Below are 144,179 nucleotides of genomic sequence, written 5' to 3'. Positions count from 1 at the left end.
TTAAGATCACGTTAACAAATACCAGAATTTACCCTCATTCACAAGCTAACAAACAGGTTGACGGGTATACCATCTGTCGAGTAAGACAATTGGCAGTTTTAGAGGCTACCCATGAGCAATTTGAGATCTTTCTTCTGTTTTCCTACTAGTAAATTGTGGAGTCTTTCTTTGATGTCTGAAAGGCTTCCTTTTAGGTCTTGCCTGGCATTAGCAGCGCATGCACTGCACTCTCCATGCGAGGCTTCTTGAATCAATACGGTTTGCGAAGTTGACTTTCGGCTCCGGCTGTAATTTTCATTGGTGTGCGTCTTTTGACGTCACCAATTATGCTAATCGGGGTGTACTGATTGTCCAGGAAGCTTTTTAGTCCCTCCTGGTTACCACCCTGTTCGCGTTTGGCCCCGCCCACTGGGACTGGAGCTTTTACAGGCGGATTTACACGCTCTCCTTTAAAGGACAGTAAGCACTTGTTTCTTTTCATTTGCAGGGCCGTCCACAAGCTCTTGATGGCCACTCGGACAGCCCCTCCTGATTCAGGCCCCCACCCCTTGTTGTTTTATATTATTTAATCGCACAAGCGTGGTCCGTTTTCACAGCGTTTTTGTATTTAATTAATAATTTAATCGCAGCAGCGAGGTCCGGTTTGGCTGCGCTTGTGTATTTAATTAATTGTATAATCGTACAAGCGCGTTCTACTTCGGACATACCTGTGTATTTAATTAATTATTTTAACAAACAAGCGCGGTACGCTTCGGCCGTGCTTGTTCTCTTTTATCTGCCTCGCTGTTCTCGGAGGAGAGCTCGGGCTGCTAAAACAATACTCGGCTGCTCTTTTTCTTTTTTAACTGCCTCCCGGTTTTGGGGATTATAAATGTATCTTCGCTTGTGATTTGTTTAATCTGCGAAAATGCTGCAGCACCTTATGTAAACAAACCGGGTAGCAATGAAGGCAGCCACCGATGCGTGGCAGGGCCTGCCTGCCTATTTGTCAAGAAGCCTTCATAAATACTCAAAGCCTGTTCTCTGGGCAAGATGATGTCTCCATTTTTTGCCACGAAATGGCACGGGGAAGACAAAGAATGGCAGAGTAGCGTGTAACCTTTAAGGGATATATACAGAGTGTTGTGTCAAGGGGAGCTGCTTGTAATTCAATGCTGCAGCAACACCGTCTCCAATATAGATTATGTTTGGATGTTGCCTTTTCTCCAAGTATAATGCGCTGTGCCTCGCAGGCTGCATGCTTTATTTCGAAGGGTAAACTAAACAAACATATTTCCTATCAGCGGCCTCGCAGGCTGTGACTACGTCCAATTTTTAAAAGAATGCTGCAAAGGTTTGCAACCAGTTCACGGACATTTATCGAAAATCTAGGCACAGTATCAAGCAAGGAGAGAAACAAATTATTTTTATGGTTTATCCGCATAAATACTTTAGGTTATGAGGGATTTTAGTGTTTATTTACAGTTGCGTTTTTCACAAAAAAAATGTTTACGTGTGTCAGATAAATTATCTATTTTGTCCATTTTGAATTACCTCAATACTGTAAACATCACGTTAATGTTCTTATTGCGCAAAAGCACACTTGCTTGTGATGAAGTTAAGTACAAGACAATACATTTCAAGAAAAACAACAATTGACAATTGAACAACACCCACTGCTTTGCTAAAGCCACGATCTCAGGTCAAGAATGGTTCAGACTGTAGCGCTGCTGCTTTTCTCCCCCCTCGTTGATCAGTGATATTATCCTGCAAAATGGATTCTTAAAAATAAAACAAGCATTTACAATGCAATGGTCTCGGCATTGTTAAAGTTAGAGCTATTGGCATTGCTCATCACATTATTTTTATTTATGTTTTTAAAACTGTGGAAGGGGAGCGCCTCTCACCTTAACAGGGCAGCGTCCGAGCAGGGGTTCCATGGCCTCTGAACCCGTCCATCCCGCGTCCCTGACGCCCAGGACTCCTCCTCTCTGTCTCCTTACAGAAAGCAGTGCAACCAGTGGAGACGCGCAACAAACCGGAAGCGATCTTCCGTGACCCCGGAAGTCCCTCCCCCATCACCGGCCCGGCACACAGAAAAGCTGACGATCAGGAGAGGGGAGCGTTCAAGGCGGCGGACTCGTGGCAGGAGACAGCGTGCGGAGAACCTGAGGCGGAGAGTGGAAGGAATGCGAGGGAAGGAGAAGAAGAGCAGAGGATCGGAGACGAGAAGGAGGAGGAGGAAATCTGGACTGAAGATTGGTGGAGTCCTCAGGAGGTTGCTGGAGAGCGGCCGCAACTCGCAGGAGAGTTGCGGCGGGGCACGTGAGTACACTGTTATCTTTTCTCCGTGTCTCCCTGTAAATAGTTGTAGAATATTTGTACATAGTATCTCCCACTGATAGACCACAGTTGCACTGTATATAGTTCTTAGCCATTTCAATTCACCTAGTGCTTTGTAACATAGCCCCTGCACTCTTCCCACACCTCAGCACGCTCTTCCCCTTCCCCTCTCTTTTCCCCCTTCTCTGAGCCCTCCCTTACCGTCCTCACCCTCACGTTCTCTTTGGCCCCAACACAACCCGGGTGTTGGTGATAGTCCTCCAACGGTCCAACACCAAAAGGACTAACTGCCCTGTTCTCTCTCTCGTTCCCCCTCCGAGGTGAAACCGGATCCTGTCCGTGGACAAGAAGCCAACCCAAAGACCTCCTCACCCAGACGACCCCAGCCCAGTTGAGAGCAACCTTGTTCCGTCTACGACCCGAGAAAGACTTCAAGGCTTCCAGTCACACCTCCTGTCTACCCCTCTTACCTACCCTGGTACCGAACAATAAATACAGCTAAAAATAGCGCAATACATCTGGCCTCCACACCTGTTATTCCAGTCCGCCCATACCCCTACTCCACACTTGGTGTCAGAAGTGGGATCTACCGGAAGCATGGAGGTCGCGGTTAAACAGCTGGCGGAAAGTCAGGAGCTACTAGGGAAGATGATGGAACGCTTCCTCAAGACGGCTGAAGACAATCGTGGACAGCTACATGACGTCCTGAAGGATCAGGGCGCCGTTCAGGATCAGGCCCTCGGGAGGTTAGCCGAGGTAATGGGACAGCAGCGACCAGCTGCTTCTCTTCCCTCAGTGGTCTTACAAAAGTACGTCCCGGGAGAAGACCCGGATTTCTTCTTTACAAACTTTTACAGCACAAGCCGCTACCTGGCCGGCCGATCGCTGGGGCCAATACTTGGGACCTCTGTTGACGGGGGAACTGCAGACGGCCTCCCAACAGGCCAACGTACAAGGACAAACGCCTTACCAGGACATAAAGACCTGTATCCTAGATTGTCTAGGGATCGATGAGGAGACGTATAGGGTTCGACTGAGGCAAGCCCGAGAAGGACCCCAGGAGACGTCCCGGGCTTTATCTTTCCGCATCCAGGATCTGGCCAACCAGTGGTTGAAGCCTGCCACGGCCTCAAAGGAGGACATTCTGACCAAGATCTATTTGGAGCAATTCCTGGCCTCTCTCCATCCCGCTACCCAGAAATGGGTACGACAACATGCCCGCCTGACACTGGACAGCGCCGTTGAAATAGCTAGCGCTTACAGCCGAGCACAAAATTTTCAGAAGAAGGGCGAACATCCTCCCCGTATACCGCATGGTAGCCACCCCGGGCCCAAAGGCCCGCCGTGCCCCGAAAACGGGAACCTGTTCCCTTGTTGCCCTTCCCAGTCGTGCCTCCACCAAGCCCTCCCGGACCACAGTGCTACCACTGTGGAGTGTATGGGCATATTGCCCGCTTTTGCCCGCAGAAGGAAGAGCCCATGGAGGTAGGGCTTGCCAGGAACTATGTCTGCCTCACCACGGATGCCAGCCCTTCTCCTTTCCGTTGTCCAGTGAAGATCGACGGCCATTAAATGATGGCCCTCGTCGACTCAGGCTGCTGGCAAAGCTTCCTAAGACCCCAGGAGGTGACAACCCCTATTGGACCGGTGACCGGTACAGTAGCCATCCAATGTGTACACGGTGACACGAAAAGATATCCCACCGCCAGGGTCCGAGTACAACACCCCACTGATGAAGGAAGCCAGCTTACAGTGGGGCTGGTGCCCAACCTACCGGAAAAAAGTCATCCTAGGTAGTGACTACTGCGGTCTCCCCCATCTGCTACAAGACGCTACGGACTCCTTAGAGAGGTGGTGGGCCGAAGCTCCTTTTTCCCCAAACCCTCCCCCCGTAGAGCCAGCATCCAAACCTCCGAAGTCCAGGAGTCAAAAGAAGAAAGAGAAGAGGACACACACCACGGCCTATCCTGTCCAGCTGGACAACCATCCATTGGAAACCGACCGGGAGTATCGAGCCGCCCAACAAGACCTCGTGTTACAGGACACATGGGGGCGCGCCCTGGAGAACGAAGACCCACTGCAAGTAGGTCCTTATTTCTTCAAAAAGAACGGTCTCCTATACAGGAAAGGCGGACCCCAGCAACCCCCTCAGCTACTCGTTCCCGGTCCCTTTCGTGACAAAGTACTGTTCCTGGCCCATAGCCACTTATTAGGGGGTCATTTCGGGGATGAAAAAACGGGACAGACCATTTTGGAAAGGTTCTACTGGCCTGGTGTGTATAAACAAATTAGTCAATACTGTCGTGAATGCCCTGTGTGCCAGAAGAACAGTCGGTACCGGCCCCCCAAAGTACCCCTCCAACCCCTCCCTCTCATTGATATCCCCTTCAGTAGGGTAGGGATGGACCTTAGAGGCCCCATGTTACCCTCAAAGAGCGGGTGTAGGTATGCTCTTCTCCTGGTAGACTACGCCACCCGTTTTCCTGAGGCCGTCCCCTTACGCCAACCAACCACCCAGAACATTGCTAAAGCTCTCATCTCCATCTTCACCCAGGTAGGTTTTCCCCACGAGATATTGACAGACCAGAGTACTCCTTTTGTCTCCTCCCTTATGCGCAGGTATGTTCCCACCTGGGCATCAAACAGATAAGGACCTCTGCTTACCACCCCCAGACCGACGGGTTGGTGGAACGGTATAATGCCACCCTAAAAACCACCCTCAAGAAACTACTAGGCCTGGAGAGCCGTCGGTGGGAAGAGATGCTGCCCTTGGCCCTATTTGCAATCCGATGTAAAGTCCAAAGTAGTACCGAATACTCCCCTTACGAACTCCTGTATGGGCGGGCACCCAGGACCCTGTTGGACATGGCTCGGGAGGCCTGGGAGGCCGAGCCAGATCGAACCCGACCTCTACCTGAATATGTAGAGAATCTTAAGACACACTTAGGACAAATCAGAGAGATAGTAAGGGAAAACATGGTGACCGCCCAGGCAACCCAAAAACACCAGTATGACCAAGGAACCAAGGTGCGGTCCTTTGTCCCCGGGGACCTAGTACTGCTACTCATACCATCCTCCGACCATAAGTTGCTAGGCCAGTGGCAGGGTCCGTTCCCCGTCCTACGACAGGTGACTCCGGTCACGTACGAAGTCGAACTGGACTCCAACCGCAATCTCACACAAATGTACCACATAAACATCCTGAAGAAATGGGAGGGACCCCGGCCTGTCCTAGCCGGCACACAGGCCCAGAAACCCCTGCCGTTTGAGAGCTGTCTAGACCCTGATCTGCCCGAAAGCAGCAAACAAGACCTAAGAAACACCTTATCCTCACTACAGGCGGTCTTTTCCTCCCTACCTGGGCACACAACCATCATTGAACATGCCATCCACACGGAACCCGGAAAAACCGTGAGACAACGGCCCTACCGGGTCCCTGAAGCACGCCGGACCGTTATCAGAGAAGACACGAACCAGATGTTGCGAATGGGCATCATAGAGCCATCTATCAGCAGCTGGAACTCGCCCATTGTCCTGGTTCCCAAACCTGATGGCTCTACGAGATTTTGCATAGACTTTCGGGAGGTTAACAAGGTCTCTAGTTTCGATACCTATCCTTTACCAAGGGTGGATGAGATGGTGGAACGTATAGGCAAAGCCAGGTATATAAGCACCCTGGATCTCTGCAAAGGCTACTGGCAGATACCCCTGAAAAAGGAAGACATGAAAAAAACAGCGTTTTCCACGCCGGATGGCCTGTTTCAGTTCAGGGTAATGCCCTTCGGGCTTCACGGGGCCCCTGCGACGTTTCAGAGGGCCATGAACATAGTCCTACAACCACATGCCCGATACGCAGGAGCCTACCTGGATGACATCGTCATCTATAGCGAAGATTGGCAAGAGCATTTGTTCCATCTGACAAAAGTCATATCGTCCCTTGGGAAAAACGGGTTTACCATCAACCCAACCAAAACCACTCTCGCTGCCCAAACCGTAAAATACCTGGGTTACCTGCTTGGTGAGGGTGTTATCAGACCTCAAGATAACAAAATAAAGGCCATCCAGGCCATTCCATTCCCACAAACACGGAAAGACCTCCGTGCCTTCCTCGGTCTGTTAGGCTACTATAGGAGGTTCATCCCTAACTTCTCCCAAACAGCCGTCCCATTGACAGACCTACTAATGAAAAACACAAGAACAAAAGCAGTACTACAATACCCCACTCCCTTGTTGTTGCAAGCCTTTAACAGCCTCAAGCAGTCCCTTGTTTCCGAACCAGTACTAATCAGACCCCATTACTCCCAGCCATTCATCCTACAAACTGATGCCTCAGACCAGGTGTGGAAAATGACAATGTATATGTACATAAGCGGCGTTCATTTGTGTTCACTCATTACCAACTGCCTGTACCCTAAGACTCCGACTTTCGAAGCTGAACGTACGAAAGCTTTGTATGATACCGAAACACGTTAAATAATGGGGATAGACATAAGTTGACATGTTGGCTAGTTATGTTGAAAAGGGAGGACTGTTAAAAATCTGGATTGTGGCGTAAACAGTATCGGCGCCATCTTGTCCTTTTCAGATCCGTACGTGCGCATAAGCAGCAACCATTTTGATTACCATGGCCTCTCTGCCCACTCCCGATAGCCAGCGTCTCTCCCCCCCCCTCACTCCCCGGCCTCGCAAGCATCCCCGACAGCCCCCGGTCTCTCATGCATAGGCCATAAAACCCTCTCCCACTACGCGACCCTGCTCAAAAATTGACACCCCTGTCTGACCGACACCCCCTGCATTCCTCCCAGGAACACCCTTCCCTTCTTCTGATGACCCCCCCCCCCGGCTACACCTGGCCTCCCGACCCGGTCCCAAGTCATAAAACAAAGCCTCATGGATGTACCCCCCCCCCTGGCCCCGCATAGCAAAGCGTGATACACCAACCGAAGTGCCCGATCTTATCGCCTGCCCAACCTTAGATCTGATCACCCCCTCTCGCCCTCGTGTCCTGTTGGAGTGTCCGGCTACAAGATTACAATCACATGTTACATTTGGGAGGGGAAACGACATCCGGACGACTGGTATGGGAATAGGCCTGAAGCTGGGATTCCAAGCACGCCTTATCGTACTTCAAAGTGCCTTTATTGTAATAAGGAATGTTTGTACATCATAAACCTGTGTATAAAAGACGACGCCTCAGAGAAACTTGTTAGAGCACCTCTTGAAGACATTGTGCATATGTACGAAATGACAGGCTCTCCTCATGAGAAATAAATTAACCCTGTTCTTGCACTCCCGCTTCCAGCGCCCGTCTCTTTATTTGGTAACTGGTCATAATGGGAACTAAGAGGCGTCGACTGCCGGCAGCCTGGGCATCGGTTGTGGATTGGGCTGTTTTTCCTCAATTGTCGTCCCAACGCGGGGCCCATCAGCGACATAAGGTCCGGTAAGAGAGGTCCAGACGATGGGGTGAACATCTGAACGATTGGAGTATACCTGCCTTGAGAGGGCCCTCGTCTGGCTGCCGATTGAATGAACTTCACCGATTCCGAACGGACCTCTCTCAAGCGACCTACTGTCCTGACTGGGATCCCACAGGAAAGCCGCGGTAAAAACATGGAGTAAGAGAACGATCGGGCGCTGGAAAGGGAAGGCGAAGAACTGTCCACACGGTCCGGTCCGGGTAAGGTTAAGTAGGACGTCTTTACGTCTGATTGGTAGGATGGCTTTATCCATCTGATTGATTGATTGTTTATATTGGAAATACTGGTATTGTTCATTGATTGGTTCATTTAGCCTTGGGTGCTACTTGAAGTATTGGTTCTCTTGAGACATTCTCTGTTTGCAAACAGCGACGAATAGGAACGTTCCTCTCTCTTTGCAAATAGTGAAGGGTAGGTAATGCAGACTTTTGTCCCCGTTGTAATCCGTCATGCCTATTTTTCTCCCCACTGATTGATTGGTTGCTCTGTTGCTCTTTGAGACATTCGCTGTCTACAAACGGGGAAGAATAGAAATATTCTGTCTCCCTTTGCAGATAGCGAAGGGTAGGTAATGCAGACTTTTGTTCCCATTGTAATCCGTCATGCCTATCTTTCTCCCCACTGATTGTTTGTTATCGATTTTTATCGATTATCGCTCTTTTGAGATATTCCCTGTCTACAAACAGAGAAAAATAGGAATATTCTGTCTCCCTTTGCAGATAGCGAAGGATAGGTAATGTGGACTTTTGTCCCCCGTTGTAATCCGTCATGCCTGTTTTTCTCCCCACTGATTGATTGATTGTCTGGACATTTATTGTTCAAGGAATAGTTCTTTTGAGGTATTCTCTGTTTGCAAATAACATGGAATAGAAATATTCTGTCTAGTCTTTGCAAGTAGTGAAGGGTAGGTAATGCGGACCTTTGTCCCCCGTTGTAATCTGTCATGCCTATCTACTCCCCACTGATTGGTAAACTAGTTCCACCCGGACCATTTATTAGAGGTAGACCATCTGGCTCGACCGGAGGGCGCCCCTAATAAAAAGGACATACGTAAAATACGAAGTGATCACCGCATCCTGTTAACAGAAACTTTAGCACGAAACACACGAGAAGAGGAAGGAAAAAGAAATCGAGCAAAATCAGTAGGCCACTGATGAGTTTGTTTGACTTCGCTAGAAATAAGAAACGCTAGAAATAGCCCGCAATAAGAAACATGAAAGTGGTGAGAGAAGCCAAGCTTGACATCACGGCAACCACGAGGTAGCCAGGCTCCGCCGCCCCTCACTGCTCCAAACATGTCTGTCCCACCGCCCGCCACGCCCAATAACGGTAACATAAGATAGATACAAGTCAGCAGATACCTACCCCCATTCCGGAAGCTCCCGAAGTGCAACAGGTCCACGGTCACGCCCATCCGGAAGACGAGGTCTCGACACGTGCAGGGCGGGGCCCGGCTGGCCACCCTCGGCCGGAGAGGAGACGGGTGGATGGCCCGGAATGTACTGGTCTTCCCATCCCCTTCTTCTAGCGCCTCGCAGGCCACGGGGGGGGATGTCTTGCTTATGCCCCCGACCCCCCCCCTCTTTCATCGCCTGGTCCGGCCATCACGAATGCCATCGGCTGGAGAAGTCGTGGAGTGGATGGCCCGGAATGTACTGGTATTCCCATCCTCTTCTTCTGACGCCTTGCAGGCCACGGGGGGGATGTCTTGCTTATGCCTCCGACCCCCCCCCCTCTTTCATCGCCTGGTCCGGCCTTCACGAAAGTCAGCGCCGGGAGACGGCGTGGGGTGCGCTGGGAGGGAGAGGCGGCGCGGACGAGCCTCTCCCACCTCCCCAGGTGGAGGCCCCTCAGCTGCACCCCCAACGCTCCACTCACCCGACAAGGGTTCGTCCACTCTTGCGGTGCAGCGACTGCCGGCTGCTGCGGAACTCATAAACTAATGGTCGACTCTTGGGAGAGTGGGCCTGGCGTGCAAGGATGGCCAGGTCGCTTGCCAGCTAGAAAATGAATACCCCGTCCAGAAGCGTTCTCCTCAGCTTTGAAGATTCTATGAGAGCTGCAGGGGCCCCCGGCCCCCTCCCCACGATGGGGAATGACTGCCATGATTGCCCCCGGAACGACCAAGACGTAGCCACGAGACGTCGGCACTCTCATGCTGGCGCCAGCCTCAGTTTGAATGACCAAAATCCTGCAGACTACCAATTTGATCAGTTCCGGTAGAACACCAGTATGACCCGGTAGGAAAGATTGTTACCTCCCTCCCCCTTTTGACTGATGGTTCTTATCGACGGCCCCTTCTGTTGCCCTTTAACGAGACTTTTTAGACTGCCGAAAGAGGCTCTGGTCCAACCACGAGTTGGTGGAGACATTTTGACTATACTTGGACCTGCCTGACCTCACCCAAAATGGCACCGGTAAAAATGAAACTCGCAACTCCCTGTTGTGTTCCGGTCGCTCAGCCTTGATATCATGAGATATGTATGCAGTTTTTTAAGCGCATGGAGGGAGGGGATGAGTACTGATTGAACACTTGGACGATGAATTGATATTAAGTCCTGACGCGTCATTGATTACCGTATTATTGAAAGTTCGAAGTTTCAACACTTATGGTACTTACCCACAATGAATTTTCGATATGATTTTATTGCACTTGTCGCACCTTTATGAAATAAACGGTCACCGACTCCGTTCAAATAAATATCCCCTCATGTACAGTTCCAGTCTGCTCCGTGGCTGGCCCACGTGGTTGTAGACCCGTATTTGTGCGCCAACATTTTTTAATAAAGGTTTTGTGAAAAGCAAACATGGTTGCAGCGCTTAAATTGGTAAAGTTTCGAATAAATGGCCACTGTTTCCGATGTAAGTAAAGTACAGGTGAAATGAAGCAACTCGATTACTTAAAGGTTAAAAAGCAAAATACACAGAAATATTGCAAATGTGAATGGTCCAGGTTTGTTGGGTATATGTTTTTATTATTATTATATTTCTATTTTTTATGTGCAACATACCCGCAATACCGATCCCTCTGGGCTTAAACGCCGAGATGAAGGGGATTGCATCCCGCGGAAATAGGTCGAGTATGTGGTAAGTAAGAGCATCTTCGGGTTATGCGCGCTGATGTGTTTTAAAACGCTGCCCCCACCCCTTCTTTTTCCCTTCTTTCTGCAGGACCCATCGGAACGCCGACCACAGTATGGAGAAAACCTAAGCAACACGTCATGGTTCCGCGCGGAAAAATTGTATATTGTCTATGAGGACTGCCCCTGAGAACGTGACGAATTTGTGTGATATGAATGCACGCGTGTATGCCCTGATGTGTATAGCTCGACTGAATACGCGTTGCACACGTTTAGATTAATAAGAGAAATGTTTTATGTATGACTTAAGTGATGATCGAACGGCCGATGGAATGGGGAAAATGGGTCTGAACATGGTGCCTATACACGACGAGCAAACAAAGATATAGCACTCCCTTACTTAGAAACGACTGTCTCTCTCTCTCTCTGAACCCAGCGACTGGGAGGGTGGCCTGAAGCAGAAACTGGACGGGTTATTGCAGTATGACAAAATATGACTCCAACCGGCATCCCAAATAATGCAACCAAGAATGACGTGCACCCATGAGTAAATTCACACGATAACTAAATAGAGAAAGGTTCAGGAATATCCCGGGGTGAGGTTTACCCGAGTACACTCCTCCTGGAAGACTAGAATAATTGTCAATGTTTAAGATTTACCACCTCCCTCTTGCACCCTCATAGACATGAAACTCAAAGCTGCCCCATTATTCTCCCGACTGACACCCTCCGTGGCCTCAACTTGGATACCCATTCGCTAAAAATGATTCGAAGATCCCATCGTAAGTATTAGCCCGACTAGGTTAGTTCCCGAACAATTGACAAAGGTGTAAGCATTTGCAACTGACGCCACCAGCAAAGGCAGCCAGATGAATTAAGTAGGATACTAAGGATGCGCAGCATGCAGGAAGAAACCTTTTTGGCCAAGTACTGTTCTATGTTTTGTCTTGGATTTTTTTTTGTATATAATACATGTATTATCCCCCCCCGCCTGAATTCATGTGCACGTAATGTATGGATCCACGTCGTCCCTCAGTCTGTGTTTCTATATAACTTGACCCCTGTTGTTCTGTGTTGTGTGCGCACTAAATGGCCTATTATTGTACGCGTTTCTCTCTCTCTCTCTTTCTCTCTCTCTCTCTCTCTCTCTCTCTCTCTCTCTCTCTCTCTCTCTCTCTCTCTCTCTATGTCGTACGTGTACCGAATAGTTCGTTTAAAATGCGGACGACTCTCTCTCTCTCTATGAGGGTCCCCCTGTTCTCTCTTTTCCTTTGTGTGGTAACGTTGTGCCCCGCCGGCACAAGCTTAATTGGTTTTTTAACACAAAGGTGTTCGGCAAAATTGACAGCAACTAAAACAATTGTAATTTGCCATGTTACTACCTCTCCTTTCTGTAAAATGATGGAACTTGAATTGGCTAAGAAGGAAAGGACAGGTAAGACGACTGATGTCCCCAAATCTGGCCTTTATAAGGGGACTATATGTCAGTGGCCTTCTGTTCTCAGTCCGTTAGCAACATAATACCCAATGCTCCGACTGCCCCACCCCTCTGCACCCAAGTACGGATGTCCAAAGCGCCCTCGTTTCTCCCGATTGACCCCAGCTCCATATCCCGAAGTGTAACTGATGACCCTGATTAACCGTTGCTCCCCGAGAAAAGAATGTTTAGCCTCTGTTCCTCTCTCATGATGATAGAAGACTGCCAGGGCTTAGGTTAGAAAGACGAGTCTCTACCGTAGGATCCGATTTCGAGTTTGATGGAATACGCAGTTGATAAGAGTCTGACTTCTCTCCAATATACGTCATGAATGAACGCCAAATAGACTTAGTACAAACTCAGTAGAAATGCCCGCATACATACTCCATAGTGATAACTTCTGACTGTGACCGATGAACGTATCCCCAACTACTTAAGATTGGGGGCGGAATTGAAATGTATAATTGTCTTCTCCTGCCAGTTCTCTAAAGCTTGTTTTGTACCCATTCAAAGATACGCAATCACCGGAGGAGAGGGGCCGGACGTGACGCACAGCCTAGCCACAGATCATGAAGCACATGTGACCTCGACCAAAGGTGGAGCCGCAGAGCAACGAGACGCGGGACGAAGCACCACTCTCAAACACGGAAAATGAAAGGATGGAGGGCTGCCTTGAAGCCCTCTGTTTGCTGATCCACGCGTGCCAGAAGTCCCCGCCCCTTTGAGCCCGATTCGATGGGCCTGCCTGCTCGTTACCCTTTGCTCCCTTGGTTTGTCACAAAGATCTGATCCCACTCCGCCCTCTATTTCCCTCGATTATCTGACAATCCCATTTCTTTTACATGGATTTTGACTCTGAGAAGAAGACCAGCATTTAGGCAGACTAGGGTTTGCCACGAAAGGAGAAAGAAATGCAGGTGCCCAGCATGAGGCACCCTTAAAAAGATTAGTTAGGAAACAGGACTGTGGTCTAACAGCAGAGGACAGATCGCACCCTGCAACGTGTAAGGATTGATCTGAGCTGGACCTATAGCTCCACCGCCGGTGCTCAACAGCGCCAACGGAAGAAAAACGAACTAACAGAACCTACCAGCGATGGCTCGCTGCTAAAAAGACACTGTGGCGAAGACCCCGCCTTTTTTTCGAACTTTCTATCCCCCCTGACTACTTGCTTGTATTGCACTGAATTCCTCCCTCAACCACTTTGTATTGCTTTCAAAATGTTTCATCGGTCACTTTTAACTGTACATTGATACCACCGGAGAGAGAGTCAGAGCATGGTTCCATAATGTGCCGGAACATTTCCTTGATTGACCCCGACTGAGTTGTATACCGTTCTCTAGACTCGTATATATGTATCAACAAATATAAATTCGTATGTATTGCACCTCGTCTATCGCATCGACTGCACATGGTTATATGCAATCCGCCAGTATTGAATTTTGACAATGCTATTTCTTTGACCACACATGGCTATATGTACTCCCCGTCAGTTATGATAAATATGGAAATGAACTAACTTATGTTAAAAAGCGGCGACTGTGGAAAATGACAATGTATATGTACATAAGCGGCGTTCATTTGTGTTCACTCATTACCAACTGCCTGTACCCTAAGACTCCGACTTTCGAAGCTGAACGTACGAAAGCTTTGTATGATACCGAAACACGTAAAATAATGGGGATAGACATAAGTTGACATGTTGGCTAGTTATGTTGAAAAGGGAGGACTGTTAAAAATCTGGATTGTGGCGTAAACAGTATCGGCGCCATCTTGTCCTTTTCAGATCCGTACGTGCGCATAAGCAGCAACCATTTTGATTACCATGGCCTCTCTGCCCACTCCCGATAGCCAGCGTCTCTCCCCCCCCCTCACTCCCCGGCCTCGCAAGCATCCCCGACAGCCCCCGGTCTCTCATGCATAGGCCATAAAACCCTCTCCCACTACGCGACCCTGCTCAAAAATTGACACCCCTGTCTGACCGACACCCCCTGCATTCCTCCCAGGAACACCCTTCCCTTCTTCTGATGACCCCCCCCCGGCTACACCTGGCCTCCCGACCCGGTCCCAAGTCATAAAACAAAGCCTCATGGATGTACCCCCCCCCCTGGCCCAGCATAGCAAAGCGTGATACACCAACCGAAGTGCCCGATCTTATCGCCTGCCCAACCTTAGATCTGATCACCCCCTCTCGCCCTCGTGTCCTGTTGGAGTGTCCGGCTACAAGATTACAATCACATGTTACATTTGGGAGGGGAAACGACATCCGGACGACTGGTATGGGAATAGGCCTGAAGCTGGGATTCCAAGCACGCCTTATCGTACTTCAAAGTGCCTTTATTGCAATAAGGAATGTTTGTACATCATAAACCTGTGTATAAAAGACGACGCCTCAGAGAAACTTGTTAGAGCACCTCTTGAAGACATTGTGCATATGTCCGAAATGACAGGCTCTCCTCATGAGAAATAAATGTTCTTGCACTCCCGCTTCCAGCGCCCGTCTCTTTATTTGGTAACTGGTCATAATGGGAACTAAGAGGCGTCGACTGCCGACAGCCTGGGCATCGGTTGTGGATTGGGCTGTTTTTCCTCACAGGGTTTGGGGGCCGTCCTATCCCAGAAAGACCAGACAGGGGTTGAAAGGCCAATCCTCTACCTTAGCAGAAAGCTCTTCCCTCGGGAAATGAACTACGCAGTAGTCGAAAAGGAGGCTCTGGCCATTAAATGGGCAGTAGAAAGCCTTCGGTATTACTTGGAGGGTCGTGAATTTGTCCTGTACACGGATCATGCTCCATTAGAATGGATGGCCCGAAACAGGGGCCATAACGACCGAGTGCATGGTGGTTCCTATCCCTGCAACCCTATCGATTCAAAACATTGCACCGAAAAGGGGCGGAACAGGGCAATGCGGACTATCTCTCCCGTTATCCACCACCTACCACCCCCACAAGAAAGACAGCTAGGGAAAGGGGATGTGGAAGGGGAGCGCCTCTCACCTTAACAGGGCGGCGTCCGACCAGGGGTTCCATGGCCTCTGAACCCGTCTATCCCGCGTCCCTGACGACCAGGACTCCTCCTCTCTCTCTCCCCTTACAGAAAGCAGTGCAACCAGTGGAGACGCGCAACGAACCGGAAGCGATCTTCCGTGACCCCGGAAGTCCCTCCCCCATCACCGGCCCGGCACACAGAAAAGCTGACGTCCAGGAGAGGGGAGCGTTCAAGGCGGCGGACTCGTGGCAGGAGACAGCGTGCGGAGAACCTGAGGCGGAGAGTGGAAGGAGTGCGAGGGAAGGAGAAGAAGAGCAGAGGATCGGAGACGAGAAGGAGGAGGAGGACGTCTGGACCGAAGATTGGTGGAGTCCTCAGGAGGTTGCTGGAGAGCGGCCGCAACTCGCAGGAGAGTTGCGGCGGGGCACGTGAGTACGCTGTTATCTTTTCTCCGTGTCTCCCTGTAAATAGTTGTAGAATATTTGTACATAGTATCTCCCACTGATAGACCACAGCTGCACTGTATATAGTTCTTAGCCATTTCACTTCACCTAGTGCTTTGTAACATAGCCCCTGCACTCTTCCCTCACCTCAGCACGCTCTTCCCCTTCCCCTCTCTTTTCCCCCTTCTCTGAGCCCTCCCGTACCGTCCTCACCCTCACGTTCTCCTTGGCCCCGTCACAACCCGGGTGTTGGTGATAGTGCTCCAACGGTCCAACACCAAAAGGACTAACTGCCCTGTTCTCTCTCTCGATCCCCCTCCGAGGTAAAACCGGATCCTGTCCGTGGACAAGAAGCCAACCTGAAGACCTCCTCACCCAGACGACCCCAGCCCAGTTGAGAGCAACCTTGTTCCGTCTACGACCCGAGAAAGACTTCAAGGCTTCCAGTCACACCTCCTTTCTACCCCTCTTACCTACCCTGGTACCGAACAATAAATACAGCTAAAAATAGCGCAATACATCTGGCCTCCACGCCCGTCATTCCGGTCCGCCCATACCCCTACTCCACAAAAACATAAATAAATGGCATTGTCATTTACAATGCCAATAGCTTAATCGCTCGCAAATGCGAGACCTATTGCATTTGCACCAACACAGAGCCACCCACACAAAGCCACACACATACAGAGCCACCCACACAGAGTCATTCACATAGAGCCACCCACACACACACAGCCACCCACACACACAGACAGAGCCACCCACAGACAGAGCCACGCACACACAGAGCCACACACACACACACAGAGCCACACACACACACACAGCCACACACACACAGAGCCACACACATACACAGAGCCACACACACACACAGAGCCACACACAGAGCCACACACACACACACACACACGAAGCCACACACACACACACACATAGAGCCACAGAGCCACACAGAGCAACACACACACACACAGAGCCACACACACACAGAGCCACACACACACACACAGAGCCACACACATGCACACACACACACAGAGCCACACACACAGAGCCACACACACACACAGAGCCACACACACACATAGCCACACATACACACACACACAGAGCCACACACAGGGAACAGAGGCCAGAAAAAACGCTCACAGCGAGGGGGCAGGAGAGCAAGCACAGCCAGGGGGCAGGAGAGCAAGCACAGCCAGAGGGCAGGAGAGCAAGCACAGCCAGGGGGCAGGGGAGCAAGCAAAGCCAGGGGGCATGGGAGCAAGCACAGCCAGGGGGCAGGGGAGCAAGCACAGCCAGGGGGCAGGAGAGCAAGCACAACCAGGAGGGCAGGAGAGCAAGCACAGCCACATAAAGAAACAAAAAGTTACTCCAGGAAAAATGCACAGCGGGGGGGCAGGGGAGCAAGCATAGCCAGGGGGCAGGGGAGCAAGCACAGCCAGGGGGCAGGAGAGCAAGCACAGCCAGGGGCCAGGAGAGCAAGCACGGCCAGGGGGCAGGAGAGCAAGCACAGCCAGGGGGCAGGAGAGCAAGCACAACCAGGGAGCAGGAGAGCAAGCACAACCAGGGGGCAGGAGAGCAAGCACAGCCACATAAAGAAACAAAAAGTTACTCCAGGAAAGATGCACTTTGTAACTGGGCATGAGAAAGCGTTTACAACCCAACAATAAATACATCCACCAATTTTAGACTAATATTCCGTGTCCACCTGCATGAAAGAGTATCTGAGAGAAAGGACATTTAGGTCATGCATATGTTCACTTTCAGTCCGCAAATGCATTCGGTCTACATTAGCCGATTAGTTCCTCGTTATCTGATTAGTTCCTTCCCTGTGTGCTCTGCATTCCGCGCGGCATTGTCTGAACATCAAAAATGAAACCGCGAGTGGAATGAAAAATGGACGCGCCCACAGATGGTGTTGACATTAATTATGCATGTTACCTACGCAGGCTTACACATCAAACGGCTACTAATTGCATGGATATTGGATATTATTTTTTCAATTACTTGTTGCAAAAATTATGCTCGGAGTCAACATGCGCAGGCAAGCCCTTCCTTTCAATAATGTAACTGCATTAGACTTTGAACGTGTGGCCCGCCTTCCTCCACAACAACACAGCCCCTCCCGCATGACCGAGGCGCGCGACAGGTGGCCACGGTTGAGGCTGGGCTGCTCGCAGCTGTCCCTGCTCCCTTCCCTAGGTCAGCCCGCGCCGTTGCCTGCTTACCTTCCCGGTGACGCTTGCTCATCTCTCTTGCCGTTTTGCCCAGCCTTGCCGTGGGTGCTGCTCGGGTGGTAGGCCGTGAGAACAACTTCCGTGGAGTTAGACAGCCAGTTCATGGTGTGACGTGCATAATTTCTGCAACTACGCGCTGAACGGAGAGACGGGAGAGTAAGTTCCTGTCTCTCGCCGCCTCTTGCTAACATGTTGCTGAAAGCCGGGTACAGAGCAAGGGCAGAAAACCCTGCACACAACTACAACTGAGAAACGAAAACCGGGGTGAAAAGCGGGCGGCGGAGCAACACGAGAACATTTCCATGAGTCAGGGATTTCAGGTACGGGTTTGTCTCACGCTGCCTGCACCCGCCAGTCGGCCCTCTGATTGGTTAATAAGGAACACCAGGCCGAGAGCTGACTTGGGCGTGCAGGCAGCGTGATGAGGGGCGTGCTCTCTCCCGGTGACGTCAGGGAGAGAAAGAAGAGCAAAAACACACCCCTCTATCCCAAAAAGGCAGGGCTTAAATGGAGTGACGCCCCTCTCCTCCAAAGGCTGGCCAGCATTTACGAGGCCAGCCAATGGAGAAGAGGGGCGAGTTTAAGCCCCCAATACTCTAAACATAAAATCTCAGCTGCGCGACACTGCTGCGCAGTGTACGCTAGGCCGAGACCTAAAAAGTGTATGCTTATTTTTCACGGTGTGCATATTTCGAAGCACGTCTTTTCTCACAAGGCGGTATTTCCTGAACCCTCCTGCGGTGCAACAGAAAAATGTATTTTTTATTTACGAGGTAATTGCATATGTGAGTAATTAGACACTTCATAGCAGTGCTTCTGTAATCACCTCCTTTAATTACCATGGCCATTTCTTATTTGGGAAATGTTGAGTATTAAAATGTGAAAGCAGCCATTAATCACTCATTTACACCTTCTTTAACTCTGCCGTGATGTCGGGTTTATCATAAATCTACGCTGATGGTAACACAAGAATAATGGCTCCAGTAATGATAGTAATGATGATCATAATGCTTTTAACCAACAAAGAATGGCAGAGATGTATTGCTAATAAGGTGGTGCAGGAACCCCTTCATTAACATTGTCAATAGATGCTCGACGCGTTGGGGCTGTGGGAGGTGAAAAACCCCTTTTCATCCTATTTTCTCAGCCATTAGTGTATTACAACACACTTTAATTTCTACAAAGCAGACAATCACCCTTGGCATTTGTTTACCTAAAGCTCCTAAATTCACATTAGAAAAATTAATAGAAAAGGATTGCATTAATTGTTCTATTTAATGGTAACATGATAGTAAATATAATAATTCATGCAAAAACAAAGTTCACAAACATACACAAAGATAGTTAACATCTATCTACACCACGGGTACTCATAGTACGGCCCGCGGGCCGCCAGCGGCCCAGCAAGCCTTCCTTGGCGGCCCGTGGACCTTGCAGAGATCGTACCGGTGTTTTTTTAATTTATTTTTTAAAGTGTCAGCAAACACAGACTCTGCGCTATGGGGGCGGGCGAATCCAGCGATAGTCAGAGTGAAGGAGCAGGGGCGCTAAGAAAAGGTGAAACACATCACATTAACAAGTAATTGGTCTTTTAAAGACCTGTGAAGTACTCATGTGCAGCTGTGTGTGCCCAGGAAGCTGGGTGGGCTGCCACACAGGCAGGGTGAGGTGACCGAGGGTGACAGAGGACAGCAGGATGTGAGAGGGAGGGAGACAGTGGGTGACGGAGGGAGGGAGACAGAGAGGGAGTGAGACAGAGGGAGAGGGAGACAGAGGGAGGGAGTCAGGGGGAGACAGAGGGATGAGAGGGAGGCAGACAGAGGGAGACAGAGAGAGACAGAGGGGAGGAGACAGAGAGAGGGAGACTGAGGGAGACAGACAGAGGGAGAGAGGGAGACAGTGGGAGGGAGACAGAGGGACGGAGACAGGAAGGCAGAGAGATGGAGACAGGCAGAGGGCGACAGACAGAGGGAGACAGAGAGGGATACCGAGGGTGACAGTCATATTTCCGGGCAGCGGACGTGGTAACAAGCAGGTTGAGAGGTGGAGAACCGCCGGGAGTTTGAGTGCCGGGCGTGAAGATTTTTCCCCTGCCGCGAGCCCATGGTACATTGCTCATTAGACAAATGTACGAAATTCCTCATACATAGGAGGAGAAGCACTAGAAAGTTCCAGTGCATTTGGATACACATAAGGTCGTATTCCTTTTATTATATTTGTTCTTTACTTCAGATGGTATTTATTTTATTTATTTATTAAAACATTTATATAGCGCGAACAATGGCCCTAGGGCATCTCGGCGCTGAAGTTTCTGCAATGTATAACCATCAAGGGGACTGAAGTTTTATTGTTTAAAAAGCCAGGTCTTAAGCTGTTTGCGAAACATCCAGAGAGAGGTACTCGTTTTAATGGTAAGTGGGACAGTATTCCACAGTTTCGGGGCAGCTACAAGGAATCTTCTATCACCCCACGCTACTGATTTTGTGCGTGGTACCAGTAATTCATGTAAAGAAGATGAACGCAACGTTCTAACAGGGTGGTAAGGGATGAGATTTTGGGTAAAGAAAGCAGGTCCGATATTATGTAAAGCTTTATATACCAGGCAGAGGGACTTGAATTCAATCCTCTTTCTCACCGGTAGCCAATGCAGCTGTCTTATGGTGGCTGATACCGACTGGTATTTTGGAATGCGCCCAAGTAGCCTGGCGGCAGCATTCTGAATGATTTGCATTTTTTGAAGCACCTTCTCTTGGGCGCCCAAGAACAGAGCGTTACAGTAGTCTAAGGTGGATAGAACCAGGTGAGTGACCAGGGTTTTACCTGCATTTTCAGGTAGGAATGGCAAGATTTTTTTTATGAGCCGTAATTTATGAAAAGCGGAGGAGGAGATCTGATTTGCATGAGGTAGGAAATTCAGGCGGTTGTCGAACACCACCCCCAAGTTCCTCACCTTGTCGGTCGGATCCGGGGGCTGGCCCATGGATGAGGGCCACCAGAGTGAGGGCCATTCCGGGGATAATTTGCCAAAAATGACAACTTCTGATTTATCAGAATTTAGTTTCAAGCAATTGGCAGCCATCCAGCTCCCAATTGCCTGCATGCCTTGATTGAAATTACTGGCAATCTTAGGCCCATCATTCTTGACTGCTAGGACCAACTGGGTGTCATCTGCATAGGAGGTAAGGCTCATCCCATGTGCCTTGATGACTCTGGCAAGGTCCGACACGTAAATGTTAAATAAAGTCGGACTAAGGGATGAGCCTTGAGGAACTCCGCATGGCAGTGACAGAGGAGATGATTTGAAAGGTCCGATGGTAACCACCTGGGACCTCCCCGCCAGAAATGAAGCGATAAGTCCTCTGGCGTTCCCTCGGATGCCCAAGCCTCCGACACGGTCGACCAAAGTAGCATGGTCGACCGTGTCGAAGGCTGACGATAGGTCCAGCAGAATAAGAACTGCTGTTCCTCCTTCATCCCGGATAGATCTAATATCATCCGCTGCCTTAACCAGGGCAGTCTCTGTTCCGTGGAATTGGCGGAAGCCGAACTGTGATTCGTCCAGTAACCTATTTTCCTCGACAAAGGAGGATAGTTGAAGGTTCATGATTTTTTCAACTACTTTCGCTAGGAGAGGAAGACTAGCGATAGGACGATAACTTTTAGGATCATCCTTGTCGAGGTTGGGTTTTTTAAGGAGGGGTTTTACAAGGGTCCTTTTTAAAAACTCTGGGTAAATGCCCGTGCAGAACATAGAATTGCAGATCGTGGTCATGGACGGAAGAACTATTTCAATAATCGGGCGTAAGATTTTCAAGGGACATCGGTCCGATGCAGAGCCCGATTTAATGGATGATATGATATTCCGTACCTGAGGGAGATCTACTTCTGTGAACTGCAGGAAGTTGGGACCATTATGTGAGGGGGGAAAAGTGGGAGGAGTAATTACATTATTTGCGAAGACTCGGTAAATGTCCTCAACTTTACTAAAGAAAAAATTCGCTAGGTCGTTACAAAGAGATTGAGAAGGGGAAGGGGTCAAATCAGAAGAAAACCCAGCTAACTGTTTGGTAGTTTCAAACAGTAGTTTACTGGAATTTTTGGCTAATTCAATTTTTTCACAGTAATATTTTTTCTTTGCCTCACAGATTAAGATTTTGTATTTGGCCATTGCATCTTTATACTTGGATTTGGCTACATCAGTATAATCTTTCCGCCAGTGCCTCTCGCTGTTCCTGCACTGTTGCTTCTGGATGCGTAGCTCAACTGAGTACCAAGGGGCCGACGGGGCAGATCTATTGCGGGATCGTTGTTTGGTCTGAACTAGTTCCGAGGCTGCAGAGCTTACCCAGTCATAGTATTGAGATATCGCAATGTTGGGATCAGTGGATAGCAACGGGGTGGTATCGGTAAGGTTTGATCCTAACCTAGAGGTGTCTATGTCGTCCCATGCCAAATAGGGTTGACGGGGGTTAGGGCCAGATTTGCCTGGGGGAAAATCCTGTACTGACAATGATGCCAGAATAAGATGATGGTCAGTCCAGGTCAGAGGAAGTATTTGGGTGACTTGTAGGCCCACTATATTAGTGAATATGCCATCCAAGGAGTGGCCACCATCATGCGTGGGAGATGTGACCAGTGGGTGAAGGCCAAAAGTGGTCATATCTGCTAGAAGAGTAGCCGTATCTGGATTTTCTGGTAAATCAAAATGAAAATTGAAGTCACCCAAGATCGTGAGAGAGTTGTCGAGGGCAGATACTTCCAGTGTAGATCTAAGATCTGAAATGAATTCATTCCTGGGCCCCGGAGGGCGGTATAAAAGGATGCCTTTAAATGTGTAGGTTGAGGACAGATTAATGGCAAATTCTAGGGCTTCACAAGAGGATCGGGTGATCATTTTTGTCCTGACGGAAAAAGTATCACGTGCAATAATGGCAATGCCACCACCTTTTTTCTTGAGTTGTCTGTCCAGTCTGTATATAACATACCCGCCAGGTACAGCAATCACTACATCAGGACTGGACGCTTCGTCCATCCAGGTTTTGGTTATGAAGAGTAGGTCTATTTTGTGGTCATTGATCAGCTCATGGATGTCCTGGCAATGTTTAACTGCTGAACGGACATTGGAGAGGGCAATAATGTAAGATTTCATGTTACATTTCCTGTTACAGGGGGGCATGTTATAGGTAGAAGGTATAGGGGCTTTACAGCCCCAGCAGCGTGAGACCGGGCTGGTAAGCAAGGAGTAGGGATTTGAGATAGTACAAGCCTGAAGGATCGGAGGACGTAACTGCCGAAGCTGGAGGGAGGAGTAATAACCTCCTGATGGCAGAGGGTGAGAGCCAGGGGGGTGGCCCTAGGCCCGGGCCAGGCGCGGACGGGCGCAGACGGGCTTGCCTTTGGCGCGCCTTTGGCGCGCCCGCTGCGCCCGCCCGCTGCGCGGTCGGGTAAAACCCTTGCTTATATTCATGGTAAAAAGGGCGTGGGAGGGTGGGAGGGGCGTAGGAGGGTGGGAGGGGCGCCGAGCAATCTGGCCATCCTTCCCAATCAAAAATGGCGCCTAAAGTAATGCTCAGGGGTTCCCAGCGCCTGGTAATAGCGGCGTGGTGGGGTGTAGAAGAGCCTCGGCGATGTAATCTCGTCTCGAAGTAGGTTCAGGAATTAAAAACGGACTATATAAAATATAATAGACAGTTTAAAAAAAAAAAAGCGATTCTTGACTCAATCACCTTTTTAAATGCCACAGAGTGCAAGGGAGCACAGTGATGGTAGTGATGCCTTAGTGTGCTTCACCCATTTGACGTAATTGTAATGGTCCTGATGAATGCTGAGCCAATCTGGGCTCCTCATAGCAGAAACATGTCGACCTATTATTGTTTTCACTTTTAGGACTGGGTGGTTCAAATTAACATAATCACCAATCCGTCCGTCTTTTCACCTATTTTAATGAAGTTAGAGCTACCCCTTTAATAAAGTAATTTTGTCTGGGGAGCAGCCCATGTGAGAAGTTGGCCTGATATATGATGCTCACTAGCTCTAGTGATCACCTTGTATCAGTCCAAACAACCCTTATGGTGAATGGTTGTAAGTCAACCTTATAGACCAGCTATCCTAATGGTAGCATGGACAAAGCAGTCTTAGGCTAAACTCTTTTGGCATGTGAAGCCAGCTGTTTTACCACAATATAACCCCTTGAATACCAGATGAAAGGACACCACACAGGTTGTTATGAAAATAAACAGTATATTTATTAATAACAACACCTCTGAACTCTTTATGAGGTCAGAGGGCTAAGTACATGACAATCTCTTAGGAAAAATACGTTAAGTTGCACGAAATCACAATGGTGCCCTAGGGGCACGACAAACCATATACTAAGTAAGTGGAATGTGAAAGTCAATAGTTTGAATGGAGCTGTCCAGAGGCTGTAGGATCGATGGGACCACGCTACACTAACACTAAGTAAGTAATAGGAGGCCCACGGAACGCGTGTGCAGAGTGTGAACTCACACGCGAGATGCGTAACAACGTCTATGGACAGTATAGTTCAAGAAAAAGGTGAGTACGGACAATCCTGACTAGATAGGACTAAAACGACTGTGGAACTGGACACTTGGACAGTTAAACTACCCTTGAGCACCAAAATGCTCTCGTTACCTCACCCACGGGATGCAGGTGCATAGGTGCGAAGTCGTGTCGGGTTCTCGCGTTGAAGTCTATGGAGCCTGAAAGAAAAGATGCTGCAGGCGACCAGGAGGAAGATGTTCGGTGCAATCCAAGGGTGGATTGGTGAAGAAGGAGAGCTGAAAGCAGAGGGGACAATGTTCACAGTCACTAGCCAGTGACTGGAGTGGAACCAGGAAGGAACCAGATGTCGTTGTCGCGATCAGATGAAGAGTGGACGCTTGACTCTGCAGCCACGTGGACCAGGAGGTGTCTTCGACGACCAGGATGGAGGCACGAGCTGTCCCACGCAGGCTCTCGCTGTTGGTGGTGTTGGGTCCGGAATCGGCGTCAACAGGCCTTGGCAAAGGCAACCCACGCGGTGAGTGGAGAAAGCGTCTGGTGCGGACTAGGAGAGTCCGGGGTGCCCCTCTTTTGGAAGGGAGCAAGGGCCAGTCTGGAGCAACCAGACCAGCAGCAAAGATTCAAAGGTTCGTCGTCTAGGAGGCCACTAGCCAGCCAGCAAGTGACCAGACAACGCATCGAGCAGCAACAAAGCAGAAGGGCCCCACGCAGATCTCGTGGATGTTGGAGGGCTGAGCTTCGGTGCAGGGGCTGCTCAGGGATGGGGCTTCTCAGTCCCCAAAGCACTTAGTCGAGTTTACCTCGGGAGTCGTGCTGGAAGCGAAGTGCAGTTTCTTCCAAGATGGCCGGTCCCACGTGTCTCGTCGCACCCACGGGTCTCAGCTTTGCTGCAGATGTGGGTTGAGGTCGGAGAGGTCTGGGAATCCGGGTCTCGTCGGGCTCTGAAGTCTGGATCCTGGAAGGAAGACGACAAAGGGAAGCCGCTGGACGCTTGATGGTGCCTGCTTGTGCAGGGTGGACACTCCTTGTCCACAAGGGAGATTCTTCAGTCTTCTGTGGAGCAGAACGTCGAAGTCCAGAGTTTCTTCTTGTAGAATATGTTCAGGATAATCTGATTTGGAATGGGACCAGCTCCTACCTTTATCCTGCTAAAGGGGGCTGCACTACTGACTAGGTCCCTCCCCTGGGTGGGACCAGGAAGGGGGGTGGCTGCACCCCTAATCCTTTGTCCGGCTTCCTGCCAGAGCTGGGGCAGGGATGCCCCAGCAACTGGTTGGAACCGGTGTATGCACAGGACACCTTGTGTGCCCCGGGCATGTCTCATTCCTTTCAAGCCTACCCTACCCAATACACAAAATCCTGTCTGGGGTGGTGCTAGCACCTCCCAAGGCAGGAAACCCTTTGTCCAAGCCGCCCTCGCTGGAAGGACTCCCAGCAGCAGGAGGTCAGACTTGTGTCTGTGGTGGCAGCATCCATTTTGTGATGCCAAGGCTCGAGTTAACTTTAACCGGGGTTCTCAGTTACATACATGTCGTGTCCCTCTAGAAGGGTGGAATGCTACCCCCGTCACTAGAATTGGCGAGGGGGTAGTATTCCAATTCGTATGACACCTTACTCGACATGTTTTGATAATGTTATACCAGAGTTAGCATTTAACCGCGAGGATTATAATGCACTTAAGAGTATATGGTATAGCGTTATCATGGAACAGCTATAAGGACTTGGTTCCGCAAGATGCAAATGGGCTCAGCTCATGCCAGAGCACCATCTCACATAATTCCAAGCACTCTGCCTTCAGGATTGATAAGGCCTTCCATAGGAGTGACTGATAGGAATATATGTGTCCATTTTAGGTTTAGATATAGGGAACTATATCTAAAGCAAAGGGTGATTACACCCCCTTGCCCCAGCTGTCGTGCAGCCAGTTGTGTCTGTTTAGATGGCCAGCCAGGGGTGGCATAATACATGCTTCCGCCCCTGGTAGGCCCTGGGTACACCTATGCCCTGGGTACCTATGGTACACTGTACAGGGACTGATAAGGTGGCCCAGTACCAATTGGTTATGTACCTAGGGTACATGGAGTCCATTTTAACAGAGAGAGCAGGAAGCCTGGGGTCCTGAATAGCAGGATCCAAGGCCAACTAAGTCAAAAACCAGCAAAACACTAGGCAAAAAGTTGGGGGTAACCATAGTCAGATATCCACCTTCCTACAGCCCATACTTCTTTTAAATCACTGACTCACTTTTTCTTAAAGAAAAGAACCCAATGAAGAAAAATGGCAACCAACTGTCTTGTTGGTGCATGAGGGCTCTTTTTCTTTATTCTGTGCATGCCACACAAATCTATATGAATGGTCATAGTCTGCTGAATTTTTTCCTGTAATGATAATAACTGACTAACCCTCTTTAGGTCTCGGCTAAGCGCGCGGAAGCGCGTCTCCGCCGAGAACCTATTGTCGGCGTGTGTGCCTTCCAGGAGACAATCTTGGCCGCGCGCATCGCCTTGGAGGCGATTTCAAACTGACACGCGCACAAGTACGAGCGCTGTTGCAAGTTTCTTGCAATGCGCACAGCTCCAATACAACAGACGCATGCGCATAAACAGAAACACACAAGGGCACACGCACGCACATACATACAGAGACACCCCCCCACACATACACACACGCGCGCGCACACACACACAAGTGCACCGAGCCCCCCCCTGCCCCCACCATCACCGTCGCACACATACATACACACACGAGCATACACATACATACACACACGAGCATACACACACGAGTGCACCAAGCCCCCCCAGCCCTTTGGAACTTACCGGGCCACTCTCGCGCAGCCTCCTGCTGGCGGCTCCGGGGCTCTCCACCGCTCACAGGAGCCCTGGGCCGCGAGACGCATTGACTCCCCTGCCTCCTCTTCCGGTCCGGACCAGGCCCCGCCCCCGTCACAAGCGCCCTTGCCTGACTTCCGGTGCGGCCGCGGCGGGATTCCGGGGGCATTTTCGGCACAAACCTTGTTTAATGATTGCAATTGTACTTGCGATTGACGAAGCCATTTTAATTTTGTGAGGAATCTAAAATCTCTGATACCCTTACGCAAGGCATTGTACCAGCAGCTAGTCGGGAAACAGCATCTAAAGCCCTGAAGCGCCTAGAAAGCAGAATCGTAACTTCAAGGCGCCCCACGTGTTGCTTCAATCAGTGTGCAGTGTCGCTCGTCTCAGCCACAAGTAACTTAAGGAGGTTCCGAAACGTGCAGGTGAGGGTCTTAAAATCTGCAACGCGCTGCCACCTTAAAACTTTGTTGTAGGTTTACCAAGCCTTCCTTACCTCGAGGCAGGAAGTCCACGGGTGAAGTCCCCAGAGATGTGCACGCGGGCTCCTACAGTGCACGCGGGCTCCTACAGTGCACGCGGTGCTCCTACTCATGCATAGGTGTGCACGCTGTGCTGGTACTTGTGCATAGGTGTGCACGCGGTGCCGGGGCTCGTGCATAGGTGTGCCCGCGAACTGCTGCAGCTCTGCTGGTGTGTTTGTTGTTTTGGGTCCAGTGCTGCCATCTGGAGCGCAGCAGCAGGCGGGGGTGCGAGGAAGCAGCGTTCATATATTTCAAATGTTCCTGTGGTTATAAATAAAGCAGGGCCGCGACACGCCGGGGCTCGGCTTTCCAGGCCTTTCCTTCTGGCCTCTGCGCGTTAACACTGTCACCGCTAAGGGGAGCCGCCGTGGGATGAGGACGGAAGGAGAGTGTGTGCCTGCCAACTGTGGCACGAGGGAGGCCAAAGGGGGCTGGCCGCTGGCAGAGTCACCAGGCCGAGTCCCACATACCCAGCCGCACACGTACATCCCCTTGATGTCATCTGTGCCCTCTTCCCAACACTAGCATCCTCCCTCCACCACTCGTGCCAGTCACCCCTGTCCTTTCTGTGCTCTCTGCCAACCCTAGCATCCGCCACACTCGCCTGGAGCGTGGGTGCCAATCACCGCTGTCCTTTCTGTGCCCTCTGCCAACCTTAACACCCCCTCCACTCGCTTCGAGTGTGGGTGCCAGTCACCTCTGTCCTTTCTGTGCCCTATGCCAACTTTAACACCCCCCTCCACTCGCTTGTGTGTGTGGGTGGCTCTATGTGGGTGTCTCTGTGTGGGTGTCTCTGTGTGGGTGGCTGTGTGTGGGTGGCTCTGTCTGTGTGTGGGTGGCTCTGTCTGTCTGTGGGTGGGTCTGTCTGTCTGTGGGTGGGTCTGTCTGTGTGTGGGTGGGTCTGTCTGTGTGTGGGTGGCTCTGTCTGTGTGTGGGTGGCTCTGTCTGTGTGGGTGGGTCTGTCTGTGTGTGTGGCTCTGTCTGTGTGTGTGGCTCTGTGTTTGTGGGTGGCTCTATGTTTGTGGGTGGCTCTGTGGGTAGCTTTTTTGTAGGTGGCTTGGTGTGTGTGGGTGGCTGTGTGTGTGTGGTTAGCTCTGTGTGTGTGTGTGGGTGTCTCTGTGTGTGGGTGGCTCTGTGTGTGGGTGGGTGGCTCTATGTGAATGACTCTGTGTGGGTGGCTCTCTGTGTGTGGGTGGGTGGCTTTGTGTATGTGGCTCTGTGTGAGTGCAAATGCAATAGGTCTCGCATTTGCGAGCAATTAAGCTATTGGCATTGTAAATGACAATGCCATTTATTTATGTTTTAAAAACAAAAACATAAATAAAAATAATGTCATGAGCAATGCCAATAGCTCTAACAATGCCGAGACCATTGCATTGTAAATGCTTGTTTTCTTTTAGTCACTCTTTTGTTGATTTATATGTGACAGTCAGAGGGACACAGAGAGAGGGAGCAGAGGGTGACAGACAAAGGGAGGGAGACAGGCAGAGGGAGACAGGCAGAGGGAGACAGACAGAGGGAGGAGGGAGACAGAGGGAGGCAAATGGAGGGAGACAGAGAGAGGGAGGGAGAGGGAGGGAGACAGAGGGAGAGGGAGGGAGACAGAGAGATAGGGAGAGAGAGAGAGAGGGGGAGACAGAGGGAGACAAATGGAGGGAGACAGAGGAAGGGAGGCAGAGAAAGGGAGGGAGAGGGAGGGAGACAGAGGGAGAGGGAGGGAGACAGAGAGATAGGGAGAGAGAGAGAGAGAGGGAGACAGACAGAGGGAGACAGAGAAAGGGAGACAGAGAGAGGGAGACAGTGGGAGGGAGACAGGGACAGACAGAGGGAGACAGACAGAGAGGGAGACACAGAGAGAGAGAGAGAGAGGGAGACAGAGGTAGGGAGTCAGGGTAGACAGAGGGGGGAGGGGGAGACAGACAGATGGCGATATAGGGAGGGAGACAGAGAGAGAGGGGGGAGACAGAGGAAGGGAGACAGAGAGATGGAGACAGAGAGTAGGAGACAGAGAGAGGGAGACAGAGAGAAGGAGGCAGACAGATGGAGAGAGAGGGAGACAGAGGGAGAGAGACAGAGGGAGACAGATAGAGGGAGACAGAGGGTGACAGACAGAGGGAGAGAGGGATCAGAGGGTGACAGAGAGAGGGAGACAGAGGGAGGGAGGAGGGAGACAGACAGAGGGAGACAGAGGGAGGGAGAAAGAGGAAGGGAGGGAGACAGAGGGAGGGTGACAGAGGGAGGGAGACATAGAAGGAGGGAGAGACAGAGGGAGGGAAACAGAGGGAGAGAGGGAGGGAGACAGAGGGAGGCAGAGGGAGAGAGAGAGAGACAGAGGGAGGGAGACAGAGAGACGGAGACAGAGGGAGACAGAGAGAGGGAGACAGATGGAGAGAAAGGGTGACAGAGAGAGGGATACAGAGGGTGACAGACCGAAGGAGAGAGGCAGAGAGAGCAGAGGGTGACAGACAGAAGGAGACAGAGGGAGGGAGACAGACAGAGGGAGAGGGAGACAGATAGAGGGAGACAGACAGAGACAGACAGAGGGAGACAGAGGGAGTGAGTGAGACAGAGGAAGAGAGAGAGAGAGAGAGAGAGAGGGAGGGAGAGAGACAGAGAGAGGGAGAGATAGAGAGAAAGAAGTGCGTATGCCGGGTCTGGTGGCTCATTGGACGAAGCGTCCGCAGCAGCGGCTAGTGTTCAACTTCATGGTCACAGTTTTTTTTGCTCTAGCCCAGCCCCCTCTCCCACTGACCCTCCCCACCAGTGCGGCCCTTGACCACAAACCACACTGTAAATTTGGCCCTGAGAGAAAGTTTGTGAGTACCCATGATCTACACACACACTCTCTCTCTTTCTTGCTGGCTCATATTATATTCCTGGGTTCAAAAAATGCAGTGGTTTAAAAATTACTGTGAAATATGGGTTTATCATCACAGCAGCCACAAAACCCCACACTACAATCCTTCCCCGCTGTTCAGGGACACTATGTTTTTATAGCAATGGAGGACCCGGTTATATAACTGTGTTATCTCTTTCATCTGCGCCAGTCGGGTGAAGCGCCCTTTCTGTTGGTATAGATAGAGGTTCATTGCATTTTTTAAGCTATTAAAATTGAACATAACAGTGCCTTGTATTTATGTTTTAAAACCCAAAACATAAATAGTAGCCATTTTTATTTACAATGCCAATAGCTCAAAATCGTTTGAATGCGAGACCTTATGCATTTCCAATGCTTGTTGGTACTGAAAGCAATTATTTTTATGTCCATGACTTCGACTTTCGTTTCCGCTCTATTGCCTGCTTATTTCATCAGGTGAGCAAACTGCTTGGACGAGATTGCTTTACTGTAGTACGAAAGCCCGCCCACGCTCTATTTGCAAAAGTCCTCACTCTATTGCTGGCATATTTCATCAGGTAAGCAAACTGCCCGCATCGCCTGAACGAGACTTGCTACTGTAGTACTGTAGTACGAGAGCCAGCCCACGCTCTATTTGCCCCACGCCTCGTTTTAAAGTCTTCACTCATTGCATATGTTTCCATGTCAAATTGAAGCAGACTCCCCAATCCATGATGGCTGAACATAGGAGGTATTTCCTTGCTGTTGATCTACGCCTCATTTTCAGAAATTGGTTTCGCAGCTGCCCATTGGTCGGCTATGAGCAGTACCCCGCCCCTCCGTGGATGCTCACGCCCTGGGGGCGTGGCTGCGCATGGGTGTTGGTGATGTGGCGCTATCGCGCGGGGTTGCTGTGTGTTAGTGACTGATGGCTTCTCCGGCGACCTCACCTGGTGCCCTCCGCCCCGGGTCTCCGGTCGTCCCGCTGCCCGCCCACATTTTCGGTCCGGAGGAGGAGGGCTCGGACGGCAGTAGCTCGGAGGGCGAGGGGGAGGGGCCTGGGGAACCCGACCTCAGTTCCAAGGTATTGGGGGAGGGGGAGGGGGTCAGATGTGGTAGAAAAGAGGCTGGAAGGGGGGAGCTGATAAAATGGGGAGGTTGGGGAAAGTCGTGGAATGACACATGTGGATGAGTTGATAGCAGAGAGAAAGAGCCCTAGCGAGAGAGGGTGCAAAAAAGAGCAGGGACATAGCATGTGTTTTAATGTAATTGTGTTTATTTAGCACTAACTATCACTGACGAGGCGTTGAAATGCTTTAGGGCGAGTACCCCGCTATTCCCAAGGTTAGCAGTTAATCTAGTAGATACTGCGATTGGTTATGTGCTCTCAAGAAAAAAATGCATGCGTTTACTCCAGTTACTTAGTGATGATACGTTATATTAATACCAGTTCGGTGTGATCATTAGTGAGGCTATGTGGTTTCAGGTGAATGGTTACATTTGGGTGATATAAGGTTACAGTGATAGGGTTTTGAAGATGAGGGGATGTGATCTATGAAATGTTTTTATCAGCCAATTGAAGAATTACTGAAAAAGGATGAAGGCAGACCGACAAGATACTGAGATGAGGCTATACTCAGAAATAGAAGGTATGCAGAGGATCAAAGGTAAAGTGGGTCACTCTGGAAATAGAAAAGATAGGAATCAAGCAGAAGTAATTAAAGGTACAGATTTCATGCTGGGTTTTAGGGGTGTAGTGGGAGAAGGCTTTCTGAGATAGCCAGCAATCTGAGGATGTAAAGAAACAACATTATAAATAGTGCCCCATTTCCAGTGCAGACAGCATAAACATGCAAATCCGAAGTGTACGCATCATTTGAACATTAAGATCCCTAGCCTGCTGTGTGCCTAGCCCAAAGCAGCACTTTTAAACATAGGCTGGTATATCACAATTTTGTTACAGGGTCTGTATGTTTCACAGGGGACGTTGGTGCACAAAAACAAAGTCTCATTTAATAAGCTTCCCCCAATATTCAGTAATTCAAGTTTTCTTCACTCACTAAAACTGAGTTATTTGGCACTGCTGAGGCTGTCTTGCCAATGCGCAGTCAGATTTATACCCTGTCACCCAGTCCTATCCAAGTGTATGTTGTGTGTGTTTGTGTATGCAACCATTGTATTATTGTATGTTTAATCGAAGTAGAGAGGCCTGTGGGTTCCATTTTGAAAGCCCCTGGCCTGTTCCTGTGCACAGTAAAAGTGTCGTGTTGTTTCCCAAGACAGTAGAAGTGTATCAGCATAGGTGAGTGAAGTAAGGACAAGAGAAAAGGCTCCTAAAGAAATTTTATTTGATCTTTTTTACTAAGAGTGGCTCCCGTCTATTAGGTCTTTTTTATTAAGAGTGACTCCTGTCTAGTCTTCCTGTAGCAATGCGACTTGATGTATGCTAGAGGTAATGGGGGCTGCAGTCTCTGTTGTTCTGAATAGGAAGGGTCTTTTATGTAAAACCACCCTTTTGTCTACTTCCTGGTCACTGTCTTTGTGGCTATTCATAGCCAGGTGCACATAGTTCATAACGTCACTCTGTTGTGGGTGCTGCAGGCTGGAGACTTCCCTGATGTGTGAAGCACCACCCACACAGAGGCTGTAACTGCAGAATAGGATAAAGATGAAATTGAAAACCGAAACAACCCCAAAACATCTCCTGCCTACAGATTTCCGGAAAAATTATCAGTTCCTGGTTCTTAAGATGTGGGTATAAAGCCCGCTGCTGGTTTCATGTTCACAGTGGGAATTTAATTACTATTGTTTGCACAGTGTAATACAGCAGGTATTAAGACGACAGAGTAACATGGAGGGCAGCAGTACATCATTAGACACTCTACAAATCAACACAGAGTGTGATAGAGCAAGCCGGGGGAGGCGGATACACTTACAACAGAATTGATATTCCTCCTCTAAATAGGACTGATTGTACCCCCAAAAGTTTAAAGACCATGCACCTTTAGTTTGCGGGGTTTGTGGTCCCCCAGGGGTGCAAATGGAGCTGGAGAGGCATCCCATATGGCAACAAACGGAGACCTGCGGGCGTTGATGAGGCACCCAATGAAAGGACACAGAGAGCAGACGATGCAAGCTTCCGATGGAGGGGGGCAAAGCCAAAACAATGCCAAAAGAACCTTCAGGGACATTACACAGGTGCAAATAAAAAATGACAGGCTAGAGTTAAGTCGATTGTGTTTCCAGCTGGACCTGTCTGCTTTAAAATGGCAATGGAGCTGTTATATGTTATGTTAATAAATGTTTTATATAGCGCTCAGCTACTCAAGAGTGTCCCGGTGCTTAAAACAAACCTCAGAGGGAGCGATGCGGAGGAGGAGATAGTGCTTAGTGAACAAAAAGCCACGACTTGAGGTCCTTCCTAAAGGCCAAGAGATTGGCCTGTTATAGTCTCATTCCCTGCCAGGCAGCACTTGGCATCACTAACTGTGCCTGGGAGTTGCCATGAAGAACCCTGCACCAGTCATACATGCTATTAAAGGGCAGCCCTCTTCATAAACCCCTAAAGGCTTCGGTTGTCAATTGTCTCAAACAAAATATACACAAACTCTTGTCAAATGAAAATGAAATAAAATGGAAGCCATGGAAACAAGCCATAGTTTAAAGTATGACATCTTCCGACACATGAGAAAATAAACTTGCAAAAACCATGTCATGATTGTATTGTGTGCGTTTCCTTAAGTATAAAGTGCATTGGCTTGCGTCACTTTAGATGGATTGGGTGAAAGCTATGGAACTCAGGGTGTTTTGTGTGATTGACAGGATCTTTGTACAGGTTGGTTGGGGCATGTTAACTGTACTCTGGTGAGATATGGGGTTTTGGGTAGATTTTTTCATAGGCTTGAAAGGTGCTAGAGTACCAAAATGGGAGCCTCAAACCAGCCCCTGTGTACACCATTAATACACGGCCTCAGCTATTGGGGTGTTACAAACAAGTGCCTGTTACACCTCTGGCCCTCAGATTTCACACGTTCTGTAGAGTGCGCCTGGTTGATTAAACCTGGCCCGTGCCTCTCCTGGTTACTCACAGCCCAGAGGCATCTCCTGCCTGCAACTGTGTGCTTCATCACTAACGCTGCATCAGAGTACACAGGCTGTAAGGAGTCTGCAGCAGAACACAAATACAAAGTGAAGCATAGGGAGTGCGCCAAGGGAAAGGCTGGTAATGGTTAACCCAGGGTGGTGAACTCTGCTACGCGCGTGGAATTTTCTGCACTCCGTGTTACGCGGAGCTCCGAAAAGTTTTTCTCCCCGTTCGCCAATGTCAAGTTGGCGACCACGGGCGAGGAAAGTCAACCTCCCTGCGAGATTTTCCCTCGTTCGCGATCGTCGACATAAGTTGGCGTGCGTGAAAAATCAACATCTCTGCGAGATTTCTCAACGCGGCGGGGGGGTCAGGTTTCTCATTGCGAGTGGTCACGTATGCTTGCGACAGCTCGCGTTGAGAAACTGCCTATTCGCCGCTATAGTAAAAATCTACTCGAGCGGCAGAAAAGAAAAGCAGGGACTGCTTGCGCTGTGCATGGTGCAGTTCGCAATTATTGCACAGTGCGGACAAGCATCCGGCACTGTGCAATCAACTCAAACTGCATTTTTCTATTGTACTCCGCCACCTGCTGAGCTACGCATAGTGCGGCGGAGTTTTTCTTTTTTTGCACTTCGCAGAGTTCCGCATAGTGCTACTCTGCAAACTCCTCCAAGGGTTAGTTAGTCATGGTACCAAAATAGCATGGGCCATACGGGTATGCTTTGCAGTTATGTAATGCATACAGAGCCTTAATGAAATGTTAAAGCCCTCGGATACCTTGACATTTTTGACCAACCAGCACTTGCAGTTATGGACCAGGAGGTAATATTGCTGTGTGCTACATACAAGTGCTGCAAGGATTTACCATGAGCAGAATGAGTGCTGCTTAAATCACTAGAAAACTATTACATAGCACACAAGATCAGCATTTTAACTCCACAGTCTGTGCACATATAAAGTAATGAATGCAAATCCAGCTTTTACTGGTGGCGCACAGGGCTCTATGGATGGAATAAATAAATGCATGTGGACAGTGCAAAGCCCATCTGAGGCTTTCAGCAATGAATACTTCAAGCTGGTCTTAAATCTGTTTTATTCACTGGAGCAGCTTTTATCAGTATTAATATTATTAATACTCTTTATTTAAAGATTGGACTTTATTATAATATACAGTATGTCCACTGTAGGGTTAAGAGGCTGAGTCCGCCTCGCAGGGCCTCAAACGTGCGACACAGATTACACACACACAGATCTCTGCAGCAAGTGTGCAAACAAATGTTGCCCCGTCTGGTTTTTCCACCTTATAGTATTGTAATTATATAGTGCTTACTACCCCTGATAAGGCGTCAGTGCTTTCCGTCGAGTGGCACGCTACTCTGGAACCCAAAGAGGATTAGTTGGGAATTAGTATAGAACAATGTGAAATTATTTTGAGCGGTGGACATGTGAGTTTGTTATTTGGATTGGAAAGGATAGTGGAGGGCTAGAAGAGGGAAGGGCCTAGAAAGTGTTTTTTGGTGATCATAGGAGGAGGTAGTATGAGATGAGTAAAGGGGAGGTGGAGGGATCACAAAGTTTAAATTATGGTGTCACAACATTTCATTTTTTGCCATCTACAAAATTGACCCAACAGCTTTTAGCTGTCTGCAGGTGAAAGCCTCTTGTAGAGTTCACCCAAAAATGGTAGTGCACTTATAGCACACCCATAGCTTACTATTGGTTGTATTTGTCACTCATTTGCTTGCTTCTTATTTAATAGTTTTCCTTCCTCTTGTGTTTGACCTTGCCCTAGAATATGACCTCTTTACTATGTTTGTTGATTTCACAACTTATCCTTTGACTGATCCTATTTAGGGAACTACTTTTCTTTAGACACTATGATTTTAGATTCAATCTTGTACACATCTGCTTCTGCTTAAGCCACAAAAGTGTTTCTCTCTCTCTCCTTTTTTTTAGGTCTTGGCCTGGCCAAAGACGCTCATGTGCTGCTCGTCTAAATGAGGGCTTCTTGGAATCAATACAGATTCCGAAGCTCTCGGAGGCGGAGTTAAAGCTTCGCCCATCTTTTTAATTGGGTAGCGTCATCTTCCATGCAAAACGCTGGCTTTTGATTGTAAATAAGGCTTCTTAGTCCCTTCTTGTTGTCGCCTTTTCTCCTTTTGACCCCGCCTATCGGGTTTGGATCGTTTACCGGCGGCGTGACACTCTCTCCTTCAATAGTCCCTAAGCACTATTTTCTTCACATTCGTCTTTGGAAAAGTCATCCGCGTGTTTATTTTCACATTGCGCTTTCACTTAAAGTGAAAGCGCGATGCGAAAATAAACCCGTGGCTGCCTTTGCGGTACCGCGCTTGTTTTCATATCCTCTACCGTTTGCAGGACAAGTCACTTATTGAGAATGAGAGCCCATGCATTCACGTCCGTTATCAAAGTAAGCCCAACACAGATTGCTAACTTAATCACATTAATCCAACACAATTATGAAAAAGAAAACGCCGGGACAAGCAATTTCCACTTATGTTCCACTTATGTATTCTTTTGTGCACAGCGGATGCTTAGGTGTGCCTCGCGCGTGCATAACAGTGGAGCGCTTCGGAGGAGCACAAGGCGCCCACACGTTCCAGAGAAGGTGAAACTCTTTCTGACTCAGCAGATCCATTCATGCAGCAATAACAGCAGGAAATGACAGACCCACTAACCTAAATACTGCTCTGAGCACAAAACAAGAGCCGGTTTTATGAATGGCAGCCCCTCCGAGAACTAGAGCAGGATTAAATGGCAGTTCCAGTCAGTAATGGCCGCCCATTCATTCACCCCTGCTGCGTCGATGAAGGCGCGCCCCGCAGCAATCCTATGCCATTGTGCGGCCTGACTCATCTTCAGGGACATGCATTCATACTTTCGAGTTCCTTTCCGTTTCGGTGTAGGGCACTATCGCCTCTGTGTTGGCAAAAGAATGAAATTATTATTGGAAACAGAGACTTTAGGACACTTCCAATATAATTGGCGTTTTCGCCTTTACTTTCCATCGTAGGTTGAACTGCGTCCGTTTCTTCAGACTATCATCTCAAAAGAATAACGATTATAATGCCACGGGAGACCAAAAATGCGGGGCAGATGGGGGCAGCAAGAAGGGAAGTTTTGTTAGAGTCCTTTTACATAACCAAGTTGTGCGCGAGCCTTTCTTTAACTTTTTTAACGAGGTGCCTGGCTGCTCCTCTAGTTCAAGAAGCTAGACTAGACAAGGAGTCAGGGGTGGCAACACAGATAAGGTGTCCTCAAGGGCGCAACAAGAACTGGCAAAGGCATTAGGTCTGTGTTTAATGTATTAACACTGGAGGGAAGAGGATGCAATGGCCAGAGCTGTCGACAGTGGAGTGGAAAGGAGAAGAAAAATACACCTAAACAGTCAATATCATAAGGTGAGAGAAGAATACTCTGCTGGGCTGACCTACGAAGTGATTGTCAAAGTCTGCAGCCTATGGTTGAAAGAGGCAGGTGGAAGAGCTACGCGCACACACACACAGACAGAGCCACGCGCACACACACACAGACAGAGCCACGCGCACACACACACAGACAGAGCCACGCGCACACACACAGACAGAGCCACGCGCACACACACAGAGCCACACACAGTCATTCACATAGAGCCACACACACACAGAGCCACCCACACACACACACAGAGCCAGCCACACACACACACAGCCACCTACACACACACACAGAGCCACCCACACATAGAGCCACCTACAAAAAAAGCTGCACAGACAGACAGAGCCACACAAACAGACAGAGCCACACAAACAGACAGATTTAAATTAAGGCAAATTTAGAACGGTGTCAGCTGTGAGAGTCCTCCGTAGAAGAAACTCCAACATGGGTCAAGTGGCATAAAGCCACACTAACCAAAGCAGAGATCTGTACCTCAAGGTGTCCTAAGTCAGAATCTCAACTATCCCTCACCACATTACATCATAGCATCAGTCATATCCAAAGGACGTTCCACAAACTGTAAGCAGTAAATTTCCATACTATCAGAACACACTGGTTTCTATACACCGCCTTGCTGTTCTCATAAATCGTTACTCCAGCCGTCTTCTGTCTCGTCTCCTTGTCCCATGATAATTCTCCTCCCATCTTATCGCATTTTTTCATACCAGTTGCAGCTTTACATACCTACTCATCTACTAAGAACAAAGATTCTCTCACTAACAAAGTCTTGTCCACCTGCAGTGGGAATACAAAATGTATGCAACATTTCTCCAAGAAATCTCTGTTAACTTAAGACCTAGTCTTGACACACATCACTTATGTGCCCAAAATCATTTCTTCAGATAACAGTAATGTGCTTCCTTCACAGTGCCTTACAAATAGGAATTATTTACAACAAGGGGTGGTGATGGACAGAGTCTCTGAATTAAGCAGAGTACTCTCACCCAGTCAAGAGATCAGGGCTAGATCCAACACCGTTTTTTAGCTCATTGCACCATCCCAGTTTCAGAACCTGGCTGTATGCAAATTAGTCTGTCCCTGGCCCAGTGCATCATGGGAACAGGGCAGACCAGACTACAAAAGCCAATTCTTACACTGGGAAGGAAACAAGCTTCCGGGGACCGGTTTCTGGCATTACAGCCGTCTTCGGCCCGGCTTGCTAGAATCCTGATGGTGCAATGAGCAAGGGACTCACATCTGAGTATACCCTTCCACGCTTAGGGTGGACAAAATTATTTACAACAAGGGGTGGTGATGGACAGAGTCTCTGAATTAAGCAGAGTACTCTCACCCAGTCAAGAGATCAGGGCTAGATCCAACACCGTTTTTTAGCTCATTGCACCATCCCAGTTTCAGAACCTGGCTGTATGCAAATTAGTCTGTCCCTGGCCCAGTGCATCATGGGAACAGGGCAGACCAGACTACAAAAGCCAATTCTTACACTGGGAAGGAAACAAGCTTCCGGGGACCGGTTTCTGGCATTACAGCCGTCTTCGGCACGGCTTGCTTGAATCCTGATGGTGCAATGAGCAAGGGACTCACATCTGAGTATACCCTTCCACGCTTAGGGTGGACAAAATTATTTACAACAAGGGGTGGTGATGGACAGAGTCTCTGAATTAAGCAGAGTACTCTCACCCAGTCAAGAGATCAGGGCTAGATCCAACACCGTTTTTTAGCTCATTGCACCATCCCAGTTTCAGAACCTGGCTGTATGCAAATTAGTCTGTCCCTGGCCCAGTGCATCATGGGAACAGGGCAGACCAGACTACAAAAGCCAATTCTTACACTGGGAAGGAAACAAGCTTCCGGGGACCGGTTTCTGGCATTACAGCCGTCTTCGGCCCGGCTTGCTTGAATCCTGATGGTGCAATGAGCAAGGGACTCGCATCTGAGTATACCCTTCCACGCTTAGGGTGGACAAAATTATTTACAACAAGGGGTGGTGATGGACAGAGTCTCTGAATTAAGCAGAGTACTCTCACCCAGTCAAGAGATCAGGGCTAGATCCAACACCGTTTTTTAGCTCATTGCACCATCCCAGTTTCAGAACCTGGCTGTATGCAAATTAGTCTGTCCCTGGCCCAGTGCATCATGGGAACAGGGCAGACCAGACTACAAAAGCCAATTCTTACACTGGGAAGGAAACAAGCTTCCGGGGACCGGTTTCTGGCATTACAGCCGTCTTCGGCCCGGCTTGCTTGAATCCTGATGGTGCAATGAGCAAGGGACTCACATCTGAGTATACCCTTCCACGCTTAGGGTGGACAAAATTATTTACAACAAGGGGTGGTGATGGACAGAGTCTCTGAATTAAGCAGAGTACTCTCACCCAGTCAAGAGATCAGGGCTAGATCCAACACCGTTTTTCAGCTCATTGCACCATCCCAGTTTCAGAACCTGGCTGTATGCAAATTAGTCTGTCCCTGGCCCAGTGCATCATGGGAACAGGGCAGACCAGGCTACAAAAGCCAATTCTTACACTGGGAAGGAAACAAGCTTCCGGGGACCAGTTTCTGGCATTACAGCAGTCTTCGGCCCGGCTTGCTTGAATCCTGATGGTGCAATGAGCAAGGGACTCACATCTGAGTATACCCTTCCACGCTTAGGGTGGACAAAATTATTTACAACAAGGGGTGGTGATGGACAGAGTCTCTGAATTAAGCAGAGTACTCTCACCCAGTCAAGAGATCAGGGCTAGATCCAACACCGTTTTTTAGCTCATTGCACCATCCCAGTTTCAGAACCTGGCTGTATGCAAATTAGTCTGTCCCTGGCCCAGTGCATCATGGGAACAGGGCAGACCAGACTACAAAAGCCAATTCTTACACTGGGAAGGAAACAAGCTTCCGGGGACCGGTTTCTGGCATTACAGCCGTCTTCGGCCCGGCTTGCTTGAATCCTGATGGTGCAATGAGCAAGGGACTCACATCTGAGTATACCCTTCCACGCTTAGGGTGGACAAAATTATTTACAACAAGGGGTGGTGATGGACAGAGTCTCTGAATTAAGCAGAGTACTCTCACCCAGTCAAGTGATCAGGGCTAGATCCAACACCGTTTTTTAGCTCATTGCACCATCCCAGTTTCAGAACCTGGCTGTATGCAAATTAGCCTGTCCCTGGCCCAGTGCATCATGGGAACAGGGCAGACCAGACTACAAAAGCCAATTCTTACACTGGGAAGGAAACAAGCTTCCGGGGACCGGTTTCTGGCATTACAGCCGTCTTCGGCCCGGCTTGCTTGAATCCTGATGGTGCAATGAGCAAGGGACTCACATCTGAGTATACCCTTCCACGCTTAGGGTGGACAAAATTATTTACAACAAGGGGTGGTGATGGACAGAGTCTCTGAATTAAGCAGAGTACTCTCACCCAGTCAAGAGATCAGGGCTAGATCCAACACCGTTTTTCAGCTCATTGCACCATCCCAGTTTCAGAACCTGGCTGTATGCAAATTAGTCTGTCCCTGGCCCAGTGCATCATGGGAACAGGGCAGACCAGACTACAAAAGCCAATTCTTACACTGGGAAGGAAACAAGCTTCCGGGGACCGGTTTCTGGCATTACAGCCGTCTTCGGCCCGGCTTGCTTGAATCCTGATGGTGCAATGAGCAAGGGACTCACATCTGAGTATACCCTTCCACGCTTAGGGTGGACAAAATTATTTACAACAAGGGGTGGTGATGGACAGAGTCTCTGAATTAAGCAGAGTACTCTCACCCAGTCAAGAGATCAGGGCTAGATCCAACACCGTTTTTTAGCTCATTGCACCATCCCAGTTTCAGAACCTGGCTGTATGCAAATTAGTCTGTCCCTGGCCCAGTGCATCATGGGAACAGGGCAGACCAGACTACAAAAGCCAATTCTTACACTGGGAAGGAAACAAGCTTCCGGGGACCGGTTTCTGGCATTACAGCCGTCTTCGGCCCGGCTTGCTTGAATCCTGATGGTGCAATGAGCAAGGGACTCACATCTGAGTATACCCTTCCACGCTTAGGGTGGACAAAATTATTTACAACAAGGGGTGGTGATGGACAGAGTCTCTGAATTAAGCAGAGTACTCTCACCCAGTCAAGAGATCAGGGCTAGATCCAACACCGTTTTTTAGCTCATTGCACCATCCCAGTTTCAGAACCTGGCTGTATGCAAATTAGTCTGTCCCTGGCCCAGTGCATCATGGGAACAGGGCAGACCAGACTACAAAAGCCAATTCTTACACTGGGAAGGAAACAAGCTTCCGGGGACCGGTTTCTGGCATTACAGCCGTCTTCGGCCCGGCTTGCTTGAATCCTGATGGTGCAATGAGCAAGGGACTCACATCTGAGTATACCCTTCCACGCTTAGGGTGGACAAAATTATTTACAACAAGGGGTGGTGATGGACAGAGTCTCTGAATTAAGCAGAGTACTCTCACCCAGTCAAGAGATCAGGGCTAGATCCAACACCGTTTTTTAGCTCATTGCACCATCCCAGTTTCAGAACCTGGCTGTATGCAAATTAGTCTGTCCCTGGCCCAGTGCATCATGGGAACAGGGCAGACCAGACTACAAAAGCCAATTCTTACACTGGGAAGGAAACAAGCTTCCGGGGACCGGTTTCTGGCATTACAGCCGTCTTCGGCCCGGCTTGCTTGAATCCTGATGGTGCAATGAGCAAGGGACTCACATCTGAGTATACCCTTCCACGCTTAGGGTGGACAAAATTATTTACAACAAGGGGTGGTGATGGACAGAGTCTCTGAATTAAGCAGAGTACTCTCACCCAGTCAAGAGATCAGGGCTAGATCCAACACCGTTTTTTAGCTCATTGCACCATCCCAGTTTCAGAACCTGGCTGTATGCAAATTAGTCTGTCCCTGGCCCAGTGCATCATGGGAACAGGGCAGACCAGACTACAAAAGCCAATTCTTACACTGGGAAGGAAACAAGCTTCCGGGGACCGGTTTCTGGCATTACAGCCGTCTTCGGCCCGGCTTGCTTTTTTTTGTCCACCCTAAGCGTGGAAGGGTATACTCGGACATGAGTCCCTTGCTCATTGCACCATCAGGATTCAAGCAAGCCGGGCCGAAGACGGCTGTAATGCCAGAAACCGGTCCCCGGAAGCTTGTTTCCTTCCCAGTGTAAGAATTGGCTTTTGTAGTCTGGTCTGCCCTGTTCCCATGATGCACTGGGCCATGGACAGACTAATTTGCATACAGCCAGGTTCTGAAACTGGGATGGTGCAATGAGCTAAAAAACGGTGTTGGATCTAGCCCTGATCTCTTGACTGGGTGAGAGTATTCTGCTTAATTCAGAGACCCTGTCCCTCACCACCCCTTGTTGTAAATATTTTTGTCCACCCTAAGCGTGGAAGGGTATACTCAGACATGAGTCCCTTGCTCATTGCACCATCAGGATTCAAGCAAGCCGGGCCGAAGACGGCTGTAATGCCAGAAACCGGTCCCCGGAAGCTTGTTTCCTTCCCAGTGTAAGAATTGGCTTTTGTAGTCTGGTCTGCCCTGTTCCCATGATGCACTGGGCCAGGGACAGACTAATTTGCATACAGCCAGGTTCTGAAACTGGGATGGTGCAATGAGCTAAAAAACGGTGTTGGATCTAGCCCTGATCTCTTGACTGGGTGAGAGTATTCTGCTTAATTCAGAGACCCTGTCCCTCACCACCCCTTGTTGTAAATATTTTTGTCCACCCTAAGCGTGGAAGGGTATACTCAGACATGAGTCCCTTGCTCATTGCACCATCAGGATTCAAGCAAGCCGGGCCGAAGACGGCTGTAATGCCAGAAACCGGTCCCCGGAAGCTTGTTTCCTTCCCAGTGTAAGAATTGGCTTTTGTAGTCTGGTCTGCCCTGTTCCCATGCTGCACTGGGCCAGGGACAGACTAATTTGCATACAGCCAGGTTCTGAAACTGGGATGGTGCAATGAGCTAAAAAACGGTGTTGGATCTAGCCCTGATCTCTTGACTGGGTGAGAGTATTCTGCTTAATTCAGAGACCCTGTCCCTCACCACCCCTTGTTGTAAATATTACAAATAGGAAGGCATTTTCCATGTTGAATTTCTATATGCAGACCAGCTTTTTTGTGGTTTCACTCTAAGCATATACATAGTTCATGTGTTGTGCTGTTAACTATTCTATGTCTACAAAACACATATGTTTATATGCCCACTGTTTTCTACAAAAACGTGTTTATATGCCCATTCAAGATGCGTATTTGCTCCATGATCTGTTGTATTGAAAATCTTGGACGGAAAGTTCTGAAGAGGCCTGATGGTGGTAAATACAATGGAAAAGATAGATGCCAGTGCGTGCTAGAGGTTGGGGGGGGGGGGGGTGACTGACCGAAGATGGAGCTATGGAAAGGGTGGAGAGATGCAAAGATTGAGTTGAGAATGAGGTAGATGAGAGGGGAACAAAAGGGATAGAGAATAATGGATGACATAGATAGAAAAGGAGACAGTGAAAATGGAGTTGAGGGGAGGCCAGAGAGACTGAGATGGAACTATGAGTGATATAAACAGTGCAAGTCAAATATATTGTTAAATAGTCCAAAGGCAGCACTGTTTCAATGACACTACACGCCTTCCTGCGAATACTGAGCCTAGGTTCTGCAACACAAGGCTAGATATCCAGCAAAGCACTATATTTTTTCAAAATGTGCACACATATTCAGTAAGCAAAAATGGGTCATTAGGCAACTGTAAGTTAATAAATATTTAGATAGACAAATCATTATTAGGCAGTATAATAGTTTCCAAAGAGAAAGAAGAGTTATTAAGCAGTAGAGACTGCAGCAGTCTCTACTCTGAGGGCAATAATGAATGATGGGCCCGAGATAGAATTACAGGCCTGAACCATCGACAAGGGTGTGTAACCATGATAACCGGCTTTCACAACTGTTATAGCCCGAGGACTCTAAGGAGATCACAACATTCCACCCAGTGTGGGTAAAATGTAATACATTTTAAAGAAGAAGAAATACGAACACTGGCACTCACTTGAGGATTACAATATCAATTTGTAAACGCAATGAACTGAATTGAAAAAAGTAAAAAAAAAGTCACCTACATTTCCACAACTTGCCATCTCGGTTCTCAAACAATGAGACGGCCTATTCAAAGGTGAGTGTGCACTGAAGAGTACTCCAACCTGCTGAAAGGTGAGCACACGCATCTGTGAGCACATGACCCTTCAACGGGTAAGGTGTCCTGGGTTTGTGCAGGTAAACCCGCTAAGTAATTTTCAACGAAAAGGTAAAACTACCGCATTGCGAACGAACAGCGTGTGTTCATTCATATCTTCTCTGGTGTTTAGTCAAGTACAGACAACACAGAGGGTGCCTGCTAACGGAAAGGCAGGAGGTAGCTGTGCAGAGCGACGCTTGACAAGGACCGCTGGCTCCACCACGCACAGTGACTGCATCGCGCCAAATCGCAGCGATTTCCTGCAGCAAACAATCCAACAAAAAAAACGCCTAAAAAACGTAAGAGAGACGGGGGGGGGAGGCCAGCAGCAAGGAGCGTCGATCAAGAACGAGAGGGGCACAGAAACCTCTCACACTTCGGAGATGAAATCATATAGATTTGTAGACAAATGAAACAATATTTTCCAACGAACTCTGTAGACACTGATTGCGGATCTCTGTAACACAGCGGACAGCTTTAATGAACATTGGGCAGCCTCTTGATCCTGCCTTCCAGGAGGGAGATGCAAAGAACAGGAGAGGGCAGAGTGGCTACTGATAAAAAGACGCCCACCCTCCAGGAGGGGCTCTGTAAAAAAGTGAACCCGTGATAACTCGATGAATTTGAACTTTTCCAGGAAGTTACGTTTTATTTTACATAGTGTTTATATCCACCCACTACGGCTCAAGGTCCGTGTTTCTCGCAGAGCTATAGACAATGGCAGGATGCTGAGTCAATACCTAAAGTGTCCCTTCTTTGTGTCCCTTCTTTATTTAAATTCGGATATGCGCTTCCTATCAAGCCTATGGGAAGACAGCCTGGTTTGTGTCAGTTGCAACATATGGGATACAATCTTTTTTTCTGTAATTCCGTGGAAGAGAGAAAGACACGAGCAGCGAGGGGTTGCGTGTGTGCACTTTTCCCTGTTCATGATTGCCGTAATACAGGCATGTACGAGTGTAGCAGGCTACCTCCCACGAAGAGAGAAAGACACGAGCAGGGAGGGGTTGCGTTGGTGCCCTTTTCCCTGTTAATGAATGCCGTAATACAGGCATGTACGAGTGTAGCAGGCTACCTCCCACGAAGAGAGAAAGACACGAGCAGGGAGGGGTTGCGTGTGTGCACTTTTCCCTGTTAATGAATGCCGTAATACAGGCATGTACGAGTGTAGCAGGCTACCTCCCACGAAGAGAGAAAGACACGAGCAGGGAGGGGTTGCGTGTGTGCACTTTTCCCTGTTAATGAATGTCGTAATACAGGCATGTACAAGTGTAGCAGGCTACCTCCCACGAAGAGAGAAAGACACGAGCAGGGAGGGGTTGCGTGTGTGCACTTTTCCCTGTTCAAGAATGCCGTAATACAGGCATGTACGAGTGTAGCAGGCTACCTCCCACCTAAAGTACAATCTCTAAGTTTTGATTAACTTTAGCCATTCAGTGTGCCCAAACCGAGATGTTTACAAGTGGTGTGGTTTAGGAGCTTACATGCCCATCCTCTCATCCCAGAATAGAAGGCCCCTGTTCATAAGTCCAAGAAAAGACACGGACAGCGGGAGGGGGCGGGAAAAAAGACGGCGGGAAAGAGGAAAGCGAGAGACGGGGGAACGAGGAAAGCGAGAGCAGCCTACCTCAACGTTACCAGCAGCAAAATAGCGGCCTCAAGCTTCCGAAATTTTTCGGATTCAGGGGCGTGTTTTGCTGTCCTGAGTGACGGACGACGTCACGAGCTAAAGAACAGCAAAACTTACGCCCCCGAATCCGAAAGAGACGGGGCTTGTTTGGAGTGACTCCCTTCTCTTCCAATGGCTGGCCTCCGTTTAGGAAGCCAGCCAATGGAAGCGAACGGAGCAGAGAGGCGGATTTAAACTGCCCTACTCCAAAACATAAGATCTCCGGACCGGAAGCTGCGCTTTGCGCAGCTTATAGGTCCCTCGACCTAAAAAGGATTACTCTACTTAGAAAATTAACTTGGCTGTGTTCAACAACAGCACTACCAGACGCTGAGGATGCTACAGCCACACTCTTAATCGACATCACTTGCAAGGACCATGAGATAAGGTAAATTGATGAGCCCCAAACAGTAAGAAAACCGTCAAAGAGAGAGGCTTTTCTCTCACTCAGATTCATATTTAAAATGGCAATGCCATCAATTCTTTACATTAAACTGAGCTTTTGCTGGGAAGAAAGGTAACTTCGAATTTAACCTTCCTCACTGGATATGTGCTTAACCACAGTCTCCTCTGGTGCCCGATTCAGAGGAGGGAGATCCTGCTGGAGGACTGCATAGAGCGAATGTGGCGTTGTCAACAGTTTCTTTTCTTGCTACTCACGAATACCGATTACTTCTGGCAACTTGTTGGAAAATACGCTAATAACTCGAGATCCATGAAAAGCTTCAACCTACTCCATCTTCTCCTTTTATATCTCTCTTGTTCTTCCAGTCTCAACCATGATGCAATTCATTGCAAATAAATACTGTTACTCATTAGTATGCATTCTGTAAACCCGCTCCTCCGCTACTCCAACTTGTTTAAATAACCGAGAAGCCATGAGCCGTATCAGTAAGTTCACCCTAGCTTAATCACAAGCTTGACTTAATGACAATCTGCCATTTCTACGCTTTTCATCTCTTAACCACACAAGTAACAGCATCTAAGCATTATCCAACCCATTACATTAAAAAAATCAAAACTGCCCACGTTAACTGTGGTGTTGTGCAAACTGTTCTTTAAACGAGCATTTATAAATACAATGGGGTTGACCGTGCCTAACTATCTCTCCAAAACCTAGACATTGGCAACAACATCCATTCTAGGCTAAGAACTGAGGGACGTCAACCGTGTTCACCAGGGAACATGTAATGTATGTTCACTTTTCAAAGACTGTTTTGAAGGAGAGAGGGGCTGATGAATACAACACTTGTGTCCATAACCACTCTGCCAGTTAAAACCATCTATTTTCTCTGAAAGTAATGTCAGAGACCATGCATCTTAGAACCAGACAATAACATGCATCAGTGGCGCATGGGAAGAGGCTGTCCAATGTAGGCCAAGCTTAAACTGCATTGGCTAAAGCTTAGGCAAAAACAAAAATTGAATTAATAAATATTAATTTCACCAATAATTAATATTACGGTGTTATAAAAATTGTTTGTTTTGTATATCGCGCATCCGCTCTGAAATGATTGGAAGAACATGCATCTGTATTTTTGTTTTAAGAGAAATAATTCACTGGGTTTAGTGATGCTCGTAGATATAATATATATATATATATATATATATATCAAGCAGTACAAGATGGCCGCCACTGTGAATCATGCTGTTGGTAGACGTGTCTCCTGTGGCTAGCTCAGTCCACCCCAACACTCGGACAGGGCTTTGTACATGCGTTCCTTGTTCACCTGGCCCACACTGGAGCATAGCGGCCGGTGCAGAGCCTGCTGAACAGCAGCACAGACACAGTAGGAGGATGTGCTGCCCTCGCACTGCCCCGAGGACTTAGCCCCCTCTCCGCTGCCATGAGCCGGGATATGTGCTCATCCCGGGCCTGTGCACTGCTCTTCCTGGTGCTCCTCTGTGGGAGCACCCACCTGGGGGAAGCCACCATGGGCCGGGCGGAGAAGCAGAGGCTCAGGAAAGGCGGCTTATGCAGGGGTTTGACTGCGAGACCCAGAGACTTCATGTAAAAGTGCCTCTACAACATTTGACAATCAGACCTTTGAATCCATTGACATCATACTTGCGTCTTGTCTTGAGAACTACGACTGCACCTACCAAAATGTTGCCACCTTGTATGAGCCTATAGAGTCTCTGATGTCTTATGTTAATCTGTGGACTTACTGCCCTCGTCGTCCTTTAGCTTTGGTAGAATGACTGAGCATATCCCCTATTCCTGTACAACGACTGACAGCATCTTCATTCATTTCACGTAAATACACTTGGCGTCCATTGGATTTCTGACCGTGCTTTTAGAACTGCAGGAAGCTCCTGTGACATACCTGTACTTCCAGAATGGGTGACAGTGCTTAAGGGGCACTGACATTTTTTTTTTGTTAAATGTTTTTATTGTTGCATCATAGAACATGGGCATAAGGCGGATCATCTACTGGTGTGGCGTCAACATTCAGCCACGGCCAGTCATGTGCGCAACATTTCTATATATAAACTGGTGTAAACAGGCTCTTCCTCCATTAAACAGTACAGATCAATCCCATATGATTTCAGGCAGGAATACAGTGAACGTGCTTCGCAGGGGGGGTACGAAGAATAACAGTGGGTGTGTGAATTCCCGCCTCTAGGGTAAAGGGTCGGGGTCTGTACCGTTCGCACAGCGGCGTTACCAGGTAACGGGGGGGACAGAACTGTGGGGGGAAAGCGTAAAGGCGTTAGCAAGAGCAGCGGGAGATAGAACAGGCTTCAGGTGTCGGAAGGCAGTGGGATCCCCAGTATGTACTCATAATGAGGTTGGGCAATCGGGAGGTGGGGGCCTCCCACTCATGTGAGTAGCAGGACGGATGACATGGTAGCGGGGCGGTGACGAGGGAGTGTGGAGCACCGGGGTTCGATACTGGGATGGTGGGCAGCAGTCCAGGATTAAGGGCGCTCTCGGGTGGGGGGGGGGGGTGTAGGTGGGTCTACTGTGTGCACGGACTGCCGGAAGCGAAGAAGGAGCATAGCCCATTCCATAGAGATGGGATCTTTCCGCGCACCTCTAGCCTCCTCCTCCCTAAGGGCATCCTCCTCCGCCGCCGCCCACTTGCAGACCGCCCCCGTCCATGCCGCTATGGGGGGACCTTCTGAGGACCGCCAGTGCATGGCGATGCATCTTTTCGCCAGTAGCAGCGCTAAGGACACAAAGCGTCTGTGCACCGGTGCTCGCTTAGGGACGTGAAATATGCCTAGCGCGCAGGATTCCCAGGAGGCTAGTGTTGCGAGGCCTGTGATATCCGCTAGTGTGTCGTGCACCGTTTGCCATAGGGAGTGCAGGTCGGGACAGCTCCAGAACATGTGACGAAAATTCGCATCAGGGGAGTGACATCGGGGGCATAGGAATTGTGTCGATGGGTAGAACCTTTGCAGGCGTGCTGGGGTGAGGTATGCCCTGTGCAAAATACAGTATTGAATGTTTTTGAAGCGTGCATTCCTGGAGACGCGTTTTGGGGCCTCGAGCGCTCTGGTCCACTCTGAGTCGTGTAGTGCACGTCCGATGTCTTCCTCCCATGTGGCCCGCAGGGTTGTCAGGGGGGCGTGCGTGAGTTCCTGGATCGACTCATATAGCCAGGTGACCAAGTGGCGCTCCACTCCCATGTGGTGGATAGTGTGTATTACAGGATGCGTATCAGGTTCGCCGGCCTGGAGATTATAGTAGGGACGGAGTCCCTCGAGCAACTGTCGATATCGGAGGAATTGACCCGGGGGAAGTGCGTATTCAGCGACCAGTCGGTCAATTGGTTTCAACTGACCCCCCTCAAATAGCGACTCCATGTCCGTGATGGCACTTTGCGTCCATGCAGTTAGCATTGGAGCCGTGAAATATGAGTCTCGACTGGGTCAGCCTATCAATGGCAGTAGTGGGGAGTATGGGGGTCTACCTGGGGACATCCGGTGGATCCGCATCATACACCGACGTGCTATTGTGACTTGCAGGGGGTATGTTCGTCGGGGCTTGGTGCCCAGGAGGAGAAGTCGGGTGATTTCCGGGGTTGTTACTCTGCCAGTCGAAGTAAATGTCTCTCGGGTGTGACGGTCCGCCGTCCAATACGATAGCCATTGGAGCTGCGCCGCCAGGAAATAGGATTCAAAGGAGGGAGCTCCGAGCCCACCTTGTGTTGTAGGAAGTTGGAGGGTTTTCAGGGCCACCCTATGTCTGCCGTCTCCCCAAATAAGGGTACCCAAGAGGGAGTCAAGGTCCTGGAAAAAGGACCTGGGTGGCACCACCGGCAAGTTAGTGAAGTGGTAGAGGAGTCGGGGAAGCATCACCATTTTCGCCAGGGCTATCTGCCCTATGGGGGCCAACAGGAGTTTATTCCAGAAGGCGACCGTCAGGCGTAGGCTAGCGAGGGTTCTACGGTGATTACCCTCAAAGATATCCGCCGGAGAGTGGTACAGGCGGACACCAAGGTACCGGGGGGCTTCGTGGACCATGAGAGTATATGGGTCCCCAGTGCCACGTCCCGGGGAGGTAGGCTCTGATGGAAGAGATAAATCGTGGACTCGTCCCAGTTCACCTGGAGTCCCGAGGCGTCCGCGAATTCAGCGAGTGCCACCCCTATGGGGGTTAGGTCAGTCTCGATGTCCCGGACGTAAATGAGGAGGTCATCCGCGTACATAGAGACGCAATGAGTACCGTCCGTGAGCGGAATGCCCCAATATATCCCCTCCTGGCGCAGTCTAACCGCCAGCGGTTCGACGGCCAGGGCAAATAAAAGAGGTGACAGGGGGCACCCCTGTCTCGTGCCTCGTTGAACCTCAAATGCAGATGAGATGTGTTTCCCTATCCGCACTCGCGTGGTCAGGTCGGTGTACAGGAGGCGTGTGTACGCCATGAGCGTCGGGCCTACGTTGAGGCGACGCAGGACCGAGAAGAGGAATGGCCATGCGAGAGTGTCAAATGCCTTTTCCAAATCCATAATGAGGCAGGCGGCGCGGGGGAATCTGTCGCGTACCTGATCCTGGACATGGAAGACTCGGCGGAGATTTTGTGAGGTGTTCCGCCCCGGAACGAAGCCACATTGGTCCGGGTGGACCAATGGGCGTATGACCTGGGCATATCTGTCAGCTAGGATCTTCCCTAGTATCTTACAGTCTGCTGACAGAAGAGTGATCGGGCGGTACGAACCCATATGGAGTGGGTCCCTGTGGGGTTTGGGAAAGGTAACAATCACGGACTCTCGTAGTGACTGGGGTAGCCGTCCCAAATGGAGGGACGCCTTAAACATCCGAACCAATCGGGGGACCACCAGGGGAGAAAACGTCGAGTAGTATTCTAGTGGGAAGCCGTCGAGTCCCGGTGCTTTATTCCGAGACAGGGCACGCATCGCTTGTGTGATATCTGAGGGTACTATCTTAGTGTCGAGCGCATGCCTATCTGCATCCGATATCGTGGATAGCGTCAGTGGGTCGAGGAAGTGATCCACGAGCGTTGGGGAGTGTCGGGTCGGGGCTCCGTATACTTGGGCGTAATAGCATTGGAACGCCCGGAGGATCTCGACTTGAGATCGCACCAGCACACCCTCCGGGGTGATAATATCCGTGATTGGTTTGATTTCGGTGTCCTGCTTCGCCATCCAGGCGAGCATCGCCCCCGTTTTGTCCCTGTGCTTGTGAACTCTGGAGGCATAGGCCCTGAAATTGTATTTCCGAAGATCGGCACAGGCGGTCTGATAGATTGCCTTCGCTTCGGCTGTGAGTACGGTGTGGTCTTCCGAGTCATCAGTGCGCTTAGTGAGTGCAGCTAGACGCCGTTCCGAGGTCAGGAGTGTTTGTTCCAATGTGCGGCGAACCCCTGCAATCTGTTTAATGAATTCCCCCCATGCCACTACTTTAAATGCATCCCACTCCACCAGTGCCGACGACGCTGTGTCCGTGTTGTGTGAAAAGTAATCTCGAATGCTAGTGTTGTGTGTGTCTCTAAAGACCGGGTCTGACAGGCAGTCTCTAGGGAGATGCCAAGTGGGGACTGGTGGGTGTGGGGGGCGTCAGGTCAGACGTAAGATGTGAGCGTCATGATCCGAAAGGATCCGGCCCAGGTAGTCCGAGGATGTGACCTTAGGGAGGATCGATGCGGAGCATAAGAATCTGTCTAGGCGAACCCGGAGGTTGTGAGGTATCGAGTGAAATGAGTAGATGCGGGTCAGTGGATGCAAGTGTCGCCATGCGTCCGTAAGCGCCCAATGTGTGGCCCAAGCTCTAAAGAGTTCCGCTTGTCGAGGGACTGGGGAGTGTGCGGGGGGGGGTGATCGGTCCAGAATGGGGTCCAGCGCGCAATTGTAGTCACCTCCCAACACCCATGGGACCGTGGTGAACTGGGCTAAGACTCCCGGGAGGTGGTCCCAGAATTTATCCTGCTCTGTGTTAGGGGCGTAAATGCTGCCTAGGAGGATCCCTTGTCCGTCTAATATTCCCTCCAGAAATGCATATCTGCCCTCCCTGTCTACCACCCGTCTGAGCACTCGGAAGGGGGTGCCTGGTCTAACCCATACTAAGGCGCCGCGCGCAAATGCTGAGTATTGTGTGGCACAAAAGGTCCCCCGCCACTTGGTCTGTAGCCGGCCTAGTTCGGTAGCGTTAATATGCGTTTCCTGCAGAAGTGCAATACTGGCCGACATGCGCTTAATGTAGGAGTAAACAGAGTAGCGTTTGTTGGGAGTGTGTAGACCCCGCACGTTCAGTGTGAGCACGTTAACATCCGGTCGTGAGATCGCCATCACTAGGGTGTCGTGTTTGTGGACGGGGCCCCCTTGCATTTCCCGAGGCCACCAGGGTCTTATGACTCGTGTGTGCTCTTGCTCGCCAAGCTTCCTGAAGCATAGGGGGGGGACTAACGGGGATAACAACAGGGAGAACCATGTGTGGGCAACAGTCCCAATGCTGGGGATATGTCACCGGGGGTGGCATATCCAAACCAGTGTCCCACGAGGGGAGAGTTTACAACAGAATCTTGTGGGGGTGGCAGCGTGTGTCTGCCAGGCTTGTGCGCGGATCGGGCTTTTGTAGGAGATGTGATTATCGCACGCAAGCGCAGAAAGCTATCTGATTATGCAATTTCGGCTCACAAACATCGTATAGTACATTGGGTAACCAATAAAAGAGGATACAGCAGCTGTCTCCCGCTCATCATGAAGAGGCGTCCGGGTGTTCAGCCAGGGTAGCGTCCAATGCGTTTGTTGCAATGAGGGGGGAAGAGAGTGGGCCAAACCCTGACATTGTGCCATCACTGTCCCGGTCTTTCTCAGGTGTGAATAGGTGCGGTTGGCATTTCAGGTCCGATGCGAGGGGTGATGTATTGAGTTCGGTCACCGCTCGTAGGGCGTCCCGCCTCTCCTGCATGATTTGCGTGAGGTCGGGTGATCCCGAGTGGGAGGATGGCTGATTTTTGGATGGGTCTGCCTGGGTGCGGTTCGTGTCCCGTCTTCTGGATCTTCGTGATTCGTTGTTGTGCGTTCGCTGGGGTCCGGGTTTAGGGATCAGTGGGCAATGAAACTCAGTCCAATCCCGTGCTTCCTCCGCCGTGGTGAAGAATATGGCCTTCCCTTTGTGCAACACTTTGAGGCGGGCTGGGAACAACAATGAGTATTGGACACCATTCGCGCGAAGGCGCCTTTTAACCTCCAGAAAGTTAGATCGTTGCTGCTGAACTTCTCGGGCATAGTCTGGGAATACCATGACCTGTTGGTCCTCCACCTGCAGGGGACCCGCCGTCCGGGCCGCTCGAAGCACCGCATCGCGGTCTCGGAAGTGCAGGAATTTGGCGAGCATGGGGCGTGGAGGGAGGCCTGACTGGGGTTTCCGAGCAGGGACCCTGTGGGCTCTCTCGATAGAATGCTGAGCGTTCTGACTCGGGGGTGAACGATCTGATCCATGATTCCATGTAGGTCAAAGGGTCTGAGTTCTCAATCCCCTCCGGCAGACCCAGGACGCGAATGTTACATCGTCTCGAGCGCCCTTCCAAATCAGTTGCGCGCTCCTCGAGGGCCGTCACGCGGCGCATGACCTCCTTCATGTCCGTCTCCTGCGCTTTCACCGTGGGCTGCAGTGTGGCCACGGCCCGTTCCCCCTCTTTCACTCTATCCGCCAACTTACGATGATCGTCGCGAATTAGGCTAATGTCCGTTGTCAGGACACCCAACCGTTCCTCCATTGAGAGTCGGGACAGCTCGATAGCCGCTAGCACCTGGTCCAGTTTCGCCGATAGTGTGGGGTCCGTGAGTGGCGTGTTGGCCTGTGCCCCGGTCCCCGCGTGTGGCATCTTCTCAAGGGCTGTTTCAGGGACAGCAGTCATCTGTGAGCCCCGTGTTTTCCCCATGGGTCCGGGGAAGATAGCGCTGCGTTCCTGTAGGTGCCGGGGGCAGCGGGTCGCCGATCACCAGTGTTGGAGGGTGGATGGCAGCCCAGTGGTAATTACGGGTGTATCCCGGGGTACCGGGGCGCTCCGGTGATCTACAGCTTTCAGTGGTGCGGCAGGAGGCCGTGTGGGTGTCCACGGGCGCGTGTCGACAGGGGGGGCTCCCCTCTCCACTGCTGTTCAAGTCCTCAAGAATGGCGTCCCCCCCCCCCCTCCCCCGGCGGTCGGGGCGAGGATCACGTGGTATGATCCCGGGGGACCAGGGGTGGTGGTAGGACGTCTCTGGTACGGCGCGTGGCCGCTGTAGGCTCGGGGGAGCGCTTCTGCACCCAAGACGAGGTTTGTGCTGGTCACTGTCTCCGGGACTCCCCGGGCGCCATTTTAAGGTCAGGCGCTCGGGATCGTGTATCCGCCCGGGGCGGCAGGAATGTCTCGGCTCCCCCGGCCGGGGGACGACGCGGTCCACGCCCCCCTATGAGTCCCGGAGGGGGCAGGAGGCCGCCCGGGTAGCAGCTCCGAAGTCCCCGGAGGTGGGAAGGGGGGAGGGCGGGCACTCACCTTCCCAGGGGAAAGCTCGGTCCGGGGCACACCGGCGAGGGCCGATCCTACCGCACCCCAGGGATCTCTGTAGTTGTTGGCTGGTCTCCCCTGCGAGGGTCTCCGCTCAGTGAACTGGCTCCTGGCGATGCAGGCGTCTGTGATGCGGAGCCGCTACCGCCATCTTGAGAACTCGGCGCACGGCTCCGGTAGAAGATATGTCGTGGGTGCCGTGCACCGGCAGTCTACTCGGCCCACCAGGAGGATACCTCAGGGAGTGGGGGTACCACAGGTGCTTTCGTAGTAGGTTGAGGCTCCCGGCGATCTCAGGAATTGGGCAGGATGCTAGCCCGATCGCGGAGCCTCAGCAAGACACAGCCGCCATCGTGGCTTGCTAAGCCACGCCCCAAGGGGCACTGACATAACAAGCATTACAAATGCAATAGGTCTTTGCAATGCAATTGCCTTTCATTAAGTTAAAGATTCAGAAAAGGGGGTGGTGATGAACAGAGTGCCTGAATTAAGCAGACCACTCTTACCCAGTCCAAAGATCAGGGCTTGATCCATCACCGTTTTTTAGCTCACTGCACCATCCCAGCTCAGAACTTGGCTATATGCAAATTAGTCTGTTCCTGTCCCAGTGCATGATGGGAACAGGGCAAACCAAACTACCAAGCCAATTCTTGTACTGGGAAGGAAACAAGCTTCCGGGGACCGGTTTCTGCCATTTCAGGCGTCTTCGGCCCGGCTTGCTTGAATCCTGATGGTGCAATGAGCAAGGGACTCACATCTGAGTATACCCTTCCACGCTTATGGTGGACAAAATGATTCAGAAAAGGGGGTGGTGATGAACAGAGTGCCTGAATTAAGCAGACCACTCTTACCCAGTCCAAAGATCAGGGCTTGATCCATCACCGTTTTTTAGCTCACTGCACCATCCCAGCTCAGAACTTGGCTATATGCAAATTAGTCTGTTCCTGTCCCAGTGCATGATGGGAACAGGGCAAACCAAACTACCAAGCCAATTCTTGTACTGGGAAGGAAACAAGCTTCCGGGGACCGGTTTCTGCCATTTCAGGCGTCTTCGGCCCGGCTTGCTTGAATCCTTTTCTGTATCGTTTTTGGCCACTATAGGTGTGGCAGGGTATACTCAGACATGAGTCCCTTTCTCACTGCTCCATCAGGATTCAAGCAAGCCGGGCCGAAGAGGCTGAAATGCCAGAAACCGGTCCCCGGTAGCTTGTCTCCTTTCTGGTGAAGAATTGGCTTGGTAGTTTGGTCTGCCCTGTTCCCATGATGCACTGGGCCAGGGACAGACTAATTTGCATATAGCCAGGTTCTGAGCTGGGATGGGGCAGTGAGATAAATAACGGTGATGGATCAAGCCCTGATCTTTGGACTGGGTAAGAGTGGTCTGCTTAATTCAGACACTCTGTTCATCACCACCCCCTTTTCTGTATCGTTTTTGGCCACTATAGGTGTGGCAGGGTATACTCAGACATGAGTCCCTTTCTCACTGCTCCATCAGGATTCAAGCAAGCCGGGCCGAAGAGGCTGAAATGCCAGAAACCGGTCCCCGGTAGCTTGTCTCCTTTCTGGTGAAGAATTGGCTTGGTAGTTTGGTCTGCCCTGTTCCCATGATGCACTGGGCCAGGGACAGACTAATTTGCATATAGCCAGGTTCTGAGCTGGGATGGGGCAGTGAGATAAATAACGGTGATGGATCAAGCCCTGATCTTTGGACTGGGTAAGAGTGGTCTGCTTAATTCAGACACTCTGTTCATCACCACCCCCTTTTCTGTATCGTTTCATTAAGTTAAAGCCATTTGCTTTGCTATACAATACCATTAGCAAAGCAAATGGCTTTAACTTAATCAAAGGCGAGACCTATTGTATTTTCAATGCTTGTTTTAACTCTGTTACTTGTCAGCATAGCATTGGCCTCGCAGTCATGTCTGACAGTATTTGTAATTGGTTATAAAAAAATAACCGAATGTACGTTTTTATCCATATTTAAAAAATAAATACTTGCATAAAACATAGTTTTCAATAAGTATTTAAAATCAGTAAAAAGGGAAAACTGGTAGCCTTAATTATAAAATTGCACACGTTCTTGTTGTTCGTGCTTCTAGACCTAGCTATACGGTACTTCTGCGGATCTGAATGTGCAGCTGGAATCATGAAGTGCACATCTGGATGTATTCTTTTGTAAATTATAATATGAAAGTTGTATACTTGATTGTGGACTTGTCACATATGTAGCTCACATTATAAAGGTATATTATTGTTTGTGGGTGTCGCCTGTGTAACTTCTGTTATAGAGTTGTAAAATTGTTTTAAGATGTTGCTTGGGAAATATTAGGTTGTACCCTTAGCCACAGATCTGTTTGTTACATGTGTACTTGGCATAATGGTGTACATGTGTGTGTCTGTTATATGAGGAATTTATGATACACACTTGTACACATCTTTGGCTCTGTTGCATGCAGAAACATACACTAGAAAGTTTAATCTGTATAAGTGTCATTATGTAGAGTCCGTTTCTCTATAAAGCATTGAAGTGCTCTGTAGGAAAAGGGACACCGTGGTGGAAAGCAAAAGCCACTTACAGGTAGTGGAGGGGCTCTTCGGAATGCAGTATGTCTGTAGATCTGTAATTGCATGTGAAACTGTCTTGGGTGGATATGTGGTAAATTGAGCTTTAACTGTACAAGGGGTGTCTGAATCCGTCATCTGTGAGTCTCCATTGTAAAGCTACACCCACATTTGTGAATCCTGTCTCTTGATACTTGTGAAATGTCTTTGTAGATGTCAATAGATCTGTTGTACTGGAAGTCAAACTTGAACGTGAATGGATTTAGTGTTCAGTGAAGGCTCATCGGTAAATTGCATAAGTGTTTGAATTGGGTACGCTTGCCTGCTTACAGCATTAGATTGGAACATCTGTGTGTCCTTTGCACTCTAATTTCTCAAATCCGTGTACATGTTTTGTTTGTGCAACTATTGTGCTGCACATTTACCCGAAGCAACACACATTTGGCAGCCTAAGAAGCGCTCCTTACATGCTGGGTGTCTTAAGACTGGGCATCCTCTATACTGATCTGGCACTAAGGTCTTCAGCATAGGATGTGTTGAGGAATGACGTGTGTGGAGATAGACAGCCCTGCCTCCGGTGATACTTGAAAAGACAACATTAGGTTTGCCTGAGACTATTTGCAGGCATTGGAGATATTGTTTGGCTCGCCTTGGCTTAAACCGTGTAGACAGACTGCTGTTTGTGTGGGTCTGGGCCTGACGTGGTGCAGAAGGCCGCACTCGATTCTGAACTCAGGACTTTTGTCTCACACTCTCCACTTGTGGTCTCTCACTGTAGCACATGTCTTATCTCCTTGCCAGCTCTGTGGCTCAGAAAGGGAGTGGTGCCTTTTTATGCAGCTGAAGCCGGTTTGCTAAGACCCATACTTCTCGTTAGACTCCTGCAAGAGAAGCAAACCATCTTTTCCCTAACCCTTTGCCTTGAAGCCCTGCTATGTTGGTTTCTTGGATTGTGGCTAAGCGACCCATCGCACACCAGTACTGGATGGCAGGGGACAGAAAGAAGGAAATGCAGGTGTAGAAGAGACGAAAAAAATGGACATGTGATGTTAGTTGGTTTTATTGTCTTTGGTCTGCTTTTGGGTAGCGTTGAGGGAGGTGAAACTTGTAGCATTTGAGGTCACCAGACGTTACCTCAAACTAATTTCAGCCCGAGAACATCGGGAACATTGGCACTGGCAAATCCTTTAAGAATTATGTGCATAACACCTGTAGTTCACAAAGACACCTAATACATGTTCTTTATGAACTGCTTCGAATAAAGGCAAAAAAAGTTAGATTTGCACCGTGGTGCATGTCTATTGCTATGCGCAGCCATTTAATACCCTCTGGTTGGACCAGCATTGTCCCCAAGAGAGCAGGCCCATTTGTCTGATGGTCTTGTTTCCACAGAATCCAGGAATGGTCTGAACTGCCTATCCTCTTTACATATCACAACCTCCGTATCTAAGGAGTGGTAAAATCAGTTATCTCAAAGGAAGGCTTTCGCTTGGCTGTTAGAAGTGGGGTTTTGCTATTCCAATTCAGTTTCACACTTGCAAATGCCTCAATACAACACGATTCCTGTCAGTCTCCTATTCTTTCATGGGTTCCATAGTCTAGAGGAGTGAATGTGATCTCTGCTGCTTATAGTACCGCCTGCCTCTCGTCTGATGGACTATCTGTAAGTCTGTCAAAGGGAGCACAGCTTTACAACTTTAGTGATGCTGTTTGATCAGTCTCAGTCAACCTGGCCAACTAGTTTTTGGCTTCAGGCATGTATCTGTTTAATGTTTACCTGTGTATTATCTCAGCTGTGCGGTGTTTGGCAACCTAAACTTCACAAGAGCTCTCTTCCTTTGATCCAAGGAACTGCATTTTCAAAGAAACACGTTTTCCACATTCTCCCTACTTTTTGAGTGTATATTTCCAAGGGTCACAGAGGAACAGATACCATTTGACCAAACTTCATTCATCCCAGAGCGCTTCAAAAATGTTGAAGAGGTCCGGTAGAGTGAGATTTATCCTTGGTTTTTGACAGTGCTACTAAGCAAGGCGCATTTCCCTGTATGTAATATTCACAACCTTTTTCCCAGATCCAAGATGGCTCGGGACTCTCTTCGATTTTATTTTTAGCCCTGGCATCACAGTGATGTAGCATGGGTGCAGAGATTTAAGCATGTCCTATGGTCTGGAGGGTCACAACATGCTTTCCCTCACTTGAGACAGAGGACTGCTGTTTGTGTCATTATTTTGTTAACATATAGAGTGGTGGTCGCAGTAACCATATTTTAAGGACCAGTTGTGTGATCAGACTATTTTGTTTGGATCACTTGGGTGGAGGCCTTCAGTCGTCTCCTGTAACGTTCTGCTTCTATGCGCTGGCTCAGTCCCTTATGCTAATATCCAGAGTGAATGTTTAGTGTGTTTCTTGTGGGTACGTGCTTGTCATTGGTAAGGCAGCATGTGTAATGGAGAAATTTGGGATCCATTTTGGATGCCCCTTTCTGGCCCAAGATGGAGGGTGAGGACTGTGCTCTTAGAGAGTCCGCATTTATTTCTCCCTCTCCTCTATACAGTGCAGGAAGATACCCAGGCAGTGAAGTGAGGGGAGCAGAGACAGGACCCATTTAGATATTCTGTGAGGTTATTAGTTAGCAAGAATCTGCTCAGTAATCTTCCCCTTTATTCCTGTCCCATGTCCTCTATGACCAAGGGAAAGCGTGCTCAGCAGAGTACTTAGATGGCTGCTGTGCCACTGGACACGGTGTCTGCATGACAGCCGGTTTTCCATAGGTGTGGGGACATAACCTGAAATCTCCATATCTTCCTAGAGAAGCTGTGTACTGTTCTAAAGCACCTAGAAGTCTGCCTCTCGGGAGAGGGAAGAAAACTACCTTGCAGAAAGCGAAACTGTCCAGGAAGGAACACGGTCCAGTACATTCATGGTGGTTGGGGGGGGGGGGGGGGGGGTGCTCAGAAGAAGCAGACTGCTGGAGAGAGATCCTGGGGGGATGGACCAGGTGTCACAGGCCCCTTCCGCCCCCCTAGAGTCTCCTAATTATTTCAGGTTGGAACAGCGAAAGTGTGATTGTTGAAGCTGATTGAGGCTGTGCTTGCGTCTTGCTAATTCGCCAATGTGGGGCTGCATCTGCAGAATTAGTGACTGGCTTGTACATGGCTGCAACTACCCAAGTGTCAGTGGCCTTTCGGGGGGCTACACATGTGGTCCAGTCAGGTAGGGCATATGTTGCATCGGCTGAGTGTGAGGACCCTGTGGGTCTACACTTACTAACGGGACCACAACATCGCAGAAATGCACATATTTAGGCGACTGTGAAGAAGAATAGCTTGTGTTCCACTGAATGCAAACCTTCACTTTAGAATTTTTAGGTGAAGGACAATAGCCTACTGGTGTGCCACTCTTCTCGCAAGTGTATGGGCACACTTTCTAAGCACCGGTCAGCCTGTTAGCAATCCTGAGAGGAGTGACTTATCCTGTGAAGAGGTACGAGAAATACACATTGGAGGGTATGGAACAGCACCTATGATATATTGACACTACTCCCGTTTACCACTAGAGAGAGGGGCAATCCAGAGCTGGGAAGAGAGCTTGGGGACAGTGAAGACAGAGAGAGGGAGTGGTTGGATGCAGAATCTTTCAAGTAGCACTCAGAAACACTAACTTGTTTTGATTATTATAGTGTGTAGTATTGAGTAGTATTGAGTGGAACTGAATGATTAAAGATACGCATCTGGGCAGGATATTCACTTTATTGGGTCTGTTGATTGATTGTTAAGCTCTGAGCTTGAGCAACCACATATTACCTCCATGCAAAGCCTTTTACTGTTCGCCCTTGCTACCCTGAGAGTGAAGTGTTGAAAGAGTTGTACTTTGCGTACTGTGCAGAGCCATAATGGAACAGGCTCTCTAGGACATCAGAGGCAAACAACCTCAGCCCCCACTTTTGAGGCACAGTAGCTCCTGCTTATTAAGTGACCCCCTCCTGAACAGTCTCTGACGTTTCCCATGTTTCTAGGCCGAGACAATGTTGTTGATTTGGGTGTGAGACTCTATTTTGAAAACCGAGGAATTAAATGCCCGTAATGAGCTTTTTCTGTTTGCAACATGTGCTGAAAATGTGCCTGTCTGTGCTTTTCTAGTGCTTTTGTTTCTCATTTGATTGTGTTTTGTACCTTGCTATGTGAGAATTCCCAGGACAGTACTTCCTATTACAGTTTGTACTTACCCCACATAAGCAAATGTGGCTTTCAGATCACCGCAGAAGTTTTGCTTGTGTTCGGATGTCTGTATTATTGCTACCGCTCCTGCCCACATGGTTTTTGTAAACAATGCTCAATAGATTGAAGCTTGAGCCAGGTAGTCTTGTTCACCAGCACCTTGACTGGCATAATCCACTATCATGCCCCCAATCTTACTCTGTTTCTTAAGATTCCCCAATAGTCCGTCATCATGCTCATGCTCTGTTCGCTTCCTAGCTAATGGAAGGGTACTTGCTTCTAGGACCTCCAGCTCTCTGTTCGAGGAAGAAGTGCCTTTTGTCCAGAATGTGAGCTGTGGAACAGGAGCACTTAGATCCTAGTCCAAGCGTCTCACTTGAGCAAACTGTGTTTTTAAAAAAAAATCTGATTATATGTAATCACAGCATAGCTCAGGGTTGCTCTGACAAAATTTGGAGTTGTTCTCTGCTGAAGAGGGGTATTGATAGGTCATTGTGTGTGTGTGAGACAGATACAACAATGAATATACTTGAGTCCTTACATTATATTGCTGATCAGTACATCAAAACATATGTTAATCTCAATCGTTAGTGGTTTGTACTTCTAGTATTTCAACACACTGATCTGTTATTTAAAGACAAATAATTCTGATTTCCCACAGAAGAGTAGCTGTTCTTTCGTTCTTCCCTCCCCTTACGTTGTATGCTTTTTTTTGGAATTCGTGCTCACCATGCCCTGACTATTTTGCTCCTTTGCAGCTGGTCCTTGTGAGCCCCAACGGTGAGCAGTATGACAGTCTCCTTCGCCAGCTCCGTGATCGGATGGACGAGGGACGTGGAGAGACCATCTATGTCCTGGGCCAGGGATCTGGTGAGTCATTCCATTTCTTCACATTTCTGCAGAGGCCTACTGTAATGGCCGAGTACTCCGTGCTAAAGTGCAGCGCAAACTAGAGTAAATGTGACCCCCTTATACCAATGGGTCTCAAACTTTGCCTTCGTACAACAGTCTCTTCAGCATGCTCTACATTGAGCTCATAAGCCTGTCCTGCAGTGAGCTCCTAAGAATGTCCCATAATTCGCTTGTTAATGTAGTGCCCTGCTGCGCACTGGTAAACCTGTTCAACAGCGTGCTCGTAAGTGTGCTCCGCAGCATTCTCTATAGGAAGCCTGCAGTGTGCTTGTAAGTGTGGTCTGCATTGTGCTCTTCATTGAGCCTGCAGTGTGTGTGTAAGTGCTCTGCAGTGCGTCTGCAGTGTGCTTGCAGTTTTGTTTATATAGTGCAAACTCAACCCAAAGATATTGGAGCACTTTACATGAGCACCAGTTATATTACACACAGACACATTGATTTTTAGCCCTCAGTTGTAACAGCACACTCGCTGTCTCAGATAAACATGTTGTTTAGATTTTGTGGCTCAAGCCTGCCCATTGTCTGTCCATTTGCTGGCTCCTTCGTCGCTTTCATTTTCTTTCCATTTGTCCAAGTTGTGCATTCGTCATTCCTCTTCCTGTGTTTAGCCCTCCCCAAGAGCATGGACCAATTACTACTATCCATTTCGTCTCCCATTTTAGCAAATGTTTTCGGAGCTACTTTTTTAGATTTCGCCTGGGGCCGGAGCTCCTAGCTCCGCTCAGGAGAAATCTTTTGTTTTGCAGTATGGGGGACTTGAATCCGCCCCTTCTTCCATTGGCTAGCTCCATAAATGGAGGCTAGCCATTGGAAGCCGGATCTGTCCGTCAAGGCAGGACCAGATTCGTGGGCGTTCCCGAGATTTTTAACCTCTCCACCCTTTTTGCATCGTCATCGGGCGGTGGGCGGAGTTTCGTTTTTTTATTTTTGGTGTTTGTTTTCGTCATTATGCCGACCACGGCCGCCGGAAGAAGTCCAAGTGAGTGCCCGTCCCCCCCCCTCCCGCTGTTCGTGTTCCCGCCCCCTCCCGCTGTCCGTTCCGCCCCCCCCCGCTGTCCTGTGCCTGCCCGCCCCCCTCCCGCTGTCCGTGTGCCTACTGAATCCGCCCACATTAGGTCGTCAATACTGGAGACTCCGAGCTATTGCTTAGGAGTAAACATCAGTGGCAAAGCATAACCGGGACAGCAGATTGTAATATTCTTTCATTCGCCGTGCCGGGCATGCTTTCCGTGAGTCACAGCTGTTTGGAACTAGCCTGCGCCGAAACATTGCACAAGAATCGTGCAGTGCACCGTCCTTTTGTTTCCACCACATGTCACTGAAATGCGATCCCCTGCTCTGTCTGCTGGGTGCTGAGTCGAGGCTGGGTAGACACTCAGAGCAGTCCGTCGTATTTCTTCTCTTTAACCGCCCACAGGAAATGCAGGCCATGTGCTTGTTTTTTTTTAATCCTCTCTGTGTCCCGACGTGCTTCAGTCAGCTTGCGCCGAGGATGCAGTGACATGTTAGCTTCTCTCTGTAATGCAGGGGCGCTAGGGCTTGAGATCCAGACGTCTTAAGTAAGGTATTCACTACCCCGCCCCCTCGTTGACCCTCTGATTCTTGCGGAGTCAAATAGGAGAGCTTTTGTTCTGCCCCAGTAAGCCGTTTCCTGGCACGGGTTCGATAGCGCCAGGGGACGGAGGAGGCCGGACTACGGACTCTCGCAATCAGTAGCAGCCAAAAACCGAAGCGGCGTCTTTCTCGGAAGCCCTAATGAGCCATGTCTGGCTGGGCGTCTTTGCAGATTTTTTTTGTGCAGACCCCCTCATCCGATAAATGCACACACGCAAACTTTGGGCGCCCCTGAAAGGGGATGTGTTTAAAGAGAGGCGGAGGAGTACATTTACCACAGGCAATCCATTCTAGTAAAGTGTGTTCACAAGAGGGACGGAGTTTTATTTATTTTATTTATTTATTTAAGTATTCTCACATTTTTAAATAGCGCGGGCATTCATCGGAGGTACTGGGGCGCTTTACAGTAAATCGTTACATAAGATTCAAAATAGCAGATCGTTAATAAGCCATAAAATTACAGTTCGAGGACGTAGGTAGGAGCAGCGAGCAGGTGATCAACTGGTTCAAATAAAACGGACGTAGGAGAGGTTCGCTAAGAGGATATTTGAGGTGAGAGCACATTTCAATTGGAAAGGCTAACTAAGGGGACATTTAGGGGAAATGTCTAGGGTTTTAAACTCCGTTTTGAAGATCGCCGGTGGGGCGGTGGTATGTAGGTGAGGGGTGTCCCATTTCCTGGGAAGGATTAGACCGTGAGCCTTTGCTAAGGGTTGGAGGGTGGAGCACCAGGACTTCTGTATATCGCGATGGCCTGGGGCCTCCAGACAGCTTAGGTTTCTCCACTCGGTAGTGAGGTGTGAATGTGTGTAGGGCCGCCTTGTATATGGGCCTGGTTTCAATGGGCATGCAGCGAACAGTGACCAGAATAGGTGAGATATGGGCTTCTCTTTTTGCCCTGAATGTAGGATTGATTACAGAGAAGACAGATGGGTCACGGAGAGACCAGGCAAGAGCTATAGTAGTACGTTTTGGAGAGCCCTGTCATGAAAACATGCTTACAAAGTCCAAAGTCTCAAGTCTCCCTCCTAAACAGGGAGGGGCTTCATGCACTCTGCCCAGGAGCACGTGCAGCTATGGTTGCAAACTATACTTAAGGATTTGATCGTGCATCACAGTGCGAGCTGGAGGCCTGGACACATATTTTTTAGTCTTAATTCAGACCATTATAGGAGGAGTTTGGGAATCTGTGGTGTAGGGTTTTAGCGGTACTCCAGCCCAACACCCTACGCCTACAGCATCGAGGTCCATTATCAGTGGTTCGTGTGTTTCACGTGACAGAAGTAAAGCACCAGAACAGGAAAAGTTCACATTTCAGCGCATCGTCTGACACTTCACAACCCCCAGTTGTGACAAGAGTTTAGTGCGCCCCACGCTTTTAAAAGAGAAAACATGTCTATTTGTTGAACAAATGTGCTACATAGTTAGTGACCCGGGATCGGATTTCTGGCACATGTATTTTGTCTTTCCCGTCTGACAGCGGGGGTTGAGCTGTGTGCTTTTGCGGATTAAAGCCGCTCCGTCCCACCCACCCCACAAAAATGTACATTCGAGTAATTGTTATTATTCAAATTAAGCACTGGATGGTTATAACATGAACATCAGGAAGAGTTTGCCTGCTTCTTTCTGCATCACAATGACTCATAGTGCAGGCTGACTTGTCTCCAAATGCTTACATAGATTAATGCCACCCACCTTCTGTTTGGCACCCATTTTGTCAATATCATAAAGATGACAGTAAAGCTTTTGGGGTATAGACCCTGTTGGTGGGACCTGTCCTGGTAGAGACGTGAAACGTGGGAACGGCATTGGCACATGAAAGTCATTTATAGGAAGCATTATAGTAGCAGGACGACGATAAAAGGATGCGTGCCTGTCTCTAATGATACGGCAGCCGGGTTTGCTGCATTGGTATCACATATATCAACAGTTGTTTATCTGTGCAGCGCCAGAGATGCAGGGCGGTGGCTGGGCTGTGGCACTCTTCTGTGGGCATTGATGCAGCACATGTTAGCGTGTGTAGAGTAGGGCGGTGTGCGGGGCATCGGCCCCGACACACAACGGATTGTGTACTTTTAAGATGTATGTATGGTGCTGTCTGGGTGTGTGTGTAGCTCTGGGTGGGTGTGTGTGGCTCTGGGTGGGTGTGTGTGTGGCTCTGGGTGGGTGTGTGTGTGGCTCTGGGTGGGTGTGTGTGTGGCTCTGGGTGGGTGTGTGTGTGGCTCTGGGTGGGTGTGTGTGTGGCTCTGGGTGGGTGTGTGTGTGTGTGTGGCTCTGGGTGGGTGTGTGTGTGTGTGTGGCTCTGGGTGGGTGTGTGTGTGTGTGGCTCTGGGTGGGTGTGTGTGTGTGGCTCTGGGTTGGTGTGTGTGTGTGGCTCTGGGTGTGTGTGTGTGTGTGGCTCTGGGTGTGTGTGTATGTGGCTCTGGGTGTGGGTGTGTGTGGCTCTGGGTGTGTGTGTGTGTGTGTGGCTCTGGGTGTGTGTGTGTGGCTCTGGGTGTGTGGGTGTGTGTGTGTGTGTGTGTGTGTGTGTGTGGCTGGCTCTGGGTGGGTGTGTGTGTGGCTCTGGGGTTGTGTGTGTGTGGTAGTAATTGCGGTCTGCTGAGCTCGTCCGTAGGGTACAACAGGTCTCACATTTGCGAGAGATTAAGCTAATGGCAATGTAAATGACAATGGCATTTATTTATCTGTTTTCAAAACCAACACATAAATACAAAATTTGTCATTTACAATGCCAATAGCTCTAACTTTTCCAAAGGCGAAACCATTGCATTGTAAATTCTTGTTCTTTAATTTGGAGCACTTTACACAACACTCATTTTTTCCACTCGTTCTGTTTCAGTGAACATGGCTGTAAAGCTTGTTCTTATCTTGTCACAAATGCGGCAAATATCTGAAGCCGCTACAGATTTGTGCCAGATGTTGGTTATGTTTTCTTTGTGTTAGTAATCGTAAAAAATAAAAGTGGCTTAGTATTCCTTCTCTACCCTTTCCATGCGATACTAATACTGTTTTCGGAGACAACACAGGCCAAATTGTCTCGTATCCAGAAGCAACTGAATATAGCTGCCATCATATAACTGGGTGATTTTCATTCCTCAGTACTACGGTCACCGTGGAAACAGAAATACAACCCACGTTTTACAGAAAGGCTATTTAGTTACAGAAATGACCCTCCGTGCTACCATCCACATTATATGCCAGCAGTGCTTTAAATGGAAATATAGAAGCTGACGCTGTATTTTCACTGCTACTTTTATTTTACAATATGTTGTTGGTGTTGCAATATTTCTGAGTAGTGCTCCTACTAGGCATTTCCCTCTCCCTTACCTTTTAACTTCAAGCTAATTTCTCCACATAATCTCATCTTCTGTAACCAGAGGTCAGGAATGCCAGCTTCTGTGTGTTGTCTCAGATTTGTAAAATGATGCACATGAATTACGTTGTGCAGTGCTACAGACAAATGGGAACTGTGCACTGCCCTCCCTATTGATGTACTCCTTGCAGGACACTTGATGACTTCCCTTCTGGGCTTGCACATTTAGTTCACCATCACCAGAAAAATACACACTCAGGGGCATATTGCACGAGCAGGTTTAAACGCCCACAAAACACACATGCACAGGCACACCGATGACACCCAGCTGCGCACTGGCACCGTTATATCACACAACTGTGCGCGCGTGTGTGTGTGTGTGTGTAAACATGAAAAAACATACACACAGGCACCTCCTTAGAGCACAGGCACACATGACACAACCGCAACCTCACAAACATTATTTGATGGATGAAGTGTCCTTCAGTGACTAGACACAGAATAAACAGTGTAGAATCCCTCGCCGCCTGCAGTGTCTCAAAACCGAGTGTCAAACAAAATCACAATAAAGCGCTTATAACAGCTTTCACGCAGTAATTTCACACAACACTCCATGCAACTTGTGCAGTAAATGGAGCCCTGTTGGCGTTTGTGGGGTAAAATAGGAAGACCACTTTGCCCAGGGGGCTGAACGCCTTCCCAGCTCAGCACTCTCCGTCTCTTGTTTTCCTCACCCTGACGCTGCTCCCTAATCTGCTTAGTTCTGCAGGGTCCCACAAGACTGCTAACTGCCACCTTTTATGTTGAATCGAGAAGCACAACTATCAATAGTGCTATAGGGCCAAATGTTGGGAGGGCCCACTGCTACCCAGCTGTGCCTCTTTTACTGCCCTACCAATGAAAGGGGTGGGGTATTTTACTTGCTTTCATTCGTGGCCTTTCTTCCCCAGTGGGTGAATCTGTACCATGTCGCTCAGAGCTTCCTGTTTTGTATACCTCGAGACACCAACTAGCCATTGCTTGACTTTGATTAACACTGATGATGCCTGGGGCTACATGTGTACTTCACAGATTCATGACCAAATAATCTAATGCTGGTTAAAGACAGCAAGTCCAAGGAACTAGAAAAGTCACAAACATTTACTTTTTTAGTTAAAGTGCTGCTCAAAGGAGTCCACCTTCAAAAGAAAATGAAAAACAATCCCCCCTCCCTTGCACAAGCAGACAGGTCTAAAACTGGGTGCAAATCAAAGATTGCTTGAGACTTTTCTTCTCGTCTTCAAAGGTTTGAGGCTATAGGACTTTGGTGTATACGGTAGTTTGAAAGACTGATATCTACTTTTTCAGAGAAGAGAACTGTCATGCTCGAAGTACGGTGTTAAGCTGCTGCACAATCTATTATATTAAGCTTATTATGTGACATTCAGTTCTCGGCCAAAGCCCTGCTGTCAGACAACTGACAGCGCAAAGAGCAGAGTAAGTAAGCATGAAAAAGAAACATTGGCAAAGCCAATTGGTCTCCCCCACGAGAGTTATCTAATTTGTAAACATTTTAGAAATATTGTACAGTAGCGCAGTTTGTACATCATGGCTCAAATATTGAAATAGCCAATTCCTCCTATAGACAAGACCTATTGGCTTTTTGTTCAGCGTTCCTTTAAGTCCCCCTGAGCCACGTGCTGTTCTTCTCATATTTCTATGTTTGTTTCATTAGCTTAGTCTTTATTTCACACCTTAAAAAAGTCAAACCCGTCTTTCAGTGTAGTTCAACCAAATAGTTTCACCTGACAATCCCTTACTCGTCAAATTTGTCTCCCTGTTGCTTTCTTTTTGCAGATCAATGTTTGATATTTTACCTCATGCATGTTTCTTTTTAACATTTGCTCTTATTTGAGACACATCACTGTCACAGTAACATCAGTTAGGGGACCAAATATGGCTAAAAGATACTCCCAATGTCAACACCAATAGCTCGAAACTTGGGCATTGCTGAGACCTGATAGCTTTGACAATGCTTGTTGTCACTTTTGTCCACCACTAACAAATTGCCCGTACACATCTTTTCATCATCATCATCATGAAACTTTATTTCGGCTATTGCAGCCATAAAACCACCTACAAATTCATAACCTCTTAAAATTCATATAAGAAAAAAATAAAGTATCATAAAGAGCACTTAATGATAAAATGGTACAGACATACATAGCAGTAATAATCACCCAATTGTAAAGCAGGCAAATAAACTGATAGTCATCATTATGGGAGTTATAGTCAAATAAAAACAAGCATTAAAAATATAATTTAAACTAAAACTATTAAGAAGAAAAAAAGTTCACAGCCTATGTTTCTATAAAAAGCCAAGATCGAAATGTCAAGCAATTGAAAGCGGGTATTTATAGATCTCACATCAGTTGTTCAAGAAACACATACACTTGGACACTGGGTTTTGGCAAGAACCAAGATCGCAAAGGTTGACACGTAAGAGCTGGTAAAACTGTTTCTCGCATCGATTTTTCAGCAAATACCTTCGTTTACACCACATAGCAAAAAGGAACTTGGAAATTGCGACAACAAAAACCAGGTTGGTATCAGATTTTAAGACCCTACAGAATTCTTTATATTTTCTGATGCCCAGGTTTCTACAAAGTTGAATAACCCACTTTGACCTGGCCCAATTATATGCCAAGCAGAAAAACAACACATGAATTACAGTTTCTTCCTCTACTAAGCACCCCGGGCAGAAGGGGGTAATAGCACCCGCCCACTTGTTGGTAAGTGCATGGAGCGGGAGCGTTCCATATCTAAATTGCAGACTGTTTTTTTTTCTATTGGTGGTTGTATAGAATCCAACTCCTGCTCCATTTCATATTGGTGTTTTATATCCAGGAACCCATAAGTTAAACTAGAAGAATTAACTGTCTGTAAAATGCGTGTCAGTTTGTACTCCTTCAGTGCACTAGCCAAAGATTGTTTTGAAATAGCTAAGCATGACTCCTCCGGTGCCGACCATAAGTCTTCCCTTCCTATGGCACTAAATTAGTCCATAATAAAGGACAACCACGGGATACCACCTGCCCCCAGAGTAGACATTACAGACTCCCTATAATGTTCTAACTCTGGCATGCTCCACAGCCGTCGTCAGTAGAGAAGTGGGCGTGAAGCGATTAAGTCCGCAATGGGAAGGATGCCCAGGTCCATCCTTAATGGTATTAAGGGGGTGCTTTTAGGCAAGCACAAGATTTGTCTTAGAAAGTTATTTTCTGTTGCAGTGAGGGCATTAGCTACGCTATGTCCCCACAGTTCGGCCCCATACATAGCTGCCTCCCTAGCTTGAAACTTGTAAATTTCTACAGGCGGGCTAATAACCTTTAAGGCACATCTCTTATGGAATTTTAAAATCCCCACAACGGCCTGAATTAGCTTTAGATTAGCTTTGTTGATTTGAGGTCCCCACCCCATTTTGTCGTTCAATATGAGACCCAAATAATCAAAGATAGGGACCCTTTCCAAAGGTCTATCATCCATTCTTGGATGCGGACAATTTGTGGAATCCACATGGAAGACCATATATTTTGTTTTCTTAATATTTACTACTAAATTCCTCTTTTTACAAAACAGACTAAATTCCTCTAACACTCTCTGCATCCCCATTGACGATTTTGAGAGGAGCAGGGTGTCGCCCGCAAACATTCGAGCGGGAATTTTGCGGTTAGCTAGTTTTGGGGAGTCTATATCCTTAACGGTAAGACGGTCTCCAATGAACCTGTTAAGAAAGAGTGAGAAGAGGGTTGGCGCGAGCACACAACCCTGCCTCACCCCCTTTCCAACAGAGTAGAGAGCCTTTAGTTTCTCATTCTTGCCGAACCTTACCCTAGCAAATGTTCCCTTGTGGAGGCGTTTGAGCTGGTGACAGAGGCATGGTGGCGCTCCCATATCCAACAAAATACCCCACAACTAGTCACGGTCTACCATATCAAACGCCGATTTGAGGTCCACGAATGTAAGGTATAGACTTCCGCCCTCCAGAACTATATGCTGCCAATAGATCAGTTGGAGCCTGAACAGCTGATCTATAGTAGATGTTTTACATCTAAAGCCTGCTTGTAACGGAGTTAAGATATTAAGGTCTTCCATCCATTCCTGGAGTCTTCCCAGTAACATTCTAGCAAAGATCTTTTGTGTTACGTCGCTAAGGCTAATTGGCCTATAATTTGCTGGTTCTATGGGGGGAACCCTTTATTATAGCTAGGGATAATCTCTGCCCCAGCCCACGTAGAGGGGGTGGTGGCATACCATAGAGAATCGCATTAAATAATGACTCAAGGTATGGGGCCCAAATAACCTGTTTGTTTCTATACAGGTCCCCGGGGATTCTATCTAACCCAGGAGGTTTGTTTGGTAGTACCTTGGTTAGGGCAACCAATACCTCCGCCAAGGTGCAAGGAGGTATCTCCACAAGGGGATCAAAGGTTTGGCAACAAACCGACTTCCCACTCTCACTAGATGGGCTTAAATATAAATCTTTAAAATAAAGACGCCAGGCTTCCTCCCCAATATTAGGCTCGATAGTGGACCTGCCCTCAATTTTTCCAGTGTGGACTAAGTTCCAAAAGCCTCTTGTGTCTTTGTGGTCCCTGGCGTTCTTGATGGCCTGCCATCTTTCCATTTCCCATTCAGATTTCGCTGCTAGGAGAATTTAAAAAAAAACTACCCTTGCTTACGTTATTCACGTACTACCCCCTTCCCCCCCCCCCCCCCCCCCCCCCCCTTTAAGGCTTAACAACAGGGCTCTTAGCATCCCTACATGACCTTTTGTCCCAGGGGGTTTTCTCTCTACGAAAGTTACCCTTATTTGGCTTACTGCTATAAAACAAATCCGCCAGGCTTGCAACCAAGTCCTGGTGGATTTTGCCTAAATCCTTGTCAGGATCTGGATTGGCACTATTTCCAGAAACAATACTTGCCTTTTCTAACAAAGGAATAATGCGAGTTTACATTTCTGACATTACTTCTGGAGATTGGATTATTGAGCCCCAGCGAATTCTTCTCCCTCCTTCAACCACTATTAAATTATCTAGTGGACAATTATCCAGATCTTGCCCTACTTCTACTAGATGGCTATCTAGAGTTACGACCAATGGGTTATGGTAGCTTTCTCCACGGGGGAGGACAGAAAACTTCACCACCTTGTGCCAAATTTCAACATTTATTAAAATGTAGTCAATTATTGTTGCCTGACCAGTTCTATCAAAGGTGGGATGCCCAGGATTGTCATCAGGGAACTGACCATTACATGCCCTCAACGAGTAAGTGAGGGTAAGGGAGGTTAATTGCAAAACTAGTGGGGTCCAACCCCTTATCGGGTAGGCATTGGAAGCAGGGATTGACCACATTGAATCCTCATCACTGGTAATAGATGTTGACATACCGTTAAGGGGTTCAAAATGGCAATTGAAATCCCCACCAATTAAGAAATACGCTTTCCCAGACAGTGAAGTAAGAAGAGCAACCAAACAATCTAGCGTCAAAGACGTCTGCCCATACTTAACTGGGTGAGAGTAGACCTTGATAATGGCCATCTTTGGAAGGTTTCTATGGATGAGAAGGATACATAAATTATCGGGTGAATGAGTTTCTATTCTCTTTACTGTACAACCCAAATGGGTGCCCACCCAAATGCACAAACCCCCCCAAAGGTCTACCCCTTGGACTCTTCACTGCCACTTCACAAAACAATACAAAGCCTACTCTATGTAGTGATCTCAATGCCCAAGTTTCTTGAAATAAGCAGATCTCGTGGGAATCTATGAAGCCACCCAAATCGGGGAGATCCAATCTAGCCTTAGGCCCGCAATATTCCAAGACAAGATCCTCGGGCCATATGATCTCACTTCCAACTCTCTCTCAGGGGTCGCCTCCAATTCTCCCCTACTTAAAGCTTCCGGAGCCTCATGATTATTGTCAGCGGTCCCTAATGTTTGAGGGCTTAATACCACCTCACTAGTTGAAACAATTTTATTCTCAGGTGCATCTAAGGATTTCCTCGCCTCCCAACAATCTCCAACTTTAGTTGCTTCCCGAAGCTCCTGGTTTACCGTCTCATTTCTTGGCGTAGCCTGTTGATTAGTTACCTTAGCTCCCACACCCAAAGTAGTAGTACACAACTGTTTAGTCGAGATGGGTGGACAAGAGTTAGTTGGAGTCAGTCAATCCACCAGGTCAGCACACTGAATCTATTACTCAGGGGGATATTAGATGCAAAACAAATACTGTCATTCCCTCCTCTATTACTGGCATTGCCTACCCGGGCTCTCCCTTCCCAATTCTTGCCTTGATATCCAAATTTCTCCATGGTTGTTGAGGGAGGATAGAAGTAACTTAAATCGAAAGTCTGAATGCTAGATCTCGTCCTTTAAAAAGACCACTCACATATATGTTGGACCGCTCGTCTGTCTCTAAAATGAATCACTATACAATAGCCTGCTAAGTCTTTCACTCTACAACCCACCTAACTTACTCTACTGGCAAACAGGATTTGGGTTTGCACGTTCGGCGGAAGGGGTCTATTGCTATTCAATCAATGAATAGATTTATTTTTTAGTTCGCTATAAGATTTTGCGCTAGCTTTGTCTAGTTCAGGCACCCCGGTCAGTACAACATATGGCGAAAAATCAGGGGGTAAATCAATGTATGGCAGGCTATGCTTAGGTTCACTAATATTAGATCTTTCCTTCGATTCTCCAGATAATTTTTGGGCCAGGCCCCTTCCCAGAGTTTGTTGTACGGCACTCTCCCCCTGGGGGAGCCTGTTCTTCGCTGAGCCACTGCACCGCTATAAGTGGTAGGTCTGGCTACATCGCTCCCACGAGATGGAACATCCACTATATTAGATGTAATTGGGGTGGGCAATGGGAGATTAGAAGCTACGGAATTCCGGATTACATTCGCCATCACTTCGTTAACTTGAACGCTCCTCCCCAAACTGCTCTTAATAGAATCAAAATTATTGGCAGTCAACTGTTCAAATTTTACCAATCTGTCCTCAATTGACGACATCCTCTCAAAGAAAGGCTGCATAGATGACGTTATGAGGGCTCCTACTTTTGACCAAAATCCATCTTCAAGCAGGGGCAAGGAGCAATCAATTGAAACAGTAGGCGAGGTATTTAATCCAGAAGTAATTGCCCGGGGTACTTCGGTACTTGTAAAGATTGTAGTCGCCGGTCTTATTAGTTTTGGGCATCTTTGTATTTTTCTCCCTCTGCACAGCCCCATCTCGCTTCCTTTTAGAGGCCAGTCCCAATGCATGGTCCGCTGGTCAGGGCAAAATTTTAGGTGCGAGCCTTGTAGATGTGCGAGTAGCTGTACCGCTGTCAGTGTCTAACGGGGATGTGTCCGTGAGTGGGACAGAAGAGCAAGGTTCCCGAGCCATGAATGTGTTCACTGGATCCTGGGGCATTTGGCTACCACTTTGTCCCGCATCCCAAAGGTCAGTTTCTAGAGGTAAATGCTGCTCGGGTGAATGTGCCGACATCAACCCCCCCAGGGATGAGCTTTTGGTAAATACCGGGTCCAATGAGAGACGGCGCTCAGTTAGTGCAATCTCATGTGCTAACACTGACGCTGCTCTTGTAATGAACTGGTCAAGTGTCCCGGAAACATTCCCGCCCATCGCAGCTTTCTTCCCCTTACCTTTGTGTGTAGACATCACAAACTAGGTATAGCACTATGGTTTGGTACCAAGTCTCACACCCCTCAACAACAATTGGCAAGAACAATTAGACCATATGGCTAACCTTGTGTGCAGAAGATGTTAGGGGGGGCCAGCCCGGCCTCCTCCAGTCTCCAGCGGCCTCAAACTGGCCCACCCTTGACCCGGGCTTCGCCTGGCGACCCAGGAGCCCAGAGTTCCTTATAAGCGCCTCCTGGCTCTTGGTGAACGCGGTGGCGGCGTGCGCGCCGCGAGTGCTGCCGGGTAATGTAGTCCGGCAGTGGCGGCAATGCGGCAGGGTTCTCAGTATTGGTGGCAGCATCTTTTCTAAATGACCAATCATGCTATGGAGATTTTGCAATCTTAATCGCAGCCTTTCACTTGTGGATTGGCGTTTCCTCCACCCTACTATTGTAAAACCATTGTTGCATGTTTCTCGTTTTCCACATGCTTTATTTATGTTTTTAGGTTTCACTGCTTGTGTGCTTCTATTTATATACCCTTTTAAATTATTTACCCTTCTAAACTCCTGCTACATTAACCTTTTAAATTACAAATCATAGCTTTCCTCCATGCATTTAAACCTCTATACAATCTGAAACTTTTGCCTGCCTGTTTGTTTAGTGTTTTCACCTAGCTTTGTTCATTAAATATCCACCTTTCCCAAGTGGTTTCTCATGTTTGCTGTTAATATACACTTTTACTTTATAAATATTTGCTTTTCTCCTCCTATATTTTGTGTGTCCTTGTAAGATAGTAGGATCTGCTTTCAAGGTACCCCAACTTTTTGCTGGTGTCATTATGTTTTTCTGATCAGGCTGACCGGGATCCTGCTAATCAGGACTCTAGTCTCTGTGCTTGGACATAGTGACACACCCCAGATTGGCTACTGATGTAACCTTGTAAGTCCCTAGTATATGGTACTTATGTACCCCGGGCATCAGGTACACCACGGGTCCCCCATGGGCTGAAGCATGTATTATGCCACCCAAGGGAGACCACTCAAATAGTTACTATAGGCTTGCCATTGCAGCCTGTGTAAGCTGGTGCTAGCACCACTTATGATAGATATAAGTTTCCTTATATCTGAAGTCACTGCACGTAAAACCTATAAGTCGCCCCTAAGGCAGGCCTTTCAATCCTTAAGGCAGGGTGCTCGGTTATTAGCGTGAGGGTGCCCCTGCATGAGCAGAACACCCCTACGGAGTCCATTCTCCGGGGTTGTAAGTACTTCAGCCATTACGATACTTAAAGTGGCCATACATCATTACGCGATGGATAACTCTAAACTGTCTGTAACAAATTCAATTTAAATTCTTAGGCCATGCTTCTCCATTATCACAGATTCCGTTGACATCCAGTTTAACAATTTTAATTATTTAATATTAGCAAAATAAAGCCCCCCACATGGCCTCAAAACATTTAATCAAACCAATAAGTTAAACATAAAATAAACATAATCATATTAACGTTTTGACCTGTTGGCTTTGCCTGTGCCTGTTTAGCCTTGACCTTGCTGCAGGGTTGCACTATCACAAAGGTCATGTCAATGGGTAGAGTACTGATGAGCAGATAGACTACAGTTTTACCCTACTTTGCTTACTTGGATGTCTGAGTACTAAACATTTGAATCCGACAAAACCCAGCATGAAGTGCTTCCTTTAGTGCCCCAATGTATCCCTTTCCTTAGTGTTTGAAGATATCTTGAGGTCTGGGAGGTATTCTTGATGTAAAATCTTTTAATTGGGATGGAGCAGGGCTAGCCAACAATGAAGGGACTTAATTCTCCCCACTGTGTTACGTTGGGGATTGGACCACTAGACAATTAAGGCTTTGGTGATAAATCCTCTTAAAGAGCCAGAAAATAAATTGAATAAGCACAGGTTGGTTCATTGGGTTTTGTCTCACTTTTTTCTCTCCTCTGACCCCTTTCCTACCCCCAATTGCGCAGATGGGACCGAGTACGGCCTGAATGAGGCAGACATGGAGGCCTCCATTGCCACAGTGACCAGCATGGCTCAGCAGATAGGGGCTGACCTGATCCTGCTCCGGGAACATCAGGAAGCAGGGGGCAAGGTGCAAGACTACCTCGTCCGCAAGCATGTGGGTGAGAATGACTTCTTGGAAGTCAGGTGAGGAGCAGTGAGGGCAGTGAAGGAGTAGTGTCTCATAATAAGATTGCTTCCATAGACTGCTGTCTTCTCCCCTGATGCCTTCAGTCCACATTCTTTTCAAATGTTACCACATCCGTTGAGATGCTGGGATACATTAATGATTTACGACAGTGATTGTGTTTGAAAAACATGTAATACATGTAACCTAGCAAATTATGAGGTGGGGGATGCTACTAATTCTACACACTTTTTTCCTTGCTGATCGCTGTGAGTCGCATTGTGAGTTGCAAATTCATTTGTGGGTCATAATTTGCCTTTAGTACATTGCACTCGCAAAGCCTCAATTTGCGGCACCACAGGGGGTTGTGAGTATTAAACACTTTAGTATATCAGCTGACCCGTAGCCTTCTGTTAGCGTAAATAAGCCACTTGAAATCTTCAAGGCAGCCCTTAGGCACTTGCAAAGTGCCGGGCAGCTCTCCACAGCAAACTGTTGACTGCGTAACTAGGCAGTGTCTCTCTTTGTGCAGGGTGGCAGTAGTTGGCAATGTGGATGCTGGCAAAAGCACCCTGCTGGGGGTTCTTACCCATGGTGAGCTGGACAACGGCCGGGGCTTCGCCCGGCAGAAACTTTTCCGTCACAAGCATGAGATTGAGTCTGGCCGTACCAGCAGTGTGGGAAATGACATCCTTGGCTTCGACAATGCTGGCCACGTGGTGAACAAGCCAGACAGCCATGGCGGCAACATGGAGTGGACCAAGATCTGCGAGAAATCCTCCAAGATCATCACCTTCATCGACCTGGCTGGCCATGAGAAGTACTTAAAGACAACGGTGTTCGGCATGACGGGCCACCTCCCTGACTTCTGTATGCTGATGGTGAGCGCTGTTGTGTCATTGCCTCCTAGCGCAGGGGTGTCCAGCATGGGTCCGGCAGGACATTGTGCAAGATTTTAAAATATCAATAGCAGTCATATTTACATAGAAATAATCTAGCCCTTTGTTGGATGTCACTGATTTAAGGCCTTGTGGATGTGCCTTTCAGTGATAGTGATGATGGTGTTTATTAGGGTATTATTAGGGGAATAGGTCATAGAATGCACTCCTGTACACTTAGCAAGTTAAAAAATTGTAATCATCAATAAACAATTTTCGTTGGTGTGCAGGCTTGGTGCGTGCTCTTTCATAAAGACGCGTAAAAATCTGCAGTCAATTGTTGATAACCAACTGGTTATCTCCCAAGGTGTACTTCAGTGGAGCCCGCAGGCTTTAAAACATTGATACAATACACTGCTTTCGAGCAAACAAAACAGGTATGTCCAAGTCCTTCAGTTTCGTTCCTTTAATGATTGCTTGAATAGTTAAGTCTTCAAAATTGAAGCGTAGAGATGCTCAAATTATATGTCCATTTAATATTGCAATTTCAATTCATAAAACAGTAGTATCCAGCTTCATCAACTACCCAATGCATTTCGTGGTAAAAACCTTTCATCAGGGGTATCTTTAACAGATTGTATGAAAACCTAATCAGAATGGTTCATGGGGACTATCAAATAACACTTAGGAATGTGACCAATAACTGTGCCACTAGTTGATAACCATGCAACTCGATGTACAACTCCACGGCGCAAATGTCATGCTCTCCCTGAAAGGAGTACCGGTTAGACATTGCCAAAAAGATGAGAGGTTGTGCCAATCTACATCGACTGCAAAACGTGACCTTAAACAGCAAGTGTACATGCGTACTCACAATAGTCCTGCCGAGTGACCGTGTGAACGTTCCATAAACTATATATGTGCCCGAGTCATAATTAATGCAAAGCTGTGTCTTCAATTGTTTATGGAAAGTGCCCGTCGCTCAGATGTTTAAAAACCAAATCTGTACAAAAACATGCCCAAAAATATGTCAACGACAGATGAGGACAAAACCATGCATGATTGTGACGTTGGTTGAAACCAATTGAATACATGTCCTAGGAACATATAATTTGAACATCACTGCCTTTCAATTCTGAAGACTTCTATATTAAAGCAGTCATTAAAGAAACGAAATTGAAGAGCTTGGAAATAGTTGTTTTGTTTGATCAGGAGCAGTTTATTGTTTTAAATGTTTTAAAGCCTGCGGGCTTTATGGAAGTGCGCCTTGGCACTGGTTAACCAGTTGTTCATCAGCAATTGACTTCAGTTATAAGGGTGTGCCACTTACAAGAATATCTGAGCCTGCACCACCATCCCACTCCCCCGAACAAATCTTTTTATATGGGAATTTTCCCAGATAAAAAAATGCTTTCCATTGTCTTGGTCTGTCCATCTCTATAGTCTCCTTCTGTAACACAATGCATATTAAACCATATATATAACTTATATAACCAAATAGAATAAAGAATCGGCACCCATCAAGGAAATATACTGTCATAATCAGTCTTTCTTTATCCTTAATAGATCAGAAGAAAGTTTTCTTAAAAAACAGGTCTGGACTTTTTGTGATGTTCGTTTTCAATTCTTTATTGATCAATCCAGAAACAAGTAAAATCCAAATGTGCATTGATTATTCTTTTAGCCAACGCGTTCAGGGCTCAATAGACTGTTACCGCTAGTTCAAATATGAAAGAATTGTTCTTGTATCAGCAGCTTCATATTTAGTAATCTGTTATTTTCTTATATGCTCGTTTATCAGAAATGGAAAACGATGTCAGCGGTTCGATTGTACCATCGAACCGCTGACATTGATTCCCATTTTTTCTAGGCCACCATGCCTTTTTTCTGATACATCACAAAAAGTCCGGACCTGTTTTTTAAGAAAACATTCTTCTGATCTATTAAGGATAAAGAAAGACTGATTATGACAGTATATTTCCTTGACGGGTGCTGATTCCTTATTCTATTTGCTTTGTGATTTGGGCTTTGCCCAAGAGGGAACAGATAGGGTTGCGTTCTCTGGTTTCGCAAGCGCCATCTTAATGATAATCAGCCATGCATGTTAATAGGTGCAGGACTTTGCTGCCTCAACCCTGTATGCAAGAAACTTGTATAACCACAGTAAGAACATTTCTTACTCCAAGTCAATCTTTACCCAACTCCTTTTTCCTACCAATGAAAGCTGTTCTTATAAGACTTTCCCTCAAATCCCCAGCCCCTCAGCTTAGCACACCCTTCCCTATGGCATTAACAAGATCTCTCCCTGTGTATATTTTTAACAGGTTGGTAGTAATGCTGGGATAGTTGGCATGACGAAGGAGCACCTTGGGCTGGCGCTGGCTCTCAATGTCCCAGTATTCGTGGTGGTCACCAAGATCGACATGTGTCCCGCAAACATCCTGCAAGGTGAGGATGGGTAAGATTATACAATTTTCGAGGTGACCTGTTACCTCAGAGTGTTTTGGAATGAATGTGCATCCTGTGCCAGTAGTGGATCGGTTCCTTCTTGAAACATGATATGCACCAGAAAGCAATGGAGTTGTGGCAGAGGCTTGGGACGCTGGCTAATTGCAACACTTCCTTTTTTTTTGGGGAAGAAACTTTGAAACTGCTTCAACGGTTACTAAAATCCCCCGGTTGTCGCAAGATCCCCGTTTTGGTTCAAAACAAGGATGACGTCATTGTTACAGCCTCCAATTTCAGCTCTGAAAGGTAAGGAGAAGGAGTTGGGAGGCAGTAGATTGCGAGTCCTGATTCTGGAGCATACTCATTTGCCCAGTCTGTTGGCCTAGAGCGTCTTCAGTTTTGATGCACAGGCTTCTGTAAGGTCAATGAGGCCACGGCGTTCCTTCCTTCCTGCTGTGTTGCCTTCACATTTGTTTATGGGGCTGTAGGGTTCCTTGCTTGCACCAGACGGCCTGTTCAACTAGCGGATTCATTTTATCGTACTATATTCTGTGATATTCTGTTGAGGTTGGGGAGGCTCCGTGTCAGAGGTTGGATGCTGATTAGTTTTGTTGCTGCAGTTTGGAGGAGTAGGACGTTGCTTGTCTCAACAGTTGGATTTTTTTTTTAGCCCTGTCACATTGTAGAAACTCATTGGTGACAGCAGTGGGATCCTGACTCTGACTATTAATGCTTAGGCAGACTCGTATTCCAGGCAGAAGTTGGATTCAAAACTGTCTGGCCCTGTATTCTACTGGAGAGTGCTCATAATGGTGGTAGAGGTGGGATCCAACACTGTGATGGAAGAAGTGGAAGCGGGCACTGTTCTATTTTACATAGTGTCCACAATGGTGGCAGGGATGGAATATTGCCGCTCTTTAATAATCTAATATACTGGGGTAGTATTATGTTGAATGCAGAGGTGGATACTACAATGTCTGTGACTATGTTCATATTTGTGTGGTGGAGAGGAATATGATGTCACCTGGTCCTGTGTTACCTATGAGAGTATTTACAAGGGTGGCAAATGTGGCATCCTCAGTGTGGTTGTGTAATATTGAGGCAAGCACATATAAGGTGTGGTCATTAGGCTGGGTGGCACTAATTTCTGAAAAGTGCTCCAAGTGGTAGCCACTGTTGTATATTAGTCCCTAATTTACACAATCACTCTGTTATGCTGATTTTGGATTCTGTGAATGAACATCTGGGATGTGGTCGACCTGATGTTGTCTTGCCTGACCTGCACCCGCTTGCAGGATGTGCCCTATCTTCCAGATCTCCAACGTGACGGGTGAAAACCTGGAGCTGCTGAAGATGTTTTTGAACCTCCTGTCACCGCGGACCAGTTCCCGGGAAGAGGAACCTGCAGAGTTCCAGATAGACGACACCTATTCTGTCCCAGTGCGTACTCTGTCTCCCTTATCAGCTTCCAGGCCATCTGAGGGTGGCTGGAGGAAAGTACACTGGAGAGAAGCTCTTTCTAGACTGCCACCCTGTGTGTTTGGGTGGAGAGTTGGGGAGCAATGGGGGTTGATCTATTCTTGGAGCTATAGCTTGTTTCAGACATTTCTCTGACATACTGGTACCAAAAAGACTGTCTCCTTCAGAGGAAGCTCGGTTGACGAGATTAGAATTTGATCAGAGAAATGCTTGGAGTGCTGGCACTCAATTAGCACAATGCCTTCTATATGTTTATACTATTTTATCTACATTGCAACACACAAAGAAAATATATAGTACAAATGATTTAACTATATTCTTGTTTGCAAGTCATACACCTTTAACAATCATAAATGTGTGAGTAATTCCCTTACACTTAGCAGTGCCTTTCCCGGAGACTAAAAGTAAGCCTTCCAACAGATCTGAATAGACATATGAGTGAGTGGGGATTTTGGTACATAATTATGGATTAGGCCAGCCTAGTAGTGTGTGTGATCATACAGCTAATTATTTGTTTCTCTTGCCTGCAGGGTGTGGGCACAGTGGTGTCAGGCACAACTCTCCGGGGCCTGATACGTCTGAATGACACACTGCTGCTTGGGCCCGACCCTTTGGGTAGCTTCATGCCCCTGGCTGTCAAGTCCATCCACCGCAAGCGCATGCCTGTCAAGGAAGTGCGAGGCGGACAAACCGCATCCTTCGCCCTTAAGAAGGTCAGTGTTCCAGTCTATGTGTCGTCTTCTCATTCCTTGATTTGTGTTTTATGATCAATCTTTACGTCCTTGCAGATTAAACGGTCTTCCATACGCAAGGGCATGGTGATGGTGTCTCCGAGGCTCAGTCCTCAGGCGTCCTGGGAATTTGAGGCAGAGATATTGGTGCTGCACCACCCGACCACCATCAGCCCCCGCTATCAGGCCATGGGTAAGTCATGTCTCCTAATGGATGGTCATGGTCCCTGGTACAAGGGAGGCGCCGGAGGTGTAAAACATAATAATTCAGCTTTGGTAGTATTCTTGGCGCCCAACGTATGCGTTTTGTTAATAGGATTTCCCTGAGTGTAAAAGAACTGTACACTGAAGTAATCTCTTTGCCCAGTTTCCTTAACTCCACCAGTTCTGGCACTCAATATGTGCCCCAGTGGGCTTCATGCAACTTAGTATTTTGTGGATGATGGTGGTCTTAGACTTGCAACGCAGTTTCTAGCAATATCAAAGTTTGGCTAATAGATGTGTCTTCAGAACCAGTGTCTCTATGCTACCCATAAGATCTCCTCCACTGCAATACTGTAATTGACTACTCTCAATGTTGTGCAAGTAATTGCTTCTCGCTGTGCCACCGCAGTAAACCTTCTGTCACAAATTATAACCAACCGTGCCTCAAATGTGTGCATTTCACAGTACACTGCGGCAGTATCCGCCAGACGGCAACCATCCTGAGCATGAGCAAGGACTGCCTGAGGACAGGTGACAAAGCCACTGTGCACTTCCGCTTCATTAAAACACCAGAGTACCTCCACATCGACCAGCGGCTCGTCTTCCGGGAGGGACGTACGAAAGCCGTGGGGACCATCACCAAGGTCAGGATGCAGAGAGTGTCATTTGGGTCAGGTCGCACGAAAGCTGCTGGCCACAGACATTTTGGTCAGGACATACGAAAGCGGTCTGGGTACATTCACTTTGGTCAGGAAGTAGAAAAGCCTTTGGATACAATCACTTGGGACACGATGTGCATAAGCTGTGCGGGATTGTGTATTGAGACAGGATACACAAAAGCTAAATAAGGTCAGGATCTTCCTCTGCTCAGAGGTCAACCAACTTATGCCAGGAAACACTAAAGTCACAGGGGACTTAATTTGGTCTGGATGCCTGAAAGCAAGAGGGGGGAAGTCACAAACTTTGGTCAGGACACGCACAAAACAGTTGCATAATCACTTGGGTCAGAGTGAACTAAAGACAGAGGGACTGTCACTTGGGTGGGGTCCCACAAATGCCTTGGAGACCATCCTTAATGCAAGAGTAGACTTAAGCCTGGCAGACTCCACACTTAGTTCAGGAGGGCCAAGCCAGGGGAACATTTATTGACATGGAGCTTAACTCGAATGACGTAATTAGCGGAACAATCCACAGTCAAGGTTGGAATTTAAACATCTATATTTCAAATTTGAATAACTGTTAAAGTTTCTTTAGTGTTTAACCGCCACAGTTCATGGGTATCCTGTCTAAACTTCCGCCATTGTTTACTTTTCAAGTTTAAACTTACTTGCTGTTTGTTTTTTTCCTTCTGCAGCTATTACAGACCACAAATCACTTGCCACAAAACTCGAAACCCCAACAGATCAAGATGCAGTCTACCAAAAAAAGCCTCCAGACAAAAAAAGATGAGGTGGCAGCAGTAGTTGAGGAGGTGCTGCCACAAGCTGCTGCTGCTCCTCTAGCTGCTGCATGTGCCTTACAACAGCAGGTAATATTAGCATTTGTACTACTGTCGCACACCGACCTATCCTGTTTATCTCATTTGTTGAGTTTCAACACTTGCTGGTGCCTTCGTTCTCCTCGATGGCGCCTTTGTGTTCTCCTCTCTGATCTATACAATGCTTCCAGTGTCTCCCTGGACTCTTTGTCTTTTTATGTATCTTTCTTATTAATATTTTCATCTCTGATTCCTTCTTTGTGGTGTGGATTTCATTCTTTTCTCTTTGTTACTTCTCTTGCCTCCATGGCAGTGCCTACTGTGTGTCTTCACTCCCTAAATGGCCACTGTGCTGACCGTGCCTCCATTACATTCCTACTCCCTGAATCGATCTTGGTAGTGCCTCTGGTTATTTCATATTTTAAAGGAACAAGGGTTCCTTCCTGTGACATGCCATAAAACATATTACATAGAAATATGATTAATTATTTGTCACATGTCCAATTGGAGTATCAAATATATTTATCAGAAATTCTAAAACATTAATGCAGTGTGTACGTCGACAATAGTACCAGGATTTCTATTTTAGGTACATGAGCGATGGTACTGTGTGGCATATGCGACATGATTACATTCATTGTATTCACATGAAAACTAAAAACTATCTGAGCCTACAGGATTTACTACCTTTTTGTTTGTTTTCCCACTGCATTAATGTTTTATAATTTCTAATAAATATATTTGTTTTGCAGCGTGAATCTTTCTGGATTCACTATGCTGTGTATTATTCTGCGGTCTAGTGGTTGGGTCCAGAATCGTAGTATTTTTACTGTTTTTTTTATAGCCCAGGTGGGCGTCGACGTCCCACCATTTGGTGTCCCTTCCTGTGACGTCGGCACGCTTCCCCCGGAAGCTCCCACCTTTGGGCGCCATCTTCAGATTCTTTTTTCCGCCGTTGGGTCAGGATAGTCACTGAGAGGTTCCAGAGTTTTTGGAGAAAAGGAGAAAAGAAAGACAGAAACCCACCGAAGAAATTGGAGAATACATCTAGCAATCAAGAACACCGAGCCGGGATGACGAAGAAGGAGGAGAATATCGAAAACTTCGACGTCCAACGGAGAATGCGCATACAGGGTGCCTCCTGAGCGCAGGAATGGACAAAACACCTTTTAAATGTTGCCGTAATTGGCACCACAAATATGCGCTGAAGGACCAGCATCCGGTTTGCAACCTCTGTCTGCCGGTCGACCACAAGAGCAAGGATTGCAACGCCTGCTCGGCATTCACCCCGAAGACACTCCGGGTAAAAGAAAGACAGAGGAGAGCCAACTACAACATGCAAGGCCAAGGTCAACCTCCGTCGCTCCGGGACTTGGGCCTCTCCAGTGGGGAAGAGGACAACATCGCCGAGGGACCAGATGACTACACGGTCGTAGAGACCGATATGAAATCCATAAAGGAGGTAAGAGAGACGTCGACCCTATAAACAGACCCTCCAGGATTTCGCGATTTGCAAAAAAATCACGAAATCGGCCGTTTTGTAAAAATGCCGTGATTTTTACAAAACGGCCCGCGAAATTTGAAAAATATGAATCCATGCCGGGATTTATTTCTGCGATCTCGATGGCACAGAAATGTTAAATGTGGGGAAACATTTTGATCGTAATCTCTTGGTCTTCCTTCCATAATAGATAGTAGTATATTACCCTTAAGTGGTTATTTATAGAATTACGCTGCAGGTTATTCTGAGAGGAGTTTAAAAAGTGCTCAGACCTGGAAACGAAGCACACTGCGGCCAGCGAGGGACAACAGCTCCAGCCAGAGAAAAAGGACAGGACAAGGGGGCTTGCAAGCTACAGGCGTACCAGGAATAAAAAGTGCCAATCGCTGGGGTGTCAGATGTGCTCGATTAGAAAAAATAAAATTGAGTAAGTTTAAATCTAGCATTACTGGCTACTCAGCAGAGCTGTGTAAATGCTCTCATCCACTCGCCCTCCGTAAGCGGAGCAGCGAGGTACGCTTCCCACCTATCTTTAGTTTGAGAAAGCTCAATAGTACGGTCTGCCTTTAGGGATTTATATAGACTTGAGATCAATCCTCTGGTGGAACCTGGGTCAAGAATTAATGACCATGTGTGGTATTCTACCCGTTCATCTGGGAACGAGGGCCAGATCTCCTGGGCTGTGCGTGTTATTTTTGCATGTTGCAAGACCTAGCCATCTGTGACCTGGTACCAGTCTTTCTCCTCTTGGAACGTCAAAAATGTTCCATTTGTATTTTGGTCTCCGGCAGTTAGACAACCCCTTTCATACCACTTCCTGATGTCCGTTACTGTTTGGATTTGGGAAAATCCCTGCAACCATTGAGGGGGAGTGCTGTGGCTTATGGGGCCCTCCGGATAATCAGGGTGACTGCTTGTTCCCATGCTGTCGCCAGTTGCCGTACTATGCGAGGGCATTCTTTAGGGGTACGAGCGCCCATCATGACGTAGTGTGGGAGTGTCATACCGTTATTCCGATCCGCCAACAGTTCTTTCTCTGTGTTCCAGCCCTCCGCGCACCATTGTGTCGCTTATTGTATAAGTCCCGCCAGATAGTAGAGCCTAAACCCTGGGAGACCCAGGCCACCCGATTCTGTATCAAGCTTAAGGAGATCTAATTTGACTCTGCTGCACCCTCCAGCCCATACTAAGGAGATCAAGAGACTGTTCAGTGTGTCAAACATGGCTTTTCGTATTGTACAGATAAGGTGCTTGTCGTATCTTTCAAGCACCTATGCAGCTGTTTGGAAGAAAAGATTTATGGCCCTGAGGATGGGCGAATGGCCATTTTTAAAACACTTGCCTGCATGGCGTGGTTCAAATGAGGACACTAATTGTAGGGGCTGTGGTCATTACACAGAATCAATTGAGCATTTGGTGTGTGTTTGCCCAGCATTTCTCAAGGATAGAAGGCGATTGTTGCGAGGTGAATGGATCAAGCACAAGCAATGAAGATATCCGGTAGGGTGGCAGAGAAGGACAGGGCACCTCCTTCCTCAAGAAGATCCCTGGCAGAGAAGGCAAGGTCACTGCACTCTTTTGCATATGGCAAGGGTGATGAGGGGAATACTGGAGATTATGGGGACAGAAAAGCTATATGGTCAGCTGTAGTATTGGTCCTTTAGCATAGTGGTAGGGTGAGCGAGGGGATAGAGAGTAGAAGGCAAGGGTTAAGGTTGTCCGGCATGGCAAGAGTAGGACCGGACATATGTTAAATCTACATTTCAATCAAACCAAACAAAGTATCTACATTGTAAATAAACCAAATATACATAGCTTCGTGCTGTTAAATAACTAAAAAAACAAAGATATATGTGTTTGTTGTAGGAAAAATGGCCAAATAAAATGTCGCAAAATTGCTGCTAAATTTCCATATTTGTGCCGCTAAATTTTCATTTTTGTGCCGCTAAATTTGCTAATCCATGCCGCTATATCCTGGGGGGTCTGCATAAACCCCGACAGACTCACGAAAATCAGTCAGACTCTCGAAAATCATAGTCAAAGTCCTCGAAAGGAGCACTGGCGCCAAAACATTCGACGGACGCAGCTGCATCCGGGGAAAAACAGCCCAGGGGATCCTTCGAAAAGGACTCCCAGAAAAGAATGCAGCAATCAACTGGCTCATTGCCAACTCTAATGCCCTACTCAACAGGCATACTATTCGTTACTCCATTTGGACATGTGATGTAGAATTCATCATCTTTCTATGGAATATGTTTTTTGGTATCTCATGGTAAGGGACCCTTGTTTCTTTAAAATACTCATACCCATGGTCCCTTGGTATTCCCTGGGTTTCCCTTGTTTAAAAAAACAGTCCAGTTATTTCATATCAGTCAGTGTTCTGCATTTTTGAGGGCTTCACACATCTATAATAAGGGAATGCAAATCTGAGGCGTAAAAACCTTTTTTAAAGTCGAGGTACTTCACGTAGAGGAGCTTGCCTTTAAGCCTTTCTTTGACAGAATCAGTGGTTCATAAAGGCTTGCTGTACCACCAGACAAGATTATTCAGACACCTAATTTTAGGAGACCTCTTGGGTCCTTCTCTAGTTCTTGTGGTGGGAAAGCCAGTCATGCTTCTAAATGTATGAATCTACACAGATTTACTTCAAGCAGATACTCTTCAATTTCTCGAACACCATATCCCACCCAGAGATGCCCTTCATATTAACAAGGAACCATTTACGGGACCCAACTTCTTAGTCCTACTTGGTTGATTTTTCTTCCCATAACAGACTGACACGCTAACATAGTTCCGTATTAAAATGTTTATAGAAGAGTCCATGATGAAACAAACAAGCATGTTACCTTCTGTAATGTTCTTTCTCACGAATGATTCAGCTCTTAAAGATTTGTTACATGGACCCTTTCCCAGGACCAAAAGTGGATCCTGAACATTTTTAGGCAGCAGTGGATCACACGTGCCTCTGAGTGACTTCGAGGACAGGGTTGCAAGGGTACTGGAAGTGACGTTGGCTGTGGTGTATAAGCCTGCACAGTGCTAATGTTATTTTGTCCATATATACATAGCTAAAAAATATCTATATCTGTTTATCAAGGTGACTCTAGAGCCAAAAGTGAATAATCACATATCCTGAAGAGGGAAAGTGCAAGGAACCTGCACGGCTCTTAACCATCTAACATTCCTCAGAGAGAAGATTACTGAAGTGAAGTAACTTTTTCTCCTAATGAATGCCTGCTTTGTTAGATTACTTGCGTACCTCACACCAAAAAGCATCTGTCCAGAAGGAGAATTGAGGATTAAATGAAGGGTTGAACAAAAAAAAGGCAGGTTAACTGTCCTACCAAATAAAGCACATTCTTTACTCTATCCCTGGGCAATAACGTATGGTGAGTGGAGTGCATGGTGGACCATATAGTAGCCTCGCGGACCTTCTGGAATTGTACCCCTCTCAAGAGGGCAGAATTTGTCACATTGCCCCTCATGGAGTAAGCATGTAATCCCTCAGGATGAGTTTTGTTTTGAACGGTATAAGAGATGCATTTGTTTCTTACACTGTAGCCCAACGTACTGGCTTCAAATCAGGTTATTTCAATCTGAAGTGTCTGGGACATGAGAATCTAATGGCTTAGGGCCCCATCACGGTGGCCCTACTGTCAGATGTCATAGGTAACTGGAAGACAGTTTATTAGCCGTTTCAAATGACAGCAATGCAAGGGCTCAAAAGCAGGGGCAAAAAAATGTAAGAACTAGATTCAGATGGCAAGAAGAAACCTGTTAAGTAACAAGGAGGAAATGTATTCTTTCAACCTTTTGAGAACCTAAAGACAACTAGAACTTTCAACTGTGAGCCATGGTCGGGTGCAAAAATACAAGCTGAAGAATTGCTAAGTAACATTTCACTGTTGCAGTATTAAGTGCTTTCTCTACTAAGAAACATGTGTGCTGAAGGATTTCACCTGTTACTGCTGGGAGTTATAGAAGCATTGTGATACCAAGTTGCGAAAATAGCCCTTCGACTGGAACAAACCATTGTTCTGGGCCACCACCTGGCTGGTAACAGTACCTCCATCACTTCTGAAGGGAGTCAAGTTTAATGCCGCTAGATATTGGTGTAACAGCTCGCCTACTTCTGAGGCAATAGATTTTTCACAAGGGGTTGAGGACAAGGAAGGTTGCAACTTAGATGTAGATGATCCTTGTACGAAGCCCATTTCGCTCAAACCTGGGCAATGAGAATCACCTATGCCTTGTGATAACTTTGTTTGGATCAGCCTTTACATTGTGGAATGAATGGTAAAGCACAGTAAAGGCGAAAGGTTCAAGGAAAGGTTCAAGATAAAGCCTGCACGTCTCCTTAAGTGACCTGTTCTTGGGAAATTCAAGTATAAAAAAGTGTTTGTATTTTCTGTTCTTGATGGCAATAAATTAAAGTTCAGTGTTCGCCACGAGTCAAACACCTGGTTCGTAATCTCCTGCACCACTTCTCAATTGTGACTAGAAGATGAAATACCAGATAGAAAGTCCACTGTCCTTTCTTTCCAGAAGAGCTGCTGACTGTCCAGTGTTTCTGTGTATAGGTAGGTCTCATAGCTGTGTCCAACCATCTCAAACCAACGCCACCCTCCTTGTTCAGGTAGCACATCGTACTTGTGTGGCCCATGAGGACTTGAACCTGAGGGTCCTTCAGCTCAAGAAGAAAAACCCAAATGCCTTCCAAATAAAATCCCCTGCCAATGAGAGACCTATCATCAAGTAATCCTGAAAAACTGCCATTCAAATTAGTGAATGAAGGCCTCGACCATTGTAGGTCTTTGAATAGTAGTTGGATCGAGTTCAGTCAGCCCATTACTTCTGACTAGTACTAGATACGTTGTTGCGGAAGACCCCTTTGTAATGATAAGCATGTGTTTGAAGAGCCAAACGGGTGCAAGTGATCACCATCCCTGAAGGTATAGAACTGCACTCGAAATGCAAAGAGCGACACATTAATTTTGAAATTGTTTACACTTGTCAGTCTCACCGGATGTGGGAACACACACAGTTGTTTAGCCTCAAAACCACATTCAAAAATAAGTATACACCAAACAAATGCCCAAATATTGAAATATTTTGTTTAATTCACAATCAAATATCGAAAGTTTTCAGATTTTCAATTTTGCTTCTTTAAATGTGTATACGTTATCAATTTGAATGTATTCATTTTAATATTATTTAATTTTGTAAATTCGTTGTGGACCCTCTAAATAGGGCTCACGGATCCCAGGTTAAGAACTTCTGAACTAGGCAATTTAAACATTGATTAATAGAGGTGATAGCCCTGTGGCAACCCATAGGTGACATGGAACTGTGACTGCTGGCTAACCCAAGTCTATCCATTACTGATAACCTTGTAATCTGGATGTCTGCAAAATTCCCTGTAGACTCAGTTACTACTTTTCATTTTATCCTTCTTAACCTCCTGCCCATGCCAACCTACGTTAGTAAACCAAACCTCCTACATGTGTATGAGTGATTGACAGGTGATGCATTGGCATAACAGTAATCCGAAGTAATTGCTGTTTTTTGGGGTGTCCTGTGTATGCTCTCCTGTTCTCTCTGCAGCTGAGTGGTGCATCCTCAAAGTAATCTCATTGTGCAGGCTCTTGTCATTTCCCACGCTGTATCCTCGCTCAGTCATCCCTATGTTGGCAGTGCCTTCCTTTTACTTCTCTGTTCCTCCTGTAATCGCTTTGTCTACAGGGTGCCCCGTTGTCTGTTCTCTCTCAACTATGAACTCTTTGGAAGTACCTCCATTGCCTCTTGGGCCCTCTTAGCGGCATGTGCCCAGCAAGGGTGGGCTCCATTGCATCATTTATTCCCCTCTGTGTCCTTGCTTTTGTTTTGTCCACGCACGTCAGTTTTTCTGGTCTAGTGTGGCTGTATGGCCTGCTCTTGTTACATTCTGGGGTGTTTGCTGCCTGTCCTGCACTTTGTGGCCATACTGTGTATGCGCCCTCTCTTGCTATGCTCTCCTACATTTGCTTTCTTCAACCTCTACCTCCCAGTCTCTGAGCCTTTCTCCTGGATGGCCCTTACCGTCCAAATAGTCACCTCTATATATTTATTTTTGCCTTTCATTTCTTTAGACACGTCTGTCTACGGGACTAGCTCCTACCCCATCCACCGATTGCCCGTCACTGTTTTCTTTCTGAGGGCCTTCACTCCCTATTGGCCTGATCATCTGCCCTTCTACTGCCATTCGCTCGTTTCCCAGTGGGCGGGCTTCTTGCTTGCCTGGTTCGTATCCTCCCGGCCATCTCCATTTCACCAATGGCCCCTTTCCTTTACCCTTCAGATCTCTCTTTCCAAAAGCTGCCTGCCTGACTCTAGCTTCCTCCTCTCTGTTCTCACTTTATTTTCTCTCTCCTCCTGCTGCTTGGGCCCCAGCCTGGTACTGCCGCCGACGATGAAACCCTTTCTAAGGAGGGAAAGAAAGAGAATAAGGTATTTCCAAAACTGCAGTGCCAGTTTTGTGACGCGAGAAAGTTGGCATGTGTCCTTTCTCACATGGGTGGTCTGTGATTGTTTTTTGTTTTTTTATAACTCTGCCACAACTCCATTGACTGCTGTTGTAAAGTGCTCCGAAGGGCCAGAAACGTGCTCTGCATTGAACCCTGCTGAGAATGCGTCCAACTATGTTATTAATCGAAGAAATCCACTGCACCCCTACTCCTTAACCCTAAACAAGACGCACTGTACTGTGTTGTTGTATAGCAACATTTATATAATGCTTACGTAAAATGTTGGTGCACTGAAACTTACACCGTGGGCATCAGCATGCATGCGTGCGCTTCATGTGAATCATTTTGCCTTGCGGTATGTTAAGTAAAATATGGGATTACTTGTTTTTCCTTCTGTGACGGTTTGCTGCTTTCATTTACTACACACAAGGTTGTGATGGCCTTAAGGGAACATTCACACTTCATTATCCTAAAGGCAGAATACTGTGTTCCTGAGAACCAAACAGTATGCTCAAATTGGTATAGAGTTAAAATATTTTTACTTGTTGCTCATTATGAGAACGTGTTTTAATTCAAACTGAAGTCTGCAGCACCATTCTCTCCTGAAGTGCAAATTAGCAGAAATGCTTTATTTGCAAAAGCATGTTTTACACACAGGAGTATTTAGCAAACCCTGATGTTTTAAGAATGTGTAAAATACTTAGACTTTTTAATAAAGAAGCCAGTTTTTTAAAGGCATGGCTAAATATGGAATTTGGAACAGATATTGCTTCTTAAAATGTTGTACAGTTTGTTATTGCCACTCCCAGGTGAAAGAGAAGCCCCATTTCGTTCTAGTCTGTAATATTTTTGTTGTGTTGTTTGTTTTCTCTCAAAATTGAAGGAGTTAAAAATAGTTCTGGCCTTGACAGGTTAATTTTCCAACCACTATTTTAGGAAGTTGAAAACATTTTGTACTTAGATATTTTTAAAGTACAGGGATTGACTGTGGCAGAATTAAAGAATCTGTGCTTTTACTGCTAAGAAAATATAATTCCTCCGAATAAAGAAGAGCCCAGGGTATGCATGCACTAAGCAACCATTTTGTTTTCCTAACCCTACAGTAAAGTCTTGTGCCTGGAAGTTACTTCTGCAAAGGTTGCTGTACAGTAGGGGTGGAGGTAAGAGATATTATTTGACTCTTCTCATGGTTTTCCTCTTTCCCCATGCATCCTTCTGCAGGTTAAGGTCGGAGGTGGAGGCCGGCGCAGAGGAGGCCAGAGGCATAAAGTGAAGTCCCAAGTGGTCTGCATGGCGCCTGCGAGCGGCTGTTGAGTCTGTTGATCTCTTGTCTTTATGAAATGGACTGCGTTGTCACAAACGCCACCTTGGGTTTGTGATTGATTCCTGTCCCTCCACAGTCAGAAATGTGACTGTATGTTTCAAAAGCGTTCTTTTCACTCCATATCAGACAAGATGTCGCCTGTATTTCATTTCCAAGTTGCTGAAGGGGCTGCGACCATGGTCATAAGTTATTGTGAATCTGCAGTCTTCATTTGGGGGCTAGTGGCCCTTACAGTTATGTTGGCTCTTGGCACATTTCACATGTGGAATAAGAAACATGGCTCAGGTCCAGCAAATTCCCTTTTTCATGTGGTGAGTACAGCAGGCCTATAGCATTTCGGCAGGCCACAGCTATAAATGAACCGCAGAAGAAAACCACATTCATCTCTAAAGTCGAGCTCCGTATGGTCTGGTTTTAGTTTTTTTTGGTGTGGGGGGCAGGTGGGTGTTCAGATGCTGTTGTGTTTTTCTGACAAGTTCCCTCTCCCCTCCTAGGGTCCAAAACAATCTGCAAAGTCTATGCTTTTCAAAACCGGTAACTGGTTGCTCAAAAAGTTCTCGGGCAGCTGGACAAGAAGTGTTTTGGCAACTATATTTTTTTGGGTTCTTGAGTCTGGAAATACGTACAACTGCTAAATGATTTCCAGTAAGTATGGCGACCGTCTTGTCAGTGGTACAGATTTTGGGGTGAAATATCCAGCCAACACGTGGCCCTTGGGGAGAAATTCCCATGCTACCAGAGAATGCTTGATGGAGGAGAGACAATAGCTGGTAGGAGAAGTTCTGCAACCTACGAGAGGTGGTGTGACTTATTAAAAATGTAAATGAAAACAAGGTGTCTATGCAGGGATGTGGGGATTACTTGGTGAAGCTATGACCTTCCCTGTCCTTGCATCTAGAGTGACTGGGAGAGCACTCCACTACTGCTCTGTCGCTTAAAGGTCCTGTATACTCTGCTGTGCAGAGAAAACACTTCTTGGAAGTGTGATTTGTCGATGTGGACATTGGAGTAGGCCTAGCAGTAGGTAGTTCCCCTCTTTAGAAATTGAGTGTGGAAAAAAGAAGCTGCAGGCTGACTTAGGCCTCATTTATGGATAGAAACAAGCATGGTTTTAGTTTATTTTTTGTTTTTGGTTCTGATCAGATTGCTTTTTAATTTTTAATTTCAGCTAAAATGTGGGTGAATTTGCATGCTGGCCTTTTGTCTTGTGTGGAGAACCAGATGTGAGTAATGAAGGGATAGCCATATGGTGGCATTAAATCAGACCAGTTCTCGTGGCTAGATTTTTCTCCAGCTCCGCATTTTAGGGCAAACATCCAACAGTGAGGGTTTCAGTCCTTTTTCTTTTTCTTCTACGTTTGGCAGATCCTATTTTGAGATTTATCCAAATTTAACTGGTGAAGTTGTTGGGATCAGTGGATATTCTGCAATGGAAAGTTTGTTTACTTCTAAAGAGTTTCCATGTGTTTTGTAAAGAGAACTGTAAGCCTCCTGGGTGATTGTGCGATTTAGTGCGCTGTAAAACACAGAAGCCCGAATTCCAATTTCCTCACTAGACAAAATAGTGACCCTGTGGAGACCACTTTGCCTTGTCTGACAAAAATTGGCAGCATTTTGAAACTCTGATATTGCCACAGAAATTGGTGCTATTTATCTAGGAAGTGCATTGCTTGTACTCCACCTTGAATGATTTGCTCTGAAACCTTGAAACCAGGTTGGTTCAGTAGAGAGATCACTTTTCCTGTCTAAATCTTGGAAAGGCTGGGTGGGTAGACCACAACCCCTCCAGGGCTATGTTATTTATATATCTAAAGGCAGCTAGTGTCCTCACTGAAATTAAACTATACTATTCTGGGAATCAGCTGTAGATAATTGACATGGCTGACAGGACAACGGGATTTTTCATTGCAAGTCTTAAATTGAAGGTTCTAGAAAAGGCAGTGAGTTGTTGAGAGAGAGATTCTTGAATTAAATGGATGCCACAAATTGTATTACACTTTGGTAATCTCAAGGGTATTAAAAGCTCAGTTTAATTCATTCTGCTTTCAGCTGGTAGTCTCAGGAGCAGCCCCATGATCTTCTTCATGCATCCACCATCTCTGTTCAATGTCTTCAAAGTGAAGTTATAGAAGATGAAACCAACCGATCCTGAACGTCTGAACTTGTTTTTTATATTTAAAAGCCATTTGGGAATATCGAAAGCTAGTAACTGCTGCTCCCACATTCCGTTGATCAAAACTGCATTTAACATCTTTTAATCTTCATTCCATGATCTCACTTGGAATTTGCCGCCACCCACTTGGGATGTTTCTGGTTGAGATAAATGGCATGCGTTCTCCACAGTTTGTGTTGAACATGCAGTGGGCCCTTTAGAAGTGAGGGTGCCAGGAGTCTGGGATAGTAAAGGAAGTTAAATGTACTTCTCTACGCAATCCACAGTGAACTACTTGGTGGTCCTAACTGTTGTTCCTTTAGTATATTGGAAGCAGAGAAGGGAGGTTGGACAGAAGCAAGATGATATGTTCCAGTTAGCATAGTTGGTGCAAGAACATGATGTGTTTTACCCCGGCAGCTGTTGTGGACTGTAAAAAGTTTGTAGACTCATGCATTACTTTTTTATAAAATCTGTATCTAATAATAGTTGGCTCCCGGTGAAAACATGAATTTGGGGGCGCTGTTCTGTTTGGGTATAATATATAGCAGTGTTTCAAGGGGTTAGGTTGCATGTACCTGCGCTGACCCTTGTCCGAATGTCTTGATTTATGATGGTTTCATGGATGTTTGCTTTTCCAGCTGAATGAATTTAGACATCAGCCAGTGTTGGCTTAAGATTTCAAGTTGACACTAATTTCATGGCTTGGCACAACTCTAGGATATTATCTTTAAATTGACATGTTGAGTGCCTTGTTTGGAGATAATTCCTGCTGCAGTCCCAACCGCAGACCTAACAGGAGGGGAAATTAAATTTTTAAGATTCGTGCTGGGAGAGATCACTTCTCAGAGTCGTGGGGCAGGCACAATGAGACCCAGTAGATTCGAGTGGCAGGCAGAATGCGACCCATTACTTATGGTTACCATCTGTGTTAATTTGACCCCTAAATCTGTGTCAAGGAAGGTTGTGGGAAAGTAATCCCTGGTTATGATTTTCTAAGAAGTTTTACCAGCCCAGAAAAAAAACAAGATGATTTACTTTTCAGTAATTTCAGTTTGTTCCATTGTTTAAAATAAATGAAATTATATTCCCACTAATGAGATTGGGCTTTGTTTGTTCAGATGTTGAACTCAAAGGGATGTGGCGATACAGTTTTATGGCGGAGACAGCTAGCTAGCTGCTTAACTACAAACCTTTTATAGCTGAGAATGGGAGAAAAATGGGCAAAGCTTTGGTTCTGTGTCTGTATGTGGTGTGCTGAACAAAGGAATTGATTGTTAACGGAAAGAGTGGAAAGAAACTTGCAAGTAAGGGGGCTAAATTGACTAGAGGCAAATAGTTTAGTAAAGCAAAAGCATCTAGGTTGGACAAACGACCTCTACAAGGCCATTAGGCTGCTGTGTTTCATACTTTCACAAGAATCATCTTTTCTTTCAAGAGCAATCAGCATTTATTGATTCGGAGGTTTACAACCTAACTTATATGGCTGCGTGCATAATAAATATCTTTTTTTTGGGACTATCTTTTAAACCGTGAGGAAAAAAACTAGGCTATTGGAATATTTGCATTTTATTAATTAACAAGCTGTTTCCATTCACATTTGTGACCTGCTATACCATTTTCTTTTAAATTCACATTTTACCAACTCCTTACAATCCGTCAAATACAGGGTTTCGCAAGCGGGTGTCTTTTGGAAGAAAAGAGCTGCAAGTTATATTCTCCTTTGTCATTTGGTACATTTACTTTCCCTTTTGTATATGCCGGTGTATGGCTGGAGATATCAATGCTTTTCATTTTAACACAATCTTAGTTTCTGCTACATTCAGTTTAAAACTTGTTCGACTTTATATTTTCTCATTTAAAAAAAATCACAACCTCAATTATGAGAGGGCGTATGTAGAAATGAGAACCAGTAGCTTTAAATGTTGCAGAATGAAGATGTCGGATGAATGTCTGCACCTTAAAATGATGGCCTCCTTGAGGTCGATGTGATTTATTGCAATAAAAAAGGTTTGTTCCTTGTAGTTGAAGGGGGTTTCTTTTTGAACAGTGGCTTATGTGATTAGGTGTATTTTTAGCAGCTAGCCCCTCCCTTTCACTAAGCCGCCAGCAAATGTTAAATCAATAGTGTGCATTTCAGATGTACCACTGAGAAAATAGGTTAGCTGATTAGTTTATATTATGCAGACTCCTAGCTATCAAAAGGTAATTTGTATATTTTGATCTGTGAAGTTTGCTTTGCCTCTGAATTCTTGCCACAAATCCCGAACCAGCAATTACCTGGAGAAGCCATGCTGTACTAAAACAAAGGTCGTTCTCTTACAGGGGAACCTCATCAATAGTCATAAGCACTCAGTATTCCCACCTACGTGGGGGGACCCCGGAGCACATATTTAAAAAAAGATATATATATATATATATATATATATATATATATATATATATATATATATATATATATATATATATATACACACACACACACACACACCATGAAGAATGTAGGTAGTACTTAGAGAGATATAGTTTGGTAATATTAATATATATATATGTATTACCAGCGAACAAGGCGTCAGGGAACGCCGAAACGCGTTTGGTTTTTTTGACACAGCAATGCGCATGAAATTTGACAATTAAAAAATATCAGCGGCTGCTGCACGAAACAAGAGTCCGTCTCTCTCATTCTGGTGAGCGCTGTGAAAAAAAAGTGGCGTGGAGAGTGGAACTTTTATATATATTTATATATATATATTTATATATATATATATATATATGAGAGAACTCTGGGTAGTTCTCAAGTTTAGGTGGAAAGCAGCTCCTGTTAGAGCACTCTCTACACCAGCGACACTCGAGATCTGCTCAACTCAAATGTCTGTTTTTTCTATCACAGTCTTTAAGCATAGGATTAGCAAAGTGCTATCCACACCGAGATAGAAAAGGACAAAGTCTTTTGCCATTTCTACAGCAAAGTCTTTAAGCATAGGACTAGCACAGTGCGGTCCTTGTCGAGCTGTAAAATGACAAAAGCTATTTACCACTCCAGGCACAGTATTACAGCTTTGAATTGGTAAAATACCAACTCAAGCTAACCTGAAATGTGTAAAAGCAACCCCTGACACAGTGTTTCGCTCTAATTAGAGCTATTCAGAGAGGTATAGCTTTGTCCAGACACAAGGGAGCACCCAGTATAAGTCAAAACAAAACCCTTTAGTTGGTATATTACCAATTCAAAGCTGTAATACTGTGCCTGGAGTGGTAAATGGCTTTTGTCATTTTACAGCTCGGCAAGGACAGCACTGTGCTAGTCCTATTCTTAAAGACTTTGCTGTAGAAATGGCAAAAGACTTTGTCCTTTACTATCTCGGCGTGGATAGCACTTTGCTAATACTGTGCTTAATGACTTTGATAGAAAAACAGACATTTGAGGTGAGCAGATCTAGAGTGTCGCTGGTGTTGAGTGCTCTAACAGGAGCAGCTTTCCACCGAAACTTGAGAACTACCCAGAGTTCTCTCCTTTTTTGCATAATTTATGCGTCACTCTATGCCTGAAACTTTTGATAACCTGGTCCAGGGCATTTCTTTACACGGTTCCTCCCATTCCGCTGATCCAGACAGTCCTCAACAAGCTGTACTGAGCCGGGACCAGAATTATCCTAATGGCTCCGGAATGTTCTGGCAAGATGGCCGCCTAGGAGGAGCTGCCAGAAGGAGCTCCCCGTGCTTGGGGTCCGATAACCGGGTATATCCCTGCTAGCACCTCTGCACCAAGAGTAACAGGATTAAGAGTAACTGGATTAACCTCTAAAAGTAACAGGATGACCGGCCAGCACCACAGAGGAGTCCCAGCAGCGCCGGAGAGAGGCTCGGGACGTGGACCATCGTTGTGACCGGTACGCATCGCAGCAGAGAAGCCCAAGCGGCGTCGGAGGGCTGAGAGTGGCTCGGGACGTTGTAGCTGCTACCCCGTGACCCCAACAGCCTGCACCGGAGCATAGAAAGCGGAACGAACAACAGACCCCTCCCCCACCCCGAAGAGAAGTAAATACTGGTGGACACTCTGGGAGGCACCGACCCTTCACGACGGCAGCAGAGGACGCTGCACTGGGACCAGCGTGAGACGAGTCACGACAGCAGACCCCCCCCCCCCCCCCCCCCCCCCCTCCGGTGAGCTCCGCAGCAGAAGCGCCCCAGCGGACAGCTGGCACCAGGACCAAAGCGGGACAAACACCGGACCCCTCTTCCACTCGTCGGCAGCAGAGGCGCTGATTGCTGCACCGAGACCAGCGTGGGACGAAACCATCACAAAGGAAAACGCCCTCACCCCTCCCGCCCGCACCGCAGCAGAGGAAGACCAGCGGTCTGTAAGGTAGAGAGGGGCTTGGGGACGCTGGTTGCAGCTCCGCAGCAGAAGCACCCCAGCGGACAGTCGGCACCAGGACCAAAGCGGGACGAACACAGGACCCCTCTCCCACTCGTCGGCAGCAGAGGCGCTGATTGCTGCACTGGACCAGCGCAGGACGAAATCAACACAACGGATCTCCCCCTCCCGCCCGCACCGCAGCAGAGGATGACCAGCGGTCTGTAGGGCTGAGAGGGGCTTGGGGACACTGGTTGATGCATCGGGAGCCCTACAGACCTGGGCTGCGCTGGACGCCCCACCCGCATCCCTCACTCCCTGACCCGTTGCAGACACAGAGGGGACCGTGAGTAAGAATAAAAATAAAAAGGTATTTACTCTGTGTGAACTCGCCTATACCCCTTTCCTTTGTTCAAAATGGCGGGGGAGTAAAGAAACCATAAAATCTAAGGCAATAAATCACCTCCTGTGCCTCCAGATGCTCACGAGGCTCCTGCAAGATAAGACGCCCTCACAGCAAGGTAGAATCTGGCTACTTTGAAATTGAAACTGTCCACAGAGCAACTACAACAAAAAGAGGACTACTGTCTCCCTCACCCCTATGTGGCGGCCATCTTTGTCCAGTCTCTCTATCGGGTGGCCATCTTGGACTTGTCACTGTTCACTGGAGCCCCGGTCCTCCCCACGTGGCGGCCATAGCTAGACTACTACCCTCTCTCTCTATGGCGGTCCTCATGGACTAGTCTTCCTGGCTATCAATTACTAGCGGTACCACAGTCTCTACATAGCTCTGTACTTAAATCTACGTGGGCTTAATTGTCTGCCTCTTATTGCAGTATTATTTTACGATGGGTATTGTGCACTTTATATAACCTGGTGTTCCTGACGTGCTTAGTGACTACCTCTCACTGAAGTATTATATGACTACTGGTACTCTACACCCAATGTAACCTACACCCTTTTTCACTTTCCCTCACTGACAGGGCACTGACTGCTACCTCATATTCTACCGGCTGCCCACCAGTGCCATAATGTTCATTGCTGTAATTCGTCTGCACCTATATTGGATCTAGTAATGTCATTAGTAGTTTAGTCCTTATTGTATATGTTGTAAGTTGCACCTACCTCACGGTGATCCCTATCACTCACGGATAGCTACCTCAACTATTTGGTTATCATTGTAAACTACTTTCATTTCACTTTATCACTATGATGCACTGATTGCTACCTCATTTACACTGTGATCCCTATCACTCAATGATATCTACCTCAACTATGTGGTTATTATTGTAAACTACTTTCATCTCACTGTATCACTACGATGCACTGATTACTACCTCATTGATCTCGTTTACCTCATGCAATCTGCACCCAGCCACTCTCGACACTTGGACTACACCGCTGCTATTTCGTACATTATGATGTGTCTATTTGGCTCCACCTAACTGGTTTGCTACCTCTCAAATATTGTACATGATTTAAGCTGACTGCTACCTCACATCTATGGTACATTGTGTAAGCTGCATCTACGCACGGTTTGACCCTGGATTGCTTCGACTGCTACCTTTATTCTTTTTGCTACTTTTGACCACTCACTAACGTCACTCCTGTGCCCTGTAGCCAACGGCTGACTGATTACTGTCGTCTTTTCTCCCACACCCAACCTTACAGCCATCCTAACATGGATCTCATCGGTAAGCACACATACAGAATCAATTACCCTCCCGCTCTCACCAAAAAAGCAGCTAAACGTTTTAAACATAGCTTCTTGAGGTCGCACCCTGAAACTCCCGTTGCCGACTCCTACTTCTCACCGGGCAATGGAGCCCTGAACACTGATTTCATCTTCCACACCTCACGCATAGCCCAATGGAGAAAAGCATTTCTAACCCTACTCACCGTCTCAGCCACCAGGAAAACAGCTCATGGCATAACCCTCTCCATCACACCCTCCCAACTCTTCCATGGCAGAACCACCATCACCATCTACAATAATGGGATTGTCCTAATTCAATCCACGGAAAAGAACCTGGAAATACTAGACAACCTGTTCCCCAAGTTCAAAGAGCACCTTTCCAAGATGCGGACCACCACCCAGAGCTCCACCAGCCCTATCATCACCCCCGACGACGCAGCCCCCGCCCACAACACTGCTAACATAGCTCAGCGCCGGATCTACACGCACCTCACCTCTTCCCCCAGCACCCTAAACAATCGCCCACCTGCTGTTTCCGCCCCACTCTCCCCAAGCGCAGTCACCAATCTATGTTTCAAAGAACCGCATCTGGTGTGAGCACATATAATTGTATGTGCTCCCCTCTGGTTATATATTATATATGTTTTTTATGATGCTGTATGCTGCAAAACCCTGTCCTGTAGGCACTTATTTCACTCACTCGCCGATTTGCCTATTCCAAGATGGCGCCCAATACTGGGATCACTATCACTTCCGACTAGTCCGTCTTCACTTTTTAGCACCGCTAGCCGGGACCACATTAGGCGCCGCTGCATGCAGACGCTGAACACCAGGCCATCGAGCCTCCAGACGGGAACCCATTGCGGCCCCACTACGAACTAATGACAGTAAGATTTGAACTGACGTATTACCCCGGCTCCCTTGAGGGTCCCTCTCACTCCAGTGTACCTCATGTGCGCCCTCCGTATTCTTTCCTTACAGGTTCGCACGGATAAGGCCCACGCTATTGAGCGCCATGCGGAAATTACAAACCGCTTATTACGGTAACTACCTGCCTGCACTCGCCGTCTTCACCTTCACTTTTTCTCACTGCCAACTCTCAATTGCTCGGTTTTTGTTTCACAGGTTGAAACTTTCATTGAAGTTCCCCGTCGAGCCAACGCTAGATGCTAGGCTCCAAGGGTAATATTGTGTTCCTTCACTGCACGTAATCCGCCACTCCGGCTTCACCCAGTAGGTCCTGATTTTTGTTAAAACCCTCTCTTTTAGGTCTGAACTGAACCGACCTAACCGGGGTTATATCCGCACATTTCCTGACGCCGCTCGACCACGAAGCGGACACGGTAAACCCGGCCCTCCCAATTCTCTTTATTATTCCTCCCTGAATCTGCTATTTGCCTTGTATGATAAAGATATCTTCTTATAGGCATCAGCTATATCGGAAGCCTATTGCCCATTCGAAGTGTCTCCAGCCACTCCCGGCCAACATTGCCTCGTTTGTGGTAATCATTTTTATACAAAGGACTCACATCCTTGCAACCTTCTGGCCAACACTCCCTCACCAGGACCCTTCTCACAAAACACCGTACAACCAGCCACTGAGCACTACCTTGTATCCAGCAAATACGGTATGCCCCACTATCACTCGGTCTCCTTCACTCCAAATACGAGCACAAAAGCACCCGTGCCCTTTGGAACAAGCAACTGCATGTGCACGTGTTGCACTCTGCATGTCAAGAGTGGTTACTGACTGGCATTTTAACCTTTTAATCCTTTCAATGTAACGAATTGATGAAGAATCTTCTTTTCTCCTTTTCCTTCCTGTTTTAACCCTACAGGCTCACTCGACTAATCAGGCAAAGTCAATTATAGTCCTGAAGATGATCCCACTATACCTTAGGAGATAGGGATCGAAACGTTCGTCGACTGTTTTGCAGTACTGCCTGTTTTATGATTCAGATTTTTCACGGCAGTTACTGTGGGTTTGTGCTTACTTAAAAATTGTTAGTATTGTATTATAAGCCACCCTGTTCTCCTTGTTTGCCTGTAAACTCCTTTTTCTTTCCCCTTGTATTGTTTTCTTCTGACTAGGTACAGGCTTGTGCCCAGTTACCAATGTGCGACCTGTTTCGCTTTATTCTGCCTATACAAAAAATTGCTTTCAAAATAAATGCTTCTCGGTCCGGCTGGACATTGAAGAAGATAAACACAGCCTTCATCATGAGCCTGTGTTAATTATTTTTCTAAATATTACTCATAAAACCTAGGACCTCTGTTAAACAAAAATAACTAGTTCCACCCGTGGTCCTTGGCCAATTTTACGGGTTCCCTTGTATACTGATACCTACGCTTAGCGCAATCACTAGATTGCAAGGGTTTTTATTCCCTTGCCCACCTCTTCTCGGGGGCGGGCCAGTCCTGACACCACGTCTTCCCCAAATCCCACATTGTGTAAAACCTTTCCCTCACTTACTTCTTAAACATGTCAGTTAATACACCGCTCTACACAGACGATTATTTGAAACAGCTATGCTCACGCCCCTCTCTATTATCTGAGACTCCTGAGGCGCCAATTTCAGTAAATGACTCCATTCCAGACCAACTAGAAAAATTAAAAAAGAAGCAAGTCCGTTTAGAACTTATGATTTTAATGCTGACGGATTACTTAAAAGCCAACGTAATTCCCTTGGGCTTACAGGTCCGGAACATTCCGGGAATTTTCACTGATAATCCCAAATATATTCAAAACTTCAGTTTTATAGGCACCACTTGTTCACGCCACTGGCTAGCCCTCGGCATTGATATTGCGAGTGAAACCCTTAAATCTCTGGAAGTAGAAATTGCAGACCTCCTTAAACAAATAACAGACTCTGACTCAAGTGCAGACGCAAAAAAACTACTTGAACAGATTGATAAAACTGTGGCTGATTTCCACAGGATCGAACAAAACAAAAAGTCGAATAAAATCAAAAGGGACGTGAAATTAAATAATATTGAAAACACCTACCCCTACCTGCAAAAAGATTTTTATACCAACAAAACATACCCTCGCTATCAGAACAGCCGCCCGTGGGGCCGTTACAACAGACGCCAGAATCTGGTGGGTTTCTCAGACACCTCTGCTGAATCCTCGGACAGTTCCGATCCAGGGGAAGGCAGCAGTGGGGCAAGGAGAGGCGGATCGCACCAAAACTCTTTTTTTAGCCAGAGGCGCCCAGGACCCACCGCAACGCGGAAAGGTAAAAAAAGTCCAACGATAGCACAATCCACCCGGAGAGCGCAGAACTCGCAACAACTATTACCAATGGTGAGCGCAGTATCGACTCCCCCACAGAGAACTGATAGCATTCCTATTTTTAATCTCTCCAAATATACACTTGCACAAGACGAATTATCATTACTTATGAAAGGCCTTTCTTTTGTGCCCACAATCCCACCTAATTATCTGGACTTACAAACTGAATTGATGCGGTTTTTTAGACGCATACGCCTACAAGCCTTCTTCCAGTTACACCCTACTTCAGAAAGGACAGCTAATACCCCTTTCCGACCACCATCCATTTTCTCACCTTCTGCCAGTATGATTCCCACAGAAGTGGTTACATTTGAGAAGGTCATTTTGAAGGAACTGCAGAACCTCCAAAACAAGAAAATGTTTATTCCCTATAATATCTCTAGGGAAGAGAAAGATGCCATTTCCCAACTCAAAACCAATGAGAATCTTATAATCAAGAGCGCCGATAAAGGCGGAGGGATCGTGCTACAAGAAAAAAGCACATATATTTCAGAAATATTGCGACAACTTGAGAATAGGGAACACTACAAAAGATTGAGTCATAACCCTACTAAAGAAATACAGAGCCTAATACAAAAAACTACTAAAGAAGGTCTCGAGGCAGGATATTTATCCAAAAAAGAGTATAACTTCTTAAATGTCAAAACGCCCAGAATCCCAGTAATATACACGCTGCCCAAAGTGCACAAAGATGAGAAAAATCCCCCAGGCCGTCCTATTGTTTCAGCCTGCGGCTCCATCTTAGAACCACTGGGATCGTATGTAGATTTCTTTATTAAAGACTTTGTCCCTACAACGCAATGCTACATAAAGGACTCGATGCACATGATCAATATGATCGAACATCACCCGTATAACCCAATGAATGAAACTCTGGTGACCATGGACATTGAGTCCCTCTACACTAATATTCCACAGACCACAGCACTCCTAGTGATTAAGAAGATTCTGGACTCACGACCTCGACCCCATGCCGTACCCAGTATGTTTATTCTTCAGCTTCTAGAAATATGCATCACCAAGAACTTCTTCCTCTTTGATGGCAACTTCTATGAACAAATAAAGGGTACTGCCATGGGCACAATTTTTGCTCCAAATCTAGCGGTATTGTTTATGGATGAGATAGAGACCAATGTGATCATCAACCCCACCAATCCCTTCCTCTCAGGGATAAAGTTTTGGCGCAGGTACATCGATGACATTTTCATCATTTGGAATGGAAGTGACGATTGCCTGCGCCAATTCTTACACTGGCTTAACAATAACTGTCTGGGCCTCACTTTCACCATTACCTCTAACGACGACTCTATTGCCTTTTTGGATTTAACAATCTATCACAGCGAAGGCTCCCTACTGACACGGCTCTATCGTAAGCCTACTGAAAAAAACACTCTGTTGGCCTACAATAGCAACCATCCGAGAGCACTACGAGACTCACTCCCGTATTCGCAATTTTTGCGAATCAGGCGTAACTGCTCCTGTAAGGATGACTATTTTCGAGAATCTACCACCCTAGCATCCAAACTTAAGGATAGGGGATATCCAAAGAAGTTAGTCAAAAACGCTATTAAGCGTGCATGGTATTGTCCGAGGGAGGCCTTACTTACACCAAAAGAAAAGTCTGACTCTAAGCGCATACCTTGTGTATCAACGTTCTCACCAATTTCTAATCAACTGAGAAAGACTATTCTCAAGCACTGGCCAATACTAAACACAGGTGTACTTTCCATTGAAAAACCGGTTTTTGCCTTTAAAAAGAGTAAGAACCTTAGGGATCACCTTGTGAGGGCTGCCTTACCCAACTCTCTACCTCTGGCTACACTTGATAATGTATGGGGTCTGTCCCCCATTGTTGGGCATGCTAAATGTGGTAGATGCAATAATTGTGAAAGTACGATAGAAGGAAAAAGCCTGACTTTTAACAATGTCACCATACAATGTCGTGCCTTCTCCAACTGCAACACCTGCAATGTAATTTACCTAATCCTATGCCCATGCCAAAAAGTGTACATTGGACAAACTAGCCAGAAGGTAAAAATCCGCATTGGGCAACACAGGAGTCGCATCCGGTGCGGCACTCCAAACGCACCCCTGGTGGAACATTTTGCAGCCCAAAAACATTCTGACAGTGATTTGAAATGGACTGTCCTGAAAGTACTGAGACTCCCACCGAGGGGTGGCAACATGGGACAGTTACTCAACAAAGAGGAGCTGAAGTCCATCATACAGTTCAACTCTATCCAGGATGGTCTCAACAGAACAGAGGATTGGACTAGCCTGTTATAAGCTGGCTATGAATGGTTAAATTATCGTTTTCTGCATAATAATTTTTTCCTGCATGAGCCTATATAATTGTCTGTGTTCAATTGCAACATTTCCAAATGTGAGTTGTTTTCTATCAGTGGGAGACCGTCTGTTTCAAAGAACTGCATCTGGTGTGAGCACATATAATTGTATGTGCTCCCCTCTGGTTATATATTATATATGTTTTTTATGATGCTGTATGCTGCAAAACCCTGTCCTGTAGGCACTTATTTCACTCACTCGCCGATTTGCCTATTCCAAGATGGCGCCCAATACTGGGATCACTATCACTTCCGACTAGTCCATCTTCACTTTTTAGCACCGCTAGCCGGGACCACATTAGGCGCTGCTGCATGCAGACGCTGAACACCAGGCCATCGAGCCTCCAGACGGGAACCCATTGCGGCCCCACTACGAACTAATGACAGTAAGATTTGAACTGACGTATTACCCCGGCTCCCTTGAGGGTCCCTCTCACTCCAGTGTACCTCATGTGCGCCCTCCGTATTCTTTCCTTACAGGTTCGCACGGATAAGGCCCACGCTATTGAGCGCCATGCGGAAATTACAAACCGCTTATTACGGTAACTACCTGCCTGCACTCGCCGTCTTCACCTTCACTTTTTCTCACTGCCAACTCTCAATTGCTCGGTTTTTGTTTCACAGGTTGAAACTTTCATTGAAGTTCCCCGTCGAGCCAACGCTAGATGCTAGGCTCCAAGGGTAATATTGTGTTCCTTCACTGCACGTAATCCGCCACTCCGGCTTCACCCAGTAGGTCCTGATTTTTGTTAAAACCCTCTCTTTTAGGTCTGAACTGAACCGACCTAACCGGGGTTATATCCGCACATTTCCTGACGCCGCTCGACCACGAAGCGGACACGGTAAACCTGGCCCTCCCAATTCTCTTTATTATTCCTCCCTGAATCTGCTATTTGCCTTGTATGATAAAGATATCTTCTTATAGGCATCAGCTATATCGGAAGCCTATTGCCCATTCGAAGTGTCTCCAGCCACTCCCGGCCAACATTGCCTCGTTTGTGGTAATCATTTTTATACAAAGGACTCACATCCTTGCAACCTTCTGGCCAACACTCCCTCACCAGGACCCTTCTCACAAAACACCGTACAACCAGCCACTGAGCACTACCTTGTATCCAGCAAATACGGTATGCCCCACTATCACTCGGTCTCCTTCACTCCAAATACGAGCACAAAAGCACCCGTGCCCTTTGGAACAAGCAACTGCATGTGCACGTGTTGCACTCTGCATGTCAAGAGTGGTTACTGACTGGCATTTTAACCTTTTAATCCTTTCAATGTAACGAATTGATGAAGAATCTTCTTTTCTCCTTTTCCTTCCTGTTTTAACCCTACAGGCTCACTCGACTAATCAGGCAAAGTCAATTATAGTCCTGAAGATGATCCCACTATACCTTAGGAGATAGGGATCGAAACGTTCGTCGACTGTTTTGCAGTACTGCCTGTTTTATGATTCAGATTTTTCACGGCAGTTACTGTGGGTTTGTGCTTACTTAAAAATTGTTTGTATTGTATTATAAGCCACCCTGTTCTCCTTGTTTGCCTGTAAACTCCTTTTTCTTTCCCCTTGTATTGTTTTCTTCTGACTAGGTACAGGCTTGTGCCCAGTTACCAATGTGCGACCTGTTTCGCTTTATTCTGCCTATACAAAAAATTGCTTTCAAAATAAATGCTTCTCGGTCCGGCTGGACATTGAAGAAGATAAACACAGCCTTCATCATGAGCCTGTGTTAATTATTTTTCTAAATATTACTCATAAAACCTAGGACCTCTGTTAAACAAAAATAACCAATCTATCCCCTTCATACACTAGCCGCCCCTCTAACATCACCCCCACCTCGACCCCCACTCATACCTCCCCCATCCCTCTCTCCCCTGACATAACAACCCCCACCCACAACACCTCCTACCTAGATCAGCGCCAGAACAGCACGCGCAATGACAAATCCTACCCTTTGTTCCCCCCATTCTCAATCCCCATGTGAGCACACCCCCTCCCATGTTCCCCCCCATTCTCAATCCCCATGTTAGCACACCCTCTCCCATACCTCCTCGATACACCCACACCCTTGACTCCCCCACGACCGCTTCCCCCCACGCTACACCCCCCATGAACGCTTCTGAACACGCCACCGTCCTGGGTTTATCTCCCCCCCCTCCCCCTCCCCCCCAAGGCAGATCCATCTCCCTCCCCACCCTCACTCACGACACCCCCACCCTCGCATCGAGTCCCACAGAACATACCGCCTTTCTTACCTAACATCCCCCTCTCTCTCTCTCCTCCTACTCTCAGCCCCCACTTCCTTCCTGCCACCCCCACTATCTTCAGCCTTCACTCTCTCTTTAACTCACCTGCACCGTCTCCCACTGACGACACCACATATGTCTCCCACTCCCCACCTACTCCACCCACACCCCTCGTCCACAAATATGCCCACACTTCGAATACCATCCCACTCATCACCGCAGAACGTTTCAACAACGCCAGCATATCCCCCCCTTCGATACCCTGCCCGCTTTCCAGCTCACTACTCAACCATTCACCAATGGCTCTCACCACCAACGCCATCTCCAATCCTCCTCTTGACCTGACCTTATCTACCCTCCAACAAGTCAAAGAGGATCTCCTACAAGTCAAAAAGGATGTCTATGACATCAAAGACCTCCTCCTCTCACAGCCCAGCCTACCTCCCACCATCCCACTACCCTACAAACGACGCACCCTCCCTACATACCCTCGCCTCAAACGATCCCCGAGATGGCCGACTATCCCCGTTCGCAATAACTCCCACCGCCCCCGCCGTGTCCTCAACTCACTGTCTGACCGCGACCTATGCTCTCTCCTACGCTCCTATGGCCCAGGTCCTGAAAAACACATATCCAATGCACACATCCCCATACCCACAACTCACTCTAACCCTCTGAGGCTCCCAACCCATAGCAACAGAGGTTCCATCCCTAGCAACCTCAGAAAAATCCCCCTCTCTCTAGAAAGCTCGACCACCCTTCTCACTCCCAAACTCAAATGCATCCTACTCAACTGCAGATCGGCCCAGAGACACTCCTCCGACATCGCTAATCTCGTCTCAGCAATGGAACTGGACTTAGCGATTCTGACTGAAACGTGGCTCACTGAAGCCTCTACCCCGATAATGGACATATTAGTCCCCCCCAATTATCACATCATTAGACTGGACAGGCCTGTCAAGACGGGTGGGGGAATTGCATGCATTTTTAGGAGCAACCTCTCCGTCACTAAAGCCGCCTCCCCCTCACCTCCTGTGAACTCCTCTGCCTCGATATCACCAGCGAGGGCAAACAAGTTTGTGCTTTACATCTCATCTATCACCCGCCTGGCGACAACCTCATATTCACCCCACAACTCATGGACACGATCACCTCCAATGCCGGTCGGCAGATCACCCAAATCTACTTGGGTGACTTTAACCTCCACTGGAATGATCAGAAAGACACAGAGGTGAACAGTCTCAAAACTTTCCTTAAAGCGCTTGACCTCACCCAAATATGTGATAGACCAACACACAACAAAGGCGCGATACTCGATCTCATCATCACCAAGGAGGACTCCACCAAACTGGAGGCGATCCAACCCTGTGATTGGTCAGATCACCACATTATCACCTTCTCTATTAACGAAAAAGTTAAACCTAACCCGGTTCAACCCACCAAATCCAAAATCTGGAAAAGGGACATGAAGAGTCTTAACCCCACTACACTGCCTCCCCACCTCGGCAGTCTCCTCCTTCCCCCTCCAGGTGTCTCGGATGCCCAATCACTGACCGACCACTACCTTGACTCTATGAAATTAATAGTCAATGAAGTCGCTCCACTGCAATTGAAGAGAGTCTCCAACAAAATTTCTAACCCCTGGTACGATGGCAGACTCAATGACGACAAGCGCACTATGCGAATGGCAGAGCGTACTTGGAGATCTGACCCCTCATCACTGCATCTAAAAACGCTTAAAAAGAAGAGAAATGACTACTTTAGGAAAATAAAGCGCACAAAGTCGGACTTCTTTAGCCGTCTACTGGACCAAGCAAAAAACAGGCCAAGAAAACTGTTCGAACTAATCAAGACTCAAACAAAGTCACAACCCTTACAATCAAACAAAGCAACAAGCGACACCCCACACTGTGAAGCCTTCTCTTCTTTCTTTAAGCAAAAGACCGACAACATAAGAAATGACCTCGTCATGGATTTAAGCCGATTCCCCAATCACACCAGAATGTCTAACACTCAACCTAAAAACAATGCATCATGGCTGCACTTCGACAGCTACACGGAAGAAGCTATACACAAACTACTCTGTACTCTGAAGCCCTCTAATCACCTCACAGACCCCCTACCTGCTAATGCAGTAAAAGACTTCGCCCCCTTGCTCCTCCCTCTTTGGACCAAAATCATCAACAGCTCCCTTCAACAAGGTCTCATCCCAGACTCCCTCAAGGTGGGGCAAGTCACACCTATACTCAAGAAACCCACAGCTGACCCGTCTGACCTGAACAACTACCGGCCTATCACCAATATCCCCACCCTGGCCAAACTGCTGGAGAAATGTGTCCAACTCCAATTAACAAAACACATTGACCAATTTGACCTCCTCAACACTCACCAATCAGGCTTCCGAGCGAAACATAGCACGGAAACAGCTATGACACACATAATTGATGACGCCCTCCAAATCCTTGACCGCAATGATTCCTGCCTCCTCATCCTTCTTGACCTATCGTCCGCTTTTGACACGGTCAAGCATGAGAACTTATTGGAGCTGCTAAGCACTACAATGGGTCTTTCGGGAACTGTTCTCAAATGGTTTTCTTCTTTCCTTCATAACCGGTCGCAGAAGTTCAAGATCGACAATGTGCTATCTAAACCAGTGCCTGCAGATGGAGTAGTTTCTGTTCTGTAACTCCAGTTCTGTAGTAGGGGTATCTCTGTTATAGTCATAATCTAGTGAATAGTCCCGCCCATGTGCGTGGACCCCGGCAATCAAAAATAATCTCTTAAGTTGTCAAAAAATTGCAGAACTGCAAAGACACTTAAGAGAAAATTTAAAGACAAATAATGCAGCCTATATCCACAGGCTACACTGTCCAGTACTTCAACTAGAAATTCCACCAAAAATCCACAAACAGCAAAGCCTGTCCAGATTTCCCTTGCTTTTACTGCAAAAACCCCTCAGAAATGATAGAGAGGAAGGCCTGGACAGACAAGCCCCATAGGCTGCCATTATGTGGCTTAAACAGGATACTGTGCCTTTAAGGAAACCTTCTAGAACCTTCTCCCAGTATCCCAGAATGCATAGCAGGTCCCACTGACTTCAGTTCTTTTTGAAGGCGTAAAAACGCCAGACCTGTAGCATTAAGTACATGAACAATTCTCCACCGGGGAGGAGGGCGGGCGCTTATGACTATAACAGAGATACCCCTACTACAGAACTGGAGTTACAGAACAGAAACTACTCCTTCTGTAGTAGGGGATCTCTGTGTATAGTCATAATCTAGTGAATAGAATGGCAAGCCCATCCCCACACCAAAGCGGCGGTGGAGAAAAAACATGATGCCACTACTGTGCGAACAAATTCCGCAGCGAAGCCTGCCCAACCTGAGCGTCTGCCCTGGCATCAGAGTCCAGGCAGTAATGCTTAGCAAAGGTATGAACCGACTTCCAAGTGGCGGCCTTGCAGATTTCTGCAATCGGCACATTACGAAGCAAGGCTGTCGTGGCAGCTTTGCCCCTGGTGGAATGAGCCTTAGGCTTACCTCCTAAGGTCTTATTAGCTTTTTGGTAACACAATTGAATGCAGGACACAATCCACCTAGAAATGGACTGCTTAGAGGTAGCAAGACCCGTCCTGACTGATCCATAGTTGACAAACAACTGGTCTGACCTACGAATATCTTTGGTCTTATCCAGATAAAATTTCAACACCCTCCTAACATCCAGGGAATGCAAAGAACGTTCCGCCGGAGAGGAAGGATTCTGAAAAAACGTAGGTAAAGTTATGGTCTGGTTGACATGAAAATCAGAAATAACCTTGGGAAGAAATTTAGGGTGAGTACGCATCACAACCTTAGCAGCATGAAATACAGTATAAGGTTCAGTACAACACAACGCCTGAATTTCACTCACCCTGCGGGCCGATGTAATGGCCACGAGGAACGCCGCCTTCCAGGACAGGTGCTGCAACGAAGCCTTGTGAATGGGTTCAAAAGGCTCCTTCATCAATCTGGACAGCACCACATTCAATTCCCATGAAGGCGATGGAAGCCTGACAGGAGGGAACACCTTCTTCAATCCTTCCAGAAAGTCTTTGATCACAGGGATCTGGAAAAAAGAAGTCTGTGAAGGGCATTTCCTGTAGGCAGTCAATGCAGCAAGATGAACCCTAATGGAATGAACATTAAGGCCAGACTGCGCCAAATGTAAAAGGTAAGGAAGGATGACATCTTCCTTGCAGGTCGTAGGGTCATGGTTCCTAGACTGGCACCAGATACAAAACCTCTTCCACTTGTAAGCATATGAAGTCCTAGTGGAAGGTCTCTTAGACTCCTTCAGTATGTCCATGCAATCCGCGGGCAGATTCAGATGTCCATACTGCACTATCTCAGGAGCCATGCCGCCAAACTCAAAGACGAGAGGCAGGGGTGCAACATCCGCCCCCCGAACTTCGTGAGAAGGTCCGGCCTGCACGGCAACCGAATGTGAGGAAGGAGAGAACGGTGAAGCAGGTCCGTGAACCACCACTGCCTGGGCCACTCCGGGGCAATGAGAATCATCCGAGCCCTGGACCGGGCCAGCTTGATGAGTACCGCCGGAATCAGGGGAATGGGAGGAAAAGCGTACAGAAAGCTGGTCGACCAGCTGATCCATAGCGCATTCCCCAGCGACCCCGGCTGGTAGTACCTGGAGGCGAAGTCTCGGCATTTGCTGTTTTCGGCGGTGGCGAACAGATCTACGTCTGGAGTTCCCCACCTTGCGAAGACTTCTCCCAGCACTTCGTCGTTTATGACCCATTCGTGGTTTTCCTGAATGAGTCTGCTGAGTTCGTCCGCCTGAACATTCTGCACACCTGGCAGATGGGTAGCCGTGACCGTCAGTCCTCTGGCCAGGAGCCAGTGCCAGATCGCCTGCGCCTCCTGTGACAGAGTGCGGGATCTCGAGCCCCCCTGCTTGTTGAGGTAGTACATCGTGGTAGTGTTGTCCGTTTGCACAAGCAGGGAGCTGGTCTGGAAGGACGGAAGAAAGGCCTTCAGCGCCAAGTGAACAGCTCTGAGTTCCAGGAAGTTGATGTGATACGTGGCCTCCACCGGTGACCACGTTCCCTGAATCTGTAGAGTCCCGGAGTGCGCTCCCCATCCCAGGAGAGAAGCATCCGTCACGACAGTCTGCGTGGGAATGTCCTTGTGAAAAGGAACCCCTCTGAGGAGATTCTCCGCTGAACACCACCACTTCAGAGACTGAAGAGCATGCAGAGACAGTCGTATCCTGTCGTCCCAGGATCCTGTCCTCTGATCCCACTGGTCCTCCAAGCACTCCTGCAGCGGTCTCATGTGCAGTCGTGCGTGCGGCGTCAGGAAGATACAAGAGGCCATCGAACCCAGTAGAGAAGACACCGTCCTCACTGTTGTAGATGGAGTCGACATAAGAGCCTGAGCCTTCCGAAGGAGAGATAATCGTCGCTCTTCCGAAGGAGACACGCTTGCTGACAGCGTATCGATGGAGGCTCCCAAGTACTGTATGCATTGGACCGGAGTCGGGACCGACTTGGCCATGTTGATGTGCAACCCCAGCTTGTCCAAGAGAACGCACGTCTTCTGGAAGTGTGCTCGCGCTTCCGAGAAGGAGGATGCCTTGATCAACCAATCGTCCAGGTACGGGTAGACAAACACCTTGTTCTTCCGCAGGTGCGCCGCCACCACCGCCATGCACTTCGAGAATGTTCTCGGCGCAGACTTCAGTCCGAATGGGAGTACTGTGTACTGATAATGATTGGTGCCGACTTGGAACCGCAGGAACTTCCTGTGTTTGCGCGCAATGGGCACATGGAAGTATGCATCCTGCAGGTCTATGGCACAGAGCCAGTCCCCTTGTTGCAACTGAGGATAAATCTGATGCAACGACAGCATGCGAAACTTTTCCCTGCGAATCCACTTGTTTGCCTGTCGCAAGTCCAGAATGGGCCTGAACTCGTTCTTGTCCTTCTTGCGAACCAGGAAGAACCGGGAGTACAGGCCTCGTCCCCTCTGGGACAGAGGCACGTCTTCTATCGCCCTTTTCCTTAACAGGGTATCGGCCTCCACCTGGAGCTCGAGCAGCTGAAACCGCGAGCTGACCGGAGGAATCGATGGAGGCGGGCTGGTGAACCGAAGACTGTATCCATTGCAAACAATATTCAGCACCCACTTGTCCTGAGTAATTTTTCTCCACTCTGCCGGAAAAAATTGGATGCTTCCCCCTACCGGAGTGGGTAACGGATCCGGGGGAAGTAAGTTCCTAGGGCCTAGACCCAGCCTGGCCCTTGGGCGTTGGAGCCGACTGCTGGCCTCCCCTGCCCCTCTGGCGTTTCTGGAACGGCTTACGGAACTGTTGTTGCTGTTGCGAATGTCCCGAAGCCTGGCCACGTCCACGGCCTTGTCCACCGGACCGCCGTTGGAATGAGCGGTACGGCTTCTTCGTCTCCTTAGGCTTCTCGAGGCCCACCGCCGTGAGCGTCTCGGCCTCCGCCTTCATGCGGGCCATCTCGTCGTCCGCATGCTGCCCAAAAAGAGACTTGCCGGAGAACGGCAGGTTGGCCACCCTCTGCTGTGCGTCCGGTTTCAGGGACGTAAGACGGAGCCAGGCGTGGCGCCTCTGGTTGACCCCATGGCAAAAACCATGAGCAGCCAACAGGGAAGAATCCGCTGCCGCACTGATGATCTGGTTGGCCACCAGCATCCCTTCACTCAGCACTTCCTGAAAATCCTCACGCTGTTCACGAGGCAAGTGCTCCGCAAACCGCTCCAGGGAGTCCCAGAGGGAGCGGGCGTACCGACCCAGCAGAGCCGTGGCACTCGCAGCCTTCATGGAGGTGGCGGCAGTTCCACAGACCTTTCTCCCTGCCGAATCCATCCACCTGGACTCCTTATCCGGGGGAACCGTGGATGACGGAGCGGAGGCATGTTGTTAGCGTGCCGCCGTCACAATGACGGAGTCCGGAGGTGGTTCCGCTCTCAGAAAAGCCGGGTCCGAGTCCGGGGCCCGGTACTTCCTCAGCAACCTAGATGGTGCCGCCTTCGTCACCGCTGGGGTGAGGAAAAGGTCCATAGCTGGTTCCTCCAGGCCCGGTACCAGAGGAAGGAGAGGGCGAGACGAGTGTTTTTGGTGCAACGTCTCAAAGATTACGGACGTCTTCGGCGTGGGCACTGTCAGGGGAATGCCCAGCTTCGCAGCGCCCCTCAAGAGGACATCCTGGAACGCCACCAGGTCATCAATTGGGGACACCCTCGTATCCGGTGATCCCGACAGGGTAGGAGAACGATCCCTGGAGCCAGAGGATCCCGTGCGGGAGCGAGACTCGCGCCTCCTATGGCGGCGTCTCGACCGCGAGGACGATCTGTGCCGCGACCTGTCCCGTCTCCCAGAGCGAGAGCGAGAGCGAGACCTGCCAGTCCGTGGCCTCCCCACCGGTTTCCGTGGTGGAGTCTTCCTCGGAGCCTCCTTGGGCGCAGGTTTCGGGGTCCCCTTAGGAGGTACAGGCAAAAACGGCAGCGAAGTGGACCTCGGAGGAGGAACCTCCGGCTGCGGTGCCGGCCCACGCGGAGGAACCGGTGGAGGCGGGTCGTCCGCCGGAAGTGGAGGCAGCGTCGGCGGGTCCTCTCGAGGCAGAGGAGGAGGAGGAGGAGTGACCGCCTTCGGACCAGGTGTATGCGTCGACCGAGGCCGAGAAGGAGTGTACACCGCAGAGTACACCGTGCCCTGTGATCCTTGAGGCGAAGAGGGCTGAGAGCCCGCCCCTTCAGCCGGAGACCGCTTCCTCTTGCGTCCCCCGCTGGAAGCAGTGTGACTCCTGGGACTAGAATCCCTCTTGCGACGCTTCGGAGAGCCTGACCGACTCCTAGACGTCGACCTCCGTCTGCTCGACGCCGAGCGTCGCTTTTCCGGCGTCAAAGGGCGTTTCCTTGACTCCGGCGTCGAACGCCGCCTCCGCGACGTCGACCTCTCCTTCCTCGGCGTCGAACGCCGATCCCTCGACGTCGAACGCCGATCCCTCGACGTCAAGCGCCGATCCCTCGACGTCGACCTCTTTCTTCTCGACGTCGACCTCTTTCTTCTCGACGTCGACCTCTCTCTCCTCGACGTCGCACGTCTCCTCGACGCCGAACGGTCCTTCCTCGACGATGAGCGCCGCCGACGTCGTCTGGATGTTCTCGACGTCGAGGATCCCCTCGACGTCGACCGGCGGTGTCGCCTCGACGGCGAGCGCCGATGTCTACGACGTCGGTAAGAAGCCCTCGACGTCGACGCCGAAGACGACGTCGGCTTCGTCCGCGGTGGTTTCGACGTCGAGTCGTCCCGATGTCTCGTCCCGGAGCCCCGGGGAGAAGGGGAGCACACCGCCGTCATCCCTCTCGACGTCGTCGTCGAGGCTATCGACGTCGACGGAGACCGGGATCGCTTGCTGGGCTTCCTGCCTCTGGGGAGCCCCCCAGAGGCCTCAGCAGAGGCAGAGGGAACCTTCCCTGACTGCCCAGACCCACCTGCAGCCTGCAGGCGCCTCTCCTCAAGGCCAGACAGCCTGATCTTCGCCCTTTCCTTCAGAGTGCGAGTTGTAAACTGCTGGCAGATGACACACTCCTCAGGGACATGATCTTCAGGGAGGCAGACGATGCAGACATCATGGGGATCACCTCTGGCCTTCTTCCTCTCACATGCTGGACACTTCACAAAGAGTCCAGGCATTTTAGAGCCCTAAAACACCTGAAGCAGCACACAGAAGAGAAGAGAAAGCCAAGAAAGTAAACTGCAACACTTTTAGTATACAAAAGTGCCAAAACATGCAATAACCCCTTGAAACAAGGGAGAGCTCAATGCCAGGGTCCTGTAAGCAGGAGCCGGAAAAAAGAACTGAAGTCAGTGGGACCTGCTATGCATTCTGGGATACTGGGAGAAGGTTCTAGAAGGTTTCCTTAAAGGCACAGTATCCTGTTTAAGCCACATAATGGCAGCCTATGGGGCTTGTCTGTCCAGGCCTTCCTCTCTATCATTTCTGAGGGGTTTTTGCAGTAAAAGCAAGGGAAATCTGGACAGGCTTTGCTGTTTGTGGATTTTTGGTGGAATTTCTAGTTGAAGTACTGGACAGTGTAGCCTGTGGATATAGGCTGCATTATTTGTCTTTAAATTTTCTCTTAAGTGTCTTTGCAGTTCTGCAATTTTTTGACAACTTAAGAGATTATTTTTGATTGCCGGGGTCCACGCACATGGGCGGGACTATTCACTAGATTATGACTATACACAGAGATCCCCTACTACAGAACTAGGTGTCCCACAAGGATCCTCCCTCTCCCCCACACTGTTCAACCTCGTCATGGAACCACTCGCCACCTTGCTCCAAGCATCCAATGTTCAATTCCATATGTACGCCGATGACACACAACTCTACCTAAAGCTACAATCCCCGGAAGATATCAAACTACTGAATTCCACACTTAGCAACACTCAATCCTGGTTGGCCGTTATTCACCTCAAACTAAATGCGCTGAAAACTGAGTTCCTACTCATCTCACCCCCGGCGAAAACTACCACCACCCAAACGTGGCTCAATAACCTAACAGCACTCAATGTCCAACCTACTATCGTGGACTCAGCGAAATCCCTAGGCATCACAGTTGACGCCAAGCTCAACATGCAACAACACGTTAGCAAAGCCACAAAAGGGGCTAATTTCCAAATCAACACACTGAAGTAACTCAAACCCTTCCTCCCTGCCAAAGACTTCCAAACTGCTGTACAAGCTTTAGTCATCCCTCGCATAGACTACGGAATTGTGGCCCTCAGCGGACTCCCGCTATCCACAACAGCACCCCTAAGAGCCTCCCTGAACGCTGCCGCGAGACTCATTACTGGCTCAAGAAAACATTCGCATATTTCCCCAGACTTAAAATCTCTAAAATGGCTGCCTTTTGAAGCCAGAATACAGCTAAAAATTGCAATAATGACACACTCGGCCGTGCACCACAAAGCACCCAACTACCTCGCGCAAAAGCTGTCTATTTCAGGAGGGTCGAGGTCCAATCGTAGTACAAAAAATCTACTTCTGAAACCTAGTAGATTCCGGAAAGAAAAAACATACAAGCGCTCCTTCTCAGGAATGGCACCCAGGATTTGGAATGCGCTCCCTCCGGAAACCAGGCTTATCTCCTCCACTGCACTCTTCAAGAAAGAGGTGAAAAGAATCCTTCTGGCCAAGATCTCCTGAACCTTACAGAGACTGGATCTGAGTCTCTGCATCGCGCTGTATCACTGATCACCTTGCCCTTTGGCGCTATCCTCCTACCTAGGGGGTCACTACTACGCTATTCTCTTTCTAACGACCAATATATGCTACGCTTTGTTGTATTTACATTACTTGTTTACCTGACTGTATTTTGATATGTTTCTGTACATTATTGTTAGCTTCTATGTTTAGTGATTGCTATATTGCTCCCATTATATTGTTCATTCCTGTTGCCCTTGCCCCTGTGTCTGTGAAGCGCTCTGATATCTGTAAGGATCTTGTTCGCGCTATATAAAACTTTGAATGAATAAATAAATAAATAAATAATGGCCCTGCAAGTGGTGGGTCCTGGATCTCCTCCACCCGTCAGAAAGACCATACAGGACGTTTTCTTGCAGATCAGATCTGCTCTACAAGCTCGGAGGGAATATTTTCCACCCCAGCCTTCCCTTGCTGAACTCGACAGCATAGCTCTTGAACTCCTCCATTATGGGCTCTGAGGCCTTTTGCAGGAATGTATAGATTTTTTTTTAGGGAGTCCAAAAGGTAATCTTCCGGACGCTCCTATGCTTTCAAGTGGAATTTGTTTTACTTGTGGTGTGTACAAAATAAACTCCATTCAATTCTGGTGCTGGAGGATGTAATATTACTTTATCTCCTCCATTTAGCAAAATCTGTTCTGCAATTTTCCACTATTAGGGTGCATCTCGCAGGGATTACTTGCAGAAAGTCTCATACACAGATGTAATTCTTCCATATGCTTGTAGGAAAGTACTTCTTCAAGGGGCTGAAGGTGTTCCCACCTGTACGTTCTCCCTCATGGGAACTGAATGTGGTACTTTCTAAACTCATGGGTCCCCTTTTCGAACCTGTACATACGCAAGGCATCCTTACAATACCTTACCTGGAAAGCTGCTTTTCTACATCCTATTCCTTCAGCACGCAGAGTCAGTGACATTCAGTCTCTCTGTGCCAAAGAGCCTTACACGGTTTTCTATGCTAACGGTGGTAGTGAGAACTCACCTGAGTTTTCCTCCAAAGGTCGTGTCTGATTTCCACCTTCACCAGACCATTTCTCTCCCAATGTTCTTTCCTAATCCTTCGACACCAGCGGAAAGAGTGTACACTCATTAGATCTTAAAAGAGTGCTGACATTTTACGTAGACAACACCAAAGCTATCAGGCAATCTGACCATCTTTTTGTTAACTATGGTCCTATGAGGTCAGCCATTGCTTTCTATAAACAGATTATTTCTAGATGGATAATTTCTTGTATTGTATTCACCTACCAGTTAGCTAACAAATATTTACCTGCCAGACCCAAAGCCCACTCTTCAAGGGGCAAGGCACCAACAGTGGCCCTACTAAGTAATGCCCTCATCGCCATAATCTTCAAAGCTGCTACTTGGAGACCGGGGCATAATTTCTGAAGGAATTACTTTCTAGATTCAGACACTCAAGTAAGGCCTCCTTAAGAAATCTATTTCGATAATCATTACAGCTGCTTTTGTTTGCTCTTGATTCGTCCGCAGGTGTGTTGGATGGGTGTGCTATTCTATTCAGTGCTTATGACTATTGAGGGTCCCTGGCAAGAGAGGGATAAGTTACTTACCTGTAAACCTTATGTTTTTCCAGGAGAATCTTCACCAAAGTCATAAGCAACGCGCCCACCTCCCTGGATGAATGTTTCATGCAGCATTGCTGTTCTTCGTGTCACTGTAAAAAAGGGCTGACCTAACTGTCACCTTTGGGGCATGATGGGATACAGGAGGTCCCGGAGGTCTTTAAGGCACGGTGCCAGTATTTATTTGTTGTGCTTTAAATACAGGCTACTGGCTAACAATGCCTTTGAATTCCCTTGCAGTCTTTTTTATTCAATAAAGACTGTATTTACACCTTACTCTTTCTTTTTCTGATGTACAGAAATGCTCGAGCCTGGTGAGAAATTCATTAAATGAAAACTCAATATAAATGGGCCATTTTGTTTTAGCCTTGACTATAAGCTACATTCATATATGTAAAAATATATGTGTCTAAGTAAAGTAAGACGTACATTCTTCATGTTATGCATTTATATATTTAATTATTCAGTGCTTATGACTTTTCCAAGTGAATCTTTATCAGAGAACTAGGATTACAGGTAAGTAACTTGTCCTTTTTCTGTACTTCTTATAATGTGTACCACGTGGTTGGTATGGTTCATACAAAGTCTATGAAACAGCTTTTACGCCATTTCTGGTACTACCATTAGGTTGCACTGTATGCAGAGGTGATGAGGGAAAAGAGCAAGCGGACTAGGTGTAAATCACTTATGCACCAGACCAGAAAAGTTGCTTAACTGCGGTAACTATTTTTGTGGTGGACACACTATATCCCTGCAGATCTTGACCTCTTGAAACTCCTCCTGACCCTAGACTAGATTTGGAAACTTGAAATAGATCTCTTACACCAGTAGGAGGCACCATCTCTGCTCAGGGGCCTAATCTCGCCCCCTCCAAGACAGGACACTATACATCCATATAGGGCGCCATCCCAGTGCACTCTCATTTTCTTTTCTTAACATGCCCTTAGAGGTATAGATGAGGCTGACGAGATTGGCAGACATTTTAGTGTACCAAAACTATTTGGAGCTGTATTAAAAAATGCCGAGCATTCCGCAGAATGGGTAGGTATGTAGGTAGGTGGGTGGGATTGGTGAAGAATCTGCAGTCAGGTGGAGTATCCACCATGATACTTCTGCCTGTAGATTCCTCACCTCTTGAATCAATACTGAACAAGCATCTCCAAAAATGGCCTAAATGAAAAGTCCTGCAACACAGATCTGGCACAATGGCAATGCCTATGGACTTCAGTGATGATGCAGTAATATCTGGTTAATGTGGACCGAAGTCCTTGTTGCACCCTGACAGTTATCCAGGACCGAAACACCCCTAGATATTGCTGAAGAAGCATCCTTCACCTGGTGGAATGTGCCCTCAGGAGGTTCTTTCTTCGGAAGACGCACCAGATCTTGATACACAGGACTAGGTGGTCCTCTTTTGAATAGTCTTGCCTTTCTTGGCATAGTCAATGAAAAGCTCATACGTATCAATATTTTTAAAGTGAGAGATTTGGGGGGAAAATAAATCGGGGGAATGCATTTTCCCATTGACTAATGTTGAGGCAGAGATGGTTTTAGAGTCCTAAATGAAGCCATTTTTGGCCATTCAAAAAAATCTGGAGTCACCTGTCTAAATCGGGTCTGTTGACATGTATGAAAGCTGATCCCAAGTCTGGTACTCGCGTGTTTTTAAATGTAAAAACTAAGGGCCCTGCGATGATCCAGACGGTGTAGTCACTCTGCTTTGGCAGAATAAGGAGACAGTTGGAGTGGTGTAGTGTAATGCACTGACTCGCTAGAAAGTGGTCCTTTGCATTTGTTTGACTAGGAAAAATGTGGTAAAAGGTGGACTCGCAGATAAAGCCTGCATCTTGCTAAGATGGTGAGGTAACTGTAAAAACACAGACTACAGTGTACAGGCGCAAAGGAAAATTGCATAGGCACAAAGGCTACAGTGCACAGGCGCAAAGGAAAACTGCATAGGCTCAAAGGCTATACCCATCAAAACGTGAGCAGTGAGCTAGGGTCCCACTGAGGCATACCAGGGGGAGAAGGGGAAACAAATGGACCTAACGCTTCAAGAGCACAGTAACTATACAAGACTTACAAAGAATAGCCTGTCTGGTAAACAACGAACAGTCAAAAGGTCCAGCAAATAGCTCTTAAATATGCTCACTGCAGTGCTTTGCTGGGCCAAGGAAAGTACATAACATAGCACATCAGCAAAGGGCCCCATGAGAGGGCCAACCTCTGCCTCTGTACACCAAAAGACAAAATTGGACAAAAACCCAGAGTGAACTGATTTGGACTGATACAATCACATCCACCACCTCAACAGGCAGATTAATGGAACTCTGACCCGCTTACTCTTCAGGCATGAAGGTGGTTTGGCTGTAGGTCTTGCCCCTGCGACAGGAGGGCACTGGTGGAGCAGATCAGAGTACCACTCCTTTTGTGGCCAGTCTGGTGCGAATAAGATAATTAATGCATGGTATTGATGCAGCTTCTGCAGACCGCAAAGAATCAGCTCGATGAGATGCACACTGTAACATTTATATGGTGCAAGCCAGAACAACCAACTTCACCCTTTTGTGAAAATAGTTTGCTAATATTAGCCCAAACTGGGGGACTGCAAATGGATAGTGAGTGGATCCCACCACTTAACAGGTACGTACTGTGCAACTGCAGTATCTAAAAATGTGTATCCCCAAGTCGAGAGACATCATCTAGTCTTGCTGTTCCAGAGCCAAAAACACATGTGCAAAGCATTTGAACTTCTTAGGGGGTTGAGATTCAGAATGGGACATAGGCCACGTTCTTTCTTGGGAATAAGAAAATACCATGGAAAGCATCCCTGCCTGATCTTATTTCCCTGGATGAATTCGACAACTCTCTTGCTCAACAGAAAGAACTGTGCTTCAGAATACAGGTATGGTCATCTGAGGTGACAGTTTGAACAAAAGGAATGGGAGGTGGCATCTCCTAGACGAAAAGAGCATAGCAATGAATGAATGAAACACATTTGTAGAGCGCACAGCTACTCAAACAAGAGTGTCCCGGCCCTGATTGGCTCACGCATAAAGGACCAACAAGCACATCTAGCCATGGAAAAGCCAGGTTTATGGAAGACCTCGGGGATCTGGCAGGCATATAATGACTGATTCTCATTCTGAGATAGCTGGTGTCCTTTCGGTGGAGGGCTTTGAAGAACATAACCGGGGCCTTAAACTTTACCCTCTCTTTCAACAGCCAGTGTAATGCTTTAAGGTAGGTGGGGGGGGTCATGTATGACCTGGGTTTAAGCCTAAGGACCAACATGGCTGCGGCATTTTGACCCACTTGAAGGCACGGGAGGAGATAACTAGGCAGGAGCAGGTAGAGAATGTTTGCGTAGTCCAGTCTGGAAGTCACCAGGGTCTGGACCACTGCTTAGTTGACAATTTGGTGGACCTATGGGTCGGAGGTTATGGATTTGCCAGTATGCCAATTTAAAGGATACCCATCACCCCTACAAGCCATACAGGCTCCTTCAAAGGTGTATGAAAGTAATTTTTTGGGAGGGGCTAGGGATGGACTTCTATTGCTGTCTCAACTGCCTTTGAACCCACCATACCCCAGTAGCTCAAGAACTGGCTGGGCTGCTTCACTGGCTGCACGTGCTGGTGCTTTTGAAAATGGGAGCTTCAAGAATATTCCCCAAACTTTCAGGACTGCTTATCACACTGGTGAACTGTTTGAAGCCAGCCCGACCTTGAAATACTTCAGCACTAAACCTGGCTTCTCTGCAAAGGGGTGCCCATCAAAGGGCATCTGAAAGACTCACTTGGCAAAACCCCAAAAAGACAACGAATTTAACTTTGCATAGTGCCGGAAGAGCTCATGGACTGTCCAGGCCAGAGAGAAACATCTTTGCAGAAACTGCACATAATGGTCAAAATGCGGCCAAGTGGTCATGAAGATGGTCTGAGAGGTTTAAAACAACCGTTTGTGCCACCTCCCGCAGGCAATAAGAGTAACGGGACAGGAGCAAAGTTGCCATTGTAGGTCAAATGGCAAAGTTGAGAACAAAGTACTGTGCACACGTTATGTTGTCATTAGGTTCTGGTGTCAGAACCCCACTGTAAGGGCAAAGTTCATGTGAATGAATAATAGTCAAACTCCGGATTTTACTTGTGATAAAGATTTATCATTCAATCTTGATCAGTACAACACTACCAGAACCAGGTTCCGCTACCTGGAGCCGGCGTTCGGTCACATCTCTGCACACATCCGTGCGGCCATCGTTTCAAATCCACAGGTCCCTGCCTCTGATCCAGGACGTATCCGTCCTTCACTACTTTTCCTACCTCGAGCAGGGAACGGCCATCGCCATTCTTCTACTTACACACGCAGCCGGTTAAGATCCTTTTCCACACCGTTGCGTTACCCCGCAATTTCAAGAGTCACTCAGCCCATATGAGTCACATCAAGTACACGGTGTGACGAAACGTGTGTCGGCTGGCGATCTGTAATTGTACTGATCAAGATTGAATGATAAATCTTTATCACAAGCAAAATCCGGAGTTTGACTATTATTCATTCACATGAACTTTGCCCTTACAGTGGGGTTCTGACACCAGAACCTAATGACAACATAACGTGTGCAAAGGACTTTGTTCTCATAGTTTGGTATAGATCTCCTATACCAGTGCAGGGGTTGTTTAAACTTTGGGTTTGTTTTCCCCTGACCTGTTTTGCACCGTGATATTATTGCATTTGCTAGTTACTCACTCATCATACACGCAAGAGCGCCACATCTTCCTGTCCAGCAATGCAAACCCTTTTTCTTTGTCTATAACATTGTAGGTCAAATGGCAAAGAGAAAACATTGTATCTCATTCCTTTTCAGTGGCCTTCGAAGGAAAGGAGGCAGGGATCTGTGTTGAGAAAGAGGTCTGGGTTAGAACGGTAAACAGTAAAAAATAATGTGGGTCCTAAGGAGACTAGTGGTTAATTTGAGGTGCAGGTGGTGGTTTGCTCAATGCAATCAACATGGGGTCCATCAATGCTTCATTGAAGAGGAGACCAGATTTAACTGCCAACACTGCTCGCTGTTAAATTTCTCAGAGATTAGCCTTGTTCTCCTCCACAGGCAATGATTGTTTAGAGACTTCCTTGACCTGGTGCAGAACTGTCATAAATGAGGCAGTCTAATCAGTCAGAGGTTTCAAAGGTCACTCCAGATCCACCTTATTGGGCTATATCTAGGCCACTTTCACTCTCCATGGTCAGATAGACCCCAACATCCGTCCTAGTGGGGTGAAATGTGTTGCCAGCCTCACTGCTATCTTCATCGTGGTAGATAATATTCAGCATCTGAATCTGAGCCTAACAGCCCCTCCCACCAGCAAAAAAAGTCTGCATAATGAGGCGAAGAGCTGTAAGGGGACTCCTTATCAATTGTTGTGCTTTAAATCAGGATCTGACCAAAATAGCTTCTGTCTTCAATATGTTATATAACCGATCCAAAATCTGTGCTGGAGACTGTGCCAGAGCAACCTGCAAAGCCTTCAGCAGAATGGGGTTTGCCAGTGATGGAACAACCTCAAGAAGAATAGGGTCGATTAGTATTGGCAATGAAGCAGGTGGGTGCCCAGGTGACGTCTTTGGTCCTGCAGGGATGTCTGAAGGAGCTGACATGAAGAGGTAGAGGGCCAGCATCGCCTGTGTGAAAGCAAATTATGCAGAGTCCATGGCAAGAGCTGGAGGCTCTGAATCCGAATCCCGGGAATAATCAGGGGCCAGGATCTTTCACCAACATAGGCTCAGAGGATAGTGGCATGGAATTATGCTGCTGACTAACACCTACCCCTTGAGAAAACGCAACATCTACTTCTTTTTTTAGAGGACCTGTACTTGCCCTTGGAAGCTGCTTTCATAGAGTACTTGCTGGTCAAGAGAGCTTAACGTTCGTCCTGAGCCCTTGTCATGAAGAGTTTGGGCTTGAGTAGCCATTGCCTGCAGGAGGGCACACTTTGAACATGGCTTTAAATAGAGCTTGGGTCCCATAGACCGACATTATGAAGTGATCTGAGAGTGACAACATGTTCTGACAAAAGCAACAGAGATTAAACCTCAAATTTGTGAAACACTGCAGGAGTATAATTTGTGGAGCAATTTTCTGAGGGGAGCAACTCCATATCTTTGTAGAAGGAGGGAAGAAAAAATGGAACTGAAATCAGTGTGTCAGGGTGGCATGATTCTGCTTTGAGACCGGACACGCCATCACAGCGACAGAGCCATGGTGGGTAGTTTAAACATTTATAGAGCACCAACCTGATAGAGACTTCTTTTTTTTTTAATTTCAAATCATATTTTATTTATTAACCATAACAGAGATGATAGCGGCAAGAAAGCATCAAAAGAATTACAATCATGTTGCCAAAGTACCGCAACCAGACATGGGTTATTACACAAAACAATACGTAGACAGTAAAGGAAAATAAAGTACCATCCTTGCATTCACATTTTTGTACATAGTTCCGTAGAGCCCTCTGTCCAAATCAAGTCATATCACACCATGTATGTTACACCATTCTTGCTTCATGATTCTAAGGTTGTCAAGCCCGTGAGCCCAAGATATAGCCATTACAGTTCACGCAATACGGAGCCCATAATTCACTGAGAACAGACCTCATCGTATGGAACTTCAAGGTGGGTCAAAGATGAAGGAGGCTCGGTCCAATGAAGACCATAATTTTTTGTTGGTGACCTGCCATGGTGATGAGTGTAACGCGGGGTTGTCAGTGCCCCTAATGCAGGACAGCCATTCCCTCCAGGCATTGAAGGAGACCTCACCCGTTGATTTCCAATTGCACAGGATCACCTTACATGCCAAAGTTAGTAGGAGATCCAGGAGCTGGCGGTCATGGTCACCTTTTAGTGATGGATCTAATGCCCCTAGGAGAATGTAGATGAATTCCCTCGTAGGATGTATGTGGAGCGTGTGTGCAATGTAGTCAAAGATTTTTGCCCAGAAGGCGTGGAGCATGGGGCAATCAAACAGCATGTGCGGAAGGTCACCAATACCAGAGGAGCAGTTCCAGCAATCCGGTGTGTCCCGTAGGCCAACCTTAAATAGCCTCTGTGGGGTCCAAAATGCTCTGTTGATAATCATATATTTGGTTTGTGATAGTATCGGTGATACCTTGTGTGTGAGTGCTGATGCATGTATCCTGACCCAGTCTATACTTATGCCAGTGTTGTTCGTTTCTGATTCCCATTTCAACTCATTGCGCTTCATTGATTTGCTGGCCGTTGGCGCGAGTAGTTTGTATATTTTAGAGACAAAATGTCCAGAGGATTGAAAGTGGGGTAGCATAGCTTTTAGCCAAGGCTTCGCTAGTTTGAATGTTTTAGTGGATAAGGACGATTTTAGCTTTAAAAAGGCATAAAAGTCTATCGGTAACAGGGAGTGTCTAGCCTGTAGAGTCGAGAATGGCAATGGCATATTATGTTCGTATAGATCAGAGACCACATTAAGACCTTTATCGGACCAGTGGTCCCATACGACAGGTGATCCACTAATTTTAATGGACGGGTTACGCCATAAGGACGCAGAGGAGGAATTGTGGATTCGTTGACCATTGGCATGAGCGCGATCTAACCGCAGGAGGGCTCTCTTGGTATTGAGCATGATGTATTTAGAGTTCGTGAGATGTGAGAGGTCCATTGTTAGGACTGCAGATAGCGGGGCTTTGCCTATAATGGATTTTTAAATATTGATCCATAAGGGCGTGTAGACAGGGTCCTCGATAAACCAGGAGGCTCCCTGCTTACAGAGAAAGGCGGTCTGGTAATTCCTGAAATTTGGCAATCCTAAACCCCCTTTAAGCTTTGGAAGTTGCAATTTTTTCATGGCAATTCTCGGCTTCTTCCCTTTCCACAGGAAATCCGAGATCAGTTTTTCAATCCTATGTAAAAAGTCCTCCGTGAAGGTCATGGGGAGCATACACGCCATATAATTCACCAAGGGACTGATCATCATTTTTAGTGTTTCAGCCCTGCCCCACCACGAAAGAAATTTAGGGGACCACCCATCCAACAACTTTTGTATTTTCTTGTAGAGTATCTCCTCATTAATTTTTAAGGTGGATATCAAGTCCTTTTCAAATTCCATGCCTAAATATTTAAAACTCTTCGACTGCCAGGTAAGCCCGGAGTCGCCCAGGATGGCTTTATCACATAGATTATTCAATGACTTCACCTCAGTTTTATCCTTGTTCAAGGAGTATCCAGAAACAGCTGAGAAGTCATCTATCGTGGACATTAGCGCAGGGATAGCCTTATCAGCTTGTTCGCTCATGACTAACACGTCGTCTGCATAAGCCGTGAGTTTAATTGTACAGTCGGTGAACCGGATTCCAGCGATGTCAGGGTTTTCCCTTATGTAGTACAAAAAAGGCTCAATAGCCAGGAGGAATAAGGACGGGGATAATGGACATCCCTGTCTAGTACCCTGCTCTAGACCAAATGGGGAGGAAAAAGCGCCGCCAGCTCGTACTCTAGCAGAGGGACAAGCATAGAGGGACATGACTAATTTAGTGAATGTGGGACCCAGGTCAAATTTATGTAGTACAGCATTTAAGTAACCCCAGTCTACTTTGTCGAACGCTTTTTCAGCGTCTAGTGTGATGGCGATGGTGGGTGTAGCTAAGAGTTTCGCCTTCTCAATGACATGAGCCAGGATTCTCGTATTATCGCTCGAGAGCCTGTTCTTCAGAAAACCGGCTTGCGAGGGATGTATAAGAGACGGCAGGACTCTTTGGATGCGATTCGCTAGAATTGATGCTAGGAGCTTACAATCTAAATTTATAAGTGAGATAGGCCTGTAGTTTTTGGGGAGTTTGTGGTCTTTGCCTTCCTTGGGTATTACCGCAATCACAGCCTCTGCCATAGTCCCCTTAACTTTGCCTGTATTGGTAATTTCATGAAAGACCTCCAGGAGAGGGGTGGAGAGAATATGGCCAAAGGTCTTATAAAATTGTGCTGTATAGCCGTCAGGCCCAGGGGCTTTCCCCCTTTTGAGCGACTTGATCGCGCCAATAACCTCCGACTCAGAGATCGGTTCATTCAAGGAGTCTCTTTCCGCAGCCGTTGGTGTTGGGAGCGTGCAGTTGGAGAGGTATTTCTCCATTTTTACGCTGTCTACATGCATGTTCTTAGCATAAAGTTTCTCGTAAAAGTCCTTGAAGATATTCGCAATCTTAGTGGGGTTAGAGTTAGGAGTCCCATTGTCATCGAGTAAGGATGCAATGGTATTCTTTTGAATTTTAAATTTAAGATAAGCGGCTAGTCCCTTCCCGGCTTTGTTCGAGTCACAAATTTTGAAACGCTTCCTCCTGTCTAACCAGATTCCCGCCTTTTCACTAATAAGTTTGTTATAGGTGTATTTCTGATTGGACAGTTCAGTAAGAACCTCAGGGTTTCTATTCCTCAAGTATGTGTGCTGGAGTTTTGCAATGTCCTCCTCTAATTTTAACAAGGCTGCAGTGCGGTTCTTATTAATTGCAGACGATATTTTTATAATAACCCCCCTTATGGTGGACTTCAACGCATCCCATCGAGTGGTGTCAGAAGTGTCCCCCCTCTTGTTCAATAATAAAAAGTATTTTATGGCAGTGTCAAGGGTTTCTTTGTGCTTTGTGTCAGTGATAATGGTGTCATTGAATCGCCACATAGATTGACGGGTGGTCGGTTTAATATTAGACAATGTAAGGGAGACGCAGGAATGATCAGAGACTAATCTGGGAGCAATGTCCGCGTCCTCAACTCTTGCCACCGCATTATTAGATATGAGTATATAGTCGATTCTTGAGAACGAGTCATGCGGTGGGGAATAGAATGAGTAATCTCTGCCATCAGGGTGCATCAAGCGCCACGTGTCCACCAAATGAAATCTATTGCACAGTTTCATGAATGCCTTATGGGCCTTCCCCGGGCGAAAGACGCATTTAGAGTCTCTATCTAGTATTGGGTCGTGTGGGAGGTTGAAGTCGCCCGCCAAAATATGGACTGCTGTGTCAGGGATGGAGTTTATCTGCTTCGTTAAGCCTACCCAGAAGGACGGATCATGTGTATTTGGGGCATAGATAGTCGTGATAAAGAATTCAGTGTCATCCTTGAGTAGTCTCGCTGAGACCCATCTGTCTTTCGTATCTATTGCACTAGAGACTATTTCCACATTCGCATTTTTAGCCACTAGCATTACCACCCCATTCTTTTTTGAGATTGCCTCAGAGCCTATCACTTCAGTATAATACTTATTGCGTAGTGTGTGGAATTGCTTTGCTTCCAGTTTTGTTTCTTGCAATAAGGCTATATCTCCATGCTGTCTTCGTAGATAGTCAAGTATTTTTTGGCGTTTAACTGGCTGGTTGAGTCCCTTCACATTCAACGAAAGTATTTTAAGGTTAGTTACAGTTGTCGTTCCTATCGGAGTGTCTATAACAGCAGCCATCAACTATGCATCCAGTAATATCGTCTCATAACACATGTGTATACATAAGGGCTAGGCCATGGAAGCGGTCTCATACCCCTTAAGGAGTCGACAGCATCTTTTGACACACATGATGTGGGGCTAGGACAGTATGCAGGATACAGAGGTACAGAGTATAAGCTTCGGAACATAATGTGGTACATTGGATGTAAGCTAGTATGCAAGGCGGACAGAATTAAGCAAAACCATATACGAAATAACAAAACAACCCCTCCCTTCCTCCCAACCTCCCACCACCCTCCTCCCTCACCCACTTCCCTCCCCTCCCTCCCCAATAGTAGATACAACAGAACATGGCGACTCAGGAATGACGACCAGTCGGCCGCCTCCAAGCAACTTACTCTTAACTACGATTCTACAGGCTGCAATCCTAATTCTGAGGAATTAGCCCAAATGTGTGAGGCAACAACAAACAATAAACAACGCTGGTGCCAGAACATTAAACACAGGAAAATCACTGCTTTGGGTTCAGTGTCGGGACCAAATATATCAGTACTTGCAAAGAATTATCATAAGCGTGTTCAACAACAGGTCAACAGTACAGCAGGGCATAGTGCCTCTTTAAGGCCCATAAGGGGCATGAACAATATCATGGTAGCATGGTATCATATTAGCATAGGTATGGTGTCGTGGGTGCAGTAGCAAGGGTAGAACCATACTGAGGCAGCTTATAATGATATTTTTTTCAAGGTGAAGGTTCATCAGATCGTTCAAGGGATCGGTCTAATCATTCTGATAGAGACTTCTAACCGCAGATTCCTTACCTGTGAATTACCCCAGGCATCAGACTGGATCTAGATTTCTTAGTACCCTCTGTGCGCTGGTAGGTGTCGTTCTGCCTCGCATGGTGTGGATGGCGCCATCTGCGCTAAAGTGAAGTCTGCAGTGCCTATATAAGTGCCACCCAGGTGCTCTGACATCAGTCTTTTTCTTTCCATGCCAGTCAGTGCAGAACCCGGGAAGAGCTTCCCCTCAGTCACTATTTTGACAAAGATTTTTTTTAAATATTTTGTTTAAGTCTTTTGAAGGCTTTCCCCGTTCAGGGCCCTAGTTTTCAAAATCAGTAGATCAGTGTACTTTGTGGCCCAGCGCTTCTGGCGTGGAAAGTTGAGAAAAGTAACTGAGGTCAGCACTCCTGGGTGGTGCCTGTATAGGGACCGCGAATGTCACTTGCAGTGCGAATGACGCCACGTGCAGCTGATCGACGCCACCTACTGGTGTGGAGGGGCTATGCTCACGAAAAAAATCCAGATCCAGTCTGACACCTGGGGGTTATTCAAAGGTAAGGAATCTACAGTTAGATAGAGTCCCTACTAGATAAGGCGTTACTAAAGGTAAGTAAATTGTTCGTAGGCACAGGTTGAGCTGTTTTAGATTTCAGACACCTGGAGATTTAAGTAATCTGTAGATAGAAGTACACATCAGAATTCTTTTTTTAAATTCATTTAATTAATAGTTCAAATTAGGTAGAGGTCTTTTAGTAAAAAAATATCGAACCCCTTTAAACGTGTATTGTATTTTCTAAATCTAAAGGATGTTGCTCCCCTGCAGATTCCTAACTTGAACTCCACCCCTAGCACCAGCTTGGAAATTTCTAAAGCACCTCCATTCACCAGCGCTGCGTGTCACTGTTCTGACCTCGGATTCTTTCAGCGCCACCCAAAATTACACACGGAGTGCTCTATATGTTGCCACGAATGCTGCCTTTTTTTCTGCGCCCTTATGGACGGGGAGGGGGTTCCCAGACTTTTTGAGTCCAACTACATAATTCTTCTTGCTGTAAGCCATGTTACTGTTTCATGTCAGTTACTGTCGACTAGTATGCACTGTGTATTGGGTTTAGAGAATGTGACCTGTGCCAAGTGATGTATATGCAGGCCTTGCTGGAAAAACAAGCTAGGCCTTGAATGGCTTCAGTGAAGAAATCAAGGTTGCCATCTAAGTTCAGGAATAGAACATGCTCCAGCTCGAGAATAATGGGGTATTTCGTTTTAAAGAGCCAAAAACGTAACAGATCACCTCTCCTCCCACCATTGCATAAGGTAGATGTAAAAAGAGCACATGTTGGCCTCTTCATCCTAAACTGTACGTATTCTGCAGTCAGGGGTTAAGCTGCTCCAATTTTAAACTTAAATAAAAAAATTGAAAACAAAGTTTCTCTGGGGGTGTCGCTTGGTTTTCATGGAAGATTCCAACTCATCCGGCACTAGCAGCATTGAGTGATGCAACTCTGTTGTAGCGGACAATCCTGGACTCGAGCATCTGGTCTGAATCACGAATTATGCTGAAGCATGTTGCGCAGTTGGCCCAAATCACTGTTGTTAGTGGTATTGTTCTTCTACTGCCTCTTCACACATTACTGCTTCTGTGGGACAACATTTACAGAAGAAAGAATTTCCTCACCTTACTGTGATTTCTAGAGAATAGGCTCTTAAAAGAACAAAGGATTTAGTCGGGTTGGGTGGGGATGTCTTGTCCTTTTTTACCTCCTCTGAGCATTTTTAACGGTATCTCTAAGGGTGTAGGCTTGCCATTTCCAAATACATGAACTTCAAAAGCAATATTGACATTTAAATTGTACTCCTGCCTGTTTGGCAGGCAGCAACCTCAAAATACCTGTCAGCTTTACAAAGGTAGGTTTGGGTAGAGGTATGGAAAGCAAGAACTCACTGCTCTTCCCACTAAAACACGAAATTCCTTTGTAGGTTAGTGCATCCGATTCTTGTTGGGGGTCAAGTGAACATTTTCTTCAGAAATGGCAGATCACTTCAGCCCTATGGGCCCTGGAAGTTCTCAAGAAAAGGTATACTCTGCCATTCTTAAGGAGGCGAACGTCTATTCATCCTTTCAGCCACCGGACACGCCTTAATGAAGCAGATTACAGCTCTGTTGGGGAAAGGTGCCACCCTCTCAGAGGTATTGACGATATTTTCTTATTCTAAAGAAAGGGGAAGTTCTTCAACCAATTTGGACTTCCACTTTCTGAGCATGTACTTGAAGAAAGAAAGTTTCATATCAATTCCTTTTCCAATGGTGCTAGCTCTTCAGGAGCAGGACTGGACGGTGGCTCTGGTTCTGCAGGACACATATTTTCACATTACACAGTCTCGCAGTAACAGCATGGGGGGGCATAGTTCCCAGTTTAGGATTCTACCCGACAATCTATCGAGAGCTCAAACTGTCTTCCTGATGAACAAGTTACTTTTCTTCTGTAACGCTCTTTCTGGTGGGTACTCTGGCTAACTGCAGAGTCCCCCATGTCAGACCCGGTCCTGAAAAAATCTTTAGAAGTACCCCTGCATGCCAGTATTTAGTGTTGTGCAGCTCCGCTACATCACCTTTCCACTCCAGAAATGAAGTGAGAAGCCACATAGCTGCACTCTAGACACAGAGCCCATTAGTAGATCGTTTGTGACCAGTGTGCAGATGTCTAGGCTACGAACCTTTTTAGATGGAGAAATTAGTCCACTTCACAGAATGGGGAGGATGGGAGTATTGGTGAGGAATCTGTGTTTAGAGTATCCACCTGAAAGAGCATTACTGAAGGTAAGTAACTTGTCCTTCTGATTGATACCTCTAACCGCAGATTCCTCACCTTTTGAATAGGATAGGTACAAAAGTAGTACCCTCCAGGTGGCAGGACTGTAAACTGGCTCATACCCATAAGTTCTGCAAGACCAAGCGGACCAAGTTCTCCTTTCGATAGAACTGGCTGCCTAGACAGTAGTACTTCATGAACGTATGAAGCGACGCTCGCATAGCAGTCTGGCAGACAGGATCGGACTGGGAACCAAAACCGGCCCTGGAAAAGTGCTCGGCCAGCCCCTAGGGGGAAGGTTGGAGGTGTGACCGAGCTCTTTGCCGGGCTGGTTTCGGCCGATTTTGTTACACAGACGATTTTCGGCCCTGTAACAAAAACAGCCTCCAGGGGCCCAAAACCGGCCCCCACCTTTGCGGCGCACCGGGGGATTGCCAGGTGCCCGCAACGGCCAGTCCGGCCCTGCTGGCAGAGATCCAGAACAGGCACTCCGCATGCTAATGAGTGGTAGCAGCCTTGATTCTTGAGGAATGAGCCCATAGGCCTTCCGGGGGCTGCTTCTTGGCCAATGTGTAGCTGATTTTGATTCAGAGCATGATGTAGCAAGAGATGGTTCTCTTCTACACTGCCTTGCCGTTTTTCCAGTGAACCCAATAAAGAGCCGATCGTCCACCTGACGGGATTTCATACAATGAATGCTAAGAGCTCTTTTTAGGATCCAACTAATGGAGCTTTTTCTACTCCTTGGGGGGGGATGAGGTGAAGTGGCAAATGGCAGGATGGTGATGTTATGCCCGACGAGGAAAGAAGACACCACTTATGGAAGAAAGAAGGGTCAGGTCCTCAAGACCACCTTGCCCGGAAAGAAGGTTGTGTATGGCGGGTTGACAGAGGGCTTGCATCTCACACACACACATTGCGCCAATGTTATGGCGATGAGGAAAACTGTCTTGAGGTCGAGAAGCTATAATTGATAGTTGTGTAGAGTTCAAAGGACGTACTCATGAACAAAGTACATTTTTTAATCCGCTCCCACTGAGTCATAATGAAAGGAGTAGACAGAAACGTAAGTTGCAAAGTTATCAGAATGCATACTACAACAGGATTTAAATAAAGACAGCTTATACGGCAAACCCCAAAAGGCTGAAAGAGCAGACACATAACCTTTAGGTTTGTCCAAGACAAATCATTGTTGGGCTAGGAGACAACAAAAAGCAACATTTCAGAGAGTATGGCCTGAACTGGGCCGAGCATAGCACCAACCCACAACTGTCTCAACGACAGGCATATACCAATTTAGTGGAGGGACACCTGGCTGCCAAGATGAGATCAGCAACCTCAGGAGGGAGGGCAAATACAGTCCACTGCTGTCGCTCAATCCCCAAGCACAGAAGTGAAGCTTGTGCAGGCCCGGGAGCAAGACCCTGCCCGGCTGTTGAGGCAGAAGATCCTTTTGAAGCAGGAGCCTAATCTGAGGACAGATGCTCAAGCCCAGGAGTTGTGGATTCCAGTTTCTCCTTCCCCAATCCAGTGCCACTAGGGTGACTTAGAACTGGTTGTTCCCGATCTTCTTCAGAACTCTAGGCACGAGAGGTAAGAGCGGAAAGGTGTACAGGAGTCCCAAACTCCACTCTAGGTGAAATGTGTCTCCAAGACAGAGCAGTCTGGGAAACTCAGCGCCCCTAAAGTGCTGACACTGCTTGTTCTCAGCAGTGGCAAAAAGATTGAGACAAGGTTCTCTTCATTCTCAGTAGATACCTTATGTCACCTCGTGGTGCAACTGACATTTGTGATCTGCTAGATTGTGGCTGAGTTTGTCCGCTCTGGTGTTTAAGATCCCGCCACATGGTGAATCACCAGGAAAATCCCATGGGCCAAAGTGAGTATCTTGAATTTGTGCTTTCTCAGAAAGGCAATGAAGGGGCGAAGGGCCGAAGGTGTAAAATAGTCAGAAGGCCTCCGTCGTCCTTTAGCAACAGACAGTAGGGGTAGTAGAAACTAGAGCCTACTTATAATGCAGATATCCACTCTATGGCCCCTTCGGACAAAAGAGGCTGTACTTCCTGCTGCAACAGGGACAGTTGGACCATAGTCAACCGCTAGGAGGGTGGTGGAATGTGCGGTGGGGTGAAAAAAAAGGAAAAGGCGTAACCCTGCTGGACAACTTGCAGGATCCATCTGTCTGAGGTGATGGCTTGCCACTGTAGGAGAAAATATTGGACACTACCTCCGACAGCAAAGCTGTTTGCCTTGAAGGACATACTAAAGAGGTTTTGCGGCTGCAGCAGCTGAAGGGGAGTAGAGCTGGTATACACACTGTCCCTGTTGTCCACGTCATCTATGGGCACACTGCCTTGGCCACGATATGGCATTAGGGTGTGCTAGTTGCATGGAAGGGGTGTGTCTTTAAAGCCCTCATGAGCAGTCGTCCTTCTCGCCAAAGAGGTGAGGGGCATCTAAGGGCATGACCTTAAAAGAAGATTGAAAATGTTGTGTTAGAGAGGTCGAGTCCCCACAATTATCTGTCTTTTTACCGGACTGGAACATTGCTTTGCCCATGCTGCAAGAATGGTGCGTATGAGGGCCTCTTTGATAGGTGGTAGGGGCTTAGTGTTCGTATGTCCATGTTGTAGGGCTTCAGCGAAGACATTGGTTTTCAACTCCATGGTGGGAAAATTGAGGTCTCAGCTGCATGCCGCATCACTATTGTGAAGGAGGCACTTTCATCAGTAGTCGGCCCAAGTGGAAAGATTATAAGCCCAGTGTCTGAAGAAGTATCCATATTGAAGTTCATCATACCAGTTGTCAGTCAGTCAAAGTAACTTCATTCTAATCCTGAGACCATAAAAGTTTGGGAACAAACATTACAATAAAAAAATTCCATGACCTATTCACACAACAGCATAGATAAAACTATTTTTAAAAAAAAGATTCATAAGATTCAGACAATTAAAAAAGGATATAGTCCACAATACAAAGTACTTAACACAACAAGATATATCACCCATCATGACTCATAACGTTTCCTAATAGCCATTGCAACTTTTATGTAATTAGAAACCGCGGTGCATAAAGCAGAGATAGCCAGAGAATGCAGATAATTAAAGCCCTCAATAGAAGTACAGAGCCTGATTTCTCTTAAAAGTGGGGCTAAAAATGTTACCCTCTGCTCTTTATAAAGGGGGCAAAATAGCATAAGGTGCAAAGTGCTATGAGCAGCCAAATTATTGCACTGGCAGGAAGTAAGTTTGTCGACCCATCCTGATTGTCTCGGTAAAGCCATTAAAAAGTGCAGAGTACATAAACTAATTCTAGTTCAATAAAATCGTGTCTGTACATTTATGGTGAATGTTAGATAAAATTCATGGGGAACCTGTCACCTCAAATTGTGAGCAGTGCAAGTTTACCCCGAAATAATGCGCCTCTTTTATGGCGACGTTCGCATTTGTATGGATACTAGCAGGATTGTTAAAGTAATGCCCCAGGCCTATCTCGTGGAATTTCTCTCTTACAAATCGGAGCCAAGGGATCGACAGTGCTCTATCTAGATTAATACGATCTTTAATAACCTCCCATGGGAACATTAGCTACTCAGACGGCCATATGTTTGCCCATTTAAGCAAAGGGGCAATATCTATGCGATCCTCTAAAAATTCCAGCCACAACTCACGATGACAAAAGAGTGTAGGGGCGCTATCTGGGGTCATCAATACCCTTTTTATGAATTTGTTTTCCAATGCCTGTAGGTGACGACTTGTGTGGTAACCCCAAACTCCTGCCCCATATGATGCAACAGACAAACATTTGGCTTTGTAAAGTGTAACCAGCTATGTCACCGGTTTATGGCCCAGTTTACTGGCAAAGCAGAAGAGCCCCTCCACAACCCTGCCCGCATGTTGCACCCTTGCAGTGACAGTTGTCATCTGCATAGGTTTGAGCAAATTTGTCCCCGTTATTATAAGGGTTGTTATCGGACCCTGTAAATGTACAGACAAGGACCCCCTGCTATCAATGGCAGTTCCAAGGGCAGAGAAAAACTAATGTCCTGAAAAATCCCTCAGAAACTTACAAATAAATATTCACAATACATCATTAAGGGCCAAGCAAACATGAACATATGAAAATAGAAGCTTATTTATATAACAATTGATACAATAACAAATTTCATCCCTTGAATTTCATTTTTCTAGAGTTTAATAATTAATCTCATAATGTTGAAAACTACATACAAAACCACAGTCATACCTTCACCCAACCAGTCAAGCAACCTGTTTTGCTTAATTTGATAATCGGGTCCGTCAACTCCTTGTTGAAAGGGAATAATGGCTCGGCAGGAGAGGAAGCTGGCTATAGGATCTCTATGAGCAGATTAGCCTTGCTCTCGTCTACAGGCAATGGCAGCCCAAGAGTTTCTGCAGCCTTGCACAAAAGAACTGAAAATGAGGTTACTCCCTCTGTGGAATCTTCAGAGAAAAGTCAGTTGGACCCAAGCAATTAGTTGTGTTCAGGCCAGATGCAATAACAAATGTTGCAGCATCCCAGCTGTCAGAACTCTTTTCAGAGGACCATAGGACATGCAGGTGTTATTGGGCCCCAACAGTGGGGGTTGAGACCTTTTATTCCTGATGCCCATGGGCCTGACCTACTATGGATCCTGAGAAATGGGCCAAGTACCCCTTCAGTGCTTGACTCTCAGGAATAGCGTGGTTTGAGCAGTCCAAGGCTTCCTCAGCAGGGGAGGTGGATCAAGAGGGGAGAACACAGACTCACAGCTCAAAATGCATGTAGCTGCAGCAGCAATAAATCATTGTTCAGTCAAATACTCACTTTTATGAAAAAAAGAGAAGTATTTTATTTCTACTCCAACACAAAGGCAACATACGAGATTCACAAACAACTACACAGTTCCCCAGAAGTCAATCAAGTCAAGTTTAGCATTTGTATAGCGCACTACTCACCCAGAGGGTCTCAAGGCGCTTGAGGGGGGGGGGGGGGGGGGGGGGTACTTTACTTATCGAATATCCAAGTTTTTAGTTGTTTTCTGAAGGAGAGGTGGTTCTGTGTAAGGCAGAGGTGGGTGGGGAGGGAGTTCCAGGTTTTGGCCGCTAAGTAGGAGAAGGATTTTCCTCCCATGGTGGATCTATGGATGCGTGGAATTGCGGCGAGGGCTTGATTGGACGATCTTTAGTTGGCGGGTGGGGGTGTAGAAGGACAGGCGCGTGTTGAGGCATTCGGGTCCTATGTCGTAGAGGGCTTTGTGTGCGCGGGTGAGGAGACGGAATGTTATTCTCTTGTTGACGGGGAGCCAGTGGAGGTCTTTCAGGTGACTGGAAATGTGGGCTTGGCGGGGGATGTCTAGTATGAGTCTGGCTGAGGCGTTTTGGATGCGTTGGAGTTTTTTCTGTAGTTTGGCTGTGGTTCCGGCGTAAAGGGTGTTTCCGTAATCCAGTCGGCTTGTGACCAGTGCATGGGTGACCGTCTTTCTTGTTTCGGTGGGTATCCAACGGAAGATTTTTTTGAGCATACGTAGGATGTTGAAGCATGATGATGAGACGGCGTTGACTTGTCTGGTCATCGAGAGGGAGGAGTCCAGAATGAAGCCTAGGTTACGTGCATGGTCCGTGGGTGCGTTTCCCAAGACCGGTGGCCACCAAGATTCGTCCCAGGCGGAAGGGGATGATCCTAAGATGAGGACTTCCGTTTTGTCCGAGTTCAGTTTTAAACGGCTGTTCTTCATCCATTCGGCTACTTCTTTCATCCCTTCGTGTAGGTTGGTTTTGGCGGTATTTGGGTCTTTGGTGAGGGAGAGGATCAGCTGGGTGTCGTCTGCGTAGGAGATGATGTTGAGGTTGTGTTGGTGCGCGATGGATGCGAGGGGACTCATGTATACGTTGAAGAGGGTGGGGCTGAGTGATGATCCTTGTGGTACGCCGCAGATGACTTCGGTGGCCTCTGATCTAAAAGGGGGGAGGCAGACTCTCTGGGTTCTTCCGGCGAGGAACGAGATGATCCAGTCCAATGCTTTTCCTTGTATTCCGACGTTGCTGAGGCGTTGTATAAGGGTGCTATGGCAGACTGTGTCGAAGGCTGCAGAGAGGTCGAGTAGGATGAGGGCAGCTGTTTCTCCGTTGTCCAGTAGTGTTCGAATGTCGTCTGGTGCTGCGATGAGGGCGGTCTCGGTGCTGTGTTTGGCTCGGAAGCCGGACTGTGAAGGGTCGAGGGATTTGTTGGATTCGAGGAAGGCGGCGAGCTGACTGTTGACGGCTTTTTCAATGACTTTGGCAGGGAATGGGAGGAGCGAGATGGGGCGGTAGTTCTTAAGTTCAGTGGGGTCTGCTGTGGGTTTCTTCAGGGCTCTACTGTTTTTTTAGGGAGTCCTTGTGATGGTGGTTATTCCCCATTCACAGTAGACAACATCCAGGGCAAGCCACACTTGTAGTCAGAGTCTTAAGAGTCCACTCTGACTATTTTAAAGTAAACAGTGTTCCAGCACCGCAGTGCTAACTAGCAAGCAAGTTCTCCCAGGGTTGACTAGCCCGAAATCAGTCTCACCCACACATGCAGACTTGGAGCATCCAGAGTTCCTGAGCAGGAGCAGCAGTAGCTAAATTACATAAGTTTGCCACATGCGGCCCAGGCAGGCTGCACTCAGAGGGAGCTGAGCACCTCACACGTGGTTGCACCACGGAAGCGACCCAAAGTTCTTTATAGCTCTTCCTTGCAGGGAAAGTGTCTTATCTGTCCCACCGTGGGGGTGATGCTACGATCTTGAAGCGGGTCTCTCGCCTCAACAGTGCGCAATTATTCCAAGGGCGTCCTGTTATGTTATGCAGATTTGCACTACACACCATCACCAGGGAGAGTATCCTAGTGCTGAACACATGAGTCTAGGCACACCCAGGGCTTAGTATGACTACTCGAAGTCAGGGTTTCGGCTTCTTGCGGAATTTAAAAGAAGAGGGACGCTTCTATGTGTAATAGCAGGTCGATTTATACCTTAATAACGAAGTAGAAGGCTTG

At 47.5% G+C, this 144,179-nt stretch overlaps 1 protein-coding gene across 2 annotated transcripts; it reads left to right on the top strand.

Moving 5' to 3' along the window:
* Positions 1-31,592: 31,592 nt before the first annotated feature.
* On the top strand, positions 31,593-99,316 carry GTPBP1 (GTP binding protein 1). 2 transcript variants are annotated; one of them, XM_078683550.1, is made up of 13 exons: positions 31,631-31,839; positions 63,692-63,803; positions 78,435-78,615; positions 79,128-79,476; positions 81,798-81,921; positions 82,113-82,227; positions 83,217-83,361; positions 83,931-84,113; positions 84,189-84,324; positions 84,801-84,979; positions 85,690-85,863; positions 93,743-93,799; positions 95,038-98,385. In XM_078683550.1, exons 1-13 carry the CDS (start codon positions 31,684-31,686, stop codon positions 95,128-95,130), a joined length of 2,004 nt encoding a protein of 667 aa, XP_078539676.1. In that variant the 5' UTR covers positions 31,631-31,683; the 3' UTR covers positions 95,131-98,385. The 2 variants fall into 2 exon arrangements, with proteins under 2 accessions (XP_078539682.1, XP_078539676.1); XM_078683556.1 differs by lacking the exon at positions 93,743-93,799 and having other exon boundaries at positions 31,593-31,839; positions 95,038-99,316.
* Positions 99,317-144,179: the final 44,863 nt, after the last annotated feature.

Source organism: Lissotriton helveticus, chromosome 1_1, assembly GCF_964261635.1.
Source record: "Lissotriton helveticus chromosome 1_1, aLisHel1.1, whole genome shotgun sequence".
NCBI lineage: Eukaryota > Metazoa > Chordata > Amphibia > Caudata > Salamandridae > Lissotriton > Lissotriton helveticus.
Note: the sequence above shows the minus strand (reverse complement) of the source record. Positions and strands in the feature narration are given on the sequence as shown.

Coding starts and splice junctions, on each gene's coding strand:
- GTPBP1 (XM_078683550.1), top strand. CDS start 31,684: ATGGCTTCTCCGGCGACCTCACCTGGTGCCCTCCGCCCCGGGTCTCCG. Junction 31,840..63,691: donor AACCCGACCTCAGTTCCAAG/GTATTGGGGGAG, acceptor GCTCCTTTGCAG/CTGGTCCTTGTGAGCCCCAA. Junction 79,477..81,797: donor CTGACTTCTGTATGCTGATG/GTGAGCGCTGTT, acceptor TATTTTTAACAG/GTTGGTAGTAATGCTGGGAT.